Source organism: Papaver somniferum, chromosome 4, assembly GCF_003573695.1.
Source record: "Papaver somniferum cultivar HN1 chromosome 4, ASM357369v1, whole genome shotgun sequence".
Lineage (NCBI taxonomy): Eukaryota > Viridiplantae > Streptophyta > Magnoliopsida > Ranunculales > Papaveraceae > Papaver > Papaver somniferum.
In genome coordinates this window covers 73,881,272-74,025,450 of record NC_039361.1, presented here as the reverse complement: position 1 = coordinate 74,025,450, position 144,179 = coordinate 73,881,272, and the positions used below count along the sequence as shown (strand labels likewise).

Sequence of the window (144,179 nt, the reverse complement as noted above, 5' to 3'; positions counted from 1 at the left end):
AGGTCATAGTTCAACAATTAATAACACTTTTTTAGCGAAAATCGGGAGGTTGCATGTTCCACTCTCGGCCCCTCATACAAAGGAATTTAGATATATTTAATGAGTGGGAGATCCACTCACACTGTAGATATTATCTTTTATGCAGTTAAAAAAAATCTATAACTAATATTTTGGATATGTTTTTCTTATAAAGCCCGGCTAAATTGGGGCCTATAGAACTTCATCTACCTAATACACAATGATAAGGGGTATCTAAATTTATTGAAACTACCAAAATTACCCTCAAAAAAATATTAATATTATTAAATTACCCCCATCAATCCTTAATAATAAACCTAACTAAAATCAATTTTAATTTCTAACCTAAAAACCGATTCTTCATCTCCTCTACTCACTCCCTCTTTTTTCATTTTTTTGAAACCAAAAATCGTCGATCCAAAAACGAGTAATCGTTTTCTTTCTTCTATAAAATGTCCAAACCATCAAGAATCAAATATGCTACTAATAGGAATTATTCTAGTGATAACGATCCCGGAATTGTTGAATTGATTCGAAAGAAAACGAAGGAAGTGCTCGAAGAAGCCGAAGCCTCTCGTATCGCACAAGAGGAGGAGGAAATGGGTCAAAGCAGGTACTTTTATATCAACCCAATCCTCTAAACTAGGTTTTAGTAACATGCAATCCTTTAGAAATCGAAATTTTTGAATTGAAAATTATCTGGATTTTAGAGAATCAGATTATGTTAATGTAGAAGTAACCCGATTCTATTTAGAAACGGTTGATGTTCTTGGTCACATACCCCGATTGTGCTGCATGTGAATAAGAATCGGAGGACGTTAATGTATAAATACCCGATTCTTATAGCCGTTCCTTCTGTAACTAATTTTTTATAGAATTGGATTACATACATGTTTACAAAAACTGATTGTTTAGTAAAGAATAGGACTTTATATGTATATCGAGAAAACCGATTTCTGGAATTGGTTTACATTAGCACTTTAAAAATCCGATTGTTAATTTTATTATGTTATGAATCGGAGTTTATATGTATATCGAGTAAACCGATTATTTACCTTGACTTAATAAAAATGTATTATATTCCACTGTTGTTTGTCGCTTAACTGCTTATTCTACAGGCCAAACAAGGACAAGCAACAAAAGCAAGCCGAAAAGAAATATAAGAAGAAACATGACCTTGCTACTCCTAAGCCTTTGGAACCTCGTCGAAAAGGCGGTCAAAATTTGAATGCTTCCCACCAAAGGGCCACAGGGAGTTAAGCCAAAGGGATCAGCATCAATGACCCACCACCTCAAGCGGAGCAACCAACACATGAAGAATCTGATTCCGAAGAACAAAGTGATGAGGAAGACAGTGGTGGAAAGGAGATCGATGAAGAAGAAATTGGTGGAAAAGAAGGTGGTGAAGAAGAAAGTGATGAGACTGAAAGTGATGAAGAAAAGGGTGAGGATGAAGGCGGTGAAGAAGAAAGTGATGAAGAATAAGGTGAGGATGAAAGTGATGAAGAAGAAAGTGAGAAGCAAGTTGATGAAGAGATAAGAGAAGTTCAAGAACAAGTACAAGGAGGGGACGTTCAAGAGCAAGGTAAGAAAGATGGTAACAATAAAGAATGAAATATGTCCCAAAGAAGAAGAAAGGTGACCACATGCCTGACCCGGAGAAGATGTTTCTTCGCGGCCCTAAGGATCCCGTTTACGGGTTACCCGGTGATGGAGGACAGATGTTATGGGGGTACAAAGACGGTTGGGCCGTCGTCGTTTTCCAGACAATAGTAAGTACCTAAACCTTATGCTATGTAATGTAAACATTATTATCCGTGTAGTGTTTGATTGTTTTCCGTCGAGATTGTTTTGTTTTATAGGATCACAAGGATACTGTTCGTATTATGAAGCCAGGAACGTCAATGAGTATGATGAGGCAATGGGCACTGGAAGGAATAGAATCAATCGTTGGAGAAATTCCGGAAGTAATCGATCTAATCAATTCTACGGGGTTGATACCTGCGGTCGAGAATTTGGACCTTGGTTACGACAGACCTCTTTGTTCCGCCTTTGACGAGAGATATTACGGGGAAACAGATACTTTGCATCTTTCGTTTGGAGAACTGATGATAACTCCACATGATGCGAAGTCCATTACCGGGCTAAGCATATAAGGTAAAGCCGTGAAGCACAAAGGATACGCGCCAGAGATTGAGTGGGACAAGATTCACGCGTTCACCAAGGATGTGTTCCAATGGGATGAGGAGAGGGACCAAGTCAGAGATGTTGGTAGGCAAGTTAAAGCAGAGGATATTCCATCTCTCGAAGCTGAGGGACAACTTCATGGGAACAAAGAAGCTTCGTGCTGGGGGAGAATAGGTGACGCGGGAACGTATCATCGCCACGGCCAATGTGTATGTCCTCCACGTCATGGGAGATATTATCTTCCCCGACGTTTCCGGTGCCCGTGTGAGCGCCAACTTTATCCAGCTGTTGCAACCATTTAACAATATTCACGAATACTCTTGGGACACTGCCATCCTTGCACACTCGTTGAACGAGTTGAGAAAGGATTCTACGGCTAAAAGGAACCAAATGGGAGGGAATATGGCTTTTCTGCAGGCGTGGATATATTTTCACTTCCCAATATTTGCTCGAAGGGTTTTTAAGAACAAGGAATGGAACCACGAGTATTATGGAGACAAGTACACCTACAAAAGTAAGCCGAAGTACCAAAAAAGGATTATCTGAATTTGAGACGCCAGTTGGACAACTTGACAACGAAAGATGTTGTTTTTGATCCTTACAAGGAGGATATGGCTAAAGGAAAAGGAAAAGGAAAGAAGGTTGGGTGCCGAGAGAAAAATGATTATTTTTGGCTTTTGTTTCACCCAAGAGGATATGTGATGTACAACCCTTCGAGAGTCGCAAGACAATGCGGTTACGTACAAAAAATCCCAAAGGAGCACAAGATGTTCAAAAACAATGAGACGAAAACCAAATCATATGATAACGATATTTACATTGTTCACAAGCCTTTACCATCATGTGATTATTGGGAAGACAGAGCGCTTCACAGATACCCTTTGAATGGTCCATCTCGAACAGATGACGAGGCAATTCCGGATTACATGTCGTGGAACCTCAATGTTTCGCATACTCGAGTGATACGAGTAGATGAGAGGCCCAAGATAGAGGACAAATACGGCTCTCGAATGCCTGGTGCGTATTGTTACTCAATTACGATTTTGTTAATGTTATTAGCGTTTTTATTTTTTTGAATGTTTATCTTTAAAATGGAAACAGAGAAGCCAAGTCGGGTACTTGATAACCCAAGCAAAGCTACAAATCAGGGAAGGGACAAATGTTAAGGCCGATGAAAAGTTGATTGATGAATTGAACAGTCTCGAAGATGTAGAAGTTGGTGCAATGTTTGGGGAGCTGTAGGAGGAGGAGGAGCCAAAGAAGAAAAGGAAGAGAGGCCCCCAAAAAAAGATGACTGAAGGTGCATCGAGCAGCGCCCAACCTGGTAAACGAGGATGCGGTGGACGTGGTCGTGGCGGTGGACGTGGTCGTGGTGGGGATGTTCATGAATGAATGGTTATATTCATGATTATGTCTTTAAGGATGGATAATTATAGAGTCAAAACTTATGTTTTGTCTTAAACTTATGTTTGATTATACTCCTAGTTTATGAATGAGTTAATCTGGTTTCTTCTGAAAGTTGTATGTGTTTGTCCAAGACGCGATAAAATAACCAACTAAAATGTGTGTGAAAAAAATGCAATATTCTGGCATTTTTTTCAGTCAAAATCGGTTTACATGTACCTATATGTAACCCGACTCTGACAGTTTCCCAGAGATTCAGTTTCAGAATCGGATTACATGTACATATATGTAATCCGATTGCTATGAAGAAAAGTTCTGTAACTTTAAGAATCAATTTACATATACATACATGTAATCCGATTGCTATGAAGAAAAGTTTTGTAACTTCATGAATCGGTTTACATGTGCATTACAAAAGCCTGATTTGTGAGAGGCATATTTTATATGATTTTGCAAGGACACAATCGGTCTATGTGGTCATATATAAAATCTGATTGTGTGGATTGGATTCAAAAAAAAAAGTATCCGTTGAGGCCCTATCTATATAAGCACAACCTCTTTCAGCCACTTCCATTTCACACACTTAGCCTAGAAAATGGAATGGGAACCATATGAAGATTTGTGTCTCGTTAAATCGTTTGCTAATACGTTCCGTGAACGTCCGAGTGGAATCTATTCAATGTTTTGGAAGAGAGTTAAAGAGTTCTTTTACGGGCGTACCGGGAGTCCCAATAACCGCAAATGGAGAGACTTGGCATTTCGATTCCAATACATTAAAGGTGCAATGCGAGAGTACTTAAAAGTTAGAAATATTGTGTACGATTATCATCCACGAGCTCCTCTTAGGGAAAAAGTGAGTAATGCGATCATTTTTATACCTATATCAAAAGTTCACATACTAACATTTAAGAATTCATTGAATTTCAGCTGGAGCGTTTCAAGGGTCAATGTAGAATTCGTAATGGGGAAACCAAGTTCATTCACCACAAAGAATATACGACGTTGTACCGACGTGCTCGGAGGTTCATTGACGAGCATTTGATGTGTCAAATTCTAAAATTCCCATATTGAATCATATATATGTATGTAGTGCGCTAATTTCCTAAACCATGTAATGAATATTTTGTTTATGAAAGTATGACATAATCGGATTACATGTACATATATAAATACCGATTCCAGAAATCGGTTTATGTGGGTATTGATTAAACTCCGATTCTTGGTTTACACGTCGTTTGGCATAAACTCAACCCAGAATCGGTTTACAAAAACACTAACATAAACCCATTCTGGATCGAGTCTTTTGAAAAGTAAAATTTATATTTTTTACAAGTGTTGATTATGCATTAATGAAAGTTAATCCTAAAATTTACTTGATTAAACATTATTTAATTATCCGAATTAGCACTAATTTCACAGGGGCATATTAGGCATTAACATAAATAATGGATAAGGAATTTCTATGAATTATTTCTTAATGACCCTATTTTGTCATGTAGTTATAGGCCCCAATTTAGCCAGGTTATAAAGCTTTGTCCTATTAAAATGAATAGATTCCAAAATAACCAACCTTACGATCAATCAATCTTAATTTCAAGCGTTGAAAATTCTTTGATTCTCAATTGATGCTTTTCAAAGCAGCATATAGTGGTATTCTATATCTCTGTATTGATCATTTTGGCGAAGAACGTAGAACTTTATAAAAGAAACATATCCCATATATATTAGCATCAAATCCGCTATCGTTTAGATTTTACAAATAGAAGAAGAAGATGGATCCATTCACGCTTTTATTCTCACACTTTGGACGTTATTTTTGTGAATAAAGCATAAACGGTACCGGATTGAAGCTAATATTTTCAAGATATGTTTCTCTTACAAAGATCTATATACGTATCAAAAGTAAATGCGTTCGGGGATATCCATCCTCACTATCCACCAATCATAATTTTGATGGTGGAAAATTTGTTGATTTTGAACGACTAATTTTCAAAATAGTAGATGATATGTTATACATTTTACAATGTGCCCATTTTTGATAAGTTTATAGCACTTTGTAAGATGAACATATTCCTAGAATATTAACCTCAAATCCGTTATCATTTAGGTTTGATTTAAAAAATGACGTCTAAAATATCGAGAATGTAAAATATCAAAATGTAAGATATTGTGAGAATAACAATCTAAATATTTTTAGATATCACCTTGGTATGTCACCAAATGCCGACCTAATTATTTTTTTTTTTTGATACGAACACTGTAGGAGATTCGAACCCTTAATAACCTAAAACTTGAGAGTTCGACCTCAGGAGAACTGGATTACTCCCCATTAGTTATGCCGACCAATTATGATTTATGGAAAAATGAATGTCGACCAAATATAGGTAAGTTGATTTAATTTCCAATAGTTATCCGCAGGTTCTCCTCCACAAGTCACTGTCCGATGACGCATCACGGTTGGAATATCTAAGAATACCTTTACCTTTAAATGCTTGGCTGAAAATCCTAAAAAGATCAATATCTACGACATTACACATGAAACTTTGCCCAAGCACTAGGGAGGATAGCTTTTACAAATCATCAAAGATATTATGCAGCACAAAATGATTAGTGACACATGCCAAAACTCCGTTAAGTTCTAGTGTGGTTATACACAGAAATGACCCGAATATAGCACCTCAAAAACAATCTTAACTGTAATTTAAAACAACAGCTCACAACTAAATTAGGCTACAAACACACGCAAGAAGTTAAAGTTCTCAACCATATAAATAGTCGACCAAGCTTACTGCTCATATTGATTACTGCCATCAACTCTTTTTTTTTATACATTAATTAGTACCCGACCAACAACTTTTCCTCTTCCGTTTCACTCAAATACACTGCATTATTTCTTTCTTTTCCAGATTTTCATACTTCTGATTGTAAGAACATATCAAAAAAATAGAAGTGGATTTCTGATTCTTGAAGGTGTTTTTGTGTTTGTTGGTTGTGAACACCAAAAGTTTCGACATAGTCATGGATGCAGGCTCTTTGATAAGAAGTGGTATATGTATATCTAAGTATTCTGAACTTGAATCCACAAAGACAAATATTGGTACTCAGAGACTTAAGGATTCGTATCCTAAGCAACTTTCAGTTCCGTTGAAGAGTGAATTCAAGGGAAGTAAAATGGTTGTTTCAGATCATATCCTGCTGAATAAAAGCTCTACAAATTTCTTTGCGGAAGTATGTATAAATGATCAGCTACTTGTTTCTTTCACTTTTCTGTTACTATTAAATTTCCTAACTCCAAAGTGATCATCTACTTGCAGGCACAATCTTCAAACAGCATAAGCAAATCTATGAGATGGTGGGAGAAAACTCTTAAACATAATATCATAAAGATTCATTCAGCTCAGGAACTCGTCGATACGCTTTTAAATGCAGGCGATAAACTCGTCGTAATAGATTTTTACTCCCCTGGTTGTGGAGGTTGTAGAGCTTTGCATCCAAAGGTGATCCATCCAGCCTCATGCCAATCTGGCAAGTTAGATCAATAAAAGATACTAACTTTAATGGAATTAGTACTAACTAATGCTATTTTTGTATTCAGATTTGCCAGATTGCGGATTTGAATCAAAATGCAATTTTTCTGAAAGTAAATTATGAAGAACTTAGTGTTATGTGCACTAGCCTCAACATTCCTGTCCTCCCCTTCTTTAGATTTTACCGAGGAGCTGAAGGTAGACTTTGCAGCTTCAGCTGCACAAATGCAACTGTGAGTACCAAAACTGCTCTTTCGTTTTTTATTTCAATCATGAAAATTGATCTCAATTATTTACTTGGGTTTCTTGTATACGAACAGATCAAGAAATTCAAAGACGCGCTTGAAAAGCATGGAACAGATAGGTGTAGTCTTGGACCAGCTAAAGGTTTGGAAGAAGCCGAGCTATTAAGACTAGCTTCCAACAAAGAGATCTCATTCAATTCTTCGCCAACGAAATACGAAAAGGCACTGCACCATTTGTTTGAAACAAACATGGAAGATTACACCTCTTCGATCATTCAAAGATAATGCCCGCGATAGTCATGTACTCCATATACAGTCAGTTACCGATATAAGATTAGATATATGTTATGATTAAGCTTGCCGTAGTTGGCCATAAAGTTTATGTATGTACTCCTGATGAACCGCCGTAACCAGTAATGGTGATGTTTAGAAATACTAAATTTATGTTTTAAATTTTAAATATTTAGGACTAAGGATTCATGAAAACGTGTTATAGTTTGTGGAAGTGCTCTGGCAGTCTATGCATGCCACTACTCCGTCACCGGCTGTTGCCATCCCCCCCCCCCCCCCCCCCCCCCCCCCCCCCCCCCCCCCCCCGGAAATAAGATAAAACAAAATCGTTTGCCGAGTCAGGAATAGAAACAAAATGGACTGACATAAAGTAAGGTCCAACCCCGTTTACACCCGAGTGTCTTATTAGAAAGGACATTCCCCTTTTATTGACACTACGCCACCAATGAACCCTCTCTCAATTTTCAAACTTTCTTCTTCTTCAATTGAGCCCTAAAAGGAAGATGAAAATATCTCAAGCACTAAAAATGACTGCAACTACGAACCAAAGCGATGGGGAAATCTCATATGAGAATCTTAGAGAAAAAAGAATCAAAGAAAACATGGAAAGAATGCTAAAACTTGGCATCTCTGATCTTTCTAAGAAACTCAAATCTAAACCTCCCCCTCCTCTTCCTAAGAAATCTATCAAGAAGAACAAAAGTGAAGTAGAAAACACTGAACCCCCTCGTCGCTCTTCCAGGTAATTTCGTATCATTTTTTATTTTCATTTTTTGATGGATTTGAATATATGGGTTTTGTTTAGATTTGATAAAGGATGATGGGTTTTTTATTTTGGTTGTGGGGTTTTGAAGGTTGGAGAAGCTAACTCCGGTTAGCTACAGTGATAGCCGTCCAAACACTCCAAAAGGACGAAGGAACCAAATGGAAGAAGAAGAAGAAGATGATGATGATGAAGAAAATGAAGAAGATGAAAGTGAAGACGAAGATGGGAACTACAGAACAAGAGCAAGGTTTAACTCAGATTTATGTGGTCGTCTCTCTACTAGGTAGTACCCTTTTCATTTGGCTTTTGTTTGTTGAATTGATTACTTGGGTTTGTTTTAATTTGATAAGCAATTGATGGATTTGGTACATTTTGGTCCTGGAATCTTGAAGGTTGCAGAAGGTAAGTCGAGTGAACTATGCTGAAGTTACTCCAAAAAAGACTAATATTGAGAAGGATGGAGAAAATGGGAAGGAGGATGTCTTGGTAGAAGAAGAGGAGAAACTAGAGATGGGTACCGAAGAGGAGAAACCAGAGATGGATACTGAAGAAGATCAGGAAAGTGCCAAGCAACCAGTTTCTGTCAACTGGTCTCTTGTTTTTGATAATGTAGAACAATCCCTTCATCCTATTGAATCTGTGAACTCCTGTACCGGTGGAAAAGATCCAGATGTTGGAGATGTAACATCGCCAAAGCAAACTTAAGCGTTATCGCTGAAAGATTGAGGGACAGGAGAATGAGCTCTTGAACACACATGCTGTCTCTTTTATTCTGATTTTGTACGAGGGATGACATGGAACCTAATAATTTTTTGTTAGCAACATCCTTGCAGATTCAAGGTAGGCAGGTAGAAAAATTCTTTTGGGAAGTGGTCGCAATGTCGCATGGCTTCATGTATATTTCCTGCGAAGAATTGGTTAGATGGTCTTATGGTTTCCTCAAAGAAATTAGATATGTACATTCCATGATTTCTAGAATTTATGTTAATATTGATGATGCATTTTGTCTGATTATCTAAATTGTTAAAAAGGCTACATGATCTGCCTAGTTCATGAATGTTATCTTTATCACTCAGATATGCCAGATTGCATAGTTGAATCAAAATGCAATTTTTCTCAAGATAACTTATGAAGAACTAATGGTAATGTGTAGAGTGTCAGCATTCAATCACACAGGGGATGAAGGTTACTTCTTAGCTACAGCTGCACTGAAGATTTCAATCACAAATCATGAAATATGCTTGTTTGTTACTTGGCTTTCTTTTTCAATCCTGTTAAAGGGGCGACGGATTCCATTGGAGGGGCGGCAGTGAATAGGACAAAAAGGGTCATTACATGATAATTCGAAGTGTCCCTTGTAAAAAAAACTGAAAATGACTAATTAACCCTTACATAGTTTAGTGTTGATAACTAGTTTAATGTTGATAATCAAATTTCACTTATATTAACTCTACACCAAATCAAAATCAGATTTTTAGAGTTTAAAAAAAAAAGTTTAGAGGAGAAGAAAAGAAAAACTTTTGTGATATTTGTGAAACCCTAAATTTTGATTCACTCAACCAAATGAGGGATTCCAGTGACAAATTTGAGATGGGTAAATCTCTAAATTAGTTCCCATTAGCTTTTTGTCGCTCAAAATTATCTGAAGTACGTAAAAAAATCGAAACTTTTAAAATTTCAGAAGAACTTAAGGTTGGAATTTAGCTCGTTACCAACCGTAACTCTCAGTTACGGTTCCAAAAGTATCGAATGCCAACCGTAACTGGTTCAATTCGGGGAAAACCCAATCGTAATACCAGTTACGGTTGGTAGCATGACAACATATAGCAACCGTAACAAATTACGGTTGATAACTAATGAATCGAGATCGACTGTAACTAACCTATGGTTGGTAAAGTTATTTGAGTTACAAGTCGTAACTCAAATACGGTTGATAACAGTGATGCAATTACAAACCGTAAAAAGAAAATGAAACATCCAGGACAACTTACGGTTCGTAACTTAAGTAACGAGACCAACCGTAAGTAATTTACGATTGCAAAAAAAATTCGTAACTGAACATTTTTTCTCAAGATCAAGAACTTACGGTTGGTATTTGAGTTAAATGAACTGTAACATCAACCAAATCTATAGTTACGGTTCCAATTGGAGCTATTACCAACCGTAACTCACATGCAATGTAACACCCCGAATTTTGGGCCTGGGTTCCAAACCCAAATCCAAACCCAAAATCCAAGATGCTACCTTATATAACAGGCCCTGACTTCCACACTTGGCCCAAGTCCAAACAACTAATTCTTTGTCTAATCTTTATTTATGTTCAATTCAGAAATTTTGTTGCAGCGGACATATAAAAATTCTTTTAAGAAAATCTAACCGTTAGATTGACGTGATTTTTGATTTACATAAACCCTAAAGAAATGTAATGTATCCTAAAAATTAATTTCACCGTTAAAAGTTCCGTATTTAATCCAAAAGAGTTACGTTTTTAAGGAGGAGTCATAAAATAGAAACAGACACCAGGTAATTCAAGGAATATTTCGGACGTAAATACGAATCCATAAATTATTATAATTATATATTCTGAATCCTAACTTATAATATTTCCAATCATAAAATTTCTATAATTTTTAGTTTACCTTAAAGACCTTTTGACCATAGTCAAACGAGTAGTTGACCTGTACTGCAGAAACGTAAAACAGTGATGGTTCGTTTTACAAAAATCATATCAATTCATTCACAACGTCAAATTAGCTTTGACCTACCATGATGAAAAGATAAAAGAACCATCTTCAAGTTTACAGAAGACACGAAAGTCTAAAACATAACGTAGAATATTTTGAAAAATAGATAAAATTCAGTACAGCTGAATCTGACAGAAAACGTCTGAGTTTTGTACAGTGAAAACAACTGATAAAAAAATACTTCTGGAACTCAGAAAATTCTAAAATTTTTATATGTGCATATTGAAAGAGTTTTACATATACGACGAAAAAATGAAACAAAAAAAATATTATCTACTAATTATTATGGACAGTCAAACAGATCTGATCCAGAAATTTCCATTATTCAATCAAATAGAGTAGTCTAAACAAAACATTATTTTCATTGGTTATACGTTAACCCAATAATATCTAAATTTTTAATAACCAATAAATAACTAATTAAATCATCTAAAAGAGTTGATGATATTTTATTACAATTCTCAATCATAAATCCTACGCAAACTACTACTAATAACACCAAAACCGATCTCTACGCTTTTCCGCCATTAGCTCCTTGTGGTGCCATAAAATCTGGAATTTTTTGTCATTAAACGACGTGAGTTGTGACACCCAGTAGGAAAAGAAGCAACAAAACATTTTATCAAACATTTTCAATTCTTTTTAAAACAACTAACATGATTATTAGCATCACAACCACATGGAACACCACATCCATAAGAACAATCAAATCAATCAATCAAATCCGCTCGCCCCAGGGAGCCCCACGTGGGTTTAGGGAACAAAACCATTCCCAAGGATATCTCGTATCCCATCAAAGTTGTTTTTAAGAATCCCAATCTATGGACCGCAGCCCAACATACATAATCATACTCACAACATCGATTATCATTCATATATGTATCAAAACTTACAAAATAAAATTAATTAAAAGAAACTTAAATAAAAAGAAGGTTTTTGATTGTGTTGCGCCTACCTCCAATGCTAGCCAGAAACACAATCACCGATAGATAGTTCACCGCTGCCTCTCTACTTTTTTTTTCTTTTCGTTTAGCGGAGAAGATAACTAAAAGATAAAACCCTAAAAAAAATATAACCCTTAATTATATATTGACCCGGTGGGTTCCCTAGCCACTACATCTAATTCCAAACAGTTTGCTTAAAAATCTTTGACCGAGCTACGGGTATCGAATACGAACCCAACCCAAAATTCACTAACTTCCTAAGGTCAGAATCAATCAAGTCAACATCCAATGATAGATTGACATGTAGCTAGATGATTACCACTAACCAATCACAATGTGAGGTGCAAAATAAAAAAATACCATAAAAAGATTTTCCTAAACAGAACACGTCTCAAAAATCGTCAAGGGAATATATGTCAAAGTAATTTCATTTTGATTTTCTTTTGTTATTAATTATATTTACACCTATATAATTATTGTCCATTTATGTTGCTACAAGTGTCCACACTAGTGGTACTTCCTATCAAACCACTAACTGCCTAAATAAAATAAAAAAATAATTAATCTTATAAATATACGTGCACCAAGGTGTTAACTAAATTTGTTATGTACTTACTAGTGGCACAACCAAGTCAGGATACGACGCCTAACTCAAAAAAAAAAAATCTCAACCAAATTACCAAAATGCCATTTTGTAGAAAATGACTAATTTACCCTTAAGAGGAAAATGACAAAACTACCCTTATATACTAAATGAAAAAAAAATGCCCTAGAAATTTGGGACGGGCTTTACAGCTCTATCCCCCTTAAATGAAATTTCGTCACGAAATTTAGAGGTTACCTTAGAAAAGTTCAGGATATTTGCTCCACATTTCGGGCTCTAATTCCCATGTCGCTTCCTCAACCTGGCGGCGTTGCCACTGCACCTTAACCATAGGGATGGTCTTAGTGCGAAGCACATGCTCCTTAAAATCCAAAATTCGAACCGGTCTCTCCACGTACGTAGCATCCTCTTGAATCTCCAAATCTTCCCAGGCAATAATATGTGAAGGATCAATAACATAAGACGGATCTCTCTCGTATTTCCGCAACATTGACACGTGGAAAGTGTCATGAACGTGCCCAATTCGCTGAGGTAACTCCAACTGATAAGCAGCTGCACCCACACGTCGAATAATTTGAAAAGGTCCAATGTAACGTGGTGATAACTTTCCTTTCTTGCCAAAACGCTTAATACCTCTCTTCGGGCTCACTTTGAGCAACACCAAGTCACCCTCGGTAAACTCTAGAGGTCGACGTCTCTTGTCTGCATAACTCTTCTGACGACTCTGAGCTGTCATTAGCCTCCGTCGGATTAACTGAACCTTCTCAGTCGTCTCTCGTACCAAACCCGGTCCGAAAATGTTACGTTCGCCGATCTCGGTCCAACACACTGGTGATCTACAAGGTCGTCCATACAATGCTTCAAAAGGTGCCATACCGATGCTAGCCTGATGACTATTGTTATAAGAAAACTCTACTAATGGCAAGTTCTCACTCCAACTTCCCTTGAAATCCAAGGCACAAGCTCTTAACATATCCTCTACAATCTGAATTACCCGTTCAGACTGCCCGTCGGTCTGGGGATGAAAGGCAGTACTAAGTGAAACACGTGTACCTAACGCCTTCTGTAAACTCTGCCAAAACTGAGAAGTAAAACGAGGATCTCTGTCAGATACAATTGACACCGGTGTACCGTGCAACCTTATTATCTCGTGGATATACCTCTGACTTAACGTGGCTAACGTATCAGTCTTCTTGATTGCTAAAAAGTGCGCCGACTTGGTAAGTCTATCAACAATAACCCATATAGTATCCTTACCATATGCAGTTCTGGGTAATCCCATGATAAAATCCATAGTGATGTGTTCCCATTTCCATTCTGAGATGGGCAATGGTTGAAGTAACCCTCCTGGTTTCCGATGATCAATCTTCACTTGTTGGCAAGTGAGACATCTCGACACATACAAGGCAACATCTTTCTTCATACCTTTCCACCAATATTGCCTTTTCATGTCATGGTACATCTTTGATCCTCCCGGATGAACACTAAATTTAGAATTGTGAGCCTGTTCTAGTACCTCCATCCTCAATTTCATTGGCACACAATTTTCCCATAAAACGAAAACACACCATCAGTTTGAGTCCAACCTTCTGGAGTTTCTCCTTTCTCCATTTGAGCACGAATCGAAATCATCTCCCTATCAGTCTGTTGAGATTCTACAATCCGTTGTTGTAACTCTGGAACAACTATAGTATTGTAAATCATCTCGTCAGGGCCCAAGTCACCTTCCTCCATAAGTCTGCACAAATCCCAAGTATGAAGAGTCATACTTGCTACATTGGCCCTCGATTTTCGGCTAAGAGCATCTGCTACCACATTTGCCTTTCCTGGGTGATAATGGAAAGTATACGTGTAATCCTTAAGAAATTCCACCCAACGCCTCTGTCTCAGGTTCAAATCTCGTTGAGTAAAAATATACTGCAAGCTCTTATGGTCACAAAATATGTCTATCTTCTCACCATACAGATAATGTCTCCACAACTCAGAGCGAACACAATAGCTGCTAACTCGAGGTCATGAGTTGTGTAATTCAACTCATGTGTCTTTAGTTGTTTTGAGGCATAAGCTACCACTTTTCCTTCTTGCATAAGAACACATCCTAAACCCTTCAACGATGCATCGGAAAATATCACATAACCAATTCCGCTTACCGGTGTTGTCAAAACTGGTGCAGTAGTTAATTTCTCCTTGAGCATGGAGAAAGCCTTCTCACAATCATTATTCCACTCGAACTTGGAATCCTTTCGAGTCAACTTCGTCAGTGGTGAAGCAATACTTGAGAAGTCCTGAATGAATCGTCTATAGTAACCCGCTAAGCCTAGAAAGCTACGAATCTCAAACACGTTCTTTGGCCTTTCCCATTTGGTAACCGCTTCAACCTTAGCTGGGTCCACTTTGATTCCTTCTCTACATACCACGTGTCCCAAAAACTGAACTTCAGAAAGCCAGAAGTCGCATTTACTCAACTTAGCGTATAACTGATGAGATCTCAACAACTGCAATGTTAATCTCAAGTGTTCCTCGTGCTCTTCTCGTGACCGTGAATAGATAAGAATGTCATCTACAAATACCACTACAAATTTATCTAAGTACGGTCGAAAAATTCGATGCATAAGATCCATGAATGCCGCTGGAGCATTTGTAAGTCCAAATGGCATCACCACAAACTCGAAATGTCCAAATCGAGTTCGGAAAGCGGTTTTTGGAATATCTTCTTCCTTGATTCGGAGTTGATGATAAGCTGATCGCATATCAATTTTTGAGAAAAACTGAGAATCCTTCAACTGATCAAACAAATCCTCGATCCTAGGTAAGGGATACTTATTTTTCACTGTAACTTCGTTGAGTTTTCTATAATCGATGCACAATCTCAGCGAGTTATCCTTCTTCTTCACAAAAAGGACTGGTGCACCCCAAGGTGACGTACTACCTCGAATAAAACCCTTAGCTTCCAACTCGAGTAGTTGCTTATCTAGTTCTTTTAACTCCATAGGTGCCATTCGATAAGGAGCCATCGAAATTGGCGAAGTACTAGGTTGAACTTCAATAGTGAAGTCCATTTCTCTTCTTGGGGGTAAACCTGGTAATTCCTCAGGGAAAACATCTTCAAACTCCTCTACCACTGGAATACCCATAGTAGAGACAGAATCTTGTTGCTCATCTCCTATCATCTCTAAGTGATAAAGAAAACCTCTAGAATGAGTCTGTCGGAAATGTCTTTCCGACAAGATAAGGGGAGACGCAAAACTACGAGTTCCGGTAAAGTGGACAACTGACCCTTCGTCCGAGTGAAGAGTCACACGTTTTTGAAAACAATCAAAAACAGCATGATGAGCAGATAACCAATCCATACCCAGGATTACATCATAACCAGACATATTCATCACAAAAAGGTCAATCAAAAACTCATGCTTAGCTATACGTACTACACACATTCGTGCCACGCGGTCAATACGTGCACTACTGCCTATCGCACTAGCTACGCCTAAGTACCCATCAAGTAATTCAGTTTTCAAACCCAATGACAAAACAAACGAAGAAGCAATAAACGAATGAGTAGCACCAGTATCAAACAATATCTTAGCCCAAGAATTGTAAACTAAGAATGTACCTTCAACAACTGAGTTATCCGGATCCTGACCAACATGTGCAATGTTGAACGCCTTAGGTTGCTGAGGGGGCTGTCGAGCTTGGTATTGTGGTGGATTGTTCTGAGGACGGTTCTGCTGATAACCTTGACGTTGGTTCTGAGGTATAAAGGGTTGTTGGTTCCTCTGAGAAATAAGTGCAGGACAGTTCCTCTTAAAATGTCCAGGTTGCTTGCAATGATAACACGAAGGTGCAGGAAGCTCCATATTCGGTCCATTTCCTTTCTTCTGGTATGGGTGGTTGTTATTTTTATTCTTGTTCTTATCCCCATTGTGACGTTCTCTAATTCGATTTGCCTCCTCAATGTCTCTCTCAGCAATCATCGCTCTTTCCACTATCTCATTATAAGAGGTAATCTTCAAAATAGACAACCTACCCTTAATTGAAGGTCTAAGTCCCTCCTGAAACTTAAAAGCCTTCAGCTCTTCATTCTCCACCAGATGAATAGCAAAACGAGAAAGTTCTTCAAACTTGGCTTGGTACTGTGCTACGGTCATATTTCTCTGAGTCAACTGCATAAACTCGATCATGCGTTGGTTTCGTGCAGTTTGTGGAAAGTACTTATTTAGGAAGGCGAGTCGAAATTCTACCCAGGTAAACAGACCGTCATTCCTAGAACGACGAGTCAAGTCCCACCAGCGAGTGGCCTCACCCTCAAGCTTAAAAACAGCAAGATCCAGCTTATCCTCGTCATTCACGCCTAATAGGGTGAATATTTTCTCAATCTTATCTATCCAATCTTCAGCGACCAGTGGATCAGGACTACCTTTAAAGGAATCGGGCTTTTGTTCACTAAACCTTCTAACTAACAAAGCTCGTTGATTAGGTGGTGGAGGAGGAGGAGGTGCATTCTGATTAAGATTCACTTGTTGTTGCATCGCTTGAGCAACAGCATTCAAAGCACGAACAACCTCACCGAAACCCTCATCATGTGGGGCGGCTAAACCATTCGTACGACGAGACATGTCCTGATTGAAGGACATTAAATTATAAGTAACACCGAGAGAATTATCTATGAAAAATAATTAACCTATTACGCATTCAAACAACAACAATCAACAGATACACGAACAATTTCACATTCAAGCATATAGACGTACCGACTTATTCAGAAACTAGCCTGCCCAAAGGATCAGACTAGCTCTGATACCAAACTGTAACACCCAATTTCGGGCCTGGGTTCCAACCCAAATCCAAACCCAAAATCCAAGATGCTACCTTTAATAAGGCCCTGACTTCCACACTTGGCCCAAGTCCAAACAACTAATTCTTTGTCTAATCTTTATTTATGTTCAATTCAGAAATTCTGTTGCAGCGGACATATAAAAATTCTTTTAAGAAAATCTAACCGTTAGATTGACGTGATTTTTAATTTACATAACCCTAAAGAAATGTAATTTATCCTAAAAATTAATTTCACCGTTAAAAGTTCCGTATTTAATCCAAAAGAGTTACGTTTTTAAGAGGAGTCATAAAATAGAAACAGACACCAGGTAATTCAAGGAATTTTCGGACGTAAACGAATCCATAAATTATATATATTATTCTGAATCCTAACTTATCATATTTCCAATCATAAAATTTCTATAATTTTTAGTTTATCTTAAAGACCTTTTGACCATAGTCAAACGAGTAGTTGACCTGTACTGCAGAAACGTAAAACAGTGATGGTTCGTTTTACAAAAATCATATCAATTCATTCACAACTTCAAATTAGCTTTGACCTACCATGATGAAAAGATAAAAGAACCATCTTCAAGTTTACAGAAGACACGAAAGTCTAAAACATAACGAGAATATTTTGAAAAAATAAAATTCAGTACAGCTGAATCTGACAGAAAACGTCTGAGTTTTGTACAGTGAAAACAACTGATAAAAAAATACTTCTGGAACTCAGAAAATTCTAAAATTTTTATATGTGCATATTGAAAGAGTTTTACATATACACGACAAAAAATGAAACAAAAAAATTTATCTACTAATTATATGGACAGTCAAACAGATCTGATCCAGAAATTTCCATTATTCAATCAAATAGAGTAGTCTAAACAAAACATTATTTTCATTGGTTATACGTTAACCCAATAATATCTAAAGTTTAATAACCAATAAATAACTAATTAAATCATCTAAAAGAGTTGATGATATTTTATTACAATTCTCAATCATAAATCCTATGCAAACTACTACTAATAACACACAAAACCGATCTCTACGCTTTTCCGCCATTAGCTCCTTGTGGTGCCATAAAATCTGGAATTTTTTGTCATTAAACGACGTGAGTTGTGACACCCAGTAGGAAAAGAAGCAACAAAACATTTTATCAAACATTTTCAATTCTTTTTAAAACAACTAACATGATTATAGCATCACAACCACATGGAAACACCACATCCATAAGAACAATCAAATCAATCAATCAAATCCGCTCGCCCCAGGGAGCCCCACGTGGGTTTAGGGAACAAAACCATTCCCAAGGATATCTCGTATCCCATCAAAGTTGTTTTTAAGAATCACAATCTATGGACCGCAGCCCAACATACATAATCATACTCACAACATCGATTATCATTCATATATGTCAAAACTTACAAAATAAAATTAATTAAAAGAAACTTAAATAAAAAGAAGGTTTTTGATTGTGTTGCGCCTACCTCCAATGCTAGCCAGAAACACAATCACCGATAGATAGTTCACCGCTGCCTCTCTACTTTTTTTTTCTTTTCGTTTAGCGGAGAAGATAACTAAAAGATAAAACCCTAAAAAAAATAAACCCTTAATTATATATTGACCCGGTGGGTTCCCTAGCCACTACATCTAATTCCAAACAGTTTGCTTAAAAATCTTTGACCGAGCTACGGGTATCGAATACGAACCCAACCCAAAATTCACTAACTTCCTAAGGTCAGAATCAATCAAGTCAACATCCAATGATAGATTGACATGTAGCTAGATGATTACCACTAACCAATCACAATGTGAGGTGCAAAATAAAAAAATACCATAAAAAGATTTTCCTAAACAGAACACGTCTCAAAAATCGTCAAGGGAATATATGTCAAAGTAATTTCATTTTGATTTTCTTTTGTTATTAATTATATTTACACCTATATAATTATTGTCCATTTATGTTGCTACAAGTGTCCACACTAGTGGTACTTCCTATCAAACCACTAACTGCCTAAATAAAATAAAAAAATAATTAATCTTATAAATATACGTGCACCAAGGTGTTAACTAAATTTGTTATGTACTTACTAGTGGCACAACCAAGTCAGGATACGACGCCTAACTCAAAAAAAAAAAATCTCAACCAAATTACCAAAATGCCATTTTGTAGAAAATGACTAATTTACCCTTAAGAGGAAAATGACAAAACTACCCTTATATACTAAATGAAAAAAAAAATGCCCTAGAAATTTGGGACGGGCTTTACATGCAACACATAAATTTCAATTTCAGTTTTGATCCAAAACCCTAATTTTTGATACAAAACTAACTTAAATTAAACACAATAAACTAAACCCTAACTGGATCTTTTCGAAATATAGTTTTCAATCAACGATTATCTATTTTTCAAATTACTGATTAATCGAGGACGATAAAATTTCAATTTTAATGGAGGAGGAGAAGAGAAGATGAAAAAATCAAAAAAGTTTTTTGATTTTTCTGATTCCATTAGATTAAAAATTGGAGAGGGTAATCTAGTCAATTTACACCCCCTATAGGACACCCGCTAACCAATAAGAGTGACATTGCTATCACACTTGCCGCCCCTTTAAACAGATCAACAGATGCAATGGAACGGCAATGGGAGTCATGGGACAGATATAGGTCTAGTGACTAGACTTATAACAAGCAAAAGGAAAAGGTGTGATAGTAGCCGAGCTAATTGGGCTTTACAGCGGACTGTTGAATGTTGATGTACATTATGGCTCCAAAGAAACAACATCACCAACAAGGCAACAAGTGAATACTCCAGACTGGCTTCCGAGGCATCTATATATACATTTGAGGTAGGAGAAAGAGATAGGACCAGCTGACATAGTTTATGGTTGCATCATTAAAATGATTTGCCAGTTATCATGTTTCTTTGTTCTTTCATATGTTCAGCTAGTAAGGCCAGCAATCTGAGAAAGCATTCCCTTACCATATGTTGTTTTGTGTTAGTATTACGGGTAAAATGGAGTGCCAGGATTTTTTTTTAACGATTTTTCGGGGACTACTCAAAAAAGGTGGGAGATTACTTTGTGATATAAATGTCCACCCTACATTATAAGGGATGTCTTGAAAGATTAGGGAAGACTAATCTTCCCTTATTCTAATTAAGGTTATAACTAATCCTAATAACCCACTAATCTAACCCACTACCCACTAATCCAACCCACTAATTAAAACCTAAATTAAAAAAAAAATCAGTTTCAAAATTGATTCTGTTCTTTTCTTTCTTCATCTTCTTCTTCTTCTCTTGTTTTCCTCTTCTTCTTCGTAGACATCGACGTTAATCGTCGATTCGAAAAAAATTCATCGTCGATTAATCAATCTTTATAAGCAATGCGTGCCAAGAAAACACCCAGACTTCCAGGATTGAGTCAGGGACTCCCACATATAGTGAATCTCCCCAAACAATTGCTAATACAAAAAGAACTTGAACCACCTTTCAGAGGCAAAATCAATCATCCAACAGCAACCAAGAAGTCCGATTCAAGTGAAATGCAAATCCGCGGGTAATTTCCTTCATACCCATTCTTTTCAATTCGTTATTTGTTGAAGAAATCGATTAGAAATCATCAAAACCCATTGAAAATGGTAGTTATAGTTGATATTTCGGCTAGGAGAATTTTTTGTGTAACCCTAGAATTGCTAACCGAACTTCCAAAAATAAGAACAGTTCGGCGTGCACGGAAAAATTGAAAAATAGATGGTGACCGAACTACATAGTTCGGTCTGCTCGCAAAAAATCTCTCGTAACCGAACTCAGTTTTTCCTTTGAAAGAATGAGTTCGGTTTTGTCGATAATTTCTCTTGCTAACCGAACTTTTGAAATATTTAGTTCGGTGTGCTCGCAAAAAAAACTCTTGTTACCGAACTAAATTTTTCAAAAGTTAAGAATGAGTTCGGTTTTGTTGATAATTTTTATGGCTAACCGAACTTTTGAAATATGTAGTTCGGTTATGATGTAAAAAAAATGGTAACCGAATTGTAGTCTGCTAACTTCAAGTGTTGTGTTTACTTTATTCTTTAGTTCTATTTGATTTGATAACACAATATTCTCTTATGTTTATCTTATACTTTGGTTTTTGTTCATTAGGAACAAAGAGAAAAGATTGAGACTACAACTAGATGAGGATTTGAAAACTCCCACCCCTCGTGGAGCAAAACATTTAGATTTCCGAAAACGTGGTGCCAAAAATGCTAAACATGGAGGGGGCTTGTTACCGGAAGTCAACCAAGATAATGTTCGTGATGTAATCCAAGATGTCAATGAAGAGGTGATGGAGAATACAATTGATAATGTTATTGAAGAAGAGAATAATGATGAAGAAGAGCAAGGAAATGAAGAGGTTGAACAAGAGCAAGGAAATGTATAAGAAGAAGAACTAGAACCCGACAAAGAAGGAGAAGGAGAAGGACAAGAGGAGGAAGAGGACGGAGAGGAGGTAGACGATGAAGAGGAGGAAGATGATGAAAAAGAGGGAGAGGATGATGATGAAGAAGAAGAGGAAGATGATGGAGAAGAGGGAGTGGATGATGATGAAGAATAAGAGGAAGAGGATGATGATGAAAAAGAAGAATAAATTATTCCTTCTAAACAGAAAAAGAAGCCAAAGCCGCCAAGCAAAAGATACTCACACATTCTCCATGCTGATTTGTGTTTGCCACCAGTGGACCCAACTTATGGTACTCCAAATGATGGAGGGGTAACATTGTTTGGGTACAAACACTCATGGGCTGCGAAGATCTATGCGACAAAGGTATTCTTTAAGTTCATAGTGTTACGTTCTTTTCGTATCAATAGTGTTTCATCAAGTATTAATAGTGTTATGTTCTTTTCGTAGGATCATAACGATGCAGTTCGTCTTATTAAACGTCAAAAGGCGTCCACATGGGATCTTTCTTTGGAGTGTGACGAGTTTGTAGCCAAGGTTAAAGAATGTGTGTTATGGAAATCTATTGAGTTAGCACATGTGGAATTTGACACTGTTTCCTTAACCGCATTTCTCGAGAGGCATTATCCCGAGACATATACTATGCATCTTCCATTCGGAGAGATGGGAATTACTCCCGATGATTTACATAATATCACCGGCTTACCAGTGGAAGGTAAATGTATTCGAGAAGGCTACAACCTCTCAATGAGTTATGAATCTCTTGAAGATTTGGCTCTAAAATGTCTAGGATGGGATGCAAGAAAGTCTCAATGTGAGTTTATACGTGTTGTGAGGTCCCCTCAACGTGGAGATGAGTATAATCCAAGAGAGGCAAATGGAACATTGAAGAAGAAGGTCAAGAAGTTCAAGTTGGTAAAGTTGAAGGCAGCATTTGGAGGGACAAAAAATAAGGTGGAGAAAGGAAAGTTGGTGATGGACAGGGAGACCCTTAGGCACCATGTCACTGATTTTTGGTTATATATGCTAGGAACTGTCATTTTCCCCGGCACTTCTGGAAATAGGGTGGATGCACATTATCTACAGCTTTTAGAGAATCTCGATGAGATGAACAAATACTCTTGGGCCACTGGTGTGCTTGCTTTTGTTTTACAAGAGATGAGCAAAGGGTCAAGGATTAAGTGTAATCAAATTGGAGGTTACTTAATTCTTGTTCGGGTGAGTTTTTCTACATTGTTAATTAGAAAATTATTCGCAAATTTTTTTTGCTTCCAATTCAATTTTCATGTATGTGGATATTTTTATATTTTGCATAGGTTTGGATTTACGACCACTTCCCTAAATTGGGATTGGCTAGTGCAAAAAACCCTTATCCCTATAACCAACCTACAACAGGAAAATGGTTGTTTTTGGATGCACAAAAGAAGTCTAAAGAAGAGCAGTTGACTTCGTTAAGGGAGAAATTGGATAAACTTACGGTGACCGATGTGGTATTTCACCCATACGCCGTACCCGATGATGTCTCTGTAGATGAAGACGACTTGAATGCTTTATCTAGCGTCACGCCTTACTATGAACCAATTTAGTATCCTAACGGCTACGCAATATATAATCCAAGGAGAATACTAAGACAACTTTGTTGTGTCCATATGGATCCCGACGTGGAGAATGAAAATTTCACTTTGCTGGTTCAAGGAACAAAGAACACCGAGAAGTATTTTGAGCCAAATCATTGCACATGGGGAAAAACGATTTGCTGGTTTTTACGGAATCGAGGAGATGATCGTGCGGAGGAGACTCCTTGAACCGAGAAAATGCTCAACCTCACACAGATGCACTGCAAAAAGAGAGTGCTTTAAGTTCGAGTAATCAATCTGTAGGACTCCGACCTAAACCAAGACAATGGTCGTTCCAGAGTCAATTCGGTCACAAGAGAGGATGGGTCGATCTGTAGGAGGGAAGCCGAGAAATGTGTGAGATCAATGATGATCGAGATTGTATGTGTGTTGTGTATTCTGCGTAAGAAATTTCTGAATGATTGAATTTACTCAGTTGAGAGTGATTGCTCAGACGATGAGTTCGTGTAGACGAAAGATTGTCTGTATGAACTTGTCGATAAATTCTTGTAAAAACCCAATCCCCTTTTCAATCATGATTCAGAGGAATTTTATATTGCTGAATTGAAAACACCATGATCCCATGAAGTGTGACAGTTGCTGGAGTCAAAGAGTGGGGAAGTGAAAATCGTGTTGAAACCAGTTGCTCATCGTGCAGATACTTGGTTAACTTTCCACCCACTACTTCGCTAACTCCCCAAATGATTGCACAACTTTCCCACATTCTCATCGTGTGTATGAACACACGTGCCGTAGACCGCCAGGCCAAAACCCTAGTTAATATCCCCCCATGTGACACGATTGACATCTTGTGATTGTGGAGTCAGTTTCTGACTTTATGGGACGATGAGTCCTTGTGTTGCTGAGTTGAACGTGACTTTGCAAATGTTCTGAGACTCATGAACTGAACATGTTTGTTGAGACGAAAATATAATTATGTTAATTGTTAAGGTGAGCAAATGTTGCTCTTTTGATAAACTGTTGAACATTAATAGTCGGTATTTATGGACTGAGCAAGTATTTCTCATGTGGTGACTTATGGAATATTGATAGTCGAACCAATATTCATGGACTGAGCAAATGTTGCTCATCTGAGCAAATATTGATAGTTGAACCAATATTCATGGACTGAGCAAATGTTGCTCATCTGAGCAAATATTGATAGTTGAACCAATATTCATGGTCTGAGCAAATATTGCTCGTATGAGAAAATGTTGCTCGCATGAGTTATTGAATATTGACAGTTGAGCTAATATTCATGATTTGAACAAATGTTGCTCGTTTAATGAATTGTTGACATCGTCGAATATTGATAGTTGAACCAATATTCTTTTAGTTGAGCAAATATTGCTCGTCTGAGCAAACGTTAATTTACAATGTTGACATCTGAGCCAAGCATAATTATTAAAGTGTTGATCACGGGATCAACGTAAAATTATTAGTGTTTGAATCTGCTCAAAATTATGTTTTGCATAGCTCTGGATTCGAAACCCTAATTTTGATCAATTGTCGAATTGATGATAAATTGATGATTTATTGAAAATCATTCATGAAAATGAAGTAGGGACCGGCTACAAGGGATGATGAACCGACCATATAGCGCCCAGAGGCTCAAGTGAGCAAAATATCAAAGTTTCTTGAAGATCAGTTGGTGAAAGGATGGTTAAATGCTGGTTTAATCATTTTTCGAATAGTGCTCCTGTGAGCGTCAGGTGGTAGAACCTGATTATAGAGAGATGAGGAACTAACCAATGGATCATGAGACCGGGCCTTGGTGGTCATGGGACCAGCTGATGGTCGTTTTGACAAACTCCCAGCTGTTTGAGAAGGGTTTGGACCCAGTATGAGCAATTGAGCAAATTAGGTCAAAATTATTAAAACACGTGAGACCGGATATTTGCATAACCCTGTAGAGAACCCATCCACCCTTATCTTCGTTTAAATTAAATGCAAGCTTGAATGGGCAATTAATCTTATTTGAGAAAGTTTTGTTCTTCCTATTTGTCTTTCCTTTATAAACATAACCCTTCCTCTTGTGGCTTTTCTCGGGATCACCGCTTCTCTCACAAACCATTTCAAAGCGAGTTTTGCTTTCTCTCCCATTCAATACTAATACGCACATATCTTTTTGTGCATGTTGTCTATCCCAACTCTTTGCATCTTCCGGATTTGTGAATACCAAGTCATTCATGTAGTGATGAGATGTGTCATCGTACAAAATACCAACTGGGGAAGGTTGGTTTTCCATTGGTTCAATTGGATCACATGGAACCTGTCAATACCATAAACAATTAACTCTTAAAGTTCGGTAATCTAAATTTTTTTATCGACCCTACCGAACAAAAAGTTCGGTTATGTAGTTTCCAAAAATATATTTGGGCCTTACCGAACTCAATATTTAAATTTTCAATGTAAAAGTTCGGCCATGAAACTGAAAAACTCGACTAAACCGAACTCATGGGTTCGGTTAGAAACGTTGTATACGTATATTCTGCGACATTATAGAATAAGAGGTTCGGTAACAAAAGTGCTGATATCGACTCAACCGAACAATGCACTGTAAACTCTATAAAAATAGTTCGGTTACATGTTCTGGAAAAGCATAACCGAACTCTAAAAAACCACCATTAACATGTAGTTCGGTTACTTGCGTCTGCTTAATTTAGTAACCGAAGTACACATTAAGAACGGTCCGGTTACCTCGTAAGCTAAATTTGGTAAGCGAACTAGGTTGACCTGACCGAACTTTTTCCAGAAATTTTTGAGTTTGGCCAAATTTTTGCACAATTCAAGCTACATTAACTAAATATGAAGCATACATGAGTACCCATAGCTTCGTCTTCAGGTTGTGGCTGATAAAATCCATCATTCGTTTGGTTAGCTTGAGGTTGGGCAAAAAGTTTTCATCATTTAACAAATAACTCATATTTGTATTATTAAAAATATTGACAAATACACAATGAGGTGAAGGGGGTTCTGATTCTGATTCTGAAGTACCATCACATGAATCACTCAAATCATAATTACTAAACTCAAAAAAAGATTTTTTGGGTTCACCCATCTTCTTCTTCATATTTCCTTCTTCTTCTTCTTATCTCTCAATAATAATGTTATAACCACACAATCCCACTACTATAACTCACTAATCACTAATTAATAAGTTACTAATCATAACACTAACACCAATTAATCATCACACTAACTAAATTAATCATTAAGGATAAAGTAGGTATTTTTTTTAAAATCAGATAAGGAATGATTGGAAATTCCTATCAATAACCACCCCAAAAACTTGAGAGTAGCGACCATTTTTTGATTAGTCCCCAAAAAATTGTTCTTTTTTTTTTAAATTGAGTTTTTGCCTTTTTGGTGTCTAGGCTTTAGAGGCCCATATAGTAACGGACTGATAGCATGACCATTGACGAATTTGATGATCTGAATAATTTATTCCCTTGGAGAAGTATACATTCACCCGTGCACATCCGCACATTTCTTTGCAGGCTATCAATATATTTATTTACTTGCTTAAAACTTGAGATGGGGTGTAAGTGTGATTACCTACAAAAGAAATGGCTGATAAGGTATTTTCACAAGAGACAAAGTCAATGGCAGCAACTTGTTCCCTCTTGGAAATCTGAATAGTCAGGCAAGTTGGTAAGGATTTCCAGGTGCATTCCCTTCCTTGATTCCTATTTGACTTTAAATTTTGGGATCTTTGGAATCTGGGGTCTAAAAGAGGGAGAAAGAGAGAGAGGTCTTTGTAGTTTTCTCTTCAACAAGAACCAGAGAAGGAGGAGAAGGAGAAAGAAAAGTTGGAGCTAGCAAAAATGGATAAAGGATTTTTGATTGGATTGCTTGGTGCAATAGTCACCTTGTCAGCATATTCTCAAGATATCGTCTCAGATACCAACTGCATCCTTGTTGGTTTTCTTATTCTTATGTTTGGTCTACTTGTAAGAGAAGGTTTTATTCCTCTATAAATCCCATCTTCTTCTACTTATGATTGTGTAAGGTGCACCGTTGTGTGTTGACTTTAAATGTAACTCAGTACTACTGTATTTATCCTGCTCTTATGTTTTTTGGTTTGGAAGTAATTTGATTTCTTTCATGTAATTGTGCTTTCTTCAATTGATATCGTTGTTCTTCTTTATTGAGAATTTTTCTATTTGTTTGAAAAACATGCCATGGTTCAGGCTAAATTCAATTTTTCGTAAAGTCGAGAACTTGTCATGGTGATGGTCGCACAACTTAGAAAAATACCGAAGATTGCAAAACATTAAGCATCAATGTATGCCCTTCCTACCAGTGAGTTCTGCGGTTCTACCTAGATGTTAGGTTCACCATCTGCAAGCTTTTACGTACGCTTATTCGTTGAGAGAAGTCTTTATCTAAAGGCACCCCTACTATGGATAGGGGGCGGACCTTTTTCTTCATCGTTCAAAAAAACAATTTTGGCGGGAAACTCAGTTATTACCTGCGTGAATTTGGGAGCATCAGTTGGACGTGAAATAACGAGATTCAATGGATGATTTTTGTTGGGCTGGACTTCCTAGAGCATAACAGGGTTGGTATATGTGATTGGATCGAATGAATTGGGTTAGATCGACCGGGAGAAGGAAACAGAGGTGTTATGGTCACGGGTTTCTGTTGGAATATTTTTTCAACAATTCAGGGAGATTAAAGGCTAGAAAAGCTTCCCCAACATTCGTAGTTATCTAATAAAGAGTTTGGAAGTATTGAGAGATGTCAAATAAGCGTGAAGAGAGTTTGGCAGAAAGAAAACTCCGAAACTTACTATGAAGATAAACCAAGATTTTGGGGGAGATTTAATCGAGTTGTGGCCTATAAAAGGAGAGGGGATAATTCATATAAAGGGTACGAATCCTTTCAGAGAAGTTTAGAACACCACAGAGCTCCAGAGATCGAGTTGCAGGAAAATACCTTATTTTGCTGCTGCTGCTGAAGAGGAAGAACACGAAGAACATTGACGCACAAGCAACTGTCGCAGAAAAATATCGTTGTTTCACAGCTGAACCTATGTGTGGTTCATCACAGCGGTTGCATTAGGTCTTTAGCTACTATTTCGCTCTGTAACAGTGATTCTGCAACACCAACAAACTGTTGTGAATCGTCTGTATTATCACTTTTCATCTTTTTAATCATCTTTTGAGCCATAAACAAATATTTTGAGATCATGATTAATATGAGGAGCTAAACCTCATTGCTGAGGCGATAGAGGAAGCTATTTTTCCAACAAAAAGTGGTATATTCTATTTTATCTTCTAATTTGCAATAATTATATGATTATTTGCCTTGAACTATTATTGAATATGATTTTTATTTGAGTGATTGTGATCTATTTTGATGGAGTATGCTTAGTTATAATACTTTTGATGCTTCATACTTCGTATTTACAATTACTACTTTTGAAAATCTACTTGTTTCAATATTTTAGAATCAAATTAAACGAGAAAATTGCATAAATATAAGTATTGGTTTAATCACTTTGAACTTGGAAAATAGTTGAATCTTAGCCTCAATGTTTCTTTTAATATTTTTATCATCTTTGATTGAGTTTGCTATAATTTTTAGTGAGTTTTCTATTTTAATATTAGAATTTAAGTCTAATTAATATCATTCACAAGTCTGAGAATCGAATTTTTACCACTATCTACAAATCACATCAATTTTTGGCGCCGCCGACGCGGACTTGTTTTTAGGGTTTTAGATTTTTTTATTTTTTATTTTTTTTATTATTTTTGTTCTTTTTTATGTTTTTGGGTATTTATCTTGTGTCTACAGGTTCTGGATCATAAAGAAAATTGAGCCAAAGAGTTTGGTGATTTCATAAAGACTTGGAGCTAAAGATTAAAGCAAAAAGAACAGAAAAGAAGACAATTTTAGTTTAGGGTTTGTTTATTTTCTTTAAGAAAAAAAAAACTGTATTAGGGTTTATTTTTTGTAATTTTTCTTTTTTTTGGACTTTTGGACTTTGGGACATTATTTTTTTATTACCCTACGGAAGGGTACTTTAAATATAAACTGTTTGCAGAGAAGGAGGACAATTACGATATTGTCTCTGCACCTTGGGTTCGTACACTTGACATCGGAGTCAGTGGCCCGAGTCGACTACAACCGATTCATCCCCGTCTGGAACGGGAGGTAAGATTCTAAACACTCGCGAATCCCCTGTCAGCGAGTTACTGGACTCCTTCGTATGCATATATGTTGAGGACTGAATACGACATTTATTTTTCTAGTAAAGGGCAAGGCCTGGCCATACAAGATAAGGGTTCGGATTTCATCACCGTTCTCTTCTTGCCCGCTTTAGGAACACGTAACCTACGCGAACCTAAGCCTAAAATTTTGACTAGAACGAGACCGATAGGGTAACGAGCTTAACAGGAAAGTCATTCGAAAAATATTGGTTACTCTTTTAAGCATACTTCGAAGTTCTTGACGGTTTCTGTAAGTTGAATGCGTGACTGCGCCGCCTTGTAATACCGGTGAGGCCTTGGGTATCAAAGCTCCACCGAGCTTCCCTCGCCTCTATTCAACTTACGTTAACTCGGATTGATTCCAGAGGGGTTTGCTTAAATTGTAACGAATTCCCGTTCGAAGGATTAGAAGCTGGTCTAGAAACAATCTAAGTGGAGCCATCATGCTTTTTGTTTGCTAGAAATCAATAGGTTTGATTTGGTTGAGTCGGCCTTGATCTGTGTTTGCTTACCCTTCCAATTTAGAAAATTCTATTGTATGCCTGAACGTAAAAGAGACGCACTAGGTAGATTTGTTAAAGAGAAACCTAGTAGTTCGAAGCGTCTCGATTACCTTAATCTAGAGAGTCCGACTTTTGAAGAGTCTGTTTTTGAACGTCCTTTGACTGAGGAGAGAATCCATGTTGCTCCGATAGCGCCAGAAATGGCAACTTTGAAAGCTTTGTTGAATCCAACTAGGACTACTCGTCCCTCATGTATCAGGTTAGCTGAGACGGAAGCAACTTATGAACTTAAACCTGGGACCTTACAGCTGCTCCCAATCTTTTTAGGGAAAGAAAATGAAAACCCCTATTTCCATGTTAGGGACTTTGAGGAAATTTGTAGTACCCTCAGGATTAGAAACCTAGATGATGATGCTTTGAAACTTAGGTTATTCCCCTTTTCCCTGAAAGATAAAGCTAAATCGTGGCTATATAGTTTGGCTTCCGGGTCAATCGAAACGTATGAACAACTTACATCTGCCTTTTTGAACAAGTTTTTCCCTAGGCACAAAACATCGTCTATTAGGACGCAAATCTGCACGTTTTCTCAACAGGAGGGAGAAACTTTGTATAGGTATTTGGAAAGGTTCAATGATTTATTAGCCCAATGTCCTCATCATGGTTTAGAGAAGGTTAGGTTAGTTCAGATCCTTTATGAGGGTTTAGATTATCCCACCACAACCACAGTAGAATCTATGTGTACTGGTGGATTTGAGAACCAAACAGTTGATGACGCGATGACATATTTGCTACAAGTCGCCGAAAAGACCCAACAATGGGAAAGTAGTAGGGGACCCCAGAAAACAATTCTTCTAGCAGAGGAAACGTTAATAGGGTAGAAGGAGGCTATGAATCAGATGCCAAAATTGCTGCTATAGCGAAAAGGTTAGAAGCTTTAGAAGTGGGTAACACTAGTGGTAGATTGGAGCCTTTTGGGAAGGCCAGAATAATGAAGAGCAAGCCAATGCTCTATATAATAACACTAGGTTTGATAATCGTCAGAAGTTTGACCCATATTCAGAAACCTATAATCCTGGTTGGAGGAACCATCCGAACTTTTCATGGTCTAAGGGCCAGAGTCAGGGTCAGTCTAATAATTCTAATGCTCCCCCAGGTTTTGGCTACACTAGGAATACATCAGGCCCAGAAAATAAAACGACTAGCTTAGAGGAATCTATTAAGATGTTAGCAAAAACTCAGGAAATGTTAGCACAGAGCCATGTTAGTTTTCAACAGGAAACCAAGCAGAATTTTCAAACTAATGCTCAGAGCCTTGCTAAGTTAGAACTTCAAGTCGGCCAAATAGCTAAGACCTTAAGTGAGAGAGATAATGGTAGGTTCCCTAGTCAGACTAATCCCAATCCTAGAGGAGTTCATGAAGTAGGTACAAAACCATCGAATCAATTGAATGCTATTAGAACCCTTAGGAGTGGTAGAATAGTAGACAATCAGGTAACCATGCCCGATAGTGAACATACTGTAGTTCACCCCTCACACCCTCAGGACCTAGCTAAGGAAACTGATAAAATTTCTGATGATGCCAACTCAGTTCCTGAGAGGTCTGATTCTGTGCCTAGAGCCCCATTTCCTCAGCTATTAGTACCAACAAAGAAGGAATCGAACTTTAATGACATATTGGAGGTTTTTAAGCAAGTTACCATAAACCTTCCTTTATTAGATGCAATTAGGCAAATTCCTGCTTATGCCAAGTTCCTTAAGGATATGTGTACGCGAAAGCGAAAACTTAGCGTCCATAAGAAAGCCTTTTTAGCTAGTCACGTAAGTTCATTCAAAACACTACAACTCCAAAGTACAAAGACCCAGGTTCCCTACCATTGCTTGTACAATAGGTAAACCCGGGTAGAAAAAGCTTTACTTGACTTAGGAGCCAGTGTGAACCTACTTCCGTACCATGTGTACTTACAGCTAGGACTTGGTGAAATGAAACCTACTCAGATAACACTGCAGTTAGCTGATAGGTCTGTTAAAATTCCTCGAGGGTGTTATGAGGATGCTTATTGAGGTCGACAAGTTTATCTATCCAGTGGATTTCGTGGTCCTAGATACCAACCTGTCCCTGACCCAGAGAACCAGATACCTGTGATTTTAGGTCGCCCATTTTTAGCTACGTCTAATGCGATCATTAACTGTCGAAATGGTGTGATGATTATCTTTTGGTAATATGACTATGAGATGAACATTTTTAATGTCAGTAAGCTACTTATGAGCTAGATGACACATGTGTTGAAGAGGTGAACATGATAGAAGCCTTAGTTCAGAGTCATTACCAAACATTTTTTGAAGACCCATTAGAAAGTTGTCTATCTCATTTTGGTTTAGATTTTGACGACGATAGCACTATTGAACAGGTGAGTGCTCTATTAGATTCTACCCCTGTGTTAGACACTGATAGATGGAAAGCTAGGTTCGAACCGTTACCAGTTTCTGAGACTACCCTAATTCCTTCTTTAGAAGAGCCCCCAAAGTTGGACCTTAAACCATTACCCGATACTCTAAAGTATGTATTTTTAGGCCCATCTGAGACTTTACCTGTGATTGTAATGATCAGGAAAGTAGGCTAGTAAATGTACTTCAAGACAATAAAGAAGCTTTAGGGTGGACTATAGCAGACATTAAGGGTATAAGTCCTACTGTGTGTATGCATCAGATTCATTTAGAGGAAGACTCCAAATGTTCTAGGAAGATGAAACGTCGACTGAACCCTAACATGAAAGAGGTAGTTAGAAAATAGGTGCTTAAGTTGTTAGATGCGGGTATTATTTACCCAATTTCAGATAGTAAGTGGGTCAGCCCTGTTCAGGTTGTCCCCAAGAAATCAGGTATCACTGTAGTCCAGAATGATAAGAATGAATTAAACCCAACCCGAGTGACCACGGGATGGCGTGTGTGTATTGACTATAGGAAATTGAACAAGGTCACAAGGAAGGATCACTTTCCCCTTCCCTTCATCGACCAGATGCTAGAGAGATTAGCTGGACATAGTCACTACTGCTTTTTAGATGGCTACTCCGGTTATAATCAGATCGTTTTTGCCCCAGAAGACCAAGAGAAAACCACTTTTACCTGTCCCTTTGGTACCTTTGCGTATAGACGCATGCCTTTCGGGCTTTGTAATGCCCCTGCAACTTTTTCAGCGTTGCATTATGAGCATATTTTCTGACATGGTAGAACGGTTTTTAGAGGTCTTTATGGATGATTTTTCAGTGTTTGGTTCATCTTTTGATGAGTGCTTTCATCATTGACATTAGTGTTGACTAGGTGTAAGGAAAAAAATTTAGTGCTTAATTGGGAAAAATGTCATTTCATGGTTAAATCAAAAATTGTGTTAGGGCACATCGTCTCTTCAAAGGGTATCGAGGTAGACAAATCCAAAGTTGACCTTATTAAGACTCTACAGGTCCCAAAATCCGTAAAAGATATTAGGTCATTCTTAGGGCATGCAGGTTTTTACCGTCGATTCATTAAGGATTTTAGCTTGATTTCTAGACCTCTTTGCAATTTTCTTGCAAAAGATGTTAAGTTTGTCTTTGATGATACTTGCTTAAAGGATTTTGATAAGCTTAAAACTTTACTCACTACTGCCCCGATAGTCCAGGCACCTAACTGGAACCTACCCTTTGCTATAGGCGTTGTTCTAGGTCAGCGAGAAAACAAATTACTCCATGTGATTTACTATGCTAGAAAAACTCTGAATGATGCCCAAATGAACTATACAACTACCGAGAAGGAACTTTTAGCCATCGTGTTTTCCTTGGATAAGTTTAGGTCCTACCTATTAGGTTCTAAGATCATAATCTATACAGATCATGCTGCTTTGAAATACCTTTTATCTAAGAAGGAAACCGAACCTAGATTGATTAGATGGATCCTATTGTTACATGAATTTTCCCCAGACATTAGAGACAAAAAGAGTGCAGAAAATGTAGTAGCAGACCACTTGTCTAGGCTAGTTGTTAGTTCCCCTAGTGATTCCCTTCCTATAAGGGATAACTTTCCTGATGAACAATTGTTCTCTGTTTTCCAATTACCTTGGCATGCAAATATAGTGAATTATCTTGCTACTGGTCGAATGCCTCAACATTGGGGTAAGCAAGATCGTTCTAGGTTTTTAGTCGAGGTTAAGCATTTCTTTTGGGACGATCCTTATCTGTTTAAGTATTGTCCGGACCAGATTATTAGGAGATGTGTATCTGAGAGTGACCAGTCTAGTATTATCTCCTTTTGTCATGAAAATGCATGTGGGGGTCATTTTAGTGCTAAGAAGAATGCTGCTAAGATTTTGCAGTGTGGATTTTACTGGCCTTCGTTGTTTAAAGATTCCCATAGTCATTGTGTCTCTTGTGAGCGTTGCCAGAAGTTAGGAACCATTTCCCATAGAAATATGATTCCTTTGAACCCTATTTTAGTGATTGGGGTCTTTGATGTGTGGGGCATTGATTTTATGGGTCCATTTCCTATTTCGTTTGGTTATCTTTACATACTTTTCGTTGTAGACTATGTGTCTAAGTGGGTTGAGGCGGTTCCGTGTAAACGAATGACCACAGGGTCGTAGTCCAGTTTTTGAAAGAGAATATACTTACACGTTTTGGTACGCCGCGATCTATAATTAGTGATGGAGGTTCACACTTTTGTAATAGACCGTTTTCACTTTTAATGAAACAATACGGTATTACCCATAAAGTAGCAACCCCATATCACCCTCAGACTAGTGGTCAGGTAGAGGTTTCCAATAGGGAAATTAAACGTATTCTAGAGAAAACAGTTAATCCAAATAGGAAAGACTGGTCGTCGAGGCTTACTGATGCCTTATGTGCTTACCGTACTGCGTTTAAGACACCCATTGGAATGTCACCTTATCGTTTAGTATTTTTCAAGGCATGTCACCTGCCTGTTGAGTTAGAGCATGGAGCCTATTGGGCTATTAAGAACTTAAATTTTTCACTTGACAAAGCAGAAGCTCAAAGAAAGCTCCAGCTCAATGAGTTGGACGAGATTCGTAGAGATGCATACGATAGTGCTAAGGAGTATAAGAAAAAAATGAAACTTGTGCATGATAGGAATATTTTACGAAAGTCATTTTCTCCAGGTCAAAAAGTTCTTCAGTATGACCCTCGTTTGCATCTATTCCCCGAGAAGTTGCGCTCTCGGTGGACCGGTCCTTTTGTGGTCCGTACTGGCACTGTTGAGATTGAGACAACAGATGGTAGTAGTTCTTCGAAGGTTAACGGTCAGCGATTGAAGCCCTTTTTAGAGCCTTTTCCTACAGGTGATGTTGAGGAGGTCCCTCTGGAGGACCCTGTTTACCTTGATTGACCATCGAGGCGATTTTGTATGTTGTATAATATTTTTGTAGGTTTTTGGTTACACTTCACCGAGGTACTATCTTTCCGACTTCTCTCTTTACTATTTCCTCATGTTACTTATATTTTTGGTAATGTTCTTTAATTAGAAACATTGAGGACAATGTTAGATTTAAGTTTGGGGGTGGGGTAGAACTTTTTGTTACCTTTTCGTTGCAATAAATAAACTCTAGAGCCTAGAAATTTATCTCTATTAAGGATGGCACTAACCAATCTAAGTGGATGGAAGCATTTTGGTTGTAGGAGTTGAGGAACCAATCTGACTAGATGGCAACATCTAAAGAGTCTATTCATAAAAGCACAAAGCTCAGGTGTTAGAAATAACATGATAGTTTCACCATATCTCGTTGAGTCCTTTTCACTTCTGTTTTTATTTTGTTTTGTTTTTAAACTATGTTTCTCTAAGTGATTAGGTGGGGCTCACGATTCAAGTTGTTACCAATGCTAGGGTGAGTTAGAGTGATTGAGATACAAAAAAAAAAATGAGACCAGACCATCAGACTAACTGGAATAAATTCAATAAAGTCGACCACTAGAACCCTTGTATATGCCAGTTTTGTTGACCTAGAGTTAGGATTATCAATCACTGGTTCCCTTGTATATGCCAGTGTGTTGATATTAGTCAGACTAGTATCTCAGTCCATTAGGATAGGTTCATTTTTACGGAGGCCTTCTTGATCTATCCATGTGATTAGTTTTGACTCCGGATATTGATGTCCATAGTGCGACTATCTGAGTAGAGCTCTGTCACTTATATATGAATTTTAGTATGCTTGAGTGCAAACTCGTGTACAACAATTGGAATTTAGCATCAGGGTACTTCCTCCTGTAGTTAATAAATATGCCACCAAGGAGATTCTTTAGTGCCTTCCAGGGTTCTGTGTAGATAGCTAGGGTCTTGAGTATAAAGGTTTTGTGAGTATACCTCTGGTAAGCCCTCCGGAGACAACACTCCTCCACTAGGGACACCTAGGGGTTTAAAGGCTTATTGCATACGCTAAATGCAATTGACGATGCCTGCGACAGTGAGTTAGGATTTTATTTCTATTTTATTTTTGCTCGAGGACTAGCAAATAATAGGTTTGGGGGTATTTGATAGACACATTTTTTGTGTCCGATTTGTCTCGATTCGATATATTGTTAGGGCTCATTTTTGTACTTATTATGGTGTTTTATTTATTTGTAGGTATTTTTGGCCAATAAACATTTTTGGAAAAAATTGGCTCGAAAAGTTTTCGGAAAGCACCCAGAGGACACTTGCTATTCGGACTCCCGGTTTGGATAAGGGGCACCCCCAGGACACCCCTTAAGGCATCTGCTAAAGGCACCCCTACTCTGGATAGGGGGCGACCCTTTTTCTTCATCGTTCAAAAATACAATTTTGGCGGGAAGCTCTGTTATTACATGCGTGAATTTGGGAGCATCAGTTGGACGTGAAATAACGAGATTCAATGGCTGATTTTTGTTGGGCTGGACTTCCTAGAGCATAACAGGGTTGGTATATGTGATTGGATCGAATGAATTGGGTTAGATCGACCGGGAGAAGGAAACAGAGGTGTTGTGGTCACGGGTTGTTGTTGAAATATTTTTTCGACAATTCAAGGAGATTAAAGGCTAGAAAAGCTTCCAAAGATTCGTAGTTATCTAATAAAGAGTTTGGAAGTATTGGGAGAGGTCAAATACGCGTGAAGAGAGTTTGGCAGAAAGAAAACTCAGAAACTTGTTGTAGAGATAAACCAAGATTTTGGGGGAGATTTAATCGAGCTGTGGCCTATAAAAGGAGAGGGGATAAGTCATATAAGGGGTATGAACCCTTTCAGAAAAGTTTAGAACACCACAGAGCTCCAGAGATCGAGTTGCAGGAAAATACCTTATTTTGCTACTGCTGCTGAAGAGGAAAAACACGAAGAACATTGACGCACAAGCAACTGTCGCAGAAAACTATCGTTGTTTCACAGCAGAACCTATGTGTCGTTCATCACAGCGGTTGCATTAGGTCTTTAGCTACTATTTCGCTCTGTAACAGTGATTCTGCAACACCAACAAACTGTTGCGAATCGTCTGTATTATCACTTTTCATCTTTTTAATCATCTTTTGAGCCATAAACAAATATTTTGAGATCATGATTAATATGAGGAGCTAAACCCCATTGCTGAGGCGATAGAGGAAGCTATTTTTCCAACAAAAAGTGGTATATTCTATTTTATCTTCTTATTTGCAATAATTATATGATTATTGCCTTGAACTATTATTGAATATGATTTTTATTTGAGTGATTGTGATCTATTTTGATGGAGTATGCTTAGTTTTAAGACTTTTGATGCTTCATACTTGGTATTTACAATTACTACTTTTGAAAATCTACTTGTTGCAATATTTTAGAATCAAATTAAACGAGAAAATTGCATAAATATAAGTATTGGTTTAATCACTTTGAACTTGGAAAATAGTGGAATCTTAGCCTCGGTGTTTCTTTTAATATTGATATCATCTTTGATTGAGTTTGCTATAATTTTTAGTGAGTTTTCTATTTTAATATTATAATTTAAGTCTAATTAATATCCTTCACAAGCCTGAGAATCGAACTTTTACCACTATCTACAAATCACATCAAAAACCTTATTGACCGGGAAAATGTATTTGCATTCTAAAATATTTGTTTGAAAATTATGTTTGTTCATCAAAATCATCATAAAAAACTCTAAATCATACTCCGATATTTATAGAATATTTTTTATATTTTACATTCTCAAATCATGCGACCTCTTGATTACAAATCAAAAATATCAAATTACGGATCAATATGTATAGGTTTCATTAACTGGATTAGAAGGTATAGTAGATACATATGGGTAGATCACACAAAGCATAACATGACTGAGAATACTTCAATAATTTGGTCAAGAAATAAAGTCAAAAATTTAAGAATAACTTTTTGTAGGACTAATTAGATCGGCTTCGATAGGAGCCGACTAAAATATGGATTAATAATAATTTCCACGTAAGACAATTGCTTAAAACATAGTTTGGCTAACTCTGCCTATGTAAAGAATGGTCAAGATTTGTCCTTCCTCAATTGCTATGTTGTGTGAGAAGAAGGTGATAGCTAAGATTGAGGTACAATTCAAATCTATTAGATTCGTACCATTTACAACTGGACGCCTTGAAAAAAATTGACGTGTTGTTATTATTATTACAGGTAAGGGATACATTGACCACACTTGCGCAAATGGCTCACTTCACAAATGATTGGTGCTGCATGTACTGTCTAGAATGCAACGAGGAATTTGAGGAAACAAGCACCAGAAGCAGTGTCCGGAGGATTTTGGATATAGTAACTTAGACCGGATGTAATACTTATGTTCTTTTTTTTTAGCTTTTCCACAATGTATTTATTTAAGAAAAATGAACATTGCAGATACATAACATCAACAAAAATTAGACAAATTGCGTTTGACAATAATGGCTACTGATGGTCCAGAAACGGCAAAAGAAAGGAATTGATGTAGAAGAATTGTTGGGATATACAATGTATTACTTGATACGAATGAAAGAGGTATAACTATTTCGATTCTGAAATCACATAAATTTCACAGTAGAAGATTACATCAAGTTTAAAGTTAGTAACAAACATAATATGGCTAACTAAAATGTTAAAAAAAACAGGATATATAAACTTAGAAAGCCGTGGGACTTGAATATGCCAATTTTGAAAATTACAACCTTAGAAAGCAACGATCCACAATACCATAAAAAATTTTTTATAAATAATCAACGTAGAAGATGTCAACTTTTGATAAAGGATCTATTGACAACCTATTGATTTGAAATAGGATCATGGAGTACAATATGTGTTCAAGGTTCTTTATGAGGTAATGTGTCGCTAGATTGTATTCCAAGTAAAGGTAGGAACATATAGAAGTGACAAAATGTCCAAGAATTTTAAAGTTACCAAAACCTTCGTTAAGACGAACTGCTAGGCATAATACTTTGTTGAAGATTTAATGACAGAGGTTCGCATATATACAATCCCTTCGAAAATGTAATGGGTACACATTTTAAACATTTTCATCTAATGGGTGTTAAAAAATTACAGGAAAATCATGTCACATTGGAGAGTTTGTATCATCCGTTCGATGAAAAAAAAACTATTCTCTGCCTATTTGGAGGATCGACAACATGACCATGATAGATGAGTCAGCTGAAGCGAAATAGGAGCATGGGGAGACTTTTATGGACGATATTGATTAGTTGATTTCACTGAGATGAGCGCTGCTGACGACATATTTCAAAAAAATATTTAAACTTCCATGTTCATGTAGAGCATTATCTCATTATAAGCAATGAACCTAAATAAAAAAGTGTCTGCAAATTAAGATTATATTTCTTTCGTTTGAGCAAATCTCCGGCGATAAAATATTAACGGAAAAAAACAAGAAAAAAATAGAGCAAAATCCCAACTATTTTTCTAACAAACCCATATTAAATTATAAGGAGTTAAGGGCTAGTTATTTCACGAAAGAAAAACAAAAGAAAAGAGAAGAGAAAAAGTCATAAATTATACTTCAAAAATAAAGATAAATAACTATGAAAGCGTAATACTGTGTTTTCTGGAAGTTATATATATATACTCCTTGAACATATTGAGATCAAAAAATTAAATTTCAGAATTAGAAATTGGATTATAGTAAAGTTATAAGGTGTACCTAAACATGTACACAAATTTGACATTCGTTGCGTAAAATGAAGTTGGTTATTTGGCTAATCAAACAGCCGTCGCAACCTAGTTTAACTCTTTTACATATTGACCAGATTTCAAGAAAAACTCCTTCAATAGTGAAATTGATGATATTATAGCTCGACCTACTTGAGTAATCTTCATGAAATGAGAGAATGTCTTAGTTTCACACACTTTTGACTCAAATCTTCAACTTCAATCGTTTATAAAAAAATCAAATTTTGATAAAATTAGTCTATCAAGTAAGAAATTTTATTACTAATCAAAACCCTTATGGTGTTCATCTGAAGAAGCTTTAATTTATATACTTGAAACTTCTGAGCAGTTGAAATAATAAAACCTCAACATGATTCACGACCACCAATCAACCGATTGTTGTGGATCACACAACTCACATGCATTGATGAAAGGGTGAAGTTATGATCTAAGAAGGGGGAAATTCTTCACGACTTTTCAATCCGCCTGTAAAAAAAATTTAGATGTTAAAAGTAGGACAACGTCAAAACCCGAATTTGATCAAGACAACAAATAAGGTTTTTTTGAGGGGTTTTTCCCTAAGGTCCACCACTTTCTTCTTTGTTTTTCATAGGGTTTTTCCCTGAGGTCCACCACATTCTTTCTTTAAGATAGTTGTTGAATATGACAACTTTTATAGATATTTTTTGGTCCATGTATTTCATTTCTTCTCAGCGGCACTCTAATAGTTAATATATGTTTGGCTGATAATTCTTTCAACCAGAAGACACTAAGGATTCTCTGAAACCTAACATATGCAGAATCTTTTGTCCTTTTCGAAAGCTTTACGCCTTTAAGTCTCCGTATACTCTGAAGTCCGCACTTGAGCATGTACAAACTCTTTGTTCATAGATCCGGGTCAAACATGAAAAGTTTGAACCTTTGTTTCTCCAATATACCCTCGTATTTCAAATTAGTCGTTTACAAATTCGTATCTACTTTTCATATATTGTTTTGTGAAGGCTTAATTTTGGATTGAGGAAATTATACCAAAAAAAAACATTTTAATTACGGAATATGATTTAAAGACAACGGATTGATGAATTGGGGCTTAATTTACCTTTTGCGGTTGGGTGCCACTTAAGTACGTACTTTAAGAACTTACACATAAGCCTATATTGGTTTTCTTCACTGATGTGTTTTGGACCGTTCCTTTACATGAGTTTATCCCAATCTTTTGTTGTAAATTTAGGGTATGGAATGGAATCATCAATGCTTTGAGGGAGTGTAATCACTTTCCTTAAAACATTTGCTCCCACTCGCCAAGAGTTTGTTGCGGGTCGAATGCAAACCGTTTCCCAGGATACAGTCAAGCTTTTGCGTGATCGGCGATCAACAACAATCGACGAATCACCCTTGAACTCTAATTGGTATTTACTACTCGCTTTGGAAAGAAGGAGAAGAGTTAGAAGACATATTGAGTATTGATTGAAAACCCTTTATATAGAGTAGAAGAGACACAGACATGTCTCTTCAATACCTATTTGAAGAGGAATATGTTTATGGACGGTTGAAAACTAGGCAGACTTTAAAATCCAGTTTCAAAAGAAACGTCCACAACCAACTCATGCCTCTTGGGCTCAACCATACAGTTTCCACATTTTCTTTTGCCCTCATACTCTCTCGTAGGTTACATCTCTCTTCAATACCTATTTGAAGAGGAATATGTTTATGGACGGTTGAAAACTAGGCAGACTTTAAAATCCAGTTTCAAAAGAAACGTCCACAACCAACTCATGCCTCTTGGGCTCAACCATACAGTTTCCACATTTTCTTTTGCCCTCATACTCTCTCGTAGGTTACATCAATAACCAAACATATATTTAATCTATATATTTAATCTATCTTAATTTGAATATAGATCCGATATTCAACAATCCCCCACTAGATTAAATATACCAGTCAAACGAGTAATGTGATGATTCTATGCATACACAAAGGTGTCACGAAGATTAAACTTTTGCTTAGTATAGACATTTCAAAGTTATGTCGAAGTTGATGGTAGCCTTGTCTTTGAACCTCTACTCCTATGTGATACAACCGGAAACACCACACACATAGAATAATCGATACCTTTAACGAGTACAATTTTCGCTTAGCACTATTATGGCCTTGTGCTTGCCTGGTTTCATGAGCAATCCCAAGAGAACCTCACTCTTATGAGAAGCGGCACCACTTCTATGCTCACATAGATGAAATCCTTCCAGTTTTCTCGTTATTTTGAAAACTTGTTCACAAAGAACTGGACTTCATTAAGACTACTAAATCAGCCTCTTCATAACGGTACATATCAACACTAATTTTAGCAATTGGGACTCGAAATTTAAGTGTTGAACTAATCACTTATCAGTAACTTGTTTTTACCCATTAAACCGACGAACTTGTCATTTCCTAGTGGTTGGTCGGGTTACCATTACCGGTGATTCAATATAATGAAGGTTTAAATCCCATATTCATACCGTGAATTCAATATGAATTCTTTCAAGTGAAAATCCCTAAAAAAAATGGGTTTCCAAACTAAACTTCAAACCTTCAAAAAGGTTTTGGCAAAACTAAATGTAAGTCCTTACGAAAAGGTCTTTCACCAAACTAGATTGGCTTATCTATTAGATTCAAAGTCTAATGATAGCCACATTACAATACTATGATCTCTTTCATATATAGTGATTTTTCCAGATTCAAGAGTCTTAGGTTCAAGAATCAAGTGACCACTTATGTCACAAATCCATATACACCCTTGTGCATATGTAGATTCTATAGTGCTTTGAAGCACTACACCACGATACTCACACTTCAAAGTCAGGAACACCAAACATGCATCACATTTCAAACAAATGCAAGCAACTGTAAAATAAAGCATGGTCAAAATTCACATTACAGTATGACACCCCCACAATTTAATTTTCTCAAATATATGCACAACAAATTTGCATTATATTTCGCACCACCCTTGTATGTACTGGCAAACGAGGTCATACATTTAACTGTAACACTATGAATTTTAACTAGCAACACTATTTTGGATTGACCAGTTCATCCCACTCTGGTATTGCTTATACCTTTACAAGACAGATCAAAAACTAGTTTTGAACTATCCAAATGAGATATATATTATCATTTCTTATGCACCAGTATATAGTTAACCCCAATCATTAACTAACTCAAGAACTATCAGTTGATTAATCAATGATCAGAAATTGAGTTCTTCCCAATGGTCACATGTATCAAACCATATTCATTATTGGTTCACAATTCTACATCTTATTTGAGAAGAAAATGATAGTGCACCCCAACAAGTTTATTTCTTCAGAGAATCATCAAATGAAAATCTGATGACTTTATATATACACATTAGCTCACTGGCTGCACCATCTTTACCAGAGAAGTCATGACATTTCATGAATAATTATAAGTTGATAAACAATCTTTATCAGCCATAAGAGTTGTTTATTACCCCCACGGTATCATATACTCACAAAGTTTCAATATTGCTAACCACTACCGAAAGAATATATTGTCCCAATAGAACCTAGTTTAAGGCACACCAAACTGTATGCCTTCCCCTTTTGGCAACATAAGCTAAAATCGTTGTATAGCAGTAGGAACCAAAGATCATAAACAAACAAGTATATGTCAATTACTGAGAAGTAATGATTGAAGAATTTATTATTGTGACCAATACTAATAAGAGATTCTTCATATCAAGTTCAGTTGATGTTGCATAACAGTTTACAACAAGTACTGTGCACGACCAATATTAAAATGTAAAACAAATTTAGGCCCGGCATGATTGTCAAGAGGAGCCCACAACAACAAAACTGGGAAGCAAATAAAATCCGTGCTTCTGGATTTCAGAATTGAAATGGGTTATGAATCATGCAAATACTGATTATTCTAACTAACACATAACACCCAGTTATTAGTATCCTCAAACTACAACGGATTTGGTTGAGACAATTTATCAAACATCTTGTGTTCAACCCCCTTTGTCTCAACCATTAGTCTATAGAATACCCAATTGACGTAACATACCATAGGAATATTGCACAGAATGATAACAATCAAAAGTTGTCAATCTAACCTGTTTACTGCAGCAAGGTACTCCACTTTCATTCTTTTATTTTTCAGCATCAAAACGATCCAATTTCATAACGAAGCCATACTTGTTTCTTAATTCCACCAAAATAACGTTGTTTCTTAATTCCACCGAAATAACGTTTTAAGATTGTTGGAAATTTAGGGTACGGAATGGAATCATCAATGGATTGAGGGCATGTAATCACTTTCCTTAAAACTTTATTTGCTCCCACTCGCCAAGAGTTTGTTGCGGGATCGAATGCAAACCGTTTCCCAGGATACAGTCAAGCCTTTGCGTGATCATCGATCAACAACAATCGACGAATCACCCTTGAACTCTAATTGGTATTTACTACTCGCTTTGGAAAGAGGGAGAAGAGTTAGAATAGAAGGACATATCGAGTATTGATTGAAAAACCTTTATATAGAGTAGAAGAGACACGGACATGTCTCTTCAATACCTATTTGAAGAGGAATATGTTTATGGACGGTTGAAAACTAGGCAGACTTTAAAATACATTTTCAAAAGAAACGTCCACAACCAACTCATGCCTCTTGGACTCAACCATACAGTTTCCACATTTTTTTTTGCCCTCATAATCTCTCGTAGGTTACATCAATAACCAAACATATATTTAATCTATCTTAATTTGAATATTGATCCGATATTCAATAGCTTTACAAGTAAATGAATATTATAGGGAAAGAAATTATCCCAAGCTTTTACAAGTGAATATTTCGGTCGACATATGTTTTCCTAATGAATTTGATTCCTAATTATCAAAAATACGTTCTTACTTTAATTAAAAAAAGATTGCAAATATGACATGGAAGCTTAACGGATAATCTGTAAAATATTTTTCTGTATGACCACAGGATCTTAAATGTGAAGGGAAAGGTACCAAGTAAACCTCCAGCTTTTTCGTTTTAACCTATATGATGATCCTTAAATGACTTAATAAAAGTTCCAATCAATAATGTACAAAGTATACCAATAACCTATATGAGCATCAATATTGTACTACTTGCAATTAATATAATTATCTCAATCAATCAAATATAATACGGAAATATAAGTATAGCAAGATATAGAACTTTATTAACGAGACTACAAGTGCAGAAAAACTCAGGGTCCTAATCAAGATTAAACACTTACTGAATTAATTCGTTACACCTCTTGCGTACTATCATACTTCAGACCAAATGTAACTGAGACAAAGTATACCTTTTAAGTTACCCTGCTTCAGTTGTTTTCTACATATGTGAAACCCCTAGCAGAACATCAATTCTCTTTAGAAGTTACATCTGTAGATCTTCGTGCATGACGCATATTGCCTCTTAAAGATGCTCCTCAATCGGTCAAGAAGGCTACATCTACCATAGCTCAACAAGTTGACTAATTGTGTTATTGTCTTCTTATATTAATACCGGATCTAACTTTCAAGAACAATCAACTTTCAAAATAATCTTAGTTGAAAGATGAGCACCCATTTTCAATATAATAGGTTTCTCTACTATTGAATACCGTGATTGATGAGTGGGTGGGTGTGACTTTCTTTTACTTGAGTTGGAACGTGACCGAATTTCGCGATTCAGATATGTGCGAAAGAAAAGTACATTACCTAAGTAAATTCTCATTGTTTTTCTTATATTTTCCTGCTTAGAAGTGTAAAAGCCTGCTCTTTCAACTGGGGTGTTTTTCCAGCTCATAAACTTTCTTTTACAATGATTTTGTTGAAACTTTAAATCTAGATGTTGACTAACAAGTGTTGGTATACGATCTTAGATTGAAATTCTATTGAATCTTAAATTTGATTAATAACTCTTTCATGGACTTATAGCAGAAGATAATGTCCTAAAAACATACAAGAATCACATAAACGATGAAATCAAGATACATGAATCGGATCTATCAATATGATAGCTATGCTAGTGTAAATAGCCAGATATGATAATCATGTAGACCAAATATAATGTACCCAACTTATTCTGATCAATAAAGTTACATTTTTCAGTGTTTCTCTCTTCTACGTTATCTTTCGTATTGTTAGTCATAACCGAACTAGAAAATAAACATCAAACCCTAACTTGTGTTGAACGATATAATCACCAACTAAGGATTGTAATTGAATGTAATTTGTGCTCCACCAAGTTAATCACCAACAAACATCATTGTGTAGGTATGTATATTATTCCTCCTTCCCAGGACATGAAATACGCATATTTATGTCCTAAAAACAGACTAATACGCTATAATTGTGATTAATCATATAAATCTCCTTATAAATCATAATTTTATGCATAATAAACTTAAATTGGGAAAATAAGCGATTTTCTAAAGAAAAGTCTGCATATCTACACGATTTCTTGATATAAAATGAACAAATTTTAGTTATTTTCAGCATAAAATGCATTAATCTTCATTGATCTCATCATTTCTAATATGAACTGTATGAAATATAACCATTTCTATCTAGATCTGAGCATGATTCATATGTTATCTTTTGTTTTGATCACCACTAGGTACCCCCACCCTTATATACATAGAGAGAAGAGGGATATCACTACTAAATAACACCTTGATTTATCAATATATTTTGCCCCTATAGGCTATATAGGGAGATTTTTTTATTTATTTTTTGCCTCCTCTAACTTTTAATCCTATAAAGAACTAACAACCTGCTAACTATTCTAATTTGGCATCACAGATTCTGGATGATAGCGTTCCTTCTAACAATTTTTCATCTAGAAGATATAAATCTTAAATATATGACAAACATATTTTTGTCTGTCTGAGTCTGGTCTGACTTTCTGATGAGCAGTGTGGACGTTGTAAGAAGTCTGAATGTTTTGTTTCGTTTTGAGTTGGAATCATACTAATTAAATTTTGTGGCGCTCCTCTAAATTATGCTAGTTTGACATCTTTATCTAATTATTTAATTAATAGACAATTGATTCGCCTATGACATATGATAAGAATCTCGTCCCTCGTTGATAACTATAATCAAAAGTAAATTAAAAGATCATACTGAAAGAAACCTACTTTAAAAGCAACATGAATTATAAAGGGACTGCGACATAAGACGATATAGGCTCAATTCATAGGGAAATCAATACGTCTTAGCCCAATATTTTTGAAGATGACTAAAATACCCTAATTTTGATTTTGTGTTAATTATTTAATTAGCTTGATTTAGATTTATGAATTCAATTTATAGCTGGTAATTGAAAATTATAATTAGAAATTTTTATTTGAGAGGGAAGAAGAAACAGAAGGAGATTTAAAGACCCATCTACGACTAGGTCGACGATGAAAAATCCTAGCCATATCTGGGTTTGAAAATCTATCGATGGTTAGGAGTTTATCATTTCTCTAAATGTGGATAGGTATATAGTTGAAACCCATCAATTCATATTCTACTATTTAAATAATATATTTAAAATACTATGACTCTCTGATCCAACTAAGCTTATAAAAGATAAATTTTAACTCGTCAAATGAATATCGCTTAGCTAATAAATGTTGTTGGTCCAGAAGCATCAATTTATAGAGTTTTAACTGTATTGTTCGTAAATATAAAATTAACCATGTTATGGTTGGGAAAACATGAAATGAAAAATTAATCCTGTTATTACTAGGAAAATATGAAATGCCAGCCGTTGATGGGTTAGTAAATTTAAAATAGTTTTAAAAATTACGATTCAGTATATAATCGTCTAGGTTAAGGATATTTTTTTTACTAGCCGTAGGCTACACTTCAAACTAATTATGAAAATAACATTCTTTACGGCTAGAAAATTTTTGACATAAAAAGAAAACAAACTTATATATGGCCAAGAAACAAAAATTACGGTTAGAAAAGTTTAGAGATAAAATAATTTTTCTACGACTAAGTTGTGCGACAAAATTTCCTAGTTGTATCTAGCTTAGTTCTTCATTTATGAAAAATAAACTTGTCTACGAAGGGCTTACCCATTATCTATGTTTTGGAAGTTAATCATTTTGTAGCTGGAAGTATTTTGAAACTCAGTCACGACTTAGAAATTCATGTTCGACCTAATTGTAGATGGGTCTGTAATTCATCTTCCAGAATAATGAATACGAGTACTGAAACTTAAAATCAGTACATACTTATACTCAATCTTGTTTTCGTATGACAAAAATAATGGAAATTCAATGATTTTAACAGACAGTCATATATATATATATATGAATGTGGGGGTACTACACCACACCCAACTTTTTATTTCGACAATCTGTATGGACTAAACCGTAATAATATTCCGAGAGTAAAAACTCAATCAAAGAATAATACTAAAGAGTTTATCTCTTTTTCTCAAATCAAATAGATAGAAATCTATGAGCCCGACTGATATGAGAAATAGTTGGACGGTACCAAAGATCAATATCCAAGATCAATCAAAATCCTATCCAGCAAAGAAGGTCGGATTTATCAACGATGATTGATTAACACACAACATGTGATATTTCAATTATAAAGATAAACAATATAATGCGGAAAAAAATAACACATACACCAGAAATTTTCTTAACTAGGAAACCGCTACAAATGCAGGAAAAACCCGGGACCTAGTCCAGAATAAGTACTGATTATAAGTTGTTACACCAATTTCTTACTACTTATTCGGGCTAGATGTAATACGTGCTTCAGCTGTATTCAAGCACTTGAAGAACTCCTAGCAGAACACCGATTCTCTTTAAAAATTCTTCTCGTAAATCTTCTCGCAGAACACATATTCTCTTTATAAGTTATTCTCGAAAATCTTTTGGCTGAACACAAGATCTACATCTTTACCAGAGAAACAACTTAGCTTTATTAATTAATCTTGGTAATCTACATGATACACACTCTAAATATCTACGCAATGAATCAAGATTTGATAGTTTAAGCCAACAAATGCATTCAGTATCATGCATCCAGTGATCCATTCTTTTTCAAAGAGGATAATCATAGAATATCGATCAATAATCTCAATATCCAAGGCACGAGTGTTGGGGTGGATGAAAAATATATATTTAAGATTCATCTACTACCTATTATTGTTGGAAATTTGAAAAAGCTCACACCAACTTCAATATATTTATGTATTATTTATTTTTATGACCAATGGAGACAATAAAATATCCTTAGTAATATGTAATATAATGATTTATTAGTCTGAGTTACAATATTTTTTGATCCAATGGTTCAATCACCTTTATTTCACTTATTTGTACTACAGAGTTTATTTGAATATGATATATACATCTATGTATACGATGGAGGACGATAATTCATTAATTAGACATAAATCTTTTGTATATGTTTATATCACTAATATCGCCGTATTGTATATGAGTAGTTTCTGCTTTTCCAGCTTTTAAAAACTAGTGGGCTAACAAGGTCAAAAATGAAAGTACTCATCTCTAAAAACACTTAAAAATATTTACCACACAATTTTCAGTAAAAGTTTATTTCAAAGTGATTTTGATAGAAATAAAGCAAATTCCAAACGGGGCTTATATAGATAAGGACCGATAGCGAGCCATGCGGCCCATGCTCGCTAGTGAAGGGCACAGTACCGGATTTGTGCTGTACGAAGGACCGTGCGCGTGAAAAAAGTCAGTACCGAATTCGTGTGAGTCGATGATGTGATTTTAATATCTTAGTCGCCGAAAAAAGTCAGCTGGTCTGTTCCTCAAAGAAGCATTCCTAGTCTTACTTCTTCTCTTCAACTCTTCCAAAATTCCCAAACCAAAAACCTCAGATCTTAAACAACACACGGTACTAGATTTATAATCAAAATTCAATCTCTATTTCCCACTCTATCCAAAACCCTAATTTTTGGACCCAAACTTACTCAAGATGTGTAGATTTGGAATTCTCGTTGTTGTAATTCTAGGTCATCTTTCAACAACTGTTCAATCTATTCGTTTTGAGATTCAATCTGGTCATACAAAATGTATATCGGAAGAAGTTAAAACCAACGCTATGACTGTTGGTAATTATCATATTGTTAACCCTACTGAAACTCATCCTTTACCTGAATCTCACAAAATTACTGTCAGGGTAAGACTCTACAAACCCTAATTTCTTGTTGATTAGTGGATTTTGTAATTTTTTCTTTTTTGGTTATTCTGGTTTTTGAAATACTGGGTGTTGTTGATGTTTTTAGGTTACATCGTCGTTTGGGAACAATTTACATACTGGTGATCATGTTGAGTCTGGAAAATTCGCATTTACGGCTCCTGAAACTGGTGATTATATGGCTTGTTTTTGGGCTGTTGAACAAAAACAACCAGTTACATTAACAGTTGACTTTGAATGGAAAACTGGTTATGCTGCTAAAGATTGGCCTAATGTTGCTAAGAAGGGCTCTGTTGATGTAAGAAATCCTATCCCTTCTTAGATTTTTTGTAAGTTCTATGTTTGTATGGCATGTCTTTTGATAAGTAGCAGATAGCAGCATGAAGTTTATGCACTTCAGGTGGAAGTAGATAATTGTAAATTGGTTGTGTATTGGTGTTGGTTTTTAATGTTAGATTGTTTTGTATAAGTAAAGCTCATTGCTAGTATCAGTAGTTATTTACAATTACGGTTGTTAGGATGATTTGGCACAAATGAATTGTCCATACTTTACCTAGTCAATTATGTGTCGATTTTGAACATGTGTTTAGTTTTCTCATACTGTTTGTTTATAGTGGTGAAATTACTTAGTTGGTGTTGGGAAAACTCCGCCTAGGCAAAATCTCTGGCACCAAACAAAATTGTAGAATGTTAGGGAATCATATGGATAACAAGTACAACTTCTTTTCGTATTAGTTCCGTTTGCTTGTCGTTGACGATTTGAACTTTAGGAATCATTATAAGAATTGGAAGACCAAGCAAGACCTTTTTCATATTTGTCTTGTAATGATGGACGGGCCTATATCTCAATTAATTTAGCTTAGTTTTTAATGGATGTTACATAATCCAACTTCAACGTGAGAGGTATTTGAGCTTTCTTGAATAGAAACCAAGGCAGTGTGCTTGGATTGGTGGGAACTATGTCTTATTGGAGGACGAGTTAGGGAGCTATGTTTTGATCTTCTTATACTAATTCCACGGTGATGTTTCCTTCTATGTCAAAGGCCATTCATTTTGTCCCAGATTAAGAACTGAAAATGAGATTTATTTTCATCGCTACTCTAGGTTCCATTATGGCTAAGTCGTCACCCTTGGCCAGATTCGTCATTGTGGTTAACCCTATTGTTTTTAAAACTCAGGTTATGGTTTATCATTCCTCATGCATCCTTAGTTTTTTTTGTTTACTATCTGTGGCACATGATGGTAGTTTATTTAATTTTTCCTTAATTGTTATGAGTAATTTAATTCTCTATATTCAAACTGTTGTTAATTGTCTTATTTAGGCTTTCTGAGTTGCATTTCTCTTAATTTGACTAGAGTTACCATATTCCATCTCTCTGCCTGTGTATATGAGATCATTTGTTTACCTTTAAGAATTCATGTACGAGTTCTTTTCGTAAAGGCTTGTGTGGCACCTGTTGCATTTGTCTCTGTTATCTGTCTTTTATGAACAATCATAAGAATGTTTATCATCTCTAATCTCCAATTATCTGATCATTCATGATAACAGTAGGTACTTGTTGATGGTTATTAGTGTCAACTTCGGCACATGGCCAAACTCTTGATTGTGACACTATTTAGTTTTGGTTGTTAAATACGAGTTGGAGTAATCTTATATGTCTTTATGTCCATAAACTCCAAAATTTGAAGCCAGATACCATCCAATGTTTGTGTTCCCAGGTCATGCAAATGGAGCTGAAGAAGTTGGAGGATACAATTCAAGCTATTCACGATGAAATGTTTTATCTTCGCGAGAGGTAAGTAAATGATAGAGAATGCATGTGATGTGCACGAAAATATTGTAGGAGAAGAGATAAATGGTAGCCAATGATGTAAAAAGTAAAGAGAATGTTTGAAAGAAAAAGTGACGGTTGTAGCGGGACATATACTTAGTTGAGAATCAACCAAAAGCCAGAAACCCTATCCTCCCAACAACAATCATTCGATCACATCAAGCTTCTTTGGATTATACCAAAAAAGTTTGGAATGGATGAAATAGAGGGCAAGATTTCATCTCACCAAGTCCCCCACACTAACAAACAACCATATCAGAGTATGATGTGCATCATTATTATTTTTTCAGGTCAATTTTTTTCTGAACATTATTTTTATTGTTGCTGTGATGTTCCAGGGAAGAAGAGATGCAGGAGTTGAATAAATCAACCACCAGCAGAATGGCCTGGTTTGGGTTCCTCTCTCTCTTTGTCTGCCTATCAGTTGCAGGCTTGCAGTTATGGCATTTGAAAAGCTTCTTTGAGAGAAAAAAGCTCTTGTAATTGTGCTGTTTCCAGTGCTCGTACGAGGCTCATGTTACTCTTTTCTGTAGTGATTGTATACTTCCCAGCTATTTTCACAATTATATTTATTTTCAGAGAAACGCATAAAAATCCCTTTAGTTTCATCTGGGTGTTTCTTTAAATATGAAATGTCCCTCAACTATTACAACAAAAAAAAATATTCTACTTCAACATCTGGGTATTAAAACAATAAAATTCCCTTTTATTTCATCTGGTGTTCTTTAAATATGAAACAATTAGGCATTCTCTACATTGGGGAGAATGGTGATGCTTTCAGCAGTCATTTGAGGAGAGAATTTTTAAAAGGTCATTCCCATTTACCCGCAGTTTATCTGTGCATTCCTAGCCATTCTGATTCTTAAAACACCAGACTTGGAACATGTGATCTACAGCTACAATGCATTCAATCCCGCTCTTTAACGTGTCTGCGTAAGCCATCAATACACCGAAGATATGCTTGTCCTGATATTTCCCTTCTATAAGGAGTTTGCAAGTAAGAACACAGGCTGGTATGTCCATCCGTGCACAAAGCCTATGCCTGCGTAAGCCATCAATGCATCTAAGATATGCTTGTCCTGACATGGAGTTTGCAAGTAAGAACACCTGGTATCAAACCAGTACATCTTTGAAAAACTTACTGGCCTTCAGAGATATGTCAATCCTTCCACAAACCCTGAATCAATGTGGATTATGTAACTCAATTTGGCAAAATGAGATCTTCTTGACTTCCTTTAGAATCCCGTTTTGCCTTCAAAAGCTTGATAGGGGCACCACCATCTTTGCACAATCCATCAACTGAACAGCCAAGTGTGAAAGCATTTGGTGAAATTCCTCTCTCTTTCATCTCGTTTTGAAGCCTAGATGCCTTTTTCAGGTTACCGGCTTTCAATTGCCCATGAATCAAGGTTGTAAACGTAATTACACCTGGTACAAGACCTTTGATCACCATCTCCGAGTACAAGCCCATGGCAGCCTCCATGTTCTTCTCTTTACAATACCCATCTATTAAAGAAGTATAAGTTATCACATTTGGATCGAGACCCTTATCTGTCATTTCTGAACAAATCTCCAAAGCCTTTTCTAACCTCCCAACTTTGCACTATCCATCGATCAATATATTATATGTTACAATATTAGCAATTATACCCTCTTTCTCCATCTTATGAAATAGATCAGTTGCTTCTGTTACTCTGGCCATTTCACATAGCCCCTTCATAAGTATACCGTAAGTGAAAATGTCAGGTGAAATACTTACTTTTCCCATCTCTGAGAAGAGAAAGAAGGCTTCAGAAATGTTTCCTGCCTTCGCATAACCAAGAATCAGACTGTTATAAACAAAAATATTTGGGATCACCTCAAACTTAGCCATATCAACGAACAACTGTCTTGCTCATCCAAACTCACCCACCTTACATAGACCATCAATCAAGGTGCTAAATGTGATGACGTTTGGCTGCACATTTTGCACTTGCATTTGGCTGTACAAAGCAAGTGCTTGATTGATGTTTTCAATTTTGCAGTAGCAATCAATTAGAACATTATACGTATATAGATTTGGGGACATACCCGATTTCTCCATCAATCCAAACACATCCAAGGCTTCTGTAATCATTCCCTCTTTACACAAACCAGATATGACACTAGTGTACACTACTACTGTGGGATCAATCTTTTTCTCCACCATTTCATTAAATAGTTTACAGGCTTTCAAGATATCTCCTTGTTTGCAGCAAGCATTGATCAAAGTGTCATAAGTAACAACATTCGAAGCAATTCCACGAGACACCATTTCATCGTAAAATTTCCACATAGAATCAAAGTTACTCAATTTAACAAACCCATGCAAAAGAGAATGGCAAGCTTGAATTCCTGGTAAAGCTTTAGTCTTTTTATAAACCCAACAAGCTTCCTCAACAAGACCCATTTGAGAGAGAGCCAGAATTAACACATCAAATACTCCTGGTGTAAATTTCGAGCTTTCGAATCCTTGAAGTGCATTAAAAGCCAACGAAGCAATATGGCGATTCTTTTTGTTCATGCGAAGATTTTCGATGAGCTCTTTCATCAAACACGTTGCCTGGGGATATCTTTTATCCCTAGTTATAATATGAATGATTGCAGAATAAATTTCTGGGTTCTTATAACTGTTTCTGAAAACCTTAAGTGACCGTGAAACAGTTTTACATTCCAGTAATTTCTGTATAACATCAGTATGCTTGGAAGGCAACATCGACAAACTTTCAGAGGAAGACGAAATTGTTCTTGAAGCAACTGGTGAGAGAGTTCTGGTTGGCGGCAAAAGCTTCAACATTGTCTGGGTGAAATGAGTTTTCTGTATCTCTAGTTACAGTATCCCATTCTATTTCATTTCTCCACTGTTATCCCAACTGCATCAGAGCCGAAGTACTAAACAGCCTGAACTGCAGGATTTGCAGCCATCCATACTGCAGACTCCGCCATAATCAAACGGTCTTGATCATGTCATCATATAGGCCCGCTTGCTTCAAAAACAAAAATATAGGTCCTCTTGGTAGGGTGCACACTGCCACGGTAAACGGAAACACCCCGTCCTTCAAATATAGGCCCTCTTGCTAGGATGACCAAATTTGGAGTACAAAAAACTCCGTTTAAATGTTGAGATCCATTAAAATACCATATTAAACAAAATTGATACAAAAACACCTTACTACTATATAAGATAGCTTTAATTTCTTCAGTTTCAGATTTCATGTTGAGGGTTGTGTTGTCTTCAAAGGGTATGGCTAGAGGTATAAGGTTGATGATTTCAGAAGTGGGGTATGTTGTGTCAGCATTTGCCATCTGAGAGAAGTGATTGGCAAAAGCAATCTTTAACCTCTTGATACTCAGTGATCCAGTTGCCCTCCCCATTTTGGATAGATTCTATTTTATTCCTTCTTGTTATACTTTTAGTGGCTCTGTGGAAGTAACTTGTGTTCTGATCTCCCAACTTGATGAGTTGGTCCCTGCTCTTAGTTTTCCAGAATTTCTCTTTTATGTCTTGCCAATTTTTGAGCTGCTTTCTAGCATCAGCTAAGGCATGTCCTCTGTCTGCTCTGAGTATGCATCCAATTTAAGTGTTGCTTGCATTCTTCAATGTTGGTTTTGATGTTTCCATAAACTTCCTTGTTCCAGACTCTGATTTGTAGTTTAATGTCTTTAAGTTTTCTGGCAATTGAGAAAGCACTTGAACCAGGAGTGACCCTTTTCCAACAATCAGCAATGATTTTTCTGCAGTCAGCATGATCTAACCAGGGACCAAAGAATTTGAATGAAATCTTACCATTCTTCCAGTGAGGATTAGAATTTAAAAAGATGGGGTGATGATCAGAACCAATGGCTAGCATATTTGTGATAATGGTGTTTGGATAGATGTCAAGCCAATTATCATTAGCTAGACCTCTATCCAGTCTTTGTTCAGTAAGACCATGGCCTTTTCTTTTGTTTGACCAAGTAAAAGTACAACCAGAGAAACCAAGGTCAATGAGATCCAAATTTAGTATCTTTTCATTGAATATGGAAGCTTCATTAGCATCTATGGGGTGAGTACTAAAATTTTTTGTATCATAGAGAATAAAGTTGAAATCCCCAATAACCAGCCAAGGTAATTTATTGGAAATAGCAGTTTGCTCAAGAATTTTCCAAGATTTTAACTTGGATTGAGTGTCATAGGGATCGCCATAGTAGCTTGTAAATAACCAAGGGGGGCTATTGGCAGTTCTGATTATAGCATTGATATGGTTTATAGAGCAATCTAAGACTTCCAGAGATAGATTGCTTTTCCATAACAAAGCTAATCCACCAGCAGTGCCACTTGCCCCACCTGGATTAACATACCATAAATTGTTGACTCCTAAATCGTGCATAGTTTTCTTGAGTTTATCATGCTTTTGTCTAGTTTCAGACAAGAATATGATGTCAGGATTTAGTTTATTGAGCATGTCATTGAGGTATCTTTTAGCATCCCTAGTGCCCAATCCTTGACAATTTCATGCTAAGGAAGTGAAGAATTGCCAAAAATAAGACAATGTTGGATACTTTGAGATGAGCCTTCTAGTAATACTGTCATAATACTTATGAAGCAGCGCATGCACAAAGGAGAGAATGTGATATATGTTTAATGAGTGATAGTAGTCAAGGTTGAGATTATATACCCTTGTTCCAGCAGCAAAGCAATTCAAAGTGCCATTAGCCAAGGTGTTGGGGGGGTTGACCATCTGCTCCTGATTAAATCATTCTGATCCTTGTATCTTTTTGCACTTGTCATTTCCATGCTGTTTAGGGGAGAATTTTCTTCATTTGGGATAGCCTTCTTTCTCTTGGTGTCTATAAAAGGGGTAGAGGAGTATTGATAGAAATATCATCAGGATTCTCAAAAGTATGATCCTTTCTCTTTACCTTCCAAGCATCTTTTTTCTTCTTATTTGCTTCAGCTTCCATATTTGCTTTGATCTGAGCCAAAGTAGGTAGGGAATGATAAGGGAAGTACTTTGGGGTATTGATGACTGGGAAGAATTGTTCAGCAGCAGCTAGGTCAGCAGCAATAGTTTCCTCATCATTCTTTCTCAGAGTGTTGTTGTTGTTGGAAGTAGTTCTTGCAGCAACTTTCCACTTTGGAAGTTTTTTCTTGTAAGAACTAGCTATCTTTTTTGCCAAGTCTAATCTTTTGTTTCTAATTTGACAGGCTAAGACATCTGGGTGTGGAGACTCATTAGCTTCAGCAACAGAGGGCTTGGCTCCAAAGATGATGTGGTTGTTTGATGTAGATGCAATGTTTTCTATTGACTTTTAAAGCTCCAACCTTTTAGCAATATTCATTTTTGCTTCAAACACAACAGCTGCATATGCATCAGAATAGTGTATGTGAATGATATCCTTTCCAGTTTGAACCATTTTTTGTCTAGGAGTTATAGGTGCAGGTGCTGGTTGGGGGGTTGGTAAGTGGTGATAATCAGGATTGTTTTGATTTGGAGGTGATGGGCATGGAGGGTTTGGGTGATCAAGAATTCTACAAACTTTGCAGAATTTGATGCCATTGAGAGCATAAGCACATTCTAACCAGTGAGATAAAGTAGGTGTTTCAAAAGCTTCTATTCCAAATTTGAGAGACCTAATTACGTTGATTGTAACTTTTACTTCCACATTTTTTTTCAAATCTGTCTCTACCATAAGGTTTTTTTGAGCCCTGGTGCACACCAATTGGTTTTATGATGTTTGGTATGTCTGGTATTATGTGAGTAGGGATTCTCTTGACTAGAATCCAGATCATAACCTTAGAGAACAGTTCTTCATCAATGAGTTCAGGGCCCTTTTCAGGTACTCCCACAAGTAGCATCAACTTATCAAAAACCCCTCTAGTGCCTCCATTCCTCAACGTAGAATAATCTTCTTCATTGGTAGTTCTGAGGATGTAGAAGTTTCTTCTTCTGTTCCAGATTTCAACCTCAATTCTGCCAATCATTTCCCAGTGAGCATTGATGAAGTTGCTAACTCTGGATGTTTGGAAGCATATATTACTGCACAGTTTGCCAATAAAACATCCTTCCCAATCTTGGGCTTGCTTGGTTTTGATGTTCTCAGAGTTGATAAAAACTTTTGGAAACAAATCCTCAGGAATGGTTAAGGATGTGTTCATTTTCTTTACCAGATTCTCTATGGATTGAGGATTTGAATTGGAAGAAGAGGCCATTAAGCTGATTTTTTGATACCAGAGAAGTAAAGAGGTGTGTAGGTTATGTTCACTTGGGGTATTATAGGTAAGATATAAGACAGTGGGGGTGATATTGATGTGACTAACTTTAATTTGAAAAAATTTCACAGGATGACACTGAGCCTTGACGTAACTGAAATGGATAACAATTGTAGTGAAAATACTGTAGTAGTTGTACTTGTGGTTGGTGCGGTCAGCTGAGAACTTGTTGACTTGGTCGATCATGGTTAATGGCATTTTGAATCTCAACTTGTCATTTATCATATCCCTAGGCACTAGATCGTTAGAGAAAGCTAATTTAAGTGAGGTTGAAGTTTTTTTACCCGTTTGCTGTGGTTGATGGCTTCCGGAATGAATAAAGAGTGCAAACTTACCTCGTTACCGAATCCTCTTACCGTGCCAAAAAATGACAAGAGTGGGGAAATTTTGGGTTTTGGTACTCCTTTTGGAAAATTGTGTCTGCCACCAAATTTTTTTGGGTTCGACCAATGAGCAAGGCATTGTAGCCCAAATAGAATACGACTCAGCTTGCGTCTGAAACGGCATGTGGAGCGTAATCAGCTGAATCAGAGTTGTATGTAACGTCTTACTAAGCTGAAATGACAAAGATCCAGGGTCAGATGGATTCCCACCAAATTTCTTCAAACTCAACTGGGATATCATTGGTAATGACATTGTCTCAGTGGTTCAACACTCCTTCCTCTCTGGTCACCTTCTAAAGGAGATGAATGCCACCTTCATAGATCTCATCCCAAAATTGATAATCCAACTTCCCCTAGTCATTTCAGACCAATCAACCTTTGTAACACCACCTACAAATCATATATAAACTCTTAGATCAGAGAATGAAGCCCTTACTAAATAAAATCATATCTCCTTACCAATATGCTTTCATCCCTGGAAGGCAAATATCAGACAACATAGCTATTGAATTATACACACCATGAGGTCTAAAAGAGGAAAAAAAGGCAACTCTGGTACAATGGGAATAAAAATTGATATGGTAAAAGCTTTTGACAGAGTGGACTGGGGTTTCTTAATGACCATTATGAAGAAAATTGGTTTTGATGACCAATGGTGCAACAATATTTTTCAATGCATCCCAACCTCCACCCCAGCTGTTCTCATCAATGGTTCCCCTGATAAATTCTTCAAACCTTCTAGAGGTCTAAGGCAAGGTGATCCTTTATCACCTTATCTTTTATTATTTTGCATGGAGTCCCTCTCAAGGACTCTTCTGCATGCTGAGGAGATGGGTATTATCAATGGAATCAAGATCTGGAAAGCACCACCATCTATCAGCCACCTCCTCTTTGCTGATGATTGCATGATATTTTGCAAAGCAAACACTACTGAAGCTCAAAATATAATGCAGTTGTTGCAGATATTTGGAAGCACATCTGGGCAACTAATTAACTTTCATAAATATGGAGTCTTCTTCAGCAAAAACACTAACCCAGAACTCATTCCTCAAATCAGCAATTCCGTGGGAGTTCAAGTTCTTCAGTTGGATGATAAATACCTAGGATCACCTCTATTCACAAATAGAAGCAAAATCAATTCTTTCAAGCCTGGAGTAGAAAAATTGAAGCTGAGACTTACTGGTTGGAAACATACACCTCTAAATCCTACTGACATCAAATCTGTGACATCCTCAGCTTGTATTTACCAAATGAACTGTTTTAAGGTACCTAAGAAAACCTGCAAAGACGTCAACAATATTCAAAGAGATTTCTTATGGGGAAAGAGTATAGAAAATCCTTATGGTTATTACCCTAAAGCCTGGACAGCAGTGTGCAAGCCAAAAGAAATTAGAGGACTAGGATTCATGAATATGGAACTATTCAACATCTCTATGATAACAAAAATTGGATGGATACTTGAGCATGATAAGGATTCTCTACGGTACAAACTCATGGATGCCAAATATCTCTTAGGCAGAAATGTTCTTAGCATGGATGCAAAATCAAAGGATGGGGATTCATGGATATGGAAAAGAATTCTGGAAGGCATAAGCAACATACAACAACACTGCCCTTGGAGGATTGGTAATGGTAGAAAGATCAAAATCTGGGAAGATATATGGATTCCAAATACCAACTCAAGACTACCAAAACCCCAGAACTTCCCACAGTACATTGAAAAGCTAGAATCTCTGCTTCTTCCAGATGGAACTTGGGATGAAGTTCAAGTTTCTACCTATTTCAGCATTGAGGAGGCTGTTGTGATTGTTACACTGCAGACACACTTAAATGAAGAAGACATAATAGTATGGAATCTCAATGATACATGAGTGTTCTCTGTCAAGGAGCTGTATAAGGAAAAAAAATTGGTCATCTCTACAGAAATGACACTCAAACTGGAAACTGAGAAGCCATTTGGAACATGGAAGTGGCTCAAGTCATCAAAATCTTTATCTGGAAATGTGCACATGGAATGCTTCCCACTAATGCCAAAACAACTAGCATACTTCATTATATCAGTCCTATATGCACTGTTTGCAATAGTGGGGAAGAAGAAACCATGTCTCACTTGTTCCTAAATTGTCCCGTTGCTTCTTTGGTGTAGCAGGAAATTCTTGGCTCCTCTCATACTCCCTTTGATAACAATACCATCTTTATTGACTGGTTGAATTCCTGGTTCCAATTTGGAAAAAATAGCTCTGCCTGCAGTGTTTATGCCACCACGTGTTGGTATATTTGTAAAGTTAGATGTGACTTTATATAAACAAACTCATCCTAATGTGTGAGTTACTACTCTCAAGATTAAGCAGCATTTGTGCACTCATAATAGAATACATGCTATGCAGGATCATATCATGAAAAACTTCCCTCTTTTACATGAGGAAACTGACGTTTCTATGCAACAAATCACTACTCCTTACTCTTGGAATGCATAAGCAGGGTTTGGGAAGCATATCAGTATATGCACACTACAAAACTCTGAGAATTCATTATATTATACTGCTCTAACTATGACAGATTTTGTAGGAAACTTTACTGGTGCTAGAGGACATCCAGGACACTATGGAGAAGGGAGAGCCACATGAGGGGCAGACCTAGCTTTCCAGTGGGCCAAAGAAATGTAGCACACAAACATTGCAATATCTGCTGAATCAATGGACATTCTAGTTCGCTTTAAGTTGCTCTACCATGAAGCTGCTCAAGGAAGATTTCGTCTTAATTACTAAAGAAGACACCATCAAGAAGACAATAGTAGAAATATGGTCATAAATCCCATATCTTTGTTCTACTAAACCTTAGCATCATCCAACGTAGTCGAAATATGGATGTCTTTAATTTAGCTCTTTCTTGTAAGAACAATGTTGGCAGGCTGAGTGGTGCATCCACAGCCAATTCCAATACAACTCTATTGTACTGCTCTTAGTGCCTTTCTAGGCCTAAGCTTTTCCTATAAAAAAAAAGATACAAAAACACCAAATTTTTAAAATTTGATATAAAAATCCCAAAAAAATTGGTTTCAACTTATTTTTGCCTATTTTGTATCATGAAATCAAAGATTTTAATGATGAAACAATTAGTTTATGATGAAACTGAATTTTGGTGATACTGTTTCTGGTTAGTGATGGTGTTGGTTGGTGGTGGTGCTTCTTATGGTGATGGTAGTGCTAGTATTTGCGCAGGGATCGTCCTTGAGGTAATGTGGTGGGCACTACAACAGAAAAGGGTATCCCAGAAGTACATAACCCTAATCAAGGATATGTATGAGGGAGCAGTCACAGGTGTCCGGACGTGCGACGGAGTATCGAACGACTTTCTTATCAAGATAGGACTACACCAGGGATCAGCTTTGAGTCCTTACTTATTTGCGCTAGTAATAGACCAAGTTACGAAGGATATATAGGGTGATATCCTGCGGTGTATGTTCTTTGCAGACGATGTGGTGCTAATCGGGGAATCGAAGAAATATGTAGAGGAGAAACTATAGTGGTGGTGGCAAACTCTAGAATCGAAGGGCTTCAGACTCAGTAGGACCAAAACTGAATATCTGAGGTGCGACTTCGATGATACCATACCGGATGATGGAGATGTCTTGCTTGACGGAAAAATTGTACCAAAGAAAGAATCCTTTTGTTATCTGGGATCTATGATCCACAGCGATGGTCAGGTCGGCGAGGACATCCGCCACATGACCTAGGTGGGGCGGGGCAAATGGAGACTGGCGACGGGAATCTTGTGTGACCGTATGGTCACGGCTAAACTAAAAAAAAGTTATATAAAACTGCGATCCGACCTGCGATGTTGTATAAAGTAGAATGCTGGGAGACAAGAAACCCGCACATCAGAGAAATTCATGCAACAGATATGCGGATGCTGAGGTGGGCATGTAGGCACACAAGGCATGAAAAAATCAGAAATGATTTCGTTCGCAACAAGCTCGGGGTAGCACCAATCGAGGACATGCTCACCCAACATCGGCTACGTTGGTTCGGGCACCTCCAGCGAAGACCACCAGATACTCCTGTTCGAGTAGGACGAATTCAACAGGCAGAAGGAAGGATGAAGCGCAAAGGCCGTCCAGAACTGACTTGGGACGAAGCGATTATGCGGGATTTGAAAGAAAAGGGATTGGAGAAAGAGTTGGCGCTTGACAGAAATGCGTGGAGAGCAGAAATTCACGTGAACGAGGTATGTACACGAGGTATGTGAATTGACTCCATTATCTGTTGACTATCCCCTTAACCGGATGACGGAGAACTCTACAGCTGGACACGAGCTGACAAGCGACGGGAATGCCTGAGTTTTATGAACGAGGTACATGAGCTGACCATATTACTCTCGATTATATCTTTAATACGAATATGTAAACCGCGAACATGTAAACCACTATGGCAGAATTGTGAAGGGGGGACTCCTCTCGTAGCTCTGCAGCTCGCAGGATTATGAAGGGGGAACCACCCCCATAGCCCTACAACCGAGACATTGAGTAAGTAGATGCATTGCTTTAATGGTCACGAATGTGTAATCCCATTGAAATGATGCCTACTGCACCCTCTGTACCGAAAACGAATGAGACACGGAATGTGTTAAGGATTACTTTTACCTCAGGGTAAGTCGCGTCTAGGAAGCCAGACATCCGGCGTAAAAATTTTGCCGCACTTTTATCGGATAGTTCTTTACGAGATATTTCGTAGCCTGACCTTGGACTTGTTCCGAGACAAAAGGCTTTTGGTTTTGGTAGTGCTAGTATTTGTTGGTGGATGTGGTGTTTATTGCTAGTAGTGGTAGTTAGCGATGGCAATGATGGTTATGAAGCTGATGGTGATGGGTGGTGCTGGTTGGTGGAGATGGTGTTGCTGGTTTATATCGATGGTGGATATGGTGGTGGTGGTTGGTGGTGGTAGTGGTAGTGGTGGTGGCGATGATGGTGTTGCTGGTTGGTGATGGTAGGATGGTGGCAGTGATGTTGTTTGTCTTGTTACCGTTAATTAGTAATGGTGTTACTGGTTGGTGGTGATTGCTGGTGGATAGTGACACCCTTGGGGTTTTTGTGTTACTATTATTATTTGAGGTTTTTGTGTTACTTTTGTTTTGATGGGTTTTTTGTGGATGGGCTTTGAGGTTTTAACTCACAGCCCGCATGTGGAGATAAAATAAAAACAAATTTTATTAGTTTATGCACAACAAAATTTTCATGCATATATTTTTATATCATCTCTTACGGAGAAGGATACCACTTAATTATTTTTGAAATTGGTACCTTATATTCAAGTTGCAACGAAAAGATAAAAGTCTTCGACGATCATGTTTTACATTGTGCTAGTGACGTAGGTTTTATATTCCCCCAAGATCTTGTACGTGGCACATTATCGGACGTTTGTTTTAGAGCATGTGTCCCCACCGGAAAACAGATTGCCTCATGATTTTTAGCTGAAAATGGCACTTAACCGAGACTTGTTGATCTTCTCGTTTAAAATTGGGAAAATGGCAAAGATATTTGTTTCAGCGTTACCAGTATTTCTCCTTTCACTGATGGTGGTGTCCGCTCTTTCCATCCAGGTCAGGCCATTTCCAATACAGTCTCTCGTAAGCGTAACAAATATCTGGATAAATTCAACACCGACGGTTAGGGGTTCGACCTCCTAGCTTTCTCTTCCCTCCGTGAGATCGGAGATGATATGGTGACCTTATTGAAAAGATTGAAGAGTTGCACCACTTGCCATAATTACTATATTAAAATTGGAAATTATTTGTTTCACGGGATATGCCTTGTCATTCAGAAAGGTGTAGGGGAACAACTTGTCGTTAGGCTCCTAACCAACACTTTGTAATACAACTTATATTTACTAAAAAAATAATATTATAGTTAAATAACAAAAAAAGAAACTTTATAAAAAACTATAAAGATATTAACAATTGATGGCGTATGTATGGAATATAATTTCTAAGAATATACATTCTCATCCATTATCTCGGGCGAGATCTTGCCAAGACTCATGGTCTTGGTCCATGTTTGAAATAAATCTCCCAGTTTCAGTGAAATGAGATTCACATAAGAAACTCATGGACATTGATAGTGAGTCGAGGAGAAGTATGAGAGTTTCATTATAAAAAATTCAAAATCGTCTCTGACAAACTTGATTTTCTCTCTGTTATAGTAATGAGGAGCTAGTTCAAGTTTAGTATAAAATCCTCAATGTCTTCTTTTAACTTCTCGATCAAGTAATAAAAAATTTGGACAAAATTTTCACCTATAATCTTACCAAAATCAAATTATCAAGTTTTTCAGGCCTATGCAGAGACGAGATCAAGATCCGAAATTCGAGATAAAGTAAATCGTTCTGATCCAATTTCAAGTTCGCAAAACAAAGCAAAACAATATTCTTTTATTTTTTGCTAGGAAAGAAAGATATACAAAAATACAGAGAAACGATTACATCTGAGTTAAGCCAAATATAATATTATTGTCAAACTATTCACCTGAAACATTGAATTTTCAGCTATATTTTGCTGCTTTATTTGCCCATGCATTAAAATTCATACTAGCACACTTTGTTTTCACATAACTAAAATCACTCAGAAAAAAGAGACATTCCTCCAAAATAGAATAATTTAACCAGCTAATCTGGTCGATATTGTTTTTAAGTAAAGAATTAGCATTCTTAGCATCACTTCTAAAATATATATTGTCGTAGTCTCTTACCTTAATCCACTTCACATCTTCAAATAAGGAAAAACATTCAGTTTCTTCAGAACCCATGTCATGGCCTAAAATTATCTTGCACCCTTCACATTCTTCCATTTTGTTAGAGCATTGCTCGGTCGAACTCGCATGCGTTGCTATGTCAAGCATGTTTGTCAATGTTAGTGATCAAAACTGTAAGTTTTGATTTCTAGTCTATTATAGCTAAGTCTCGGACTAGGATAGAAAGTGTACTTGAGCTCAAGGACTTCAAGGCGATTCATCATACAAGAAAAAGAACTACTCAAGGAACCGGTGGAACTTCTCGACAAAAAGGTATGTGAAGACTTGAACTTATCTGTCACTCAAAAGTCTATCTACTCTATCTCCTACTTATTGAGACAAAAAGTCGTATGCTATATATAGACTTAGATTATACACATTTGGTATTTCGAGCCGAGTATACCTCGCCTATCTATATCTCGAAATATGTGTTGGTAACCGTTTCGGTTCGACCATGTTTATCTTTACCTAGTGACGAAATTCATGATATGTTTCAATCACTTTGAAAATTGCTTTGACGAGAAATGGTGTAACAACTATATAACGTCCTCTAAGAATGTTTCAATGGTTGGAATGAGAGTTTAGATTACATAACCAATGATGGACTTAAGTATTATTGTGGAAACACATATGTGCATAAGTCATATTCCTTGAACCAAAGTTTGCGAACTTTGTTGATCAAGAGAAACCGGAAGAATGGCTTGTTTCCAAGTCCGCGAACTCTGTCCGCCAACTGCCGAACTTCTCATCCCGAGAAATTATGCTGGAGTTGACAAACTTGTTGCGTGAGTACCAGTCCGCGAACCGGCGGAAAGTCTTTGCCGAGATTTTCTGCTGGAGTTTGTAAACTCTGCCCGGTTGCTTAAGTCTGCGAACCTAGTGTGCGAACTTAAGAAGGTTATATATATCTAAAGATGATTTCTGAACTTAAACTTATAAATACCAAGGAATGCAAATTTCAAACCGTGGCTATAAAGTTCATGAACCGATTCAAGTGAATCAAATCATTTTTGCTACAATTGTGTCTTGTGTAGTACATAAGATTTCCTTGTAATTGAACAACTCTTTAACTAGTTCATTTGAGTCACTTGAACTAGTTGTGGTGAAGAAGAATATGGTTGGTTTGAAATACTCATATGGATAACCTTTTGGTTAACTATTGTTGAACCAACAATGTAAACGTTTGGGTACGGTTAACAAACCTAGAAGCGTGCATTTCATTTGTGTATAACAAGCTAAGTTTTCGATCTAACGGTTGATAAATATTAGCTTGAATCTAAATCGGGTTTTCATCTAACGGTGGGTATTGTTTGCTTTGTGACCAAGACGAAACCCTGATTTGAAAGACTATATAAGGGGACATCTAGTAACTCTGCAAAACTAATCCCCACACCTCACGTGTGATACTAGTTTTCTTGCTAGAGTCATTTCTCCTTTAACCTTTGGTTTTCTTCTTCTAAAACCAGGTTAACGACTTAAAGACTTCATTGGGATTGTGAAGCCAGACCGATACAACTTTTATCGTAGTTGTGTGATCTGATCTTGCATCTTCTATCGTACGAGTACAATCATATTGATTGGCTTGAGATTAATATCTCCGATAGGCAAGATATAAAAAGTAGTCACAAACATCTTCGTCTCATTGTTTGTGATTCCGCAACATCTTGTTTCGCTACCATATGTTAAGATTGTTGTGAGGTGATTGATTTATCTAGGATGTTCTTCGGAAATAGAAGACCGGATCATCAATTGGTTCCTGTTCACCTTGATTATTTTTAAAAGACGGAACAAAAACTTTAGGGTTTTTCTGTGGGAGACAGATTGATCCTTTGATAGACTTGTCTGTGTTAGACAGATTTGTTTATTGTCAAAGCCTATGATTTTGGGTCGTAGAAACTCTTAGTTGTGGGTGAGATCAGCTAAGGGAATCAAGTGCGCAGTATCCTGCTGGGATCAGAGGCGTAGGGAGTACAACTGTACCTTGGATCAGTGGGAGACTGATTGGAGTTCAACTACAGTCCAGTCTGAAGTTAGCTTGGAGTAGTCTAGTGTCTGTAGCGGATTAATACAGTGTGTGTTCAATCTGGACTAGGTCCCGCGGTTTTTCTGCATTTGCGGTTTCCTCGTTAACAAAATTTCTGGTGTCTGTGTTATTTCAATTTCCGCATTATATTGTTTTATCTTTATAATTGAAATAATACAGGTTGTGCGTTAGATCATCAATTAGAGTAATCCAACCTTTGGTTGTTGATTGTCATTGATTGATCCTTGGATATTGGTCTTTGGTACCATCCAAGTTATTCCTTGTATTTGATTAGTACTCGCAGTTTCTGTTTGAGGAAATCAAATCAAGAGAGAGAGATGTAAACTCATTGATATACTTTTAATTGATTGAGTCTTAATGATTCTCTTAAAAGTATATTCGAATTTGTCCATACAGATTGCTAAGCGAAATATTGGGTGGTGTTGTTAGACCCCCGCTTTTTCAATTGGTATCAGAGCAAGCAAAAACGTTCAAGACCTTACAAGTCTGTGTTTTTAGCAATCTGAGTCTGAGGACAGAATCTCTTATGCATACCAAGATGCCTCCTAAATCTTTCAACTATGTCAGTTGTCTCGGAAATACCTCAAAGGATTGTTCTTTAGTTGATTCTTCCGAATCCTGAGGTAGGAAGATTGTCTCATCTTGTCTATTTCTCCAATGAGACATTGGACACAATGGCAAAAGCTGAAATGGAGCTCACTAGAATTGCAAAAAATTCTACTAAGTTTGTTGATCTTCAGAATCATGATCAACTCATCGATGAATTTGAAAAGTCTATTGATCGAGAACGTGTACTCTATAACATTATTGAGTCCTTCTCTAAGGATATTGAGAAACTTCTTCAAGAAAATAATCTACAACGTGAAAAGATTTGTGATCTTGAAAAGGTTATAAAAGAAGGATCAATTAGAGAAAAATGTTTGATCAAGACACATTCATCTGATCTTGACGGACTTCGTGTTGAAAAAGAGAGGCTAGAAGCATCACTTTCACTAGCCCATGAACAGTGTATGACCTTGGAAAAGGAAAACTCTGTCTTAAGGAAAAATTATTTTGTTCCAACTGTTCCTCTTGACATACAGTACATGAAGAAATATCCCCCAAAAGAAGATTGTGTCGAGAAAAGTTTATATAACTTACAATCTTCTCACAGGGCTGTAAACTTAAAACAAATGTCATCTGTTGTGTCTTCTCCACGAACCTGTACTTTATGTCGAAAAGGGAATCACTATGCTATCCGTTGTTTTTCCAGGAAGAAACAAATTTCGTAATTTCGTAATTTGCTACTTTCCACTGTCAATGGGGTAAATAGTCAGTCGACTACTGCAGTGAATCTCATGCTCACAAGAATCCATACATCTTATAAAAATGATCTACTTCCTAAGAACCATTACAGGACTTCTGTGCATTCTAGTGGTATAAAGTCTTATGTTGCTGATGAAAGCATGACCTGTGCTTATAAGAACAACTCTGGTGAATCTAAGTCTAGAGTTTGGAAACCCATCTCGGAGAATCCTCTTGAACCAATCCCTAGAGGTCCTAGACTCAGTAATCATAAAGCTCATTCTCTTGAGCTTTCAGGAAGAGCTATGAGAAATTTCCCTGAAAATGGAAACCATGGGAAGACAAGAAATGCTGAGATCAGATATCGTGGTGGAAATCACAACTAATCTCTCAAAACCTATGGTGAGACTATGTCTCCCTCTGCTACCTAGTAGCAGAAAGTTCCGTTCTTGTATCTAACTTGAGAGATACAAGGATGATGTTTGAGAGATGCTCAAGTAATTAGATGATTTTCATTAGTTTGTATGTTTGATATCTTATGATGTGAGTTTTTGGTATTTATTTCTTTCTTCACTGTGACCTTTCTTTTTAGGGCTGAATTTTTTTGAAAGCGACACAGTATGCAGTTTTCCTGGTTGGGTCCTTTTCGTTTTGGTGTATGGATTAGTCCACGAACGTCCATATCTCCTCAAGGAACTCTAGGGCTTCCATCTAAGGTGTACACTTGAACATATATATATCTCATATATGCGTTCATTAAACTTCAAGAAAGGAACTCAATGGAAATTGTTCCCAAAGAAGAAGTTAACCCTACTGTAGAGGATGAAATCAAAGGAAGTGATCTTGCTCAAGAGTTTATTCTGAAGAAGATGCTTGAAAGGAAAGAATATAACTCTTGGATTGGAGAATCTGTCAAGTATTTAATTCTCGTTCAGAATGAAGTAAAGAACGAACTTGCTAACCTTCAACTGCAGATCAACCAGCTTATTGATGGACAGGCAAAAATCCTTGGTACTCATAATATCTTGATCAGGAATCAGAAGAAAGTTATTCTTGACTACGCCAAGGCCCGAAACTTTGTTCGTATTGTTGATCGAAAAACTAACGTTCTGACTCATGAACATGGTGTCTCTACGGTAAAAAAAATCAAGGATATCAGTGACTTCTATTTCGATGGACCATTTCAGAGGTATGAAATCAACAAGGAAAACTGGGTTTTATTAGTTGCCTAGTAAGTCTTCTTTTTGGTTTAGTTAGAAGAATAACTAGTGCTTGAATAGCAATGATTATGACTACACATAGCTATTATTTTTCGTCTTCTTGTTCTTTTTTAGGTTTATTGGTATTAAATTCTAAAAATATTTGGAGGATGATGGTTTGCAGTATTTAATCTTTATGATTTGTTATATTGCAATTTGTTATGGGATATTGGTGTTTACGTCCGTGAACTATGTTGTCCCATATTTTGTCAAAAGCAAAGTCGTTCATGATCGGTATTCATGTATTGATTTAAGGATGAATAGACTTTTGACATATACAAAAGTTAAGCCTATATTGTCAACTCTTTGATGGAAGATAGGTTAAAATCTTTTGTGTTCAAGGACTATGTCTATTAAAAATCGTTATGCAAATAGTGATAGAAGATAGAATGAATCCTTGTATGTTCCACAATATTGATCTTCACTGATCCATATTTTATGTAATACTGTGAGGCTCCGTAATGTGTCTTATATTGAGCACGATACAACCGAGTTGATTAATTTTTGATTAGCTTTGTTGGTTGTTCCGTAAGGTACTTTATGTTGAGCATTCTTGAACTAAATTAATCATCTTGTTTGGTTATTTAGTTATTGCTCCATAAGTCTTTTTATGTCGAGCAAAACAAATGACAATTAAATTGATTACTTCTGTAATTAGTTTGATTGTGTATTCCAATTAGATTAATTATGGATTCTATTGTAATTAATATAGTTGAGTATTTTCATACTCCGTAAGATTCCTTATTTTGAGTATATGAACGACTATACTATTCATTTTCTGATGGGAATGTTAGTCATATGCTCCGTAAGCTCTCTTATGTCGAGCATAATCAATTAAGTTGTTCACTTTTGTGTTTAATTTGATTGCGTATTCCGATTAAATCAATCACGGGTTTACTTGTGATTAATTTGATTGAGTTTTTGGATATAAAAAATCATTCTCATGGTTTTTAGTGTCCAATAAAAATCCTTCTTTTCTTTGAAATTAAGGTCGCTCTTGTTGTTTCCTTGGGAATGACATCTAATGGGGGAGAGTTCTTTTGAACTTGTGCTTAATGGTCATATCTTGAGGGGTGTGCGGCTGTGGAATTTTAAAGGGGTTATCTTGTATCTTTTAAACTCCTTGATGAATGCTATTAGCTTCGACTATATGATTGCATCTAAATTAGATGGTATGTATTTTTTCTTTTATTCATGAAATGTCTCTTAAAGAAATTTCATTATGGTCCCGTTCTTGTACCTTTGCCAATTTTATTGACAAAAATGGGGAGAATTAATATGTTCACACTACAAATACATATGGTTTTCGGATCATTGTGTAAGGGGGAGTGGTATCCATGTGAAATGGAGTATTGACTAAGGGGGAGTGATACATATCACCATAGTATTATTGTTGAAGTTGTGATACAACTGGACTTTGACACTATGTAATAATACTATGACACTGTATAACAATGATCGAGACCGATGCTTTCTCATTGTTATAGCTACGGATCTTCAACAACGATGATGCCAAACTTACAACCTTTGGGATCATTGAAGTACTTGGAAGTGACGAAGATTTCGAGGAACGTTGAATATTAGACATGTGGACTAGGAGCTATTAAAGTTTCTTTATCTTTTTTGTATTCCGTATGTATTGATAGTTTTGTCACTAAAATTGAAAAAGGGGGAGATTGTTAGAGCATTGCTCGGTCGAACTCGCATGCGTTTCTATCTCAAGCATGTTTGTCAATGTTAGTGATCAAAACTATAAGTCTTGATTTCTAGTTTACTATAGCTAAGTCTCGGACTAGGATAGAAAGTGTAGTTGAGCTCAAGGACTTCATGGGGATTCATCGTACAAGAAGAAGAACTACTCAAGTAACCGATGTAACTTCTCGACAAAAAGGTATGTGAAGACTTGAACTTATCTGTCACTCAAAAGTCTATATACTTTATCTCCTACTTCTTGAGACAAAAATTCGTATGATATATATAGACTTAGATTATACATATTGGTATTTCGAGCCGAGTATACCTCGCCTATCTATATCTCGAAATATGTGTTGGTAAGCGTTTCGCTTCGACCATGGTTATCTTTACCTAGTGACGAAAGTCATGATATGTTTCAATCACTTTGAAAATTGCTTTGACGAGAAATGGTATAACAACTATATAACTTCCTCTAAGAATACACATTCTCATCCACTATCTCGGGCAAAATCTTTCCAAGATTCATGGTCTTGGTCCATGTTTGAAATAAATCTCTCAGTTTCAGTGAAATGAGATTCATACAAGAAACTCATGGACATTGATAGTGAGTCGAGGAGAAGTATGAGAGTTTCATTATAAAAAAATCAAAATTGTTTCTAACAAACTTGGTTTTCTCTATGTTATAGTAATGAGGAGCTAGTTCAAGTTTAGTATAAAATCCTTAATGTCTTATTTAACTGCTCGATCAAGTGATACAAAATTTGGACAAAATTTTCACCTATGATCTTACCAGAATCAAATTATCAAGTTGTTCAGGCCTATGCAGAGACGGATCAAGATCCGAAATTCGAGATATAGTAAATCGTTCTGATCCAATTTCAAGTTCGCAAAGCAAAGTAAAGCAAAACAATATTCTTTTATTTTTTGCTAGGAAAGAAAGATATACAAAAATACAGAGAAACTATTACATCAGAATTAAGCCAAATATAGGATTATTGTCAAACTATTCACCTGAAACATTGTATTTTCAGCTATATTTAGCTGCTTTATTTGCCTATGCATTAAAATTCATACTAGCACACTTTGTTTTTACATGACTAAAATCACTTAGAAAAAAGAGACATTCCTCCAAAATAGAATAATTTAACCAGCTAATCTGGTCGATATTGTTGTTAAGTAAAGAATTAGCATTCTTAGCATCACTTCTAAAATATATATTGTCGTAGTCTCTTACCTTAATCCACTTCACATCTTCAAGTAAGGAAAAACATTCAGTTTCTTCAGAACCCATATCATGGCCTAAAATTAACTTGCACCCTTCGCATTCTTCCATTTTGTTAGAGCATTGCTCGGTCGAACTCGCATGGCGTTGCTATCTCAAGCATGTTTGTCAATTTTAGTGATCAAAACTATAAGTCTTGATTTCTAGTCTACTATAGCTAAGTCTCGGACTAGGATAGAAAATGTAGTTGATCTCAAGGACTTCATGGCGATTCATCATACAAGAAGAAGAACTACTCAAGGAACCGGTGGAACTTCTCGACAAAAAGGTATGTGAAGACTTGAACTTATCTGTCACTCAAAAGTCTATCTACTCTATCTCCTACTTCTTGAGACAAAAAGTCGTATGCTATATAGACTTAGATTATACACATTTGGTATTTCGAGCCGAGTATACCTCGCCTATCTATATCTCGAAATATGTGTTGATAAGTATTTCAGTTCGACCATGTTTATCTTTACCTAGTGACGAAAGTCATGATATGTTTCAATCACTTTGAAAATTGCTTTGACGAGAAATGGTGTAACAACTATATAAAGTCCTCTAAGAATGTTTCAATGGTTGGAATGAGAGTTTAGATTACATAATCAATAATGGACATAAATATTGTTGTGGAAACACATATGTGCAAAAGTCCTATTCCTTGAACCAAAGTTTGCGAACTTTGTTGATCAAGAGAAACCGTAAGAATGGCTTGTTGCCAAGTCCGTGAACTCAGTCCGCGATCGGCTGAAATTCTCATCCCGAGAAATTCTGCTGGAGTTGACAAACTTGTTGCATGAGTACCAGTCGGCGAACCCAGACCGCGAACCGGCGGAAAGTCTTTGCCGAGATTTTCTGCTGGAGTTTGTAAACTCTGCCCGGTTGCTTAAGTCCGCGAACCTAGTGTGCGAACTTAAGAAGGTTATATATCTGAAGATGATTTCTGAACTTAAACTTATAAAGAATAAGGAATGCAAATTGCAAACCGTGGCTATAAAGTTCATGAACCGATTCAAGTGAATCAAATCATCTTTGCTTCAATTGTGTCTTGTATAGTACATAAGATTTCCTTACAATTGAACAACTCTCTAACTAGTTCATTTGAGTCACTTGAACTAGTTATGGTGAAGAGGAATATGGTTGGTATGAAATGCTCATATGGCTAACCTTTTGGTTAACTATTGTTGAACCAAAAATGTACACGTTTGGGTACGGTTAACAAACCTAGAAGCGTGCATTTCATTTGTGTATAACAAGCTAAGTTTTCGATCTAACGGTTGAGAAATATTAGCTTGAATCTAAATCAGGTTTTCATCTAACGGTGAATATTATTTGCTTTGTGACCAAGGAGAAACCCTGATTTGAAAGACTATATAAGGGGACATCTAGCAACTCTGCAAAACTAATCCCCACACCTCACGTGTGATACTTGTTTGCGTGCTAGAGTCGTTTATCCTTTAACCTTTGGTTTTCTTCTTCTAAAACCAGGTTAACGACTTAAAGACTTCATTAGGATTGTGAAGCCAGACAGATACAACTTTTATCGTAGTTGTGTGATCTGATCTTGCATCTTCTATCGTACGAGTACAATCAGATTGATTGGCTTGAGATTAATATCTCCGATAGGCAAGATATAAAAAGTAGTCACAAACATCTTCGTCTCATTGTTTGTGATTCCGCAACATCTTGTTTCGCTACCATACGTTTAAGATTGTTGTGAGGTGATTGATTTATCTAGGATGTTCTTCGGAAATAGAAGACCGGATCATCGATTGGTTCCTGTTCACCTTGATTATTATCAAAATACGGAACAAAAACTTTAGGGTTTTTCTGTGGGAGACAGATTGATCCTTTGATAGACTTTTCTGTGTGAGACAGATTTGTTTATTGTCAAAGCCTATGATTTTGGGTCGTAGAAACTCTTAGTTGTGGGTGAGATAAGCTAAGGGAATCAAGTGCGCAGTATCCTGCTGGGATCAGAGGCGTATGGAGTACAACTGTACCTTGGATCAGTGGGAGACTGATTGGAGTTCAACTACAGTCCAGTCTGAAGTTATCTTGGAGTAGTCTAATGTCTGTAGCGGCTTAATACAGTGTGTGTTCAATCTGGTCTAGGTCCCGAGATTTTTCTGCATTTGCGGTTTCCTCGTTAACAAAATTTCTGGTGTCTGTGTTATTTCAATTTCCGAATTATATTATTTTATCTTTATAATTGAATAATACATGTTGTGCGTCAGATCATCAATTAGAGTAATCCAACCTTTGGTTGTTGATTGTCATTGATTGATCCTTGGATATTGGTCTTTGGTACCATCCAAGTTATTCCTTGTATTTGATTAGTACTCGCAGTTTCTGTTTGAGGAAATCAAATCAAGAGAGAGAGATATAAACTCGTTGATATACTTTTAATTGATTGAGTCTTATTGATTCTCTTAAAAGTATATTCGAGTTTGTCCATACAGATTGCTAAGGGAAATATTGGGTGGTGTTGTTAGACCCTCGCTTTTTCACGTTTTATTAAAAATGACAATACCAATACCCGAGATGTTAGTATCCTTATCATAAGATGCATCACAGTAAAAATATAGCAATCTTGTGGAAGATCTTCATTGCAAGGAAACACTTAAAGGTAGGAGATTGGTTATTACTATTACAAGAGACTACAAATTCATTAATATCACTAATAAGTCCGATAACTGGTCTAGCCGTACTCAAGGTATTAAGAGATTTTTGTTGAAAGATGTAAAAGTATTTATCTATCCATTAACATTAGGTAGTAGTTAAAACAGAGCGATGAGGATCATATTGGTAAAAAGGTGTTTATTAATCCAATCATAAATATTGACAACAATAACTGAATATCGAAGCATAAAGTTTCCAAAAGGTAAAAATCCCAAACATGTTTATAGAAGGGGAAATGAAGAATAAGATGCTCAATTGTTTCAGGTGTATTCAAACCGTTCATGTTTCAAGTGTTATCTTGATTAGGCCTATAAACAAATTATTTGTTGTTAGCAGTCAGGATACCTTCTATGCATTCCCACAAGAAAAGTTGGATTTTATGCAAAAGCGAGGCCTTCCAAAAGCTCTTATATATATATATATATATGATTAATTTGAGAATTAGAACCAACAACAGGGATATCACCATCCCAAAGCTTATAGGCTGTCTTAACAGTAAAATTATTATTTTTAGTGAATGGCTTAATCTATATGTCATGGCCAGTTATGGGGATCCTAGCTTTCATGATTTTTTGACTATTTTCTTGTGTGAAGTAGGCTTGTACTAGGTCATAATTCCAAGTTCTAGTATCATTATCAATAAAGCTATCCACGCATTAAGGAGATGACATACTGGGAACCCAATTATCAATAAAATCATGTATATACTCTGTTTTTGACTCCCCAAATAAAATTATGGCACCTAATGATATTAAGATCATGATAAATACTTTTTCATACCCAAAAAGAGCTTTTAATATCTTTGTGACGCAAGGGATGGAAGTTTTTGAAATATCTGCATTTCAAAATCCTAATCCAAAGCTCGTTGGGAGAAAGAAGAAGCAACCATGCAGTTTTGGAAAGAAAAAAGCTGTATTAGTAGACTTAAGATTTCTAAACCCTAATCCTCCTCTTATTTTATGACTTATGGATAAGGTTATCTGGTAGAAGGAAAGAATTCATATATATAATACATGTGAGAGGAATTCAAGACATTATCAACAATAACATACCTCCGGGATGGGGCAATTGTTTTCCCTTCCACTTGTCCACTCTTTTATTAAAACGATCATCAAGGTGTGAGAAAGTCTCAATCTTGGATCCTTTTCGGGAAAATAGGAACGCCTAAATGCTTCTCATTTTTTTTTATTCTAAGTGATCTAATGAGGGATACACAATGATCTGGATGAACATTCTTACTAAAGAAACATCAAGATTTTTGAAAATTTATCACTTGGATAGAAATGAATGAGTCTAAAATCCTTAATAGGAGACATTAAGTTAGTAGCCTCATCATGGGTAGATTTAGCAGATAAAAGTCAATCATCAGCAAATAGAAGATGGGAAATATTATGAGCCTTATTGCTGATTTTAAACCCATGAATAAGATGACAACGTCCAAATACATTAAATATCTGGAGAAAGAATCCATACATGAGATTAAAAAAATAAGAAGATAATGGATCACATTGTCCAAGACCTCTACTACTAGGTTTGTAAGCAGGACAAGGTGACCCATTAAGGAAAACAGAAATACTAGTGGTGCATTGGTGCTAATACATTGATAAATGATCTAAAACCAAGAAAGACTAAAACATTTGAGGACACCAATTAAAAAATCCCACTCAAGCCTATCAAATGCCCTAGACATTGAAAACGCAGGGGATACCAAATACACCCATCTTTTTCGTTCAGCAAATTGTATAGACAAAACTTAATACAATTGCAAGAACACCAACTTAATGATCCTTGAAAATATGTATATAGAGTTAATATCTCTACTTATACTCTTTTAGTATGTATATAAACACAAGGTCCGTGAACCTGATTGTTAAGCAGAGTACTTGGACGATCTCAAAAATCAATATCCAAGATCAATCTAGTCGTATCCAAATAATTCAATCGGAATTTTGCCAAGTGATTAAACTTGTTATCTATCTTTCAAGGTAAAAATTCTACAAGAAACTAGTCTCGTAAACGATTACAATTAAGCAGACGTATCTACTTAGATTGAACACGTACAATCCTGTATAAATCCAATTATAAAGATAAACTATATAATTAATGCAGAAAAGGAAAAACACAAGACACCAGAAACTTTGTTCACGAGGAAACCGTAATAACAAAAAAAACCGGGACCTCTTCCAGAAACACACTGTATTAAGCCGCTACAGACACTAGACAACTATCAGACTTCAGACTGGAATGTATTTGAGACCGAATCCACCCTCCAAGCGATTCAGTTACAGTCACGCTCCTTACGTCTCTTGGACCTCTTAAGATTCTACGCACTTGATTACCTTAGCTGGCGTCTTTTACATCCTAAGACTTGATTCATCCGAAGTGAAAACTTTTGATACCAATATGCCTCTAACAGATAAGCCTATTTGATTTTCGTTTAGATCAAAGATAAAGGTATGAAAATCTGTTTGCAATAGACAAGCTAGCAAACCTCACAAATCCGGAACTTGTGACTCCCAAAGAGCAGCATAGATTCTTAACCACCTCTCAAGAACAATCGTCGAAAGATCAACTAAGATCGGTCTTTAGATATCTATCTTGAGGAGTCTGAGACGAAGAGAACCTTGTGATTACTATCTACCTTGCCTGAAAGAGATTACAAAAACCTCGATAACAGAAAAGCAAGATCAGGATACATGAAATATCAGGGTAAAGATAGTGTGACATGGCTTTACGAATCCCCAAGTGAAGTTTTTTAGTCGTAGACCTAAAAGGTCAATAGAGGCGACTCTATGATCAACTAGGACACAAGGTATCAGGGATTGAATATAGTTTTGAAAGACTACGGTTAGCTTAGAATTCAAGCTAAGATAACTTGAGAATCAAGCAAAGAAATTATATCTTCAAACTACAATAAAAGACTATACACCTAGGTTCGGTTACTGGGCCGTGTACTTGTGAAAAATATCGAAATATGATTTAGCGATTAGATGTTCAAAGGTCCTTAACAATATTAGTTCGATTAATTAATTTGTGGATCAGTTGAAATTTTCCCATACAAAAGATTAAATCACTTGGGAATGTTTCAAACATCATAAGAGATCACCCTTGAAGATTGAAGATCGACGAAGACATTTGGAGAACTTCTGTATCAGGTATGTGAAGACCGAACCATTCTGTTTTACTCACTATACCATCATTCTATCAATTGAGACTATGTCATATGACTTATAGTAGATTTACAAAAAATATGTTTCGAGTCAAGCTATTCTTGTGAAAAATATCGAAATATGATTTAGCGATTAGATATTCAAAGATCTATGAATTAATTTGTGGATCAATTGAAAAATTTCCCATGCAAATGATTATATCACTTGGGAATGTTTCAAACATCATAAGAGAGAAATATAAATTCCTAAAATTTCTACTCAGGGTAGGTTGGCGACCTAGTTCGCAAACTATAGATATATGAGATATGGAAATATAGGAAGGTTGGCGAACCAGTTCGCCAACCGCGAGTTCAATTGGGAAAAGTTCACCAACCGGGTTGGCGAACCGTGGTGAACTGATTTTATAAGTTAGATAAACTGGCTAGCAGTTGGAGAACCTAGTTTACCAACCGTAGAACCCTGACTCGTGAACAAACGTTACGGTTGGCAAACCGTTGTAGCAATTTTCCCAGTAATGTTTAGCAGATGCTTAAAAACTTATTATTTTAATATGTTTAACATTGCTAAAACTCTCTTAAACACTTGTAAGACTTCATTGAGCACTTAAACACTTATGTGTCTGAACCATGATTAATTTCTTAGGTGTTTAAATGAACATCAAATAGCTTTTAGTTATTTGGCTAACTTTCCAAACCGAACAGTCAACTTGACTCGAAACATCTTCTTTGTAAATCTACTATAAGTCATACGACATAGTCTCAATAGATAAAATGATGGTATAGTTAGTAAAATAGAATGATTCAGTCTTCACATACCTGATATAGAAGTTCTCCAAATGTCTTCGTCGATATTCAGTCTTCAAGGGTGATCTCTCATACTCAACTACAATTCTAACCTATCCGAAACTTGGCTTAGGAGACTTGAGATAACAAAACTTGTGGGTTTAACCGCGTAATGCTCTAACTGACATATCTCGTTTTAGCCAAATAATACTACAATTGTATTTCTTCGTTTTCCCTTTCATAGAGCGCACTAATTCATGGGAAATAATCACATTATCCTATATAATATTTTTGGGAATATAAGCAGATTGAAAATGTGATATAATTTTGCCTAGTAGTGGAATCATTCTATTAACTATAGTCTCAAATATTATTTTAGAACTAGAATTGCATAAAGAGATTGTACTGAAGTCAGCTGGAATAGCAGGATTGTTAACCTTAAGTATTAGAGATAGAAATGTGTGATTCATTTCTTTCAGTAAATATTTTGAATGAAAGAAACTTTGAACCATTTTAAAATATCATTTTCAACAAGCTACACATTCTGTTTGTAGAAAATTATTGGGAATTCATCAGGGCCTGGGACAGACTACGTAGCCATTTGCTTAATTGTATCTCTAACTTCTTGTAAAGTAATGGGACCCAAATTCGAGCGGAAGTATGCACATACTTCCCCTGGCTTAAGCCACCCTTAATAAAATTATTCATAGAGGCGGTAAAAGATAGCCAATTTTAGTTCAAGCCCATGTAACCAATAGCGAAGCCATGGTAAGAACTATGAATCTAGTAAAATCCAAATTCATTGTGTAAAAGAAGAAGGAAGTTTTCTATGTTCTGTTCCAGTGGGAAAAAGAAGCTAAAAGAAGAAACCCCAGGTAAGGTGATTTAACTGATTGAGTTGTTTGGCAAAAAGAAATAAACCCTACATAAGATGATTTTATGTGTTTTAAGATTGTTAAATGGTTTGGGTATCAAGAAATGGGAATTTGGTATGAAATTGGATGCTTAGGTTGATTGAGTTGTCTTGTTGTGATGTGCGGGATTTTCTACAAGTGTTTGCTTGGTTGTTTTTGTTTGCATATTTTCGACAGTTATCTTGCTGATCTGGATTGTTTACTCGAAATAATCAGGTCCCTTATGATTGTGCCTTGCGTATTGCTATCGACAATGAAGTCACACCCTTACTCTCCTACATCTCCCTCGGGAACTAGGAATACAAGTGTGCAGAATTTTTTTCAAGCCACCCCGTCATGAATTCTGGTTTCGCCACTGAGACACAATATCCTCGTTAAATATACAAGAGTTTATGCAATTTAAGAAATAATTTATTTATTACTCCCTCCGTTCTTTTTTAATAGGCCAGTTTTTATAAATAAAAGTTTCAAAAAAATAGGCCAGTTTCCTAATTGGGAAAGTCAAATGTTATTTTAATTTTTTGGGACCACTTTTCTCTTAACTTCTTTTGATGACAAGTGTCATGTGGACCACTTCACTTTACTTCTTTTGCTAACAAGTGTCATGGGGACCATTTCACTTCACTTCTTTTATTGACAAGTGTCATGAGGACCACTTTCAATGATTAGTTCTCTTAATTTCCTTAAATTTCGCTAAAAACAAAACTGGCCTATTAAAAAAAAACGTAGGGAGTACTTTTTTTTAAAGGATTAGAAATGGTACCAATCGAACAATATGTCTTTAAGTTGATTTCTATCCTTACATAATATTCAAAATACTTGACTACGGTGGATGAGATTTTTTTTAGCTGAGTACTTAAAATCAGAAAATTCTAAACAAATGCTATGGAAACATTACCAAAATCGTCGAACTCTTCAACAGGAGGAGCCCAAAAGTGTCCCTGGTACTCCATGGGGAGGAGTTGTAAGGACGAGGTTTGTTGCATGGTTTTACTTGGCGGTATGTGTAAAAGGAATTGATCTACAACTCCTACGGGTTCAAAGAGCGCCGTAATTTCTTGTCTTTTGGAAAGCCGGCTAGAACTACCGACTTCCGCTCACGGCAGCCTGGCCAACTAGGTTATCCCCCCAAGAGCTACCAATCATATATACTCACTGCCAAAAAGGAGAGAGAGAGTAAGAATGGAGTCACCGGGTTTAAGGTTAGCTTCAACTATGGTTTTAATGGCAGAAAAGTGCACAACCATGAAAGACCTAAAAAGAATTCATGGGCACATAATAAGAACTGGTCTTCATTTCAACACTTTAATTCTTGCAAAAATGTTGAGATTTGTCTCTGTATCTCCAAATGGTGATTTACGATATGCTCATAAACTATTCACTCAAATTCAACAACCAAACACCTTCTTTTACAATACCTTAATTAGAGGTTATTCGAAGAGTCAATTCCCAGTAGAATCACTTCATTTATTTAATATTATGAGAAGAAATTCTGTTGATCCAGATGAGTTTACTTTCACTTTTCTTCTTAAAGCTCGTTCAAGAATGACTTCTTTGGGTAGAAATGAGATTCATGGGGAAGTTTTGAAATGTGGGTTTTGCTCACATTTGTTTGTTCAGAATGCGTTAATCCATCTTTATGCTTCAAAGGGTGCTTCAGTTGAGGCTTTCAAGGTTTTCCAAGAGACAATGAAACCAGATGTTGTTTCTTGGTCAGGTTTAGTTGTTGCGTATTTAAAAGCTGGTGAATTAGATAATGCGCAGCTAGTGTTTAATAAAATGCCTGTAAAAGATGTGGTTTCGTGGACTGCTATAATTTCAGGTTACTCGCAAGCTAAACGTTCCAAAGAAGCTTTAGAGTTGTTTGAGCAAATGAGGCAATCTGGTGTTCGACCAGACGAGGTAACTATGGTGAGTGTAATTTCGGCTTGCACGCATTTGGGGGACTTAGAAGTAGGATCGAATGTTCATCGCTATATTGGTGAGAATGGGTTCGGGTGGATGGTATCTCTTTGTAATGCTTTGATCGATATGTATGCAAAAAGTGGGTGTGTCGAAAAGGCAAGACAAGTTTTTGATAAAATGGAGAGGAAAACCTTGATCACTTGGAATTCCATGGTCTCAGCTTGTGCGAATCATGGAAATGTTGAAGAAGCAATTGAGTTGTTTCACGAAATGACCAAGTATGGATTTCTTCCCGAGGGGGTTACGTTTTTAGCTCTATTGACTGCTTTTACACACAAGGGGATGGTTGAAGAGGGGGTTAGATTGTTTGAGTGTATGAAGATAGAGTATGGCATTGAAGCACAAATTGAGCATTATGGGTGTATGGTGGATATGTTGGGCAGAGCAGGAAGGTTAAAGGAGGCTTATGAGCTTATATTGAACATGCCGATCCCCTGTAATGATGTAGTATTGGGTGCATTACTTGGTGCTTGTAGGATATATGGAGATTTAGATATGGCAGAGCCGATAGTGAAGAGGCTTTTGGAATTGAAGCCGGATGAGGGAGGATATTACATTTTACTTTTGATATTTATATGGCTGCAGGCCGAAGAACTGAAGCAACAGCAGTGAGAAAAACGATGGAAAGCATGAAAGCACAAAAAGCACCAGGCTGCAGTTGGGTAGGAAGTTATTCTCATGATGCAATTGTTGGATGATTTATCATTTATGAATATCCGAGTTCGAAAATATTAGTTCTGGCTTGTCAAGCTACCATTTTTAACAAATTATACTCAATATATGAGATCAAGATTCTGTTTGCAAAACGAGGAAGCATACAAGTTGATGCGATCTCTTTAAGTCCAGCAAGAGACCCGGCTACTTGACTAGAGGTGCGACTGGAGGTAAGCATCAATTGTACTTCCAGCATTGTCTGGACTGCCTCTCTGTCTACACTAATGCCCCTATAATTTAATTCCCTCCGGAGGAACCCAATACTTAAGAAGGCTATTTCATCTTTCTCCTCATTTGCTAATTGAGATAAGGTGAATTTATGAGGTACAATGCTGGAGAAACAGTAACATACATTAGAGCCAGTGATCCAGTGTCTTACACTTCGTAATTGCAACTTGAATGCTGTTCTTCCCAAATTGATGCTTGGATTGTAACCGGCAACATTTACATAGTTGAGGAAATTAGCAAACCTTCAGTGATGACGGAAATGTGAAGCCGAAGAATACCAAATTCATCTTGTTGCATTACTAATAACTAATACTCTGTGAATTTGGTATCATCCAACTCTCACTTCCAGCATCGACTTTTTGATTGATTGCCCCGTATATTTGATGAAAGCCAGAGGGGAGAGGAAGGAATGATCCAGAGCTGCAAATAATACAGTATATTACTAAAAACATCAATTTAATTAGTTTCATTTAAGTGAAGGTTGGAGGTAAGATGTTGGAGGAAACTGGACCATAATTAAAGCTCACAAGGTGAAGTGCTATAACAGGTACAGTTTCCTACAGCTCTCACTTCCAATTTAACACTATATCATTTCATGTTGCAACAATAAATGTTTGTTGGTGAAGAACTCAGATTAATGCTGAGTGAGTATTTATAGCAACAAAAAATCACATCCGGCTTAGATGAGCCAAGTAAAAGATTCGAAAAGCAGCAGTAAAGCAAGAGAGCAAAAAATGCATGTTAGCTAGTACCTTCTGATCTACAAGAGAATAACAGTTTCTAAAGGACAAGTTTGTTAGTTGTTTTAAGTGTGATTTGGAATTTTTTGCTCTGCAAATGCCACATTATTCTACAGCAGGGTTACTTGGTGGGTTGTTTTTAGTACATCTTCAAGTTCAGGGACAGGGCGGGCCTTGACACAGAGTGACCAAAAGTCAATTTTTGGGTGTCAAATTTTTAGCCTGGCCAGTTTGGGGTATACCTGATAAAACAAAATAGGGTCGTTTCGAAGTAAATCCCAAAGCTCCTTAGCCACATATTCTCAAAAAAGCCTAGATTATCCTTGTTTAATTAGCATTGATACCAGTATAATCCCTATAGAATAATAGCGTCGGGATCAATAGAATTTATCAATTTATCGCGATACTAAATAATCGGATAATTTTTTTTCGTAAAAATTAATAATTATTTAGTTTATCAAAATATTGTTTAATTTAAAAAAATAATCAAAAAAATGAACCAATACACCTTATTCCACTGCAAAATTGTAAGATTCGTTCAATGGACAACATTGTATCACATAATCCAAGTGAAGCGTGAGATAATAAAGAAACTAGAGAATTGCAAAATTTAATCAATGAATTGAATTATCACAGTGAATGGATTTAAACTTTCCTCAAAAGGATATTATTTCAGATTTATTGACTGGCGAAGAAATGATTAAGAGTGTCATGGGAAAAGATGAAAGTGATGATGTGGAAGTTGAAGATGAAAGTGTAATTACAGAGCCACCTTCTCGTAAAGAAGCTATAAAAGCTGCAACGATATTGAATATGTTTTTATTGCATCAGGAAACGACAACACCAAAAACTATTATAATGTTAAGAGAAATCCAAGATGAAATTCAATGTGACATCAATTTTAAGAAAAACCAAGTCACAATTAAATCATTCTTTACCAAATTAGCATAAATGTAAAACTACATTTATATAATTTAGAGAGTTATTAATTTATATATTCGAAGGGACCTATAGAAAGCTAAAAAAAGTTATTATTTTATAAATTTAACGAATTATTAATTTAGCACGTTGGTCCAGACTCGGGACCGGTAAAATTTATTAATTTATCGTGATTATTAATTTATCGCGGATTAAATTATAGGGGTTCTACTGTAAATCTTGTTTAGTTTAATCAAAAGCTAGGAAATCATGTTTTAGGTAGATTGATCTTATGGATTTTGTTGAAAGATTTTTGAGATTTTTTTTTTTGTTTCAAACGGAAAAGAAACCACACTAGTCAAACACTACTTTTCCACAGTTGTATAACGGTTTCATCTTACTCAAAATCACAGAAGAAATTAACATTTTCTTTACTTAAAATATGAAAAGTTGGCAGGGTCGACAAATATTGAAGATAACGACAAACACTTTCAGAACTGAAAAATATGAAAAATCGGCAAGGTCGACAAATAATGACCACCATTAGTCGGCATATTGATAATAAATCATGATGCCTACTAAAAGAGTTTTCACATATAGAGAAATGTATAATAAATGCTTCATTGGTCGGCAAGGTATTAATTTCTTAACTTGCCGACTAAACTATAGTCGTCAAGGTGGTTTTCCTAATACCGTGACGACCCTGTAAAGTGCTACTTTCAGAGATGAAAAGTCGTCACGCTACTTAACTTAGGAAGTTAACGACTACTATTAGACGTTAAGGTCGACGAAGAGATAATCTGTCGACCACACAAATGAAATTTAACAATTTTGATTTTTTCAACCTAATATGCCATTCAAACAACAACTAATGGTGGGTTTGTTTATAGAATTCACCGTTTTCAGGAATTTATAATCCCATGAGATTACAAATTCTGGGATTCATATAAATTCCCAGTGTGTTTGGTAATTAAAATTCCTAGGATTTATAGGGTTTTCTTGTTTTAAAGTCTTTGTACCGTTTGGCATTACCATCAATTCTTAAAAGTGCATGTATATGGGATTTAGAGTCAAAAAAAAAAGTGGGTTCATAAATCCCTTGTTAAGTTTCCCAGCAAATATTAGGGGGAAGGGACGGACTCCATATGGAGGATTTGCTGGAAAACTGATTCTCATAAGAAACGTGATTCCAAGGATTTAGACAACCAAACGTACCAAGGAAAACATAATTCTACAAAATCCTCTGGACCCATAAATTCCACCTTTAAAATTTTGCATCCAAACCCACCATTAAGTACTAGATAGAGTTTGAAAAAAATTAATCAACAATAAAAAAAAAGAGATAATTGATAATTATTTTTTTCATTTCAATTCGGTGAAATATATATAAGAAGAAGAATTAATCACTAAATTGATGGAGAAGGAGAAGGAAAAGAGTAAATGAAATTGACTTTACCAATGTGTTAGATTTAATTAGAATTGACAATGGCAATTTCGTAGCTTCACCCTTTTTGGTCACCCCTTAGCCAAGGGTCTAAGTCCATTTAAATTTTGGTATACTCAATTTGACCAGGAATTTAAGGGCATCAATTTCTTTTGTTTTTTCTCGTTTATTATGATAAATCGGCTTAATATATAAATTTTGAACAAAAGGGTCAAAAAATTTAATTAGTTTGTTGGTATTCTGATAAACTATTGAAAGGATTTCTTTTTTCAAATATCTACCAAGATTAAGAAACGTGTCTACTATTTACTCTTTGCAACCCATGCGCTTCTTATTCTCTTTAACTTCGTCTTTTTTATATATAAAAGAAAATCACTTTGTCTGACATGGTAACATTACATTTAGTTTTACATTTTCTAAGAATTCAAAGTGTCGTGTGATAAAACAATGGGTTTAAAATGAAAGGACACAATGGTTTAAAATAAACGGACACATAATTCAAATTCATGTTTTTTTGCCAACTCATAGACATGTCTTTCACAAGAATCAACAATATTTTTCAAACAATGAATTTAAAATGAAGGCACACAACTTATATCACAATTGTTTATGTTTTTCAAGAAAATATTACATTTATTCATTGTATGCTTAACAAATAAGACATATTTTATGAGTAAGTTGGTATTATTGCATATAGTAGATGCACTATCATAATATAAATTGATCCAAAAAGTCTTGTTATTTTATAAATTTTTACGTCGATATGTTGGCTCTTGTTAAATATATTTTTCGAGTTCATATTTTGGTTCTATTACACTTTTAATCATGATCTAATAAAATAAATAATTGCTTAGTTGTGTTAAGAAGATGGCCTAAAAAGAAAATTCTAATTTTTTCTCTTCTTCCATATAGGGGTGACATCCCGAAGATTAACTTCGAGGCATCAATTTCTCAAGACCGACACTATCAGGAAAATATCATTATTAGGCTTAAAATATGAAATTCAGATAGCTGTAATTGATAACTTTAACAAATTACAAAGCGTACATTAACATTAACTATGGAGTAAAGATGTGCCAGTGATAAACATCCGATGATGGTAAGTTATCTTTAATCTTATCAAGCCTTTTGAGAATATCCAGAAAAGATGGCCTATAGTTCATGTCAGCACTCCAACACTGAGTTGTTAACCTAATTAAACACGCCAAAAAACAAAGAAGTTCACGCAAGGGATTAGACATTTTTCGCAGGAACCCGTTTCGCGAAATGTCATATTTAAAGTTTTATTATACTTACTCTTTGAGTTCAGGGAGGGAATTTTTTGAACGAAATGGCGGTCTGTGTCCTTCAGCTACATGTTTCGCGGCATCATAAGGTTCAAGGCCAGCAAATGGTGGATCTCCTTCTAGCATCTACATACGAGAAAAGAAGTTTTCAAAATCATATTAAAGAAATAGATGATGGACAAACAATATAATTTAAGTGAATTGTGTAAAAATACCTCATACAATATCATCCCAAACGAAAAAACATCCACTTTCTTGTCGTATTTTCGATGCTTGAAGACCTCTGGAGCCATATATCGGTCTATATTGTTTTATTCCATGAACAAATGAAGGTAATAAATTTTTATGAGAAAATAAAACATTTTACATAGATGTAGTAAATCTTAAAATACATACAACTTCCAGTTTCTCCGGTCATTTTGTACACATCATGGGAATTTTGAACTTTAATGAGCTTGCTTAATCCGAAATCTCCCACCTTCAAATGGTCTGCATTGGAATTGACCAAAAGAACATTCCTGAAAGAAATTTATCGCATCGAGTGATAAGTAACATTGAATATCGTTTTTGGCTTAAGTATGAAACAAAAATCTATACACATTTGATAATCTCATTTTTCAAGTTGTAGTTTTGTTGTGCTCACCTTGGCTTTAAATCTCTGTGAATGATGACGTTTGGCTCGTTATGGAGATAAGCCATGCCTCTGGCAATGTCTAACGCATAGTTAATAGCTGATGTGGTACTAAGTGAACTCTTATCCTTGAGGTATTGATGAAGATCACCCTGTAATAGAACATAAATAGAATTATAGTTAACAGACATTCCGTTCATTTTGCACCCAAGAAAAGGAAGTGAATGAAGCTTTGATATTACCCCTCTCAAATACTCGGTAATTAGCATTAGTGGTTTCTTCTCAGTGACTGCTCCAAGGAATTGGACAACATTTGGGTGGCGAAGCTTCACTAGCAAGTTAACCTCGTGCCTGAAGTCCTGGCTGAATCACGAGGAGCATCGCAAGTTAGGCTCCCTACCAAGCATTCACGAATCTCAAAGAAAGAACTACAAAACTTTACACAAATAATTTTCAAACGGTGTGGAACTGAAATTTCCTTAACACTTGAGCATATATAAAAATCTTACATAACCATTCTATCATCAGAGAGATTCGGAAGAATTCGTTTGATGGCTACTGGTGTTCCACGCCAAGAAGCTCTCAGAATCTCACCGAAAGAACCCTACATGATTAAATATCGTCAATAAAACAAAAATATTTCAATTAACAGGTTAGTAATGATTGGTGACAAATGTAAAAAATCTTGGCACTGTGTCAAATTAGGGCCAGCCTTGACAAAAAGTGACCAAAGTTCAACTTTGGGCATCAAATTTTAAGGGCATCAATTTATTTTGTTTTTTTTTTCTCGTTTTTATGATAGATCGGATTAATGATATAAGTTTTGAACAAAAAATTCAAAACTTTTAATTAGCGTGTTGGTATTCTTATAAACTATTGAGAGGGGTTGTAAAAGGATTTTTTTTTCTAAAATATACTTAGATTAAGAAACACGTTTACTATTTACTCTTTGCAATCCATGCGCTTCTTATTTTCTTTAACCTTTTCTTCTTTTTTTATATAAATAAAAATTCTTTTATCTGACGTGGTAACACTACATTCAGTTTTACATTTTATAAGCAATTATAGTGTCATGTGGTAAAACAATGGATTTAAAATAAAGGGACACATAATTCAAATTCATGTTTTTTCGCCAAATTATATATATATATATTTTATAACAATCAACAATATTTTTCAAACAATGGGTTTAAAATGAAGGCACAACTTATATCACAATTGTCCATGTATTTCAAGAAAATATCACATTTATTTATCGTATGCCTAACACATAAGACATATTTTTATGATTAAGTTAGTATTGTTGCATATAATAGATACACTTCGTAATATAAATTGATCCAAAAAGTCTTATTGTTTTATAAAGTTTTACGTCGATATGTTTGCTCTTGTTAAATATATTTTTTGAGTTCATATTTGGTTTTATTACACTTTTAATCATGATCTAATAAAATAAATAATTGCTTAGTTGTGTTAAGAAGATGACCTAAAAAGAAAATTCAAGTATTTTCTCTTCTTCCATATATAGCCTTATATAGGGGCAATATCTCAAAGATTAACTTTGAGGCATCAATTGCTCAGGACCGTCCCTGTGTCAGATTAAAGTATATGGGTAGAAAACTTGATTCATGATAATAACATCTAAGTGTAGTTGAGTCGTATATCTTACACAACAAAATTCACGCACCTTTCCAATCATGTTTGCATTAGAGAAATCAAGCTCAGAAGGGTCGACTTCCCAATCACACTTGTTTGGCTGTGGTGGTGGAACAGGCTTAGGTTCATAATGACTACCATTTTGACCCTGTCTCATATTAAGAAAAATAGGAATTGGTTATGATGAATGTAATAATACATGTAGATAAAAAATAAAATAAAGAACTTACATAGGACAAACCGCCATATGATTTCAATAGCTCGACCATAGTATGCTTTCGAGCTCCCTCTGCATCAGCTAGGGGCTTCCAACAAGAAGGAAATATTACTTTAGAGAATTAAAGATGCAAACCGGTTTAGGATGCATAATCAAGCTTAAACAACGACTGCATATGTATTAACATTGAACATTACCAGATCATTTTTTTCATTATGTTTTCCGTAAATTCATTGTATACAAGAACGATGTAAAAACAAATGATAATCTAATTCAAGCAAAATTTTAATGTTAATTTTATATTTTGCGTGTGCATTTGATCCCATGAATCTAAAGAAACGTAAAACATAATGAAAAATTAAGACAGCAGAGGAAAGCACAAAGAGGTTTACCGTATTTTTCCAGCGATCTTGAGCATTAACATCAGCGCCATATTCAAGAAGACATTTAGCAACATGAATCCAACCATGTAAAGAAGCTACATGCAACGGAGTCCTCTGATCATAATCTCTAGCAAGAATCAATGATCTATCTTCTTCTAAAAGTTTTCTTACAGCCGATGTATCATTTTGATGTGCATGCCATAATATCATAGACGTCCTACTTACCCTTACCTTTTCCTTCAATTTTTGTAATGATTTAGCTTTCGCCTCTGCCTCTGCTGCGGCAGACGACGATTCTCCATCACCATTTTCGTCAAAATCTTCTCCAACATTACTCATTGGTAATGAAATCTTTTCCAATTTACAATGGAATATTTGATCAAATGCAAAATCAGTTTTATCTCTCTCTCTGTTTTTTTTTCTATTAAGTGGTTAACTTTGAAGAGAAAATCAAGGATTATATTTTGTCCAAAAGACTTGTTTTCTTTTTAGTTATCTCTCCATATGTTTCCTTGTTTGAGTTTATCTCTCATTCGAGTGATGTTTTCCTCCAATAAATAGGGAGTTACCTCTAATTTGGGATGTAAGACTGGATAGTTTTTTTTGAGACCATGGAGAGAAACACTTGTGTTCTACTCCGCACATCCCTCAAAAAGTTAGTCTAACTGTATTTGTATAGTTTAAAGAAAAAAAAACATGACAGAAGATATTTTTAGTATTTTTGTGTGGTGGACTTGGAATTGACATATCCCACAAACTAAAAGACGGACATTTGTGAATTTTATTCAATTATAATTTTTTTTAAATTTTGCGCGACAAGTATAAACATAATTACCAAATTCTTTAAATTTCTTAGAGAAAATTTTATCAGAACTAGTTGTCACTAAGGATTTGTTTGGGAAAATAGTAAATGAAAAAATTACTTATTTTGAGACAAAAATGAAAAGGAAAAAACTGACAGTTTATGAGACGAAAAGAGTATTACTTAACTCATGTGGCAAGAGAAGATCAAACTTGGTGACTTAACTAATTAATTATGATATCTCTAACTATTTGGTTAGCGTCTTTCGCTTAATTCTTTTTTGAAAAGAAAATCAGATTGCTTTATTAATTTAAATGAGTTGCAGTGACATCCGTCCCAGAATGAGCCTATCTACTGAAAGAAAATTAGTCGAATAAATTGGTAGGGTGCTGTTGATGGTGGATTTTTGATGAAGGTCATATTCGTTAAATCACATCGGAAATTACGTATCTCTGGTCGGTATTGGAATCATAAGAATGTCTTCACCTTCTGCAAAAGAAGTGAATCGCAGTTTTATAAAATCCCATCAAACGTAAAATATATGACGGGATTATTAATGCTTCTGAGGCAGAATTTTCGATATTCCATATATTTTACAGTTAAGCTGAAAGTCTCAGCATTTCTTATTTGAATTCGGAATTCATATGTGGTGTATGAGTTTTCCCAAAATAATATAGGGAAATGTATAAAACAGTCCCACTATTAAGACCCGGTTTGCAAATTAGTCATACTCCTGCAATCAATTAATAAAAGAGCCTTACTTCCGTTTATAGCAGGGTTATGTTGGTAGGGACCACCAAGTCAGAGCTAAGTCGGGTTGATACAATTACCTTTCTATCCTTAACCTAACTACACTAGATTTGTTACCATAGATCGTATATTATAATATCTCGATGATTATTTCGACGGACATGATTAGCGGAAAATAAACAGGTTGTTTCTCATCTCCTTCTTCCATTATGTTCCGACGTTCCTCTCTCCATTTCTATTCTCCAACCTCTGTAACAATGGAGATTAAGTGAAGAATGAGAGATTTAGAATGATTTTATCATCAACAGATGATTCTAAGATTATATAGTGCGTGTTTATGGTTTGGTTGAACTTTAATGGTCTACTGGTGAATATTTTCGAGCTTAAACTAGTATCTGGTTGTTGAGAACCCTAGTTTTCTTACAAGAGAGCGTCATAATCTTCGCAAACATAATGAGGTTGGTAATCACAAACCCATATGGTGAATTTTAAATTATTTTCAGAAACCTAATTTAACGGATTTAGGGATTTTTTCATAAACCCTAATTAGGGAAAATTGGGGATTAAATTAATGTTATCTGTTACTGTTGATGGTTGTGTTATTAATTGATTGTGTACTGTATTTTTTATGTGTTTGCGCAGGAAATAGAAGTTTTATGGTTGAAGAATCTGATAAAAATAAGGTTAGGTTTTTTTTTCTAATATTGATGTGAATTTTGGTAGATTAAATTGTTTTAATGATATTGTTCATGCTAATTTTCAATTTCTATTCATTTTTCAGAATCTCTAAATTCCAGATTGTAATTTGGGATTTTTCCTCTAACCCTAACTTAAGTTTTATTATGTTTCAATCAATATTTGTTGCATGTATAATTAAAGTTATTTTCCGAGGCAAATAAATACAGTAATGGTTGGGTATTTTTAACAACTGAAGATTTTTTAACAACTGAAGGTTTCAGTCCATTAAAAGTTTGGTTAATGAACACTGCAAATTATCTATCTTATATGAAATGTTTGAATGTGAGAGTAATGTTAATTTTTTTCCTTAGGATAAACTATCAGATTATGTATGTGTTCTTATAGAATTGTTTGATGATAAGAATGGTGATGTTGCATAACTTGTAGATGAATGTAGAACTACAAATTGGAACCACTTACTCTGGACTGGAGTGGTGAAATTTTTTTTCTGATGCATATGCTACAGAGCCAACTCCCTTGAAACTTCAAAAGCAATAGCTCTTATATATAACACATTTATGGTAATCCATATTTATTGTGCTCAAGTGTTTTAGTGATTATAGTGTATACCTCAGTTCCGTTTTGAACTTTTTGTGTTTATGCTCTATGGTTTTCTTGTTCTCACAGCTTCATGTTAACTTCTCCCAACATTCTTTGCAGGTTTCAAAGACCTCCAGGTGCAGTATCATCTCCCATGTTAGGTCTAGAGGCAGTCAATGATAGCCTGGATGCCTTTGGTTTCGAAAATTTCCATTGCCTATGTGTTTGTTGTTGCAGTGCAGGTTACAGGGACTAGATGAATGTACTAGGTTTACAGTGAATGGGTTGCTCTCTGATTCGAATTGCAGTTAATGGGTTGCTCTCTGTGCAGGAGGTTGCTGGTGAAAATGGCCAGAGCACACATCTGGTGTGACCATATTGAGGAGTGTAACAGAAGTTCAGAAGTTCGTTGTTAGCAGGGTAAAGAATCAAACCTTGGTTTGATGTTTTTATTTCAAATTTTGTGTTGGTTCCTCTTTTTTGGGTTGTGGGTATTGTACAGTTGGGGTGTATTAATTTTATTTACTACAGGCGGAGGGGAACGATGATGGTAGCAATGCTGATGATGCCAGGAGGTTGGTCGAGAATATGAAGACGAGCATAACAGAAGGGACTCATATTTATGGTGAGCTCGAGGAAGGAAACGAGTATGGAAATGTCATCCACTATCTAAAACCACCAGCCACCACCATTGTTTTTCCCTAACCAGTTGCATCTCCACTAGCATAAACGTTCACATCATCACCGATTCAGATGCACATCATGAATATAGGAGCAACTGGCCGGTTCGCAACCTCGCAGCATGGGTACAACACTAGGGGCTCAATTTTGACTACCACAACAAATCCTCACCAGATTACAGCAGACTGCAACACTAGGAACGGCTTGGTAGTCAAGCCACATCAGAAGATGCCACGTGTCAGAGTTGGCCGTCGTCAGAAGATGCCACATGTCAGAGTTGGCCCTTGTCAGAAGAGGCCACATGTCAGTCTTAGTACACGTTAGCAGCTGCCACATGTGATAGGTTAACCATGGTTAATAGTAGCTGGAGTTAAAAAAGAGGGTATTTTGATCATAAGTAACACTGTTTTTTTCCCAAGTAGTTATTTCGGACAGAACATGACTATTTTGTAAACCAATTTCAAAAGTGTGATCATTTTGTAACCGAATTATAAGAATTATAAAATGTAGGACCATTTTGTAATTGGCCCAATAATATATGATGATGATCACATCATATCTAAATGCTCCTAAACATATAGCTTGCTAGTATAGAGCGACTAATTAATTAATTCTAGTGTAGCATTTATGGGTGTATTTAGTAAAAATGCTCAAAAGAGCATCCAAAAACATGGAAGAACAAGGTTTTGAAAGTTTGATCAATGAAAGAAAAGGAAGAGAGATTAAATAATAAAGAAAAGAACCGTGAGGGGTGGGCCCACACGGCTAGCTAGCCGGCCGTGCCGCCAATTCTAGCCTCCTCCTCTTTTTATTTATTTATTATTATTATGATAATAAGTCTATGGATATTTTTGGTGATCATGCACTCCATTGTGCCAAGGACGTTGGCCTCAAGTTTCGCCATGACCTCGTTCGTGATGTAATTGCCGATATTTTCCATAAAGTTGGTGTGCCTGCGCGAAAAGAAATTGCCTTGGGATTTTTGCCTGATAATAATAAGGATTTACGTCTAGCAGATATCCTTGTTCTTAACTGGAAAAACGGCCAAGAATGTGCGTATGGATGTCACAGGTATCTCGCCCTTCATCGGGGAGGGAGTCCGCGCTTTTGTTCCAGGTCAAGACATTTTGAAAGCAATTTTGCGTTAGCGTACTAAATACTTAGATGAATATACTTCACACGGGTATGGTTTGGGTGTTTTGGCTTTCACTACCTTGGGGAATCTTAGTGAAGATATTGTTTGTTTCTTTAAGCATCTGAAGAACTGTTTAGTGAGTAATGATGCTGGTAGTGGTGTAGGCAGTTTTATTTTTCATTGATTAGGAGTTGTTATTCAAAATGGAGTTGGTGTCCAGCTTGTTGCTCGGTTACCAACTAAAGCTTTGTACGAATCCTTGTAAGTTTTTACTATAATTGTAAAATATGCCAACAGATATTATTGTTATTAAAAAAAATATCATTATTATTATTATTTAGGATTTTTCTCTTTCAAGGACTTCCTCTTTCGATAAAAACTCTTAAAACTTCCATATCTTCTACATGGACCATACGGTTAGCAAAGCAAGTGGTCCCGCAACCATCACGTCTTTCTACCATGAGAAATATTAAAATAATATTATTTTTAATATTTTAATAGTGGTTCTTCCGCCAAGATCAAGAGTTTCAGTCAAACTCAAATTCTTCAAAAAAGGATGAAATAATGCTCGATTAACCATCAAAAAATAAAAAAATTCTCAAGATTGGTCTCCGGACAGCGTGGTGACACGGGCATGCTTCCATGGCCGGTCATGGTTGGACTTTTGGTTTGGAGAATCCGGTCCCACTTCTTTGATGATTTTTGACCTAATTAATCATCCAAAGTCCATATTTTTTTCAAACTCCTTCCTGCAACTGGGAAGGTCATCCATTCACCATCAGATGGTCCCACGACTATCAAGGGCCGGTTTTACACCCCTTGGTCGGTCCCTCCTCTCTCCATAATCAGATTTTATTATCTAATGCTCAGTCAACACTATTTTAATAATGATTAAACAACAATTAATCATCCTTTTATCAACTACTCCGCAAAGGATTTTGGTAAATGCTCAATCGAGCATTTGGGCACTACATGGTCGGTCCATCGCCTCATGTATTCGGTCCTTCTCTCATCCATTGGTTGATTCTTAGTTGTACATCCATTGATCAAAATTAGAGTTTTGAACTTAATGCTCTGTCTAGCATGATTCTGAACAGGTTCAAACACTAATATTTTGATCTGAAATCAATATATTAATTAATTAAATAATGTTCAATCCAGCTACCATTATTTTTAATTAATATTTATATTGTTCTTAATGCCAATATTCATTAATCTAATAGTATTTTCTATAACTAGAAGCACTTGCTCTGACCACCATCAATTGCTTCATCCGTCAATAACTCTAATTGCTCCAGCAAACAATGGGTCACGGTCAACAAGGTTCAGAACCACCATCTCTGCCAATATTGATTCAGATATCAATATTTAATTGCTCAGCACAGTCATACTCCCCATATTGATTTGGTTATCAATGTCTGAGTAGCAGTATTTCTCATATTGATTCAGCTGTTAACATTCAAGAATTTCATACTGACCCAGCTATCAGTATTTCATTAGTCCATCGATCATCATTTGGTTCGTCAGTCGACCACTATTATAATATTAGAATATTTCCTCGTCATTCGACTGACTCATGACACATGGATTAAGAAAGGCCTTTTATGATCTTTCAGCAATGATGATTTTCATAATTTCTCAGCGCACAAAATATAATGGTTCATGGTCGATTCAGCGATCTCATCAAGCCATATCCAAGTTATTCGACTATCATTATTGCTTCAACTAGCATAATGATGTGTCAGGGTCAGCAGTAACCTAATTCAATGTCTATAGAGCATGTCATTGTTCTAACATACCATGCTTCATCCATCATAACCTTGAACTTCGTCTGTTCAATTCAGAGTTAAGACTCACAGTCTTAGCGGTCAAAGGTTGACCACATAAAATATGCCTGCAAAGAAGACTTTCACATGAGATACCAATTCATGTCACATGGGGGGATATCAGTAGGGTTTTGGTCTGGCGGCCTACAACACGTGAAATGTGAGGCACATCCACGATGAGAGTGGTGGTAAGTCTTGCTGATAGTTAAGGAGTAAATGCAATAGGTAATGGTCGATCAACCAAGTCTTTCATGCAAAGTGGAAGTGGTTTTTGCACGATCCCCCACTTCTCCATTCTTCCACTTCCTTCAACTATGAGCACTTAAAGGAGATTGATGTGCTGCAATAAATAGGTTTCTTAACCTGTGATTTGATAAGAACGATTAACCGAACTTAATCACCGCATTCGAGTCAGACTCATTACTGTCAATTATCAAACACTTTCAGAAGATTTCTCTCGTCTACACAGAGAATCCTCTTCAAATCACTTCAACACATCACATCACAAAAAGATCAATCTTTATTCATCTCCACACAATCTCAGCTTCCCTTCCTACAGACCGATCCTTCTCTTCATTTTGTGACCGAAGTGAACCTGGAACGGCCATTATCTTGGATTAGGACAAGGTCCTACAGATTAGTCTCTCAAACTCAAATTTCTCACGTGCAGTACATTTGTTTAAAGGTTCAGAAGATTTGCTTCATCGAGCACTTGCCTCCTCCGCTATTTTTCTACCAGAAAACCAACATGTCGTTTGTACCCGCAAATAGGTGTCAATCTAGAATGTAGTTGATGCAGATTGATTATAGGAGATGTCTTATCAGCTTCCTATTTGCCAACGCTATAACTTCGCTTATTTACCTTGCATAGTATAGATTTGTGCAACTCCTTAACATTGGGGGTGTACATTATCACCTTATTATTGTCTGCTCATTTGAATAATATTTGTCCTTTTTTTTATTTTACATTGGTATTGCATTGGAAACACGAAGGACAATATTGATATAATATTTTTTTAAGAAAGAGACTGTTAGCTCGTTTGAACCCACCAAGTGTTGATATGTCAAGATTGGTTGTCATATTTTAGTATCAAAACACAATGAGAGTCGCTTGATTAAAATTACTAGAGTAAACTTCGTTTAGTTTAGACTAGAAATTCTAGGAATGATGAGACATACAAGTACTACTCTGAAGACCTTAAGGACATGAAGACGTATCGACTACAACAAAAACATCATCCTTCCACTTGAGGTTAGTGATACTGACTGACTTGTTTCCATTCCTATCATTTCTTTCAATTCGCTTAAGATTGAAAACATGGCACGCGAGGTTAGTTATATATATATATATGATACTATAGTATTAGACTTGGTCATATTAGTATGATCAAAGTGTCAAGGAAGTATATGAATTACGAAGTATAACATTTATCTTTCAAATTTCGTAAAACGCGACATCGACATAATCTATGTAACTTGTTACTTGATTGTGTATTGGATATAGGTGTGACTTCATCCTAGGAAACCATGCTTTATTACATTGGTTTAAAGGAAGTACATATACTGACTTGCTTCGTAATCGCAAAAAAAAAACAATATGTGTTTTGGTCTGGTTTTCTATGAAGATCTTTTGGATGACCAATTCAAACCTAAGGCGGGAATTCAGGTAAAACCAATCTTAGCTTTTGTTGGGAATCATGGTAGAACCTATCCCTACCTATATAGGAAATTTTGGTAGAATCTATCCTAGATATTATTGGGAATCATGGTATAACTGATCCCTACCTATATTAGGAGTCTTGGTAGAACCGATCCTAGTTATTGTTGAGAGTCATGGTAGAACCGATCCCTACCTATATTTTGAGACTTGGTAAAACCGATATTAACCTATGTTGGGAGTCATGGTAAAACCGGTCCCAAGAGTAAAAACAACTTTCAATATTCACATATCACTTTAGGGTTTTGTGTGAGTTTTGAATTAGGGTTTGCAAGATATGAAAGTTCCAGATATCGATTTAACGTGAACATGTACATAATTCTTATCATTGATTGTTGAAAGATATTCTTTTGTGATCCCAAACTGAAATATTGATAATCTTTTAATTAAGATTTTCGAATTAAACATTTTTTATTTTCCAACAATCATAATATATATCTAAAAAAACTATATTAGTTAAGTGCTAAACTAACATTAGATATTTTCTAAAGAGAGATTTTAGAATTACAGGTTGGATATTAGTTGGAAAAATATGAAAAACCGAAATTAGGTACCTTTATTGCATATCTTGTGAATCTTGCGGCTTTGGAATTTCCTTGTCGTCCAAACTGGTCTATAAATAGTGAAGTTTGTTCTTCATCATCATTGTAGCATTGCGAAACTAAGAGTGCACCACTATGGTACAAAATTAAGGAAAGACCAATGATGCACATGAACCTTTGGCCTAAGCGGACTAGGTTATGCTTTGATTCAGCTTTACTACACAAGTTGGATTTTGTATCCTGCGCAACGACTGATGAACTATGTTAGAGCATTGCTCGGTCGAACTCGCATGCGTTGTTATCTCAAGCATGTTTGTCAATGTTAGTGATCAAAACTATAAGTCTTGATTTCTAGTCTACTATAGCTAAGTCTCGGACTATGATAGAAAGTGTATTTGAGCTCAAGAACTCCACGACGATCATCATAGAAGACGAAGAACTATTCAAGGAACTGGTGGAACTTCATCGGCTGAAAGGTATGTGGAGACTTGAACTTATCTATCACTCAAAATTATATCTATTCTATCTCCTATCTTGAGACAAAAGTCGTTTTGCTATATTGACTTTGATTATACACATTTGCTATTTCGAGCCGAGTTTATCTCGCTTATCTATTTCTCGAAATATGTGTTGGTAAGCTTTCGCTTTGGCCAAGTTCATCTTTACCTAGTGACGAAAGTCATGTTATGTCTCAATCACTTTGAAAATGGCTTTGACGAAAAATGGTTTGTGAATAACAACTATATAACGTCTTCTAAGAATGTTTCAATGATTGAAATGAGAGTTTAGATTATATAACCATTGTTGGATATAAGCATTGTTTGGAAACACATATAAGTATAAGTCCTTATTCCTTGAACAAAAGTATGCGTACTTTGTTGATCAGGAAAACCGGAACAAGAGCTGTGAACTCAGTCCGCGAACCCAGTACGCGAACTGGCGGAGGTTCTGATCCCGAGAATATCTGCTGGAGTTTGTGAACTCCTTACGAGAACTTAAGTCCGCGAACTAAGTCCGCGTACTTGAGTTGGTTATATCTAAAGACGATTATTTATTAACTTATCTTTATATTAACTAAGAAATGCAAATTGCAAACCGTGGCTATAAAGTTCATGAATCGATTCGAGTGAATCAAATCGTTTTTGTTTCGATTGTGTCTTGTATAGTTATATAAGATTTATACAATTAAACAACTCTCTAACTCGTTCATTTGAGTCATTTGAACTAGTTATGGTGAAGAAGAATATGGTTGATATGAAAGTGCTCATATCGCTAACCATTTGGTTAACTACTGTTGAACCAACAAATGTACATGTTTGGGTACGGTTACACAAACCTAAAATCGTGCATTTCATTTGTGTGTAACAATATAAGTTTTCGATACAACGGTTCAAAGATATTAGCTTGAATCTAATCAGGTTTTCATCTAACGGTGAATATTGAATGCTTTGTTACTAAGCTAACATTGATTGCAAACCCTGATTTGAAAGACTATATAATGGAGAACTCTAGCAACTGGGAAACCTAATCCCCACATCTCCTGTATGATACTAGTTGTATAAGCTAGAGTTGATTCTCCTTTAACCTTAGGTTTTTTCTCGAGACCCTGTAGGTTAACGACTTGAAGACTTCATTGGGATTGTGAAGCCAGACCGATACTACTTTCTTGTAGTTGTGTGATCTGATCTTGTTGATTCTATCGTGTTGAATACAATCGTAACGATTGGCTTGAGATTAATATCTTTGATAGGCAAGATATAAAAGTAGTCACAAACATCTTCGTCTCATCGTTTGTGATTCCACAATATCTTCTTTCGCCGCGTAGATTAAGATTATTGTGAGGTGATTGATAATACTAGGCTGTTCTTTGGGAATATAAGTCCGGGTTATCAATTGGTTCCTGTTCACCTTGATTTATCAAAAGACAGAACAAAACTTGTAGGTATTTCTGTGGGAGACAGATTTATCTATTATTGTAGACTTTTCTGTGTGATACAGATTTGTTTATTAAAGTCTTCGACTTTGGGTCGTAGGATCTCTTAGTTGTGGGTGAGATCAGCTAAGGGAATCAAGTGCGTAGTATCATGTTGGGAGCAGAGACGTAAGGAGCACAAATGTACCTTGGATCAGTGTGAGATTGATTGGGGTTCAACTACATTCCAGACCGAAGTTAGTTTGTAGTAGGATAGTGTCTGTAGCGGCTTAATACAGTGTGTGTTCCATCTGGACTAGGTCCCGGGGTTTTTCTGCATTTGCGGTTTCTTCGTTAACAAAATTCTGGTGTCTGTGTTATTTATTTTCCGTATTATATATTTTTTTATAATTGAAATATCACAGGTTGTGCGTTAGTTCAATCAATTAGAATATCCGACCTCTGGTTGTTGATTTACATTGATTGACACTTGGATATTGGTCTTTGGTACCATCCAAGTTATCTCTCTTACATTTAATCAGACTCGCAAATTTTTATTTGCTTGAGTAAGGATTAAATCGAGAGATCGAGATATTATAACTCTTTGATATAATTTATTAAGATTGAGTCCAGTTGATTCTCTTGAAAGTATATTGGAGTTAGTCCATACAGATTGCTAATTGAAATATTGGGTGTGGTTGTTGTACCCCCGTTTTTTCAATCGGTATCAGAGTAGGAAAACACGTTAAAGACCTTACAAGTCCGTGTTAATAGCGATCTGACTCTATGGACAAGAGTACTATCTCTGATAAACGCGTCACCAGAAACAAAAGTTCTGCCTCGTCTAATTCTATTAAAGAGAAAGGTTCTTCAATCTCGAATATAGACGAACCTTGTGTTCTGACGAGACAGACAAACACTGACATGTGTGATCCCGATTTCCCTTCAAAATGACCATCTCTATTAATGAACGGGAAACAGCTTAAGAGAGTGAATTGATTCTAAACCTTGTTAGAATCCAAGATGATAGATTTAATCGGTTGAAACACCGTGTCAATGTTCTTCTTGGTGTAGTAAGAGACTACAAATTCAAAGAAAATACTGAAGATCATTCTTCACGTATGTCTCTTGGGGCTATCCTCAGAAAGGATGCTTTGAAAATTGAACATCGCTTGAGTAAATTCTCTATTCAAGGATGCTCTAAGCAGTCTAATATACCAAGTACTTCTGCTACGACTGAAAATGTTCCAGATCCAGAAGTAAAATCAGAATCCCTTCCTGTAGCGCCCCCTAAGCTAGCAGCTGACTAATCCAAGTGATTAACTAAATATAGAGGCACTAAGAATCCAAATCATATACTTAAGCATTCAATTAAGAAATGCGATACAAAACTTAACCCAAAACTAACCCCGCTTAGAAATATATATACAAGAACTCCTCTCCAATGATACATATACAATGGTCATTTGGTTTACAAATAGAATATACAACATAATAAACATAGCAGAAGTTAATCAACTAACGAAGTCAACGCTTGAAGCTTTCGATGCGCAAATCTGAATCTGTCTCTTAAACTGAAAGTGGGAATGAGTGAGCACATCATCCCTAAAAGGTGTGCCCAGTAGGAAAATAACATTTAACTTTAAAGTAATCATAAGCAAGAGATGGAAAACAATACACGCTTTCCCAAATATTAAATAGTGACCAAGTCACTGTAACAAACAAACATGTATATGGACAAACTCCTTCTTAAAATAATGTATACTATGGTTGTGCAATTCCGAACTCGCAAATCCACACCTAATCGTAAGTATTGATGTCGACAATTCCGAACTCGCAAACTGCCGACCAATATATCATAAAAGCTCTAGGTATAAATGTGAAGGAGCGTATCCTATATACCACACATGGAAATTCTTATTTCCCATAACAATTCATATTGACCACAACACATTACAGGTCCTTTCCAAACCATGGAAAGATTAACAGAATCAACAGAATTATTGTAAAACAAGTTAAACAATGCATAGAACGCACAAACAGAAATACATGAGTTTGTTAAACATAAACTTTTGTAAAGGAAAACAATAATGGTTACCAAAGAGTCAAATGTATTCCCACCTCTTTTGATGACAAGCCACGCCTACCTCGAGATCCACGATCCGCTGGTTCATCCTTTGAATCGATCGTTCTTAATAGACTAACTGTTAATCATACAAACACTCTAAGAATCTAGCCAAAATGGCTCATACAAGAATCATACAAGTCTATCTATCTAATGATTCTAAACCCAAGACTAAATCCCCCAAACAAGCCCATTACACAAAGCCTGGTCCACTAGGGTCAACTAACGGTCTCTAACTGTCAAAGGGTCAGTTAACGGTAAACGTCCAAGGTCAGGTCAAAGGTCAACAATCACATTGGTCAATTCAAGTCAATAGAGTCAAGAAACAGATCAACTGAGTTAAACCGATTCAACTCAGTCAAATACACTGAGTCATCTACACAAACTGAGTCAGATAAACTGACTAGGATGATTAATAGGTATAAACACAAGGGTTGAGCCATAAGCTCAAGCCACCAACTTAAGCAGTACAAAGATGCATCACAGTATGTTTAACTAGAGTATGCTCACTAGATTGCACCAAAACAATCTTGAACTTATTTTCATTTCCTTACGACTTCATTCTTATACAATGACATCTTGTTTATCATTGTTTCACATTAATCCATTCATCTTAAACAAACTTCAAACTTCATTTACAATTACAATTAAGCTTACCTGCATTTGCGGTAGCAGCAAGCTCCAAACTACACCTTTCCAATTCTGCCAAACTAATCTTATCATTACAAGAGTACATCCAAACCAAACAAACATCATAATTATTCATAAGCACAACTCAGTTGGATAAGTACAACTGCACTTCACTCCCAACTGTAATTCGATCTCAACACTAACAAAACATCATCACTCCCAATATCAGTTTCATTCACCACACTAATAATACCACTTGCGCATATATAACTTCACTCCCAACTCCATGAACTGCAACCAAGCAAACCATTCAAACAATCCAGTTCAATCCCAGTCCACTGTAACTTCAACTCAACAACCACAATTACCTGTAACATCAACTCAATATCCCCTGCAACTTCCGCACCACCAGAACAACTTGTACTCAATTGGGATTCAAATTCATTACCACCTGAAACTCAACTCCATTTTCCACTAAACCTTAAATTCACAACCACCAGTTGGAGTTCAAATCCAAACTGTAACAACTTCATATACTGCCACAATCTAAACAACATTCATCTAAAGGTCTTCAACCATCCCCTGCATCATTCTAACATAGGCCAAAATCACAACCACACATCCATCTCATACCATTTCAATTCCCAACTTCATCAACAATAAAACCCAGAAGAAAACAAAACTCTACCAGTTCAATTTAAGAAGAACAATTACCTCAACTGCAATTTCAGAAACTAAATATTAGTTCTTCTTTGCCACACCAGCTAAGTTACAACACCTCATATACAATACCACCACCAGCCTCAGCAACATCAATAGCATCACAACCCCAATACAGTTCACTTACCCCAACATCCTTATTAATAGAATTCCATTCCAAATTAAACTCACAGAAACCCTGTAATTCAAACAATATTGAATCTTAATTATAGGAACAACCTACACATACCCATTTATCCAACTGATGTAATCTAACCAATTACTCCATGAACCCTAAAATAGAATCCATTAATAAACTTAAATTATATTACCTTTTTCCAGTCTTCCTGGGTTTGATTCAACATCATTAATATCACCATCACCTTCTTAACACGAGAATCAAATCCATGTTATTCGTCAGCTGCAATTCAACATCTGGTTCAAAACTTCAAACCTTAACTTCTCAGATTACTTCAAGACCACTTCAGATTATCAGTTGAACGAAAACCCTTACTTCAATTAACTAAACCCATCTCCAATTTCTTCTTAATTATCATCAAATCGAACTCTTAATTCTTCTCTGAGGTTGCCCTGAGAAACCCTAATTAACTTTTTAGATTCATCATCACAACAACTTCACAACCTTGATTCAACAATAACCCTTTCTAATCTTCAACTAACAACATCCCAACAACCCACAAATTCACCTGAGAACTCGAATTCATTCTCAAAACCCTAATTTCAATTATAGCAACATCAACTCCTTCTCCCGAGCTCAAATAACATCAACACCACCACCATCAAACATCCCTCGAGGTTTTACCCTATGTCTCTCTTATTAATTTTATAACCCCAAGAACATCTCTCAGAATCGCCAAAGGCGAAGAACAGAAGGAGGAAGAAAAAGAAGAAGAAACACAGAGAAAGAAAGAATGAGAAGAAAGAAGAAGAAGAAAAGGGAATGACTTCTCTTCGATTCGGTCGAGGGGATAAGGCCCAAAGGATACACAAGGACACACGCTTGCTTTGATAAGGAGAGCCACAATGTGTCTGTGTTGCATCAATAGCGTTTTTCCATGAAATGATGATTTTAGCCTTCATACTAAACCAATGATATCTTCTTTTTCCGATATCCGATTGACACGTTCGAGCAGTCCATTCTACGTAACTTTTCGAGATCTATTCAACGTTACTAATTTCGTATCTATGTCGTTGTTAGAGTACTTACTATTAATTAACATTCGTGTTAAACTAGTCGAGTTATAATTCGTCACTTGACCGGTCTAATAGCGTTGACGAGCTTGAGGGTCTTTACACTTCCAATCAGAAAAGATGTGTTAGTCTCCTCTAATCAAGGATGTTATACATCACATGGAAGGAAGAAATCTCCTAATGAAACTATTAAGACTGTATTATCTGATCATTCTTGTGATCAGAAAGTATGTCTCTTCTGTGAGACAAAGAGTTCTGTTAAACAAAAGGGAAACTCTAGGTTGAATAAAAACTCCTTGGTTCAACTTAACCACACCTTAAAATTAATTCTCAAAGGTGTAACTGACATTCGTATGTCTAAACCAATTGGTATTCTTACTTACCCTGTGTATGCTACCAGGAAGGTCATTTCAATGAGTTCCTCGAATGCTCAAAAGCAGAACAGACATCTTAATAAAAATCGTCTAAGGAAAGATCAAGTCTTGCCTTCTGTTAACAGAAAAGATGATGTTACCTTAAGTGAGAATAAAATTCCAGAAGAAAGGAGGAAAAGTGATGATGTTAATGATAACCTAAAGGAAATGATTAAAGGTTATAAAGAAACCATCAACAGGTTGTCTACCCTCTCAAGGAAAAAATCCTCTGGTAAGGACTCAAACTATGTCTTCTATTTTGATGACAATAAGTTTTATGATAATTTCTCACATCAAAAAGGTTTCCTTCCTAGATTTGAAAGGAAAAATATACTCGATCGTAAACACAATTCATTTAATGAGCTAATGGCTCATACTTGTGTTAAGTAATCACAAGGTTGAAATCTCACTTACAAAAATCCTAGATGAGTGAGAAATAATTAGGTATACTTTTTGGAAAATTGACACTGATTATCTAGCTAATTTCTTATCGTTCTTAGATGGATTATCAGGTAACACTTTTACATGAGTATTTTTTTTTGTAGATTCCTCCTTGCTTATTTGTTTCTAGTTTTTGGATCTATGCCTTCAAACTTGTTCTTTTTGAAAAGCAAAAGTATGGACTTTTTCAATCAACAAGATGATGTGTAAACAATCTGCACAAATAGCCTTTTTGGAAGGAGCTTTATGGACCCTCTTCTTAAGGGTATACGTACAGTTTTGGGATTCTCTCACAAACCAATTTTATAAACCTTAAGTCTCTCGAAACTTGTTTATATACCTACCCTATTGATGTGATTTGTAGATAGTGGTAAAAGTGGTTCGATCCTCAGACTTGTGAAGGATATTAATTAGACTTAAATTCTAATATTAAAATAGAAAACTCACTAAAAATTATAGCAAACTCAATCAAAGATGATATCAATACTAAAAGAACACTGAGGCTAAGATTCCACTATTTTCCAAATTCAAAGTGATTTAATCCAATAATTATATTCATGCAATTTTTTTCGTTCAATTTGATTCTAAACAATTGCAACAAGTAGATTGATTCGATGGTTTTGCACCTAATTCATGAACTCCTCTAAGGTTGGGTTGTGTTTGACTAGGAAACTTACCTTTTTCTCTCAAAGAATCACTTATAAGACCAACCTGGGTTTTTAACTCGGAAATAGCCTGACTATTTTCTTGTCCTATCCTGTTACTAGCTTGTAGACTCTGTTCTATGGATAACTGGAATTTTGCAGTTTGCTGAGTTAACAAGGCGAGAGATTCCTCTAAACTTAGGATGTTCTTATCTGACTGATTCTGAAACTGAGCTAGTCCTGAAGGATTCTTAGTATAGCCAAAACCTGGGGGAGAATTAGAATTACTAAACTGACCTTGACTTTGGCCCTTAGACCACGAAAGGTTCGGATGGTTTCTCCAACCAGGATTATAGGTTTCTGAATATGGGTCAATCTTTTGACGGTTATCAAATCTAGTGTTATTATAAAGAGCATTGGCCTGCTCTTCAATATTCTGTGCTTCCCAAAAAGGCTCCACTCTACCACTAGTCTGGCCCACTTCTAAGGCTTCTAACCTTTTTGCTATAGCAGCAATTTTGGCATCTGATTCATAGCCTCCTTCTACCCTATTAACGTTTTCTCTACTTAAAAGAATTGTTTTCTGGGGTGCCCTACTATTTTCCCATTGCTGGGTTTTTTCGGCGATTTCATTAAAAAATTTCATCGCCGCATCAACAGTTTGGTTTTCAAATCCACCAGTGCATAGAGACTCAACCATGGTCGTTGTGGAATAATCTAAACCCTCACAAAGGATCTGAACTAGCCTAACCTTTTCTAAACCATGATGAGGACACTGGGATAATAAATCATTGAACCTTTCCAAATACCTATATAAAGATTCTCCCTCTTGTTGTGAAAATGTGCATATTTGCGTCATAATAGACGATGTTTTGTGCCTAGGGAAAAACTTATTGAAAAAGGCAGATGTAAGTTGTTCATATGTCTCAATTGACTCGGAGTCCAAACTATACATCCACGACTTGGCCTTATCTTTCAGGGAAAATGGGAATAACCTAAGTTTCAAAGCATCATCATCTAAGCCTCTAATTCTTAGAGTACTAAAAATTTCCTCAGAATCCCTAACATGGTAATAAGGGTTTTCATTTTCTTTCCCTAAAAAGATTGGGAGCATCTGTAAGGTCCCAAGTTTCAGTTCATAGGGTGCCTCCGTTTCATCTAACTTAATACACGAAGGATGGGTAGTCCTAGTTGGATTCAACAAAGCTTTCAAAGTTGCCATTTCTGGTGCTATCGGAGCAACATGGATTCTCTCCTTAGTCAAAGAACGTTCAAAAACAGACTCTTCAAAATCCGGACTTTCTAGATTAAGGTAATCGAGACGCTTCGAACTACTAGGTTTCTGTTTAACAAATCTACCCAGTGCGTCTCTTTTACGTTCAGGCATACAATAGAATTTTCTAAATTGGAAGGGTAAGCAAACACAGATCAAGGCCGACTCAACCAAATCAAACCTATTGATTTCTAGCAAACAAAAAGCATGATGGCTCCACTTAGATTGTTTATAGACCAGCTTCCAATCCTTCGAATGGGAATTCGTTACAATTTAAGAAAACCCCTCTGGAATCAATCCGAGTTAACGTAAGTTGAATAGAGGTGAGGGAAGCTCAGTGGAGCTTTGATACCCAAGGCCTCACCGGTTTACAAGGCGGCACAGTCACGCATTCAACTTACGGAAATCGTCAAGAACTTCGAAGTATGCTTAAAAGAGTAACCAATATTTTTCGAATAACTTTTCTGTTAAGCTCGTTACCCTATCGGTCTCGTTCTAGTCAAAATTTTAGGCTTAGGTTCGCGTAGGTTACGTTTTCCTAAAGCGGTCAAGAAGAGAACGGTGATGAAATCCGAACCCTTATTTTGTATGGCCAGGCCTTGCCCTTTACCAGAAAAATAAATGTCTGTATTCAGTCCTCAACATATATGCATACGAAGGAGTCCAGTAACTCGCTGACAGGGTATTCGCGAGTGTTTAGAATCTTACCTCCCGTTCCAGACGGGGGATGAATCGGTTGTAGTCGACTCGGGCCACTGACTCCGATGTCTAGTGTACGAACCGAAGGTGCAGAGACAATATCGTAATTGTCCTCCTTCTCTGCAAACAGTTTATATTTAAAGTACCCTTCCATAGGGTAATAAAAAATAATAATGTCCCAAAGTCCAAAAGTCCAAAAAAATAAAGAAAAATTACAAAAATAATAAACCCTAATACAGTTTTTTTTTAAATAAGATAAAAAAACGCTAAACTAAAATTGTTTAAAATAAAGTTGTCTTCTTTTCTGTTCTTTTTGCTTTAATCTTTAGCTCCAAGTCTTTATGAAATCACCAAACTCCTTGGCTCAATTTTGTTTATGATCCAGAACCTGTAGACCCAAGATAAATACCCAAAAACATAAAAAAGGACAAAAATAATAAAAATAAAATAAAAAAATAAATCTAAAACCCTAAAAACAAGTCCGCGTCGGTGGCGCCAAAAATTGATGTGATTTGTAGATAGTGTTAAAAGTGGTTCGATTCTCAGACTTGTGAAGGATATTAATTAGACTTAAATTCTAATATTAAAATAGAAAACTCACTAAAAATTATAGCAAACTCAATCAAAGATGATATCAATACTAAAAGAAACACTGAGGCTAAGATTCCACTATTTTCCAAGTTCAAAGTGATTAAACCAATACTTATATTTATGCAATTTTCTTGTTTAATTTGATTCTAAAATATTGCAACAAGTAGATTTTCAAAAGTAATAATTGTAAATACCAAGTATGGAGCATCAAAAGTCTTAAAACTAAGCATACTCTATCAAAATAGATCACAATCACTCAAATAAAAATCATATTCAAGTTCAAGGCAAATAATCATATAATTATTGCAATTAAAAAGATAAAATAGAATATACCACTTTTTGTTGGAAAAATAGCTTCCTTTATCGCCTCAGCAATGGGGTTTAGCTCCTCATATTAATCATGATCTCAAAATGTGTGTTTGTTGCTCAAAAGATGATTAAAAGAGTGAAAAGTAATAACACAGACTGTTTGCAACAGTGTATTGGTGTTGCAAAACAGCTGTTACAATGGAACTGTTACAGAAAAACTGTTGCTTTGTCGTTGATTTTAAGACCCTAGAATAAGACTTCCCTGAACAGCTTAATGTTCTTCAGCTGTTAAACAACGACACTGTTCTGCGACTGTTTACCGAGCGTCAATGTTCTTCGCGTTCTTCTTCTTCTTCAGCAGCAGCAGCAGAAACAGAGTTTGGTAAAGCTCTGATTTCTTCTTTTCTGGCTCTCCTTAGGTTCCCAAACTCTCGACACCTCTTCTATATGACCCAAGACATCTATTTATATCAAAAATACCGATTAAATCTCTCCCAAATCTTCCAAAATCTCTTTCCTTCTCTTCACGGCCAAGTTGCGGCAATTTCTTGTTTTAGGATTTCTACGCGTTTCTGAGCTTTCCTTTTTATTCTAAACTCTTCCTTAGATAGATACAAATCTTTGGGAAGGTTTACAGCGCTTTAATCTCTCTAAAATTCCCTAAAACAGGTCACACACGTGACTTTCCATATTTTCTGTTGTGAGAAAAATCCGTCGATTGAGCCCAGTCTAATCGATGTAGACACCCATATCAGATTCCTAGACCCATAAGGAGTCTATCTTATGAAAATCAGAGGTTTAATCGACCTCAAACTCCTTCAAATCACGATTGCCAAAACTGTTCTTTAACTGCACTAGTTTCCCGCCAAAATCCTGATTTTTGAATGTTGAAGATGGTTGCCCCTTATCCAGAGTAGGGGTGCGATTAGCAACTGCCTGGAAATGTGATGCCCCCTAGTAATTAGGTTACCCCTTATCCAAAGTGAGAGTCCGAATAACAAATGTCCTCCGGGTGCTTTCCGACAAATTTTCGAGCCAATTTTTTCCCAAAATGTTTATTGGCCAAAAATACCTACAAATAAATAAAACACCATAATAAGTACAAAAATGAGCCCTAACAACATATAGAATTGAGACAAATCGAACACTAAAATGTGTCTATCAAATACCACCAAACCTATTATTTGCTAGTCCTCGAGCAAAAATAAAATAGAAATAAAATCCTAACTCACTGTCGCAAGCATCTTCGATTGCATTTAGCGTATGCAATAAGCCTTTAAACCCCTAGGTGTCCCTAGTGGCGGAGTGTTGTCTCCGGAGGGCTTACCAGAGGTATACCCACAAAACCTTTTTACTCCAGACCCTAGCTATCTACACAGAACCTTGGAAGGCACTAAAGAATCTCCTTGGTTGGCATACTTATTGTCTACAGGAGGAAGTACCCTGATGCGAAATTCCAATTGTTGTATACGAATTTACACTCAAGCATACTAAAATTCATATGAAGTGACAGAGCTCTACTCAGATAGTCGCACTATGGACATCAATATCCGGAGTCAAAACTAATCACATGGATAGATCAAGAATACGGATATAGAAAAACATAAATGGTTTTGATGTTTACTAGGTGAACGGTGTTTCTCATATCTGTCTGAAGGCCTCCGCCAAAATGAACCTATCCTAATGGATTGAGATACTAGTCTGACTAATGTCAACACACTGGCATATACAAGGGAACCAGTGATTGATAATCCTAACTCTAGGTTAACACAACTGGCATATACAAGGGCTTCAGTGGTCGACTTTATTGAATTTATTCCAGTTGGTCTGATGGTCTGGTCTTTTTTTTTTTTTTTTTTTTTTTTTTATCTCAATCACTCTAATTCACCCTATCATTGGTAACAACTTGAATCGTGAGCCTCGCCTAATCACTTAGAGAAATATAGTTTAAAAACAAAACAAAATAAAAACATAAGGGAGAAGGACTCAACGAGATATGGTGAAACTATCATGTTATTTCTAACACCTGAGCTCTGTGCTTTTATGAATAGACTCTTTAGATGTTTCCATCTAGTCAGATTGGTTCCTCAACTCCTACAACCAAAATGCTTCCATCCACTTAGATTGGTTAGTGCCATCCTTAATAGGGATAATTTCTAGGCTCTGGAGTTTATTTATTGGAATGAAAAGGTAACAAAAAGTTCTACCCCACCCCAAACTTAAATCTAACATTGTCCTCGATGTTTCTAATCAAAGAACAGTACTAAAAATATAAGTAACATGAGGAAATAGTAAAGAGAGAAGTCGGAAAGATAGTACCTGGGTGAAGTGTAACCAAAAACCTACAAAAATATTATACAACATACAAAATCTCCTCGATGGTCAATCAAGGTAAACAGGGTCCTCCAGAGGGACCTCCTCAACATCACCTGTAGGAAAAGGCTCTAAAAAGGGCTTCAATCGCTGACCGTTAACCTTCGAAGAACTACTACCATCTGGTGTCTCAATCTCAACAACGCCATGAGGAAAAACAGTATGGACCACAAAAGGACCGGTCCACCGAGAGCGCAACTTCCCGGGGAATAGATGCAAACGAGTGTCATACAGAAGAACTTTTTGACCTGGAGAAAATGACTTTCATAAAATATTCCTATCATGCACAAGTTTCATTTTGTTCTTATACTCCTTAGCACTATCGTATGCATCTCTACGAATCTCGTCCAACTCGTTGAGTTGGAGCTTTATTTGAGCTCCTGCCTTGTCAAGTGAAAAGTTTAAGTTCTTAATAGCCCAATAGGCTCGATGCTCTAACTCAACAGGCAGGTGACATGCCTTTCCAAACACTAAACGATAAGGTGACATTCCAATGGGCGTCTTAAACGCAGTACAGTAAGCCCATAAGGCATCAGTAAGCCTCGACGACCAGTCTTTCCTATTTGGATTAGCTGTTTTCTCTAGAATACGTTTAATTTCCCTATTGGAAAACTCTACCTGACCACTAGTCTGAGGGTGATATGGGGTTGCTACTTTATGGGTAATACCGTATTGTTTCATTAAAAGAGAAAAAGGTCTATTACAAAAGTGTGAACCTCCATCACTAATTATAGCTCGCGGCGTACCAAAACGTGTAAGTATATTCTCTTTCAAAAACTGGACTACGACCCTGTGGTCATTCTTTCTACACGGAACCGCCTCAATCCACTTAGACACATAGTCTACAACAACAAGTATGTAAAGATAACCAAACGAAATATGAAATGGACCCATAAAATCAATGCCCCACACATCAAAGACCTCAATCACTAAAATAGGGTTCAAAGGAATCATATTTCTACGGGAAATGGTTCCTAACTTCTGGCAACGCTCACAAGAAACACAATGACTATGGGAATTTTTAAACAACGAAGTCCATTAAAATCCACACTGGAAAATCTTAGCAGCAGTCTTCTTAGCACTAAAATTACCCCCACATGCATGTTCATGACAAAAGGAGATAATACTAGACTGGTCACTCTCAGATACACATCTCCTAATAATCTGGTCCGGACAATACTTAAACAGATAAGGATTGTCCCAAAAGAAATGCTTAACCTCGGCTAAAAACCTAGAACGATCTTGCTTACCCCAATGTTGAGGGGTTCGACCAGTAACAAGATAATTCACTATATTTGCATACCAAGGTGATTTGGAAATAGAGAACAATTGTTCATCAGGAAAGCTATCCCTTATAGGAAGGGAATCACTAGGGGAACTAACAACTAGCCTAGACAAGTGATCTGCTACTACATTTTCTGCACCCTTTTTGTCTCTAATTTCTGGGGAAAATTCCTGTAACAATAGGATCCATCTAATCAATCTAGGTTTGGTATCCTTCTTAGATAAAATGTATTTCAAAGCAGCATGATCTGTATAGATTATGATCTTAGAACCTAATAGGTAGGACCTAAACTTATCAAAGGCAAACACGATGGCTAAAAGTTCCTTCTCAGTAGTTGTGTAGTTCATTTGGGCATCATTCAGAGTTTTACTAGCATAATAAATCACATGAAGTAATTTGTTTTCTCGTTGTCCTAAAACGACGCATATAACATAATCTGAAGAATCACACATAATCTCAAAGGGTAGGTTCCAGTTAGGTGCCCGGACTATCGGGGCAGTAGTGAGTAAATTCTTAAGCTTCTCAAAAGCCTCTAAACAAGCATCATCAAAGACAAACTTAACATCTTTTGCAAGCAAATTGCAAAGAGGTCTACAAATCAAGCTAAAATCCTTAATGAATCGACGGTAAAAACCTGCATGCCCTAGGAATGACCTAATATGTTTTACGGTTTTTGGGACCTGTAAAGTCTTAATAAGGTCAACTTTGGCTTTGTCTACCTCTATACCCTTTGAAGAGACGATGTGCCCTAATACAATTCCTGATTTAACCATGAAATGGCATTTTTCCCAATTAAGCACTAAATTTTTTTCCTTACACCTAGTCAACACTAATGTCAAATGATGCAAGCACTCATCGAAAGATGAACCAAACACTGAAAAATCATCCATAAAGACCTCTAAGAACCGTTCTACCATATCAGAAAATATGCTCATCATACAACGCTGAAAAGTTGCAGGGGCATTACATAGCCCGAAAGGCATGCGTCTATACGCAAAGGTACCAAAGGGACAGGTAAAAGTGGTTTTCTTGGTCTTCTGGGGCAATAACGATCTGATTATAACCGGAGTAGCCATCTAAGAAGCAATAGTGACTATGTCCAGCTAATCGCTCTAGCATTTGGTCGATAAAAGGAAGGGGAAAGTGATCCTTCCTTGTGACCTGTTCAATTTCCTATAGTCAATACACACACGCCATCCCGTGGTCACTCGGGTTGGGATTAATTCATTATTATCATTCTGGACTACAGTGATACCTGATTTCTTGGGGACAACCTGAACAGGGCTGACCCACTTACTGTCTGAAATTGGGTAAATAATACCCGCATCTAACAACTTAAGCACCTCTTTTCGAACTACCTCTTTCATGTTAGGGTTCAGTCGACGTTGCATCTCCCTAGAAGGTTTGGAGTCTTCCTCTAAATGAATCTGATGCATACACACAGTAGGACTTATACCCTTAATGTCTGCTATAGTCCACCCTAAAGCTTCCTTATTGTCTTGAAGTACATTTACTAGCCTACTTTCCTGATCACTATCCAAATTGGAAGCTACAATCACAGGTAAAGTCTCAGATGGGCCTAAAAACACATACTTTAGAGTATCGGGTAGTGGTTTAAGGTCCAACTTTGGGGGCTCTTCTAAAGAAGGAATTAGGGTAGTCTCAGAAACTGGTAACGGTTCGAACCTAGCTTTCCATCTATCAGTGTCTAACACAGGGGTAGAATCTAATAGAGCATTCACCTGTTCAATAGTGCTATCGTCGTCAAAATCTAAACCAAAATGGGATAGACAACTTTCTAATGGGTCTTCAGACAAGATGTTTGGTAATGACTCCTGAACTAAGGCTTCTATCATGTTCACCTCCTCAACACATGTGTCATCTAGCTCATGAGGTTGCTTACTGACATTAAAAATGTTCATCTCCATAGTCATATTACCAAAAGATAAACTCATCACACCATTTCGACAGTTAATGATCGCATTAGACGTAGCTAAAAATGGGCGACCTAAAATCACAGGTATCTGGTTCTCTGGGTCAGGGACAGGTTGGGTATCTAGGACCACGAAATCCACTGGATAAATAAACTTGTCGACCTCAATAAGAACATCCTCGATAACACCTCGAGGGATTTTAACAGACCTATCAGCTAACTGCAGTGTCATCTGAGTAGGTTTCATTTCACCAAGTCCTAGCTGTAAGTATACATGGAATGGCAGTAAGTTCACACTGGCTCCTAAGTCAAGTAAAGCTTTTTCTACCCGGAAGTTACCTATTGTGCAAGCAATGGTAGGAGAACCTGGGTCTTTGTACTTTGGAGTTGTGGTGTTCTGAATGATTGAACTTACGTGACTAGCTAAAAAGGCTTTCTTATGGACGCTAAGTTTTCGCTTTCGCGTACACATATCCTTAAGGAACTTGGCATAAGCAGGAATTTGCCTAATTGCATCTAATAAGGGAAGGTTTATGGTAACTTGCTTAAAAACCTCCACTATGTCATTAAAGTTCGATTCCTTCTTTGTTGGTACTAATAGCTGAGGAAATGGGGCTCTAGGCCTAAAATCAGACCTTTCAGGAACCGAATTCACATCATCAGAAACTTTATCAGTCTCTTCAGCTACTGGTCCTGAGAGGTGAGATCCTGAGGGGTGAACTACAGTATGTTCACTATCGGGCATGGTTACCTTATTGTCTACAACTCTACCACTTCTAAGGGTTCTAACAACATTCAATTGATTCGATGGTTTTGCACCTAATTCATGAACTCCTCTAGGGTTGGGTTGTGTTTGACTAGGAAACTTACCTTTTTCTCTCAAAGAATCACTTATCAGACCAACCTGGGTTTTTAACTCGGAAATAGCCTGACTATTTTCTTGTCCTATCCTGTTACTAGCTTGTAGACTCTGTTCTACGGATAACTGGAATTTTGCAGTTTGCTGAGTTAACAAGGCGAGAGATTCCTCTAAACTTAGGATTTTCTTATCTGACTGATTCTGAAACTGAGCTAGTCCTGAAGGATTCTTAGTATAGCCAAAACCTGGGGGAGCATTAGAATTACTAAACTGACCTTGACTTTGGCCCTTAGACCACGAAAGGTTCGGATGGTTTCTCCAACCAGGATTATAGGTTTCTGAATATGGGTCAATTTTGACGGTTATCAAATCTAGTGTTATTATAAAGAGCATTGGCCTGCTCTTCAATATTCTGGCCTTCCCAAAAAGGCTCCACTCTACCACTAGTCTGGCCCACTTCTAAGGCTTCTAACCTTTTTGCTATAGCAGCAATTTTGGCATCTGATTCATAGCCTCCTTCTACCCTATTAACGTTTCCTCTACTTAAAAGAATTGTTTTCTGGGGTGCCCTACTATTTTCCCATTGCTGGGTTTTTTCGGCGATTTCATTAAAAAATTCCATCGCCGCATCAACAGTTTGGTTTTCAAATCCACCAGTGCATAGAGACTCAACCATGGTCGTTGTGGAATAATCTAAACCCTCATAAAGGATCTGAACTAGCCTAACCTTTTCTAAACCATGATGAGGACACTGGGATAATAAATCATTGAACCTTTCCAAATACCTATATAAAGATTCTCCCTCTTGTTGTGAAAATGTGCATATTTGCGTCCTAATAGACGATGTTTTGTGCCTAGGGAAAAACTTATTGAAAAAGGCAGATGTAAGTTGTTCATATGTCTCAATTGACTCGGAGTCCAAACTATACAGCCACGACTTGGCCTTATCTTTCAGGGAAAATGGGAATAACCTAAGTTTCAAAGCATCATCATCTAAGCCTCTAATTCTTAGAGTACTACAAATTTCCTCAAAATCCCTAACATGGTAATAAGGGTTTTCATTTTCTTTCCCTAAAAAGATTGGGAGCATCTGTAAGGTCCCAGGTTTCAGTTCATAGGGTGCCTCCGTTTCAGCTAACTTAATACACGAAGGACGGGTAGTCCTAGTTGGATTCAACAAAGCTTTCAAAGTTGCCATTTCTGGCGCTATCGGAGCAACAGGATTCTCTCCTCAGTCAAAGAACGTTCAAAAACAGACTCTTCAAAAGGGACTTTCTAGATTAAGGTAATCGAGACGCTTCGAACTACTAGGTTTCTCTTTAACAAATCTACCTAGTGCGTCTCTTTTACGTTCAGGCATACAATAGAATTTTCTAAATTGGAAGGGTAAGCAAACACAGATCAAGGCCGACTCAACCAAATCAAACCTATTGATTTCTAGCAAACAAAAAGCATGATGGCTCCACTTAGATTGTTTCTAGACCAGCTTCTAATCCTTCGAACGGGAATTCGTTACAATTTAAGCAAACCCCTCTGGAATCAATCCGAGTTAACGTAAGTTGAATAGAGGCGAGGGAAGCTCGGTGGAGCTTTGATACCCAAGGCCTCACCGGTATTACAAGGCGGCGCAGTCACGCATTCAACTTACAGAAACCGTCAAGAACTTCGAAGTATGCTTAAAAGAGTAACCAATATTTTTCGAATGACTTTCCTGTTAAGCTCGTTACCCTATCGGTCTCGTTCTAGTCAAAATTTTAGGCTTAGGTTCGCGTAGGTTACGTGTTCCTAAAGCGGGCAAGAAGAGAACGGTGATGAAATCCGAACCCTTATCTTGTATGGCCAGGCCTTGCCCTTTACTAGAAAAATAAATGTCCGTATTCAGTCCTCAACATATATGCATACGAAGGAGTCCAGTAACTCGCTGACAGGGGATTCGCGAGTGTTTAGAATCTTACCTCCCGTTCCAGACGGGGGATGAATCGGTTGTAGTCGACTCGGGCCACTGACTCCGATGTCTAGTGTACGAACCCAAGGTGCAGAGACAATATCGTAATTGTCCTCCTTCTCTGCAAACAGTTTATATTTAAAGTACCCTTCCGTAGGGTAATAAAAAAAATAATGTCCCAAAGTCCAAAAAGTCCAAAAAATAAAGAAAAATTACAAAAATAATAAACCCTAATACATTTTTTTTTTAAATAAAATAAACAAACCCTAAACTAAAATTGTCTAAAATAAAATTGTCTTCTTTTCTGTTCTTTTTGCTTTAATCTTTAGCTCCAAGTCTTTATGAAATCACCAAACTCCTTGGCTCAATTTTCTTTATGATCCAGAACCTGTAGACACAAGATAAATACCCAAAAACATAAAAAAGGACAAAAATAATAAAATAAAAAAAAATAAAATAAATCTAAAACCCTAAAAACAAGTCCGCGTCGGCGGCGCCAAAAATTGATGTGATTTGTAGATAGTGGTAAAAGTGGTTCGATTCTCAGACTTGTGAAGGATATTAATTAGACTTAAATTCTAATATTAAAATAGAAAACTCACTAAAAATTATAGCAAACTCAATCAAAGATGATATCAATACAAAGAAACACTGAGGCTAAGATTCCACTATTTTCCAAGTTCAAAGTGATTAAACCAATACTTATATTTATGCAATTTTCTTGTTTAATTTGATTCTAAAATATTGCAACAAGTAGATTTTCAAAAGTAATAATTGTAAATACCAAGTATGAAGCATCAAAAGTCTTAAAACTAAGCATACTCCATCAAAATAGATCACAATCACTCAAATAAAAATCATATTCAATAATAGTTCAAGGCAAATAATCATATAATTATTGCAAATAAAAAGATAAAATAGAATATACCACTTTTTGTTGGAAAAATAGCTTCCTCTATCGCCTCAGCAATGGGGTTTAGCTCCTCATATTAATCATGATCTCAAAATGTGTGTTTGTTGCTCAAAAGATGATTAAAAGAGTGAAAAGTAATAACACAGACTGTTTGCAACAGTGTATTGGTGTGCAAAACAGCTGTTACAATGGAACTGTTACAGAAAAACTGTTGCTTTGTCGCTGATTTTAAGACCCTAGAATAAGACTGCCCTGAACAGCTTAATGTTTTTCAGCTGTTAAACAACGACACTGTTCTGCGACTGTTTACGGAGCGTCAATGTTCTTCGCGTTCTTCTTCTTCAGCAGCAGCAGCAGCAGAAACAGAGTTTGGTAAAGCTCTGATTTCTTCTTCTCTGGCTCTCCTTAGGTTCCCAAACTCTCGACACCTCTTCTATATGACCCAAGACATCTATTTATATCAAAAATACCGATTAAATCTCTCCCAAATCTTCCAAAATCTCTTTCCTTCTCTTCACGGCCAAGTTGCGGCAATTTCTTGTTTTAGGATTTCTACGCGTTTCTGAGCTTTCCTTTTTATTCTAAACTCTTCCTTAGATAGATACAAATCTTTGGGAAGGTTTACGCTTTAATCTCTCTAAAATTCCCTAAAACAGGTCACACACGTGACTTTCCATATTTTCTGTTGTGAGCAAAATCCGTCGTTTGAGCCCAGTCTAATCGATTTAAACATCCATATCATATTCCTAGACCCATAAGGAGTCTATCCTATGAAAATCAGAGGTTTAATCGACCTCAAACTCCTTCAAATCACGATTGTCAAAACTGTTCTTTAACTGCACTAGTTTCCCGCCAAAATCCTGATTTTTGAATGTTGAAGATGGTTGCCCCTTATCCAGAGTAGGGGTGCGATTAGCAACTGCCTGGAAATGTGATGCCCCTTAGTAATTAGGTTACCCCTTATCCAAAGTGAGAGTCCGAATAGCAAATGTCCTCCGGGTGCTTTCCGACAACTTTTCGAGCCAATTTTTTCCAAAAATGTTTATTGGCCAAAAATACCTACAAATAAATAAAACACCATAATAAGTACAAAAATGAGCCCTAACAATATATATAATCGAGACAAATCGGACACAAAAATGTGTCTATCACCTATTGAGTTGAATTATCTCATTCTAGGATTTCTATCATCAATGGCTTCATTATCCTGCTCTTGGGATTTTCCTGAAGACTTCGTTGATAATGCGGTATATTTCGAATTCGATAAAGAAAAGGGGACCTTGTTGAAGTTGAAGGATCTTTTCCTCAATCTCCTGATTCCTACTAGGATATTGAGGAGGTTGAAGAGATTTCAGCTGAAGTGGTTCTCGATTTTCTCAAAAACTTTGAGGATGCAAAGCAGCAACTTGTTGATACAATGAAGTGTCTAGATATAGTCAGAACTGATTTGAAAAAAGTTAATTCTGACCTTGTTCTCATGAAAACTCATGTTAAAGAACTTCTCAATGAGGATATCCACTCTGAAGATGTTGTGGATGCTGTCAATCACAAGCTCAAAGATCTCAAGACTCATGAGGATCCAGAACCGTCTATTTGACTTCAGTTCATGTTCGGCTTTGGCATAGGAGCCCGTTTTGTTTTTTAGATTTTTGATTTTATTTGTCTAGTAAATCTTCTATTTTTCTTGTTTTGTTTAGAAGAATAACTAGAGTTTGGAATAGCCATTATTGTGATTACACATAGCTATGTCCAACGTTTTCATCTTCATGTTTTTAGGTTTATTTGTTTAAATTCTAAAATTGTTTGGAAGATGATTTTTGCAGTATTAATCTTTATGGTTTTATATATTGCAATTTGTTATGGGATATGTGTGTTTGCGTCCGTGAACTGTGATTGTCCCATACCTTGTCAAAAATTAAGTCTTTCATATGTCGATATACATGTATTGATAAAAGAATGAATGAACTTTTAACAAATACAAAAGTTAAGCCTATTATGTCATTTATTGATGAAAGATAGGTTAAAATATTTTGTTGCAAGGATTACGTCTATTGTATGTCATTGTGCGACTAATGATGGAAAATAGAACGAATCCTTGTATATTCCGCAATATTGATCTTCTCTGATCCATAATTCTATGTATATACTGCGAGGCTCCGTAAGTTCTCTTATGTCGAGCATGATCAATTAAATTCATCACTTTTTGTGGTTAATTTGGTTGTATATTTCCGATTAGATTAATCATGGGTTCTCTTGTGATTAATCTAATTGAGTATTTTTGGATTCAAATTCATATTCGTATGTGATTTGTTATGTCCAAAGAAATCCTTCTTTTCTTCTGAAATTAAGGTCGCTCTTGTTGTTCTTTCGGGAATGATATATTATTGGGGAGAGTTTTTAATTGAACGTCTGCTTAATTGCCAAATCTTTGCGGGGAGTGCGGCTATGGAATATTATAGGGGTTATCTTGTATCTTTATAAACTCCTTGATGAAAGCATTTAGCTTCGGATTTATGATTGTATCTAAACAAGTTGATATGTGCTTTCTTTTGGTCATGAAATGTCTCTTTTGGAAATTTCATTAGGATCCCGTTTTCGTACCTTTGCCAATTTTATTGACAAAAAGGGGGAGAATTAATATGTAGTTCACACTACAAATACATATGGTTTTCAGATCATTATGTAAGGGGGAGTGGTTTCCATGTGAGATGGAGTTTTGACTAAGGGGGAGTGATACATATCACCATAGTATTGTTGTCGAAGTTGTGATACAATTGAACTTTGGTGCTGCATAATGATACTATGACACTGTATAACAATGATTGAGAATACTTAATTTCTCATTGTTATAACTACAGATTTTCAACAACGATGATGCTGAACTTACAACCTTTGGGATCATTGGATTACTTGGAAGTGACGAAGATTTCGAGTAATGTTGAAGATTAGGCATGTGGAATAGGAGCTACAAAAGTTTATTTATTTTTGTATTCCATATGTATTTATAATTTTGTCACTAAAATTGACAAAGGGGGAGATTGTTAGAGCACTGCTCGGCCGAAATCGCATGCGTTTCTATCTCAAGCATGTTTTTCAATGTTAGTGATCAAAACTATAAGTCTTGATTTCTAGTCTACTATAGTTAAGTCTCGGACTAGGATATAAAGTGTAGTTGAGCTCAAGAACTCCATGGCGATCATCATACAAGACGAAGAACTATTCAAGTAACTGGTGGAACTTCATCTACTAAAAGGTATGCGGAGACTTGAACTTATATATCACTCAAAAGTCTACCTACTCTATCTCCTATTTTGAGATAAAAGTCGTTTTTCTATATAGACTTTGATTATACACCTTTGCTATTTCGAGCTGAGTTTATCTCGCTTATCTATTTCTCGAAACATGTGTTGGTAAGCTTTCGCTTTGTCCAAGTTCATCTTTACCTAGTGAAGAAAGTCATGTTATGTTTCAATCACTTTGAAAATGGCTTTGATGAAAAATGGTTTGTGAATAACAACTATATAATGTCTTCTAAGAATGTTTTAATGATTGGAATGAGAGTTTAGATTATATAACCATTGTTGGATATAAGCATTGTGTGGCAACACATATATGTATAAGTCCTTATTCCTTGAACCAATGTATGCGTACTTTGTTGATAAGGAAAACCGGAACAAGAGCTGTGAACTCAGTCCGCAAACTGGCGGAGGTTCTCATCCCGAGAATATCTGCTGGAGTTTGTGAACTCCTTCCGGGAACTTAAGTCCGCGTACTTGAGTTGGTTATATCTAAAGACGATTATTTGTGAACTTATATTTATATTAACTAAGGAATGAAAATTGCAAACCGTGGCTGTAAAGTTCATGAATCGATTCGAGTGAATCAAATCGTTTTTGCTTCGGTTGTGTATTGTATAATTATATAAGATTTATACAATTGAACAACTCTCTAACTAGTTCATTTGAGTCATTTGAACTAGTTATGGTGAAGAAGAATATGGTTGATATGAAAGTGCTCATATGGCTAACCATTTGGTTAACTACTGTTGAACCAACAAATGTACATGTTTGGGTACGGTTACACAAACCTAAAATCGTGCATTTCATTTGTGTGTAACAATCTAAGTTTTCGATCCAACGGTTGAAAGATATTAGCATGAACCTAATCAGGTTTTCATCTAACGGTGAGTATTGAATGCTTTGTTACTAAGCTAACATTGATTGCAAACCCTGATTTGAAAGACTATATAAGGGAGAACTCTAGCAACTGGGAAACCTAATCCCCACACATCCTGTGTGATAGTAGTTGTATAAGCTAGAGTCGATTCTACTTTAACCTTAGGTTTCTTCTCGAGACCCTGTAGGTTAACGACTTGAGGACTTCATTGGAATTGTGAAGCCAGACCGATACTACTTTCTTGTAGTTGTGTGATCTGATCTTGCTGATTCTATCGTGTTGAGTACAATCGTAACGATTGGCTTGAGATTAATATCTTTGATAGGAAAGATATAAAAGTAGTCACAAACATCTTCGTCTCATCGTTTGTGATTCCACAATATCTTCTTTCGCCGCGTCGATTAAGATTATTGTGAGGTGATTGATAATACTAGGTTGTTATTTGGGAATATAAATCCGAGCTATCAATTGGTTCCTGTTCACCTTGATTTATCAAAAGACGGAACAAAACTTGTAGGTATTTCTGTGGGAGACAGATTGATCTATTATTGTAGACTTTTCTGTGTGATACAAATTTGTTTATTAAAGTCTTCCACTTTGGGTCGTAGCAACTCTTAGTTGTGGGTGAGATCAGCTAAGGGAATCAAGTGCGTAGTATCTTGTTGGGATTAGAGACGTAAGGAGTGCAACTGTACCTTGGATCAGTGTGAAATTGATTGGGGTTCAACTACAGTCCAGACTGAAGTTAGTTTGTAGTAGGCTAATGTCTGTAGCGGCTTTATACAGTGTGTGTTCAATCTGGACTAGGTCTCGGGGTTTTTCTGCATTTGCGGTTTCTTCGTTAACAAAATTCTGGTGTCTGTGTTATTTCTTTTCCGCATTATATTTTTTTATATAATTGAAATATCGCATGTTGTGCGTTAGTTCAATCAATTAGAATATCCAACCTCTGGTTGTTGATTTACATTGATTGACACTTGGATATTGGTCTTTAGTACCATCCAAGTTATCTCTCTTATATTTAATCAGACTCGCATATTTCTATTTTCTTGAGTAAGGATTAAATCGAGAGATCGAGATATTATAACTCTTTGATATACTTTATTAAGATTGAGTCTAGTTGATTCTCTTGAAAGTATTTTGGAGTTAGTCCATACAGATTGCTAATGGAAATATTGGGTGTGGTTGTTTTACCCCAGGTTTTTCAAACTACGATCCGTGTTTGATACTTTCAAGGTACGGAAAAGGGTACACACGCATCCGCAATGAGTCACAACATTAGTGGTCCAGCACCTTGTCGCTTATATCATCTAATTCGGAGGTGATTATAAAATTTTGGTAACTCATATCATGCGGCTCGACATTACGATGCAAGAGATGATTGTTACCATACTTGATGAAGTAGTTGCATTCCCTGAAAGCTCATACTTCCTATCAAGACATTCGACGTTTGCTTGCACATATTACGAACTGGGCATAGCCATGAAAGAAATCTAAATGATGTGCAAGTTAGGGGATCTTGCATAAGACACTTGTATCACCAAGGATAATGCAAGGTAAGAATGGCATGAGCCTGGGTGGTGCACTCTTGGTACATGCAAGACCACTGCACGCATTCATCTCAGGGACGAAGCAAAGTAAAAAAGAGAAATAGCCTTGCAATGGCCTATGTGAAAATCCAAGGCATAACTTATGCATGGACAGGACTCGGATTTCAGTGATGCATACAAATAACATCTATGTTATCCTTTACGGTCTTGAACTCCTTGTAGAATAAGGGAAAGTTGGAACGGTGAGAAGCTTCTTATTGAATAATATGTTTAAGGCATCATTCTTGCAAAGGCAAGTCGACGTGCATTTTCCTGTTAGAGGTGAAGCTTTACAGCCCGGCCACTGGCATCAGAGTGGCGCAAAGTGGGGTCATTTCTTGCGCGGCGTCGCTCTGCAGACATGATTTTCCGGTATGTTGCCCTAGTAATCAACCAGATTCCTTTAGCATTCCATAAATTAATGGGAATGTTTAATCTCTTGCATCTACTGTTCAATAAATAGATGCCAATGCCCTTTAAGAACAACCTATTAGACATAAGAATATACCCCAAATATTTATGCAGAGGATCTTATCTTCCTCAATATCAAACTCAAAAATGGAAATTGTATTTTCATGCAAAGTGAATCGAAATTCTCCTTTGAGTTTCCAAACCTTTTTCGTAGCTTCTTCCAAAGTTGAAGGATAATTGACGACCAACTAAGAAGCTAAGAATAAAATTTTCACATACCTTAATCTCATTTTCCACATCTGACGCAGAGATAACCAGAATCTTCTTACTATTAACTAGTTGTGGTTTGAGGTACGACAACTTGGTTACTCTATTTGCAAACCTGGTTATTCGGAAACAGTGATCTCCAATTTTCCATCCCTTGGGTTTTCAACTGAAACCCCATTCTAAACCTCCAATTCAGCAATATCTCCTCCTGAAACTCCGCCAAGAACTGGTAAATCCTCTAAGGAATAAAAGAAGAAATTCGAGAAAGAATCAAAAGAAGGTTTAAGGGAACAATGCAGGGATACATCAAACTCTAGAAAGTCAAGGGAAGAATCCCCATGGTCAAAATCGTTCATCCAAGATCAAACAAGATTTTTTTAAACGCTCCATGCTCAAGCAGTGCAAATTTTTTTTTTGTTGAGAATTAGTCTTATATTAAAAAAACCAACTAGATGATTAAAAGCTCATTAGAGTTTGCCCTAGACAGGGATATGTCTCCAATAATCTCCTAAATCACCAACTTCAAAAGAAAAACATGAAGCGTAAATGTTAAAACTTCGGAAAGAACTAGATTTACATATGTTGCCTCATTAAAACCTTGACAAGGAAAACCCATAGTGGTAAAACCCTGATGAAGGAAAGAGTACAACTGTCCGAAAAAAAAGTAACAAAATTAAAACTACCTAAAGAGAAAAAATTACATTCATAAGTCCTAATGATTGTAGGAATTTTTCGTTCTCCCTCGGTACCCAATGAGCTGTCTTCTATAGATGGCAATATGTATGTCGCCACAAGCAAGTTGTAGAAATTGAGCGTCTTCACTCGCGATAAAACTATCAAAGTATGGTCCTAATCCCTTCTACCAATATCAATACTAATAGAAGTTTCACGATGGCTTGTATAGTATAGAGAATTCGTCCTCTTGAAGTTCTAGAATGATGGTTTAACAGTTTCTGCAACCATTGTATCTCTGAAGAAATAAAAGTAGATGACTCGCGATTTGTAAAACCGGACCAAAATAATACATGGACAACCATGATTTTAACATCATGTTATTTCACAGGAGCATTGATAATTCCTAGAAAATAAGAATTAACCATGTATAATAAAACCAAATTCTAATACTTTATATAGATATGATAATGCCAGGAAAGAAGAACAAATGAAACTAAAAAACCAATTGTACATGATGATTTAACGCACTAAACTTTTTGAAATTAGTTTCCCGAATACAATAACTAATTTAAGGAATAAGTAAGACTACTATTGCCAACTGATAACAAAGTAAAAACTTAAGCTAATCTTCTGCACCAAGGGAAAGGGGTCCTAAATCAAACAACTAGCAATGTACAAAATGGTTATAAACTTAAAACACTAGTCGTAAAAAAACACAACTAGCTAAAAAAAAACAATGTAAGGAAATTTACTTAAGATCAACTAACTGTATAACAATATGTAAAGTACTTAGCTAGATTATTTAAAACCAAAGATTACAACTGACTTGTAGTCACGAGGATACTCTGAAACGAGTTAAAAAAATTAATACAAAGATATAGCATAATAGGAAATAGGAATGAGCCTTCTAACCAAATTCCTCAAATTCCTTGAGAAAGTATACTAGTGAACTTGATATGTATTCATCAGAGATAGGAAAAAAAAAACTAAAAACTGAAATTTTGAGAAGAGAGTGACAAAAAATGGCCCATGTATAGGCGGCCACTCAAATATCGAGGATCGGGCCCTATTTTGCTTGTAGAGTTAAATCCCACTGGAAAAAAGACCTTCCTCAACTCACCAGAAAAGAAACCAAAAAAGTTTACAATCTAAATTACCAAAAGAAAATGATAAAATAAACACAAAGGGTTGTACCAGTAAGACTTTGGGTTTGTCGACTCAGTGGATCATGTTCTTGATCTGAGTTTCGTCAGGACAAAATGTGACAAATGAAATCTAAATAAGAGATATCCACCAAAAATCTAACTTATATTAAAAAAATACAACTAACACGAGCAGATAAGATTCCCCAAGAGTAAGTAAGAGGCATTACAACAATACTAGGAAGTCATATCAATTTTTAAAGAGATTTAAGACTAGTTCCTAGAAAATCCACAAGATACTAGCAATTATAAGCACACAACAAAAGAAAAAACAATATAACATAAGATGCATCAAGAATTCAAAAGTTGCACCAAAAGATACAAGCCACTAAACAAACCACTACCTAAGCTCTTTTTTTTTTTGGTCTCTTGTCAAGACCAAATTATTCCTCACTAAATTTAGAAAAGGGGATAAGAGAACAAGCAGTGCAATTTAGTCCAACCTATTGTTGTTGAAACTTTTACTTTTTTTAACCAACTAGGGCTAGCTCAGTTGGCTAGGGTCGAACTCTCAAGTTGTTAGGTCAGAGGTTCGAATCCCGCCGTGGATCGTGTCATAAATTAAAAAAAGAAAAAAAAAACCATTCCTGGATCAAAATTAGGAACCCATTCCTGGGTTCCAAAAGCCCGATCACCTATCATTGTAAGACATGCCCCCCAAACTCTTCTTTTAACATCTTCGTCATATCAGCATGATTCCAAAAAAAAAAAGACCTTGTTCATCGGTATTATCTGACATCCATCTATTAGATACAATTGTGCATGCAAATCCTTTTTCACGTCACCAAGCTTCACTTTATGTGAATCCAATCTACCAATCAATGAGATTATACTTCCATTTGTTCAAGACTTCTTCGTCATAGATATCATCAGACAACTCAACCGAAGGATATTTATCATATTCTCCAGGTTAATCCCGACATACATATTAACCCTAGTTGATTCATAACTTCCCTTTTATTTTGCAGCTCCTAGTTCTTTATTACTTAACCGAAGGATATTTATCATATTTTCCAGGTTAATTCCGTCATACATATTAACCCTAGTTGATTCACGACTTCCCTTTTATTTTGCAGCTCCTAGTTCTTTATTAGGTAACAATCTACCAACATCTTAAAACCTTGAATCACCGTTGTCAATGTTGAAAATTTTGAAAAAGAAAACATGAGAAGCTGAGGGAGATGCACAAATCCTAAATCACTCATAAAATATAAGAATTTTATTTGAGATTTGAGTCTTTTATTTTTAGATAATGTCAATAGGGTGTTTGGGTATACACTTAGAAGTTACTTTTCGATGGCTGAAAGTCGAAAAGTCAGAAGTCAGTTTGACAATATTATTTCAAACATCTACAAGCAGAAAAGTTAACTTTATGTGAAGCAAAATAGTTTTGCTTCTGACTTCTATGTGTGGAGACACAAAAATGCTTCTGCTTCTAGTATCCAAACGCCCGACAAAAACATAATACAAAAAAAAAATAGAAATTCATACCCTGAATAGTTAGGTGTATTATGTTAGTGAACCATATTAAAATTCACCTTACCAATGTCGGATGATCTTCTACGTTTTTCGTAATTTTTTTGTTTTTGTTTGAGGAGATCTTAGACGAGCACCCCTCCTTAGTGTGCAATGGAGGTGGCTAATCTAGGCCATGGACCTTCCTGATCATCCATAGACCCCGTACGGGTAAGCATACATTTTTCGTAGTTTGCTCATGTAAAAAAAACTTCTCGAATCGGGCCCGGGCTTAAAGTTTAGCCTTCTCTGTCGACCAAAGAATAAAAGATGACAAAACCTGGCATGTCTGTCACGTTTGTAGAACCCTCGTTGAAGTAACCTAGCAGAGAGGAATAGCATATTTACAGAAACAAGTTATTGGCGGGATGTTATTTACCCATCCAAATCCCAAACCCTTATTCATTTCCCCCAAATCTTCTTACTTTCTTAAATTAGATTTCTCTCATAAAATTTCTTCAAGTGTTAATTTAATTGATTGATGGATAAGATGGAAGAAAGATCAGAAATAGTATTCTTTGATGTAGAAACAACAATTCCATTTAGAGCAGGTCAAGGTTTTGCATTATTGGAATTTGGTGCTATTTTAGTATGCCCCCAAAAACTAGTTGAGCTTGAAAATTATTCAACTCTCATTAAACCCAGTGATCTCTCTGCTGTTTCTGCTAATTCTGTTAAATGTAATGGTATTACTAGAGATGCTGTTTCTGTTGCCCCTACTTTTCTTGATGTTGCCGATCAAATTTATGACATCCTTCATGGTAAAGTTTTCATTTTTTTTTTGTTATCTCTTTAGGTGTGTTATTAGTTTGTTGATTTTTATTTTGATTGTTATTTGATTTTGTAGGAAGGGTTTGGGCTGGTCATAATATCTTGAGGTTTGATTGTGCTCGAATCCGAGAAGCATTTGCGGGTATCGGTCGTTCACCACCGGAGCCGAAAGGAACAATTGATTCGTTGGTGTTGTTAACCCAGAAATTTGGGAGGAGGGCAGGAAATATGAAGGTGAATTTTGATGCTGCTTATTACATGTTTGTTTTATATTCAATTGAAGTTATTGCCTTTTAAGTATGTGGAGAATTTGTGTTATGTTCTTAAAGAGGTGTTCAGTTATTGTTTGAAGTCTGAAAGGAAGAATGATAATCAAGTTAGTTTTTAACACTTTGTACATTTGGGTTTGTGTTTTTTTATGCAGATGGCGACCCTGGCGACGTATTTTGGGCTTGGACAACAAACACACAGGTAGCCATTGTGTTCTCTTTCAGAAATAGATTTAGGGTTGCTTTCTTTAAGTACGTCACCAATGTTCTAAATCAGCATTGAGCCCTTCCTTATCTTGCTATAGTGGTTTGGTGCATGAACTATGCGTTTTTAGGTTGTCAAGTGCACAAATTTAGTATGCTGAACGTAGGTTTATTCTTCACCCATTGTTAATCAATACTGCAAAGAAAGATACAAATGAAAAGCAAAAAGAGGTCATGTTATGCGATGAGGCAACCATTGAAAAAACGTTTGATTGATGTTGATAGTGGACCGGAGATATTGAAATTAGCAGCATTTTAGGTTTTAGTTTGTAATTAGACGAATTTGCAAAATGCATGTTGAACGTTGTTGATGTATCAGGAGCTTGGATGATGTTCGCATGAACCTCGAGGTTCTTAAGTACTGCGCCACAGTCTTATTCTTGGTAATTTTTACTGGCTTTAAATTCTCTGCTAATTCTGTTTTGACAACTAGCTGTGCAGTTGTCTCTTTGGACATCTGGTTTCTGGTCCAGTACTAACTTATATAAATCTTATAGGAATCGAGTTTGCCGGATATACTTGCAAATGGTTCTGTTTCTCCAAGTACAAGAAGCCGCAGTAATGGAAAAGCTTCTCCTGAAGGAAGAACCTTTAATACTAATAGCCCCTCTTCAGTTCTGGTGCCAATGAGTCATACATCCCCTTTGATTGGGAACATTCAGGCTGAGCCTCTCAATCTAGTTGAAAGAAACTTAACCAACCCAGACCCCTTCAACATGAGCCTTCTTATTGATCAAGTCATAGCGGCACCTCTACAACAGGATGCAACTATGGGAGAAAAGTCTGACCTACCAGATCATAAGATGTTTTCTAATGGTATTCCGTCTGAGGGTTGTAGCGGCTATGCAGGGTTTTTAGAACCTGATGAGGTATCATTGGCTTTTATTAAAGCATCTTTTTACCAATTGTATCGAGGGACTCAAAAAATACAACTACTCCACAAAGACATTTTATTACAGCTGTGCTGTTCAAAGCTGAGAGTCCGATTTGGTATTAGTACAAAGTTCCTGGACAGCGCTGGTCGTCCGCGATTGAACATTGTCGTGGACAGTTCTCCTAGCCTATGTAAAGTTCTTGATGATTGTGACCATCATGCACAAATGTTGTTCGCGGAATCGGGTAGCAACTCTGAATGGAGACCTGTTGTTATGAGAAAGAATAGCTTCTTGAACTCGCCAACTGTCCGCCTTCAGTAAGTTTTTACATTTATGAGCTTGTTTTATTCTGTTTCATGCACTTATTTGATTGTTATGAATTGCATTTGTTGTTTTCTTTGTGCCTACAGCATACCAACAGTAACAAATGGGGATATTGCCATTTACGCTACTGAGATATACCACAAAGAAACTGCTGGAAACCCTCAGAGAATTGTGTTTAGCAAATTTGATGCTACAGAGTTAGACTCTTTATTTACTCCAGGAACATTTGTTGATGCATTCTTCTCTTTGGATGTATATGACTATCAGCAGTCTGCAGGTATTCGTCTAGTGGCAAAAAAATTGATCATCCACTCTAAGTAGTTGTTGTAACTTGTAAATAAAAGAAAAGCTTCACTGAGAAAACAGCTCAACTTGTTAATTGGATGTCGGCCAGGTTTCTCTTATTCTTCTGCATCTTTTCTTCGCTATTCCATTTCTGTCAATTGATGTTAGTCAATATATAATATTCGTTATCATGCTTTGCTGCTTGTGTTTTTTATTGCATGATTCTTTGGATGGTGCATCACTGCATCTCTTATGTTTAGCCCCTCTAGCAGTTAGACGTGAGACTTAGGGATCACTGTTTATACTTTTGAATGGTCTAATCCAGGTGTATGGAGACAAATTTTATTATTTTCCCTCAGTTTTGTTAGCCTGCTATTTAAATTTTGAAGCCCCGTCACGAGAGACTGAAGGGTTAATATTTGATTTGGTTATTGGAGCTAGTACCATGTTCCACTTCCAAATCAGGCCGTTTTAATCAACTGGACCAGATTTGGTTTACTAAGTGCTGTTTGAGACATCAATTTGTTAACACCCGGCTGAGCCGGTTAGGATATCAATTCCCACAACTTGTATTGATTAATTTGGGAAATTTCCTATTATCTTCTTCTTCTTCTCCTCCTCCTCCTTCTCCTCCTCCTTCTCCTCCTCCTCCTCCTCCTCCTCCTCCTCCTCCTCCTCCTCCTGCTTCTCCTCCTGCTCCTCCTCCTCCTCCTCCTTCGGTTTTTCCTTTTTCTGGGGGAGTCTCTAAATAGTTCCCTTTCCTTATTCCGGTTTGTATTGGTTTCCTTGGTTAAACTTGAAACTAAATTTTGCACTAGACTCGGCTATAAATACAAAGATGATTTTTAAAGGTTGAATGTCTATTCTTCTCGTAGTCATTCATTCCTTTGTTCCCTGGCTTAAAGTAGTTTCTTTCACAATTCCATCATGGCATTAGTTCACCAGCCAATACCCCCATTTGTTACTTCGAGATACAACAAGAGTAATACTGCCAGTAGCAGTAGCAGCAATGGTGTCAACACACGTATTAGAGAGCTTGATGTTTCTCAAACCACACATCATACTTACATGGTCAGTTTTTACAACGATCGAATCTATACAGTCGTAACCCAGACTGCTTCGATCGTCGACGAATGGATATCGAAAATCTACTATGACTTCCATGATAAACTTAATAATTTGGTTGTGGGTCTGGATTGCGAGTGGAGGGTAAACTTTGAGAAAGGTGGTACTCGGAATAAGATAGCTGTATTGCAACTTTGCGTGGGTCACCAATGTCTTATATTCCAGTTCGCATGTCGTGATTACATTCCTGCGTCACTTCACGAGTTTCTTAATAATTAGAAATTCATATTTGTTGGAGTTGGAGTTGGAGTTGGAGTTGCTGAAGATGGCGATAAACTTTTTGAAGATTATGGATTATCAGTTGCAAGAACAATTGATCTTCGAACATTGGCCGCAGAAAAACTGGATTTTGAAGAACTTGAGGGGACTGGTTTGAAGGGTTTGGCATTTACGGTTCTAAGGCGAGATCTACCAAAGCCGAAAAATGTTACATTAAGTAGATGGGATGCGAGTTTATTAACATATAGACAGATACAATACGCATGCTTAGATGCTTTTGTTTCGTTCAAGTTGGGTATTGTTTTGATGCGTGGGTTTAAGGGAAATCTCTACCACTTGTTTCAGTACAGTAGGAACCAGAGGTATTATATAGATTAGTTAGAAGGATTTTTAAGCAGTTGAAGTTTGATAAATTTTCTATTATATAGATTAGCTAGAAGGATTTTTAATCAGTTGAAGTTTGATAATATTTCTATGAATTTATTATTCGTTATTTTAATTTTTCTTTTTCTCCTACTTTTTTGTTGATTAAATTTCTCTATCAGTAATGCTAGCTCAGTTGAAAATAACCAAATCATTGCTTTCGGCAAGCTTTGTACCTTTTCCGGCTAAAAATATCACACCTATACTTCCGAATTTACAGGCTAAACTAAGACAAAAAAAAAAAAAAACAAACAAACAAACAATTGGAGATGCAGGGTATCAACCCCTGTATGGCCGCACATCCTGCATGGAAGAGTGTTCTAACATGTGAGCTACATAATCCTTCTAATCTGCTATGCACCAGATTTAATTATCCTGGCTAAACTGGGGTATACCCAGATTAATTGGAGTATACCTAATGAGACAAAATCTGGATCATTTTGAAGCAAAACAAGCCACCTATTAATTTTGTATTTTCTAAATGGGTAATATATCCTTGTTTAATTAACACTAAAAAATTTGATTAACTTAATTAACTGAGTTTAGATTAAAACTTATGAAATTATGAATTCAGTAGATTAAACCTTTTGTCTTATGAGTTCGATCAAAAATTTCGGTTCCGAAAATGTAAAAAGTCGGCAAGGTCAATGATTGAATATGGTTGCGACTAACTTTGGTCGGCAATGTCAATGATTGAATATGGTTGCGACTAACTTTGGTCGGCAAGGTCTACGAATGAAGAAAACTCCGACTATCTTGGGTCGGCTATCTTATAGTCGGCATATAAATATTTCCTACAATACCGGCTATTATATAGTCGGCATATAAATATGTCTTACTCTGCCGGCTGACTAATAGTCGGCAGACAAAAAATTTCTAACATTGACGGCTGTCGAATAGACGTCAATATAACCTTGCCGACCTTTAGTTATACCCAACAAAAAACAAAATATGGGAAGATGTAATTCACTTTGTTCATGCAATTTTTGTTACTATATTGATTGAAACATAAAACCTAACTCCTTGTCGTTGGAAAAACAAATGCACCTAACATGTGCATCAAGCCTTTGAACCCCTAGGCGACCCTAGTGGACGAGTTATAGTCTCGCGAGGGTTTACATAGAGATCTACCCACAAAACCTACACTAAAACCATCAATCTTCGTCGGAGGAATCCCAGTCCGATCCACCCTCCATGAAGTCCGGGGCATATTCCGGGATTTTGGATACCATGAATTGATAGCTTGCATCGAATGCGAATGCTTCCCTCTTTTCCTCCAAGTAGCGCGCTTTATCGAATGCGAATACCTCCCCCTTTTCCTCCAAGTAGCGCGCTTTGACGACTTCATGCTACAAAAACAAAACACAAACTTACTTTGTTAGTGGTGTTTAGTAGGAAGATCAAACAACATGGATTACGTAAAATAAACCACAAAAATACTTACAAATTGTTCAATGGAGTAGCTAAAGTGGGTAGCGTTCAAAATCCGTTTTTGGATAGCTAAAAAAGCAAGTATCCATTTTTGATGACTAGGTGTCTATCATGCACGTTGAACACTTCTTCCATTAGGATTCCCAAACTCTTGCCTATATTTGTTGTATACCCTAGCCCAAAAGGTTACGACATCCACCCTTACGGAGGACTGATTTCTAACCCGAGTTTCCGCATACCATGCTTTGGTGATGGATAGATTTTCATTTGAATCAAATGATGTCATTGTTGTATGTAGAGGTATTGGGAGAGTTAGATGGGGTATATGATGATATGAGATTTGGAGAGTATATGCAAATAGGTGTGTGTTGTTTTGTAGAGAGAACTAGTGTATTTATAGGATGGTGTCCAAATTTGGATGTTATGGTAGTCAATCAATGCAGTTGTACTTGCAAAAATTTGAATTTTGAACTTGCCGCCTAGGTTACTGTTTCCCTAATATGCCGACTAACACACCGCCGGTAGGGTCATCATTTTATAACACTGCCGACCTTATGATTTTAGGCATCAGGATAAGTTCATTTTCTTCTACATATAGTCGGCAAGGTATTTGGTCATTAGAGTGCCGACTTTTATACAGTCGGCAGGATCATAATTTTATAACCCTGCCGACCTTATGATTTTAGGCGTCAGGAGAATGTCATTTTTTGCTACACATAGTCGGCAGGGTCGATAATTTAATACATTTCCTACTGTTATATCGTCGGCAAGGTATTAATTTTCTTACCTTGCCGACCCTGGTAACTACACCACTTGTGCTGTCAGGGCCGGAAGTCTGGCAGTTCACAACCTTCTGGCCCTGGTTTAGTCGGCAGTGTAACTTAACAAAACATTCACTCAAGACCCTGCCGGCTGAATTATTGAAACTTAACATAGCTAAACAAACCATTCATTCAACAACTAGAAATTCAACATTTGTCCAAAATAAGAAAACATGTCCCATAAACCATAAAAAAAAAAGTTTTCCCACCATTAACCTTAACATTTGTCTACCACAACATGAAGAAATAAACTAGAAATGCATTCATTCACGACGGCCCCATTTAGCATTTTCACGACCACCACTTCTACCACTACCACCACCACTGGTAGCCCTCTTTTTTTCAGCATTCATCTTGGCTTGTGCTTCACTCTTTAGTTCAGCATTAGCTTGCTGGAAAATTTGGTGGCATCCTCATTGTCAACATTGCTAGCATAGTCAATGTGCTTAGTTTGCTCTTCAACCGACAAAGGCTCTCCTCTTTCTCTCACGCAATACATCATCTTCACAAGGATCTTCAAAATCTTCTTCTATTTTCAATTAAACAACAAACAATTAATAGACTGATTCGATAATGTGATCTTAAAACAATAAGAGCAAGTCTAAAATACTTACAAAGTTCTTAAGACTTGTCGTTGGGTCTTTCGGTGGTATCTTCCTCGGTTGTTCAACAGTCTCATCCCTAATCACAGTAGGACAAGCAAAACCCAAGTAACACAACATGTAATCTCCACTAGCTTTATGACCTTCGATCACCTCGTCCAAAAGACTCGTATCGATGTTACAGTAACTTCTATTGTCCTAATGTTTAATCATTGGTGCCGGAGCGTAACGGACGTCAATAATTTTTTGGGACGTGCTGCAATCCTCCCTTACCACATTAAAGAACAGATCATCATCGAGATGAGGTACTTCTTGGATGTAACCCACTTGTCTGAAAACCCGATGTGAATCGTACATTGAAAATACTTGAGGGTAAAACAAGGGACCGTGGTATAATGAAACCTCATCTCTCATTTTGATTAAACCTTCATTTCTATTATCTCGATAAAGATCAAATATTACCTCATCCGCAGTCATCTTGTCCAAGGCGACTCGCATGTTGATAAGTTGTTGTGGCATATCCTTGTCTTGAGCACCGGTACAAATGTATCTCTGTCTTCTTGGCTTATTAATCGCAAGCTTCGTATTCACTTTGATGTGGGGGTTGGCTTTCAACAAAGTAAGGAAGTGCTCATATACCCAAACCTATACATACACAAAGTTTAGTAAGAATCTTATCTTATAAGCATTTTTCAAATATAAATGATTTAGACAATTGAATTATCTGGAAGAGACATAGATTTCCGTTAACTTGTTTAGTCAGTTCCCTTTAACCCTTTGTCAACTCATTGTTGAAGAAGGCAACCACCGCAGTACCCCAAGAATACATATGCATCTCATGTAAGGGATCCAATAGTTGAAGATACTTGGCATCGACCAAGCTTTCGGAACTGTCGGGGAAGATACCGTTGTCCAAGATGTATAGCAAATAAGGTGACGCAGTAGTATTGATTTTCACCATGGACACACTTCCTTCCTTATTATTGATGGTGGGTTTTAGTTCAGGGCTAGAAATGTAAAACCCTGTATTTAATGCGTCGTTATTCTGCAAAGAAACTGAGCCATTTAAAAGTGATGAGTGCCCAGGCCTCTTTACTTATATGTGTATTGAGAAAGTCAGTATAGTTGTATATAAAATTTATCCAGAATGGTGCGTGCAGCAACAATCCAAAATATTCTATAAACTTTATCTCCTGCATGTATTACTCACTAATACATGGCCTATCGAGTATACATTCTAGGCCATGTTTCCTAGCCGAACTCTTGATGTTGACATGACATGACAATTAATGTTCGCTCGCATCTGAGTAACATGAATTTCCCGAAGTTTCAAGATCAAGATGTGCATGGAAGTACTCAATTAGAGGCACGCAAAGTTATGCTTCTCTCTGAGACATAATTAGTGATTTTGTATGAACACACAAAATTCACCAGAAATTAATTTATTTTTTGTCATCCCACAAAATTCAATCTTTCTAACCTAATTTTATTTACACAAATTAGGTCTTTTTTGCGGCCTGCGCAATATCTCGAACCCTATTGGTCGAGACCAAACTTAGTCAAGCTAAGAAATTGATCCGCCATAGACTAGTAGGATCAAAATCCTACGAAAAGTAGAAAACAAGAAAAAAAGAGAAACTGCAGCAAATAAAGGTAACATCAAAAGGAGGCGCTGCCCGTGGCCGACCGGCTACTCCCCATATTACTGCCTACTGGCCCCTTTTTCTCATCAGCCAATCAAATTTCTTTAAATGCGCATCAAACACTTTTGATTAAAAGTGGAAGTTGGCTAGTTGCACGCTTAATTACTTAAGGAATTAAACATAGGCTGCCCATGTCAGTCTCAAAACGATCACGACCATACGTTTTGGCCATCCAATTCGACGATCTTAGCCTTCTCCCAGCGCGGCCAGACAAGATCCATGATACTCATTGGCATGCCCACTTTTATTCCAACCAATCGGAATTCTTATAGCATGCCGACAACAACCCTAACCGCAAGACAAAATTAGGCCGGATGCGCGGATGAAAAAGAGTTCAAAGGAATTAAGACCGCATATGGCGGTCTTACATCGATCGTGGCCGTCCAACTTCGCCGGCCAAATTGACCGGACTAAATTAATTCCAATCAACGGGAAAGGAGCGGACATGCTCACCAGCAGCCCGGCTATAACCCTGGTTGATCGAATTACTCCCTGCCTGCGGCTAACACCTAAAACCGCTAGCACAAAACAGGTTGGCCACACGGCCATAACAACCTCATGACGACCAGCGGCAACACACTATTGACGCAAAATGATCTCGGCCGTCCAACTTCGCTAGCCGAATCGACCGGCCTAGATCTAATTTTAGGCGACCAATAAGATGTCGTCGTGATCACCGGTCATCCCTCTTCCATGAGGACTGATCGACCAAGTCACGACCTACCTGTACGGCTGCCCAAAGGTGGATATTCGCGCTGCCTACAAAGGTCTTGAATGAATTCAACGACATCCAACAACTGCCGAAAATCATCTTGGCCACTCAGTTTGGCAAGCCGATTTAACTAGTCTAGATTTAACTTGGGCCGACCAATATGATATCAAAATGGCTATCAGCCATCACACTCTTATAAGGACCGACCGGCTCACCTTTGGCGCACGCGAATAGCTCCTGGTAGCTTCCTGAAGTTGGCCGGTCATGCTCCTTTTAAGATATTAAGGTCCGCGACTAATTTAAACGAGCTTTATACAACAATGCTTTATGAGCATCGATTATTTGAGCTGTTTGATGATCGAATTTTATATAGTGGTAAATAGAGTTGTCATTCACTCGGACTTGATGGGATTGATTTTAAGAATTAATAAAAGAAAATAAAAGAAAAATATATACAAAATATTGTCACAAGATGAAGAGAGTTATTGGGACTAGGATTTCGTCGAATTCATAACATTGGGTTCCATTTATTTATTCTCAACAATTAAAGCTCAATAAATAAAATTAACATGGACTCTGATTTTTCCAAGGTAGATTCTCAAAAGATTAGTTGTAAATCCTAAGCATGATGTATCAAAACATTTAAGCTAAGCATACCTCATCAAATTAAATGACAACCAATTAATTCAAATCATATTTCAATTAAAATTAATGAAAAAGTCTTAAAAGAATTAAATAATTTTACTCATGTATGAAATTCGTCTTCCTCCGTTGTCCCAGTGTTGGGGATTAGCTCATCACGTCGAAAACACACTTAAAATATTTATTCATGGCTCAAAAAGTGGTTTACAAATGATGAAAATGTGAGAAAGTTATTAAAGCAGTGATTTTCTTTTATCTCCAAAAACCCACCAAAATGTGCTCTCTAGCTCTCTATTTATACACACAAATACACATAACTCAAATATATTCTTCCATAACTCCAAAATCTTCTTCTTTTTAATTAAAAATATCTTCAAGAATTTTTCCTTCTCTTTATTCTATATATGTCTTTACTAAACCCATAACTTCTTTAATTCGCGGAATAAAATCCAAGATAAAATCTTCTAAGGATATCTTTCTTGTTTAATACAAGATAACTTTCTTTTTCTTCAAAACTTCATGTTTGTAAGCCAAGAAGATATTCTTATTTTAAAGATAATAAATCCTTTACCGTTGAAACCAAATTTCCCGCCAATTTTTCTTTTCAAATCAAAGAAGAAGATGGAGCCCTCTTAACCAGTAATGGGGTGCGATTAGCAGTTGGCTCCCTTGGGTGCCTCTTATCATTCAGGTGCCCCTTTTCCAAAACTGAGAGTCCGAATAACATGTGTCCTCCGGGTGCCTATACCAACTTTTCGAGCCGAATTTTCCCAAAATGTTTATTTTCCAAAATTACCTACAAACACATAAAACACCATAATAAGTAGAAAATCGAGTACCAACAATACTGAAAATTGAGGACAATTCGGTCACAAAAATGTGTCTATCAAATACCCCCAAACTTATTATTTTCTAGTCCTCGAGCAAATCTAATCTAGAAAAATAAAAATGACTACACTTAGCACGTGCAACAAGCCGTTAAACCGCTAGGGTTGTCTCCGAAGGGTTTACCAGAGGTGTACCCACAAAACCTTTACTCCGGACCCTAGCTATCTACGCAAAACCTTGGAAGGCACTAAAGAATCTCCTTGGTTGTCATACTCTCATTGACTACAGGAGGAAGTACCCTGATGCGAAATTCCAATTGTTGTACACGAGTTTGCACTCAAGCATTCTAAAATTCATATAAGTGACAGAGTTCTACTCAGATAGTTTCTGTATATCATAACTGGAGTCAACCAATCACATGGAAAGATTAAGAAGATGGATGTAGAGAAAAACATAGATGGTTTTGATGTTGACTAAGGTGAACCTATCCTAATGACTGAGATACTGGTCTGACTAATATCAACACAGCTGGCATATACAAGGGAACCAGCGGGTTATAATCCTAACTCTAGGTCAACACAACTGGCATATACAAGGGCTCCAGTGGTCGACTTTATTGAATTTATTCCGGTTGGTTTGATGGTCTGGTCTTTTTTTTTTTTTTTTTTTTTTTTTGTATCTCAATCACTCTATTTCACGGTTTTCACCCAATCACTTATAAGAAAATAAAAAGAAAAGGTGAAAAGGATTCAACGAGATATGGCGAAACTACCATGTTTTTTTTTAAAAAAAATTCTAATACCTGAGCTCTGTGCTTTTATGAATAGACTCTTTAGATGTTTCCATCTAATCAGATTGGTTCCTCAATTCCTATAACCAAGATGCTTCCATCCACTTAGATTGGTTAGTGCCATCCTTAATAAACATAAATTTCTAAGCTCTGGAGTTTATTTATTGCAACTAAAAAGTTTCTCCCATACCCCCAAACTTAAATCTAACATTGTCCTCAATGTTCTAAAGATAAAATTAAAACCATATGAACAAGGAGAAACTGTTACCATTTGAAGCAAAAGAGTTAAGGAAAGATATAACCGTATTGCATGAGATTGGGTTACCTCCCAAGAAGTGCTAAGTTTAAAGTTTTCAGCCAGACTAAGAAAGGATTAGTCACCTTATAGAATCATAAAGTAATAGCCGGAATAACTGCGGATCACGAAAACCAAATAGAGCTATCACAAGTAAAAATAATTTGCACCATGCCAAGAAAGTTAACAAATAAAGCACACCCTTGTCTAGTTTCCTGTTTTAGACAACTACATCTAGCTGTGGTTCAGGTTCAGCTTCTATAACTGGGTCTAGATAACATATTTTCCTCTGTTGCATTTCCTAAAAAGTTAGATCCGAATGTTCAGGTTCTAGAGTCTCAAATAAAAACTTAAAAGCACATAAAAATAACCTAAATAATTTCGGATCCTTAAAGTCAATCAAATTTGACTTACACAACTGACCACAAAGAGAGTGGTGGTCTTCCTTAAACAAATATGTCGACCCTAATCTCCTAAAGTAATTAGGTTTAGTCTCGAAACTTAATATATGACACATTTGAATTTCATAAGTTCCCACAATTGGAAAAAAAAATTGGTGGGAAAACAAAGTCAATCGAGGTATCGTAGCCTGGGTTAACCACATCATTCAAAGGATGGGTTTCTAACAACTGAACTTCTTTCTGAACATCATTAGGTTCAGGAAAACGTGTATGAAGATAATCTTGTAAAATGGTTGAGGCATATATGTTAAGTTCCAAGTGAGGGACCTTTGTAAGAGTTAAAGCACATGGAGAATAAAAATCACCCCCAAACTTAGAGTTTTCAGTGTCTCTATAAAGACTAGTCACAACTTCCCTAGTTTCAAGGTCATCAGATTCCTGAAAATGGTCAATTGATTCTTCTAAGTCAGGTACATCCTCACTCATATCTACGATTTCATTTTGTTTTTCTAAGACTAATGTTTCCAAATCGCTAGACTCGAAAACAATATTCTCAGGATAAACCCGCTCCTCTAAACTATCATCGCCTTCGTAATCAAAAGGAAATACTACATCATCTAAGGAAGTCTTATCTTTAGTCAAATCCTCTTCCTTTTGAATAGGTGAATAATTATTAAATTATTTGGATTTGAACTAGAAATAATATTATCATTATAAAGCTCAGTTGGAGTAACAAATTCCTGATCACTATGCCTAAATATTTCAGATTCTTCATCAACACTATCCTCATCATAATCATAATAACATGAAAATGGTTGAACCTCATGTAAATTATTGCTTCCAATTCTATCCTTGTCATCTTGATTATGTAAATAAAAAATTTCCTCACTTTCAAGGTTGATTTTTGAAGCAATGTATTGGCAATTCAGTGTAATTCGAGCAATTCTTTCTTCCGTCTCTAACTCAAGCCTACGTGTTGACTCAGCAAACTCACGTGTTGACTCAGTTAACTTACATGTTGACTCAGCTAACTTCCTGAGGTTATCTTCTAAATAAGGTTCACTCATTGTTACAGTTCTTTCGTCTATAACTAAGTCATCTGTGTCCGCTGACTTATGTGTCGACTCATGTAACTTACGCATTGACTCGATTATTTTACGTGCCTTATCTAGAGAAGATGAATTATAGGAATTTTGATCATATGACCGGTATTCATGTGAATAGTAATTGGGATCACCATGGTAAGAGCCATAATATTCAAAAGGTTGGCATTCCAACCACTATTCACACTATGGTCAAAGTAATGTCCATTTTGAAAATCAGTCGGATATTCGTTGTATTAGCTATTGTAATACCAGTTCGACATT

At 36.4% G+C, this 144,179-nt stretch overlaps 7 protein-coding genes, 2 long non-coding RNA genes and 4 pseudogenes across 10 annotated transcripts; 8 read left to right on the top strand and 5 right to left on the bottom strand.

The window, feature by feature from the left end:
* Positions 1–6,403: 6,403 nt before the first annotated feature.
* Positions 6,404–7,861, top strand: LOC113273984 (thioredoxin-like 1-2, chloroplastic). Its single transcript, XM_026523539.1, has 4 exons — positions 6,404–6,837; positions 6,924–7,106; positions 7,205–7,369; positions 7,457–7,861. Exons 1-4 carry the CDS (start codon positions 6,628–6,630, stop codon positions 7,664–7,666), a joined length of 768 nt encoding a protein of 255 aa, XP_026379324.1. The 5' UTR covers positions 6,404–6,627; the 3' UTR covers positions 7,667–7,861.
* A 268-nt stretch (positions 7,862–8,129) lies between these two features.
* On the top strand, positions 8,130–9,452 carry LOC113273982 (nucleolin-like). The gene is made up of 3 exons (XM_026523538.1): positions 8,130–8,414; positions 8,527–8,721; positions 8,831–9,452. Exons 1-3 carry the CDS (start codon positions 8,176–8,178, stop codon positions 9,141–9,143), a joined length of 747 nt encoding a protein of 248 aa, XP_026379323.1. The 5' UTR covers positions 8,130–8,175; the 3' UTR covers positions 9,144–9,452.
* Positions 9,453–30,888: 21,436 nt separating this feature from the next.
* Positions 30,889–30,988, bottom strand: LOC113276704 (annotated as a pseudogene).
* Positions 30,989–50,242: 19,254 nt separating this feature from the next.
* On the top strand, positions 50,243–53,171 carry LOC113275910 (transmembrane emp24 domain-containing protein p24delta9-like). Its single transcript, XM_026525485.1, has 4 exons — positions 50,243–50,646; positions 50,753–50,962; positions 52,384–52,460; positions 52,835–53,171. Exons 1-4 carry the CDS (start codon positions 50,443–50,445, stop codon positions 52,977–52,979), a joined length of 636 nt encoding a protein of 211 aa, XP_026381270.1. The 5' UTR covers positions 50,243–50,442; the 3' UTR covers positions 52,980–53,171.
* Positions 53,172–53,326: 155 nt separating this feature from the next.
* Positions 53,327–55,428, bottom strand: LOC113272693 (annotated as a pseudogene).
* Positions 55,429–81,963: 26,535 nt separating this feature from the next.
* LOC113275909 (pentatricopeptide repeat-containing protein At5g06540-like) lies at positions 81,964–84,633 on the top strand. Its single transcript, XM_026525484.1, has one exon. It carries the CDS (start codon positions 82,211–82,213, stop codon positions 83,603–83,605), a length of 1,395 nt encoding a protein of 464 aa, XP_026381269.1. The 5' UTR covers positions 81,964–82,210; the 3' UTR covers positions 83,606–84,633.
* Positions 84,634–88,001: 3,368 nt separating this feature from the next.
* On the bottom strand, positions 88,002–91,717 carry LOC113273981 (integrin-linked protein kinase 1-like). Its single transcript, XM_026523537.1, has 10 exons — positions 91,220–91,717; positions 90,841–90,915; positions 90,642–90,758; positions 89,464–89,558; positions 89,197–89,317; positions 88,967–89,106; positions 88,720–88,841; positions 88,539–88,624; positions 88,334–88,449; positions 88,002–88,228 (listed from the first exon to the last, which is right to left on the bottom strand). The coding sequence occupies exons 1-10, from the start codon at positions 91,547–91,549 to the stop codon at positions 88,096–88,098; spliced, it is 1,335 nt and encodes a 444-aa protein (XP_026379322.1). The 5' UTR covers positions 91,550–91,717; the 3' UTR covers positions 88,002–88,095.
* A 1,253-nt stretch (positions 91,718–92,970) lies between these two features.
* Positions 92,971–95,240, top strand: LOC113275908. 2 transcript variants are annotated; one of them, XR_003323819.1, is made up of 5 exons: positions 92,971–93,220; positions 93,405–93,445; positions 93,888–94,021; positions 94,161–94,460; positions 94,572–95,240. It is a non-coding gene; the product is annotated as an uncharacterized LOC113275908 (long non-coding RNA). The 2 variants fall into 2 exon arrangements; XR_003323818.1 differs by lacking the exon at positions 93,888–94,021 and having other exon boundaries at positions 92,972–93,220.
* A 9,241-nt stretch (positions 95,241–104,481) lies between these two features.
* On the bottom strand, positions 104,482–106,309 carry LOC113275907. Its single transcript, XR_003323817.1, has 2 exons — positions 105,640–106,309; positions 104,482–105,506 (listed from the first exon to the last, which is right to left on the bottom strand). It is a non-coding gene; the product is annotated as an uncharacterized LOC113275907 (long non-coding RNA).
* Positions 106,310–118,073: 11,764 nt separating this feature from the next.
* Positions 118,074–118,173, top strand: LOC113276758 (annotated as a pseudogene).
* Positions 118,174–130,079: 11,906 nt separating this feature from the next.
* LOC113276748 lies at positions 130,080–130,211 on the bottom strand (annotated as a pseudogene).
* A 134-nt stretch (positions 130,212–130,345) lies between these two features.
* Positions 130,346–133,037, top strand: LOC113275906 (protein NEN1-like). Its single transcript, XM_026525483.1, has 6 exons — positions 130,346–130,793; positions 130,880–131,037; positions 131,228–131,274; positions 131,656–131,719; positions 131,834–132,528; positions 132,622–133,037. Exons 1-6 carry the CDS (start codon positions 130,514–130,516, stop codon positions 132,854–132,856), a joined length of 1,479 nt encoding a protein of 492 aa, XP_026381268.1. The 5' UTR covers positions 130,346–130,513; the 3' UTR covers positions 132,857–133,037.
* Positions 133,038–133,747: 710 nt separating this feature from the next.
* LOC113272692 (Werner Syndrome-like exonuclease) lies at positions 133,748–134,647 on the top strand. The gene is made up of 2 exons (XM_026522494.1): positions 133,748–134,083; positions 134,165–134,647. The coding sequence occupies exons 1-2, from the start codon at positions 133,748–133,750 to the stop codon at positions 134,540–134,542; spliced, it is 714 nt and encodes a 237-aa protein (XP_026378279.1). The 3' UTR covers positions 134,543–134,647.
* Positions 134,648–144,179: the final 9,532 nt, after the last annotated feature.

Excerpts from the sequence above, each read along its gene's own strand:
- LOC113275906 (XM_026525483.1), top strand. The coding sequence starts at position 130,514 with ATGGATAAGATGGAAGAAAGATCAGAAATAGTATTCTTTGATGTAGAA. Across the intron at positions 130,794-130,879 it reads AATTTATGACATCCTTCATG|GAAGGGTTTGGGCTGGTCAT; the intron begins GTAAAGTTTTCA and ends TTGATTTTGTAG. Across the intron at positions 131,275-131,655 it reads CTTGGACAACAAACACACAG|GAGCTTGGATGATGTTCGCA; the intron begins GTAGCCATTGTG and ends TTGATGTATCAG.
- LOC113275909 (XM_026525484.1), top strand. The coding sequence starts at position 82,211 with ATGGAGTCACCGGGTTTAAGGTTAGCTTCAACTATGGTTTTAATGGCA.
- LOC113273981 (XM_026523537.1), bottom strand. The coding sequence starts at position 91,549 with ATGAGTAATGTTGGAGAAGATTTTGACGAAAATGGTGATGGAGAATCG. Across the intron at positions 90,916-91,219 it reads AAGATCGCTGGAAAAATACG|CCCCTAGCTGATGCAGAGGG; the intron begins GTAAACCTCTTT and ends TCTTGTTGGAAG. Across the intron at positions 90,759-90,840 it reads CATATGGCGGTTTGTCCTAT|GGTCAAAATGGTAGTCATTA; the intron begins GTAAGTTCTTTA and ends AATATGAGACAG.
- LOC113275910 (XM_026525485.1), top strand. The coding sequence starts at position 50,443 with ATGTGTAGATTTGGAATTCTCGTTGTTGTAATTCTAGGTCATCTTTCA. Across the intron at positions 50,647-50,752 it reads CTCACAAAATTACTGTCAGG|GTTACATCGTCGTTTGGGAA; the intron begins GTAAGACTCTAC and ends TGATGTTTTTAG. Across the intron at positions 50,963-52,383 it reads CTAAGAAGGGCTCTGTTGAT|GTCATGCAAATGGAGCTGAA; the intron begins GTAAGAAATCCT and ends TTGTGTTCCCAG.
- LOC113272692 (XM_026522494.1), top strand. The coding sequence starts at position 133,748 with ATGGCATTAGTTCACCAGCCAATACCCCCATTTGTTACTTCGAGATAC. Across the intron at positions 134,084-134,164 it reads TAGCTGTATTGCAACTTTGC|AAATTCATATTTGTTGGAGT; the intron begins GTGGGTCACCAA and ends CTTAATAATTAG.
- LOC113273984 (XM_026523539.1), top strand. The coding sequence starts at position 6,628 with ATGGATGCAGGCTCTTTGATAAGAAGTGGTATATGTATATCTAAGTAT. Across the intron at positions 6,838-6,923 it reads CTACAAATTTCTTTGCGGAA|GCACAATCTTCAAACAGCAT; the intron begins GTATGTATAAAT and ends ATCTACTTGCAG. Across the intron at positions 7,370-7,456 it reads TCAGCTGCACAAATGCAACT|ATCAAGAAATTCAAAGACGC; the intron begins GTGAGTACCAAA and ends GTATACGAACAG.
- LOC113273982 (XM_026523538.1), top strand. The coding sequence starts at position 8,176 with ATGAAAATATCTCAAGCACTAAAAATGACTGCAACTACGAACCAAAGC. Across the intron at positions 8,415-8,526 it reads CCCCCTCGTCGCTCTTCCAG|GTTGGAGAAGCTAACTCCGG; the intron begins GTAATTTCGTAT and ends GGGGTTTTGAAG. Across the intron at positions 8,722-8,830 it reads TGTGGTCGTCTCTCTACTAG|GTTGCAGAAGGTAAGTCGAG; the intron begins GTAGTACCCTTT and ends GGAATCTTGAAG.